General features: G+C 37.9%; 1 long non-coding RNA gene across 1 annotated transcript; it reads left to right on the top strand.

Moving 5' to 3' along the window:
* Window positions 1-10096: 10096 nt before the first annotated feature.
* LOC129656123 (uncharacterized) lies at window positions 10097-62553 on the top strand. Its single transcript, XR_008716206.1, has 4 exons — window positions 10097-10286; window positions 30011-30129; window positions 47876-47999; window positions 62264-62553. It is a non-coding gene; the product is annotated as an uncharacterized LOC129656123 (long non-coding RNA).
* Window positions 62554-121896: the final 59343 nt, after the last annotated feature.

Below are 121896 nucleotides of genomic sequence, written 5' to 3'. Positions count from 1 at the left end.
GGAAAAACCATAGCTTTGACTAGATGGACCTTTGTTGAAAGAGTAATGTCTTTACTTTTTAATATGCTGTCTAGATTGGTCATAGTTTTTCTTCCAAGAAGCAAGCATTTTTTAATTTCATGAGTGCTGTCACCATCTACAGTGATTCTGAAGTCCCTCCAAAATAAGGTCTGTCTCTGTTTCCATTGTTTCCCCATCTATTTCCCATGAAGTGATGGGACCGGATGCCATGATCTTTGTTTTCTGAATGTTGAGCTTTAAGCCAATTTTTTCACTCTCCTCTTTCATTTTCATTAGGAGGCTCTTTAGTTCTTCTTCACTTTCTGCTATAAGGGTGGTGTCATCTGCATATCTGAGGTTATTAATATTTCTCCCGGCAATCTTGATTGCAACTTGTGCTTCATCCAGCCTGGCATTTTGTGTGATGCACTCTGCATATAAGTTAAATAAGCAGGGTGACAACATACAGCCTTGATGTACTCCTTTCCCTATTTGGAACCAGTCTGTTGTTCCATGTCCAGTTCTAACTGTTGCTTCCTGACCTGCATATAGGTTTCTCAAGAGGCAGGTCAGGTGGTCTGGTATTCCCATCTCTTTCAGAATTTTCCACAGTTCGTTGTGCTCCACACAGTCAAAGGCTTTGGCATAGTCAATAAAGCAGAAGTAGATGTTTTTCTGGAACTCTCTTGCTTTTTCAATGATCCAGCTGATGTTGGCAATTTGATCTCTGATTCCTCTGCCTTTTCTGAATTCAGCTTGAACATCTGAAAGTTCATGGTTCACGTACTGTTGACCCCTGGTGTGGAGAATTTTGAGTATTACTTTGCTAGTGTGTGAGATGAATACAATTGTGTGGTAGTTTGAACATTCTTTGGTATTGCCTTTCTTTGGGATTGGAATGAAAACTGACCTTTTCCAATCCTGTGACCACTGCTGAGTTTTCCAAATTTGCTGGCACATTGAGTGCAGCACTTTTGCAGCATTATCTTTTAACATTTGAAAGAGCTCAACTGGAATCCCATCACCTCCACTAGCTTTGTTCATAGTGATGCTTCCTAAGACCCACTTGACTTCACATTCCAGGATGTCTGGATCACACCATCTAGGTGTGAACACACCATCATGGTTATCTGAGTCATTACAATCTTTTTTGTACAGTTCTTCTGTGTTTTCTTGCCACCTCTTCTTAATATCTTCTGCTTCTGTTAGGTCCATACCATTTCTGTCCTTTATTGAGCCCATCTTTTCATGCAATGTTCCCTTGGTATCTCTAATTTTCTTGAAGAGATCTCTAGTCTTTCCCATTCTATCATTTTCCTCTGTTACTTTGTACTGATCACTGAAGAAGGCTTTCTTATCTCTCCTTGCTATTCTTTGGAACTCTGCATTCAAATGGGTATATCTTTCCTTTTCTCCTTTGCCTTTCACTTGTTTATTTTCTCAGCTATTTGTAAGGCCTCCTCAGACAACCATTTTGCCTTTTTGCATTTCTTTTTCTTGGGGATGGTCTTGATCACTGCCCTCTGTACAATGTCATGAGCCTCTGTCCATAGTTCTTCAACACTCTATCAGATCTAATCCCTTGAAACTATTTCTCACTTTCACTGTATAGTCATAAGGTGATTTGATTTAGGTCATACCTGAATGGTCTAGTGGTTTTCCCTACTTTCTTCAATTTCAGTCTGAATTTGGCAATAAGGAGTTCATGATCTGAGCCACAGTCAGTTCCTGGTCTTGTTTTTTCTGACCGTAGAGAGTGTCTCCATCTTTGGCTGCAAAAAATATAATCAATCTGATTTTGGTATTGACCATCTGGTGATGTCTATGTGAAGAGTCTTCTCTTGTGTTTTTGGAAGAGGGTGTTTGCTATGACCATTACGTTGTCTTGGCAAAACTCTGTGAGCCTTTGACCTGTTTCATTTTGTAATTCAAGGCCAAATTTGCCTGTTACTCCAGTTATTTCTTGACTTTCTACTTTTGCATTCCAGTCTCCTATAATGAAAAGAATAACTTTTGGGGGTGTTAGTTCTAGAATGTTTTGTAGGCCTTCATAGAACCATTCAACTGCAGCTTCTCCAGCATTACTGGTCAGGGCATAGACTTGGATTAATGTGATACTGAATGGTTTCCCTTGGAAATGAACAGAGATCATTTTGTCATTTTTGAGACTGCATCCAAGTACTGCATTTCAGACTCTTTTGTTGACTATGATGGCTACTCCATTTCTTCTATGGGATTCCTGCCCACAGTAGTAGATATAATGGTCATCTGAGTTAAATTCACCCATTGCAGTCCATTTTAGTTCACTGATTCCTAAAATGTCGATGTCCACTTTTGCCATCTCCTGTTTCAGTCAGTTCAGTTCAGTTGCTCAGTTGTGTCTGTCTCTTTGAGACCCCATAGACTGCAGCATGCCAGGCCTCCCTGTCCATCACCAACTCCCGGAGTTTACCCAAACTCATGCCCACCGAGTTGGTGATGCCATCCAACCATCTCATCCTCTGTCTTCCCCTTCTTCTTCCGCCTTCAATCTTTCCCAGCATCAGGGTCTTTTCAAATGAGTCAGGTGGCCAAAGTATTGGAGTTTTAGTTTCAACATCGGTCCTGCCAATGATCACTCAGGGCTGATCTCCTTAAGGTGGACTGGTTGAATCTCCTTGCACTCCAAGGGACTCTCAAGAGTCTTCTCCAGCACCACAGTTCAAAAGCATCAATTCTTCAGTGCTCAGCTTTCTTTGTAGTCCAACTCTCACATCCATACATGACTATTGGAAAAACCATAGCTTTGACTAGATGGACCTTTGTTGAAAAAGTAATGTCTCTGCTTTTTAATATGCTGTCTAGGTCAGTCATAATTTTCCTTCCAAGGAGTAAGTGTCTTTTAATTTAATGGCTGCACCCACCATCTGCAGTAATTTTGGAGCCCCCCAAAATAAAGTCAGCCACTGTTTCCACTGTTTTCCCATCTATTTTCCATGAAGTGATGGGACCAGATGCCATGATCTTAGTTTTTTGAAATGTTGAGCTTTAAGCCAGCTTTTTCACTCTCCTCTTTGACTTTCATCAAGAGGCTCTTAGTTCCTCTTCACTTTCTGCCATGAGGGTGGTGTCATCTGCATATCTGAGGTTATTGATATTTCTCCCAGCAATCTTGATTCCAGCTTGTGCTTCATCCAGCCCAGCATTTCTCATGATGTACTCTGCATATAAGTTAAATAAGCAGGGTGACAATATACAGACTCGACATACTGTTTTTCCTATTTGGAACCAGTCTGTTGTTCCATGTCCAGTTCTAAGAACCTATAATAAAGATGAATCTGTAAAAGAATGTATATATATATATATATATATATATATATATATATGAATCACTTTGTCTTCCACCTAAAGCTAACACAACATTATAAATTAACTATACTTCAATTAAAAAAGTGATATGGGAATGGAAACAAAATATAAGCTATATGTAGGTTTTAGTACAATCTGTGGCATCAGGCATCCACTAGAGTCTTGAAACGTATTCCCTACAGATAAGCAGGAACTATTGTAATTGAATCCAAGGACAAGGGGTCATCAGAATGTCTGATCTATTGGGTTGGATGACCTATTGGAATTACTGCAGGTTAGTTTAAAGCACAGATGACAACCTGGGCTGGCACCCCCCCCACCCTCCCTCCCCCCCAATCCCTGCTTTTCTTTTGGCTTGGTGAGTAAAGCTACTTAACAACCTAAAGGTTTCAGCCAAAGCCTATTTTATTATAGGGTTGTGTAAATGTGCTTTGCAAAATGAAAGAGAGATGGTTTGTGGTGAGAAAATCTAGAACAGTTGTAGCAGAAGGGTGAGGTAACCAGAGTAGCATATGAGGAAAAGCTGACAACAGGCATAACGGGAATGGAGAGAAAACCACTTATAGAATGTAAGCAACTTCCTCCTTCCTCCAGGAAATCATGGAAATATGGGGAAGGGAGGAGTGCTCTTTTGTTTGGTTATTAAAGGAAAAGATGATCACAGAAAGCTAGAGGACTTGGGGTCATTTGATTACAGTAGCTAATGATTATGTAATACTAATTGATCGCAGTTTTCAGAAGCCTTCTAATGTAAATTTAGCCCCAAGTCAACAAAGACACTTCTTTTAAATATCTTCTGGGACATTTGTCTTCTGTGTTTCCCAGTTGAGTCAGATAACAGCTTTCTCAAGCACCACACATATACCTTGATCCCAGATTCTCTCCTCTCACCGTCTTGGTCTTGGTGCTCTGGACCTGTGTCCATTTCTCAATATTTCTCTTAAGATATCATATTTAGACTGGAACTTAGTATTCCTAAAATGGATTTATTCAGGGAGAGAGCACATGTGACCCCTCTTTTTCTGAGCTCTATATTTCTAGCTGTGCAAACTGAAATGGAATCAATTCTTTTTTCAACTTCTCATTTTACTACTGACTCATATTCATCTTAGGTTTAACCTAACTCCTAGTTTTTTGACACAAAGTTATTTTCTACTTATATTTCTTTATCCCACGGTTGTAGAGTCCGTATTTTTTAAAACTAAATTTTATTATGCACATGTGGTCCATCTTAATTGTTTCTTGTAATGATTTATATTCTAGAAAGATTTAGTAAGGTTGCAAAATGTATATGCTGTACTTATTTTTAATATTTTCAGTTTTATTGAGGTATAAGTGATAAACACAATGGTAAGATATTTAAACTATACACTGTGGTGATTTGATATATATATGTTGTTAATTCCTATCATTAAATTAATTAACACATTTGTTACCTCTCATATTTGTCTTTTTTTTTTTTAGTGAGAACTTTTAAGTTCTACTCTTCTAGCAAATTTCAATTCTATTATACAGTGTTAGCAGCTGTAATTACCTAGTTACCATGATATACATTAGATCTTCAGACCTTTTTCATCTTATAGCTGAAAGTTATTACCTTTTTACTAGCCTTTCTCGACTTCTCCCACCCACCCAGCCTCTGGCAACGACTTTTCTACTCTCTCTTTCTGAGGTTAACTTTTACTTCTTAGCATTCCACATATAAGTAATGCCATGCAGTATTTATCTTTCTCTCTCTGATTTATTTCACTTAGTAAAATGCCCTCAAATTCTGTCCAAATTGTTTCAAATGGCAGGATTTTTTCCTTCTCATGGCTTAATAATATTCCATTGTGGAAAAAATAAGTTCAAAGTGGATTAAAGACCTAAATGCTGAAACAGATACTATAAAACTCCCAGAGGAAAACATAAGCCAACCAATCTTTGACATAAATTGCAGCAGCATCTTTTTGGATCTGTCTCCTAGAGTAATGAATATAAAAACAAAAATAGTCAAATGAGATCTAATTAAACTTAAAAGCTTTTGCATGGAAAAGAAAACCATAAAACAAAAATACAACCTATAGAATGGGAGAAAATATTTGCAAATGATGCAACTGACAAGGAATTAACCCCCAAAATATACAAACAGCTTATACAGCTCATTATATAAAAAAAACAGTCCTTCAATCAGCTGTACATTTATACAACCATAGAACATCTGGTTCTCACATCTCTCTTATTCATCCAGAGATTCTAAAGAAGAGAGCAGACTCCATAATTAACAGAACTTCATGTCACATATTCTAAAATTTGAAATCTCAAGTAACAAAGAGATGCAATGCTTTATTCCAATGGGAAAACACTGTAAGGGTCTTCAGTAGTTTACAAATGCCGTGACCTCTTTCAAATTGATGTTATTAGCATCTTTTTTAAAATGTTTTTTTTTGATGTTTGCCACGTTAGGAGTTGAAGATTCTTTTTCTTCTTTTCTCTAAGTAACTAGAGGTTTCACTTTTCCTACCTGAGTGTCGTGAGTTCTTTTCTTTCTTACCTAAGTGTCATGAGGTCCTTTCTTCCCCTCTGTTCTCAAGACAATTCTTAGAAGAAGACTTAGATTGTGTTTTCATTAAAGTTAGTCTATAATTTAATGTGTTAAGAGCTAAGACATGGTATTTGCTGAGCTTGTGCCTCAAAGTTGCCTTTTTCATTTCAAATTTCATGTAAGCCTTCAGTTAATGACAGTCTTATTTTTAAAAATTTTTAAAAATTTAAGGCTCCTCCCTCCCCACCATAATTCTAGACCAAGAGAGCATTCTGACTTACTTAGCATAAATTTAATATAAGCATAATTTACACATTATTAGATTATATAAATAGCATACAAACTTGGTCTTATTCTAGAAGGTTACTATAAATGCTAAATAAACATAGCTTTAGTCTATCAAACTATCAAAGTCTCAGTTGTATATATATATCACTATCTCCTTGTATTAGTATTTTCATTTATGGTCAAATTAATTCTGGTTAGCTTAAATTGGAAGGAATTTATTACAGAGTATTTGTTGGCTCAGAGGATTTCTGAGTGTGCACAGGATCAAGGTTGTATTCACAGATGGGTGACACAGATAGAAGAAATGCCCAAACACATCACTGCTCTGAAAGAAGTCCAGAAATTGTACTGCTGCCCCCTGTTCTCCTATACTCCTATTCACCAAACCTCCTCAAGGGCTGCTATTGAAATTCTAGGCCTTCCTTGATCTTGTTTATTAGATCTGTGCAGCCCCTGCTCACAATCTTGTCTCCACTATCAAAGTCTCATAAGTGAATCTGTTAGGGGAATGTAGTCAAATGTATAAGCTAGCTACAAGGAACTTGGGAAAAGTAGACAATGTTCCGACCTCTAGTGAGCAAGGAGATATACTGTAAGGCTTCCAGAGTGGCCCTGAGGGAGTCAATCTGTGGCGTCTGCTGCAGTCACCCTTGGGCAACCTCACACGCATATTCTTCTGCCCAGATTTAAACTTCCTCGTAACAGTGGGAGCCAGCAGCATTGTTCATACTAAAGGAACGTAATATAAAATAGCTATTCTTTTCAGAATTAGGTTTAAAATTTCATCATTACCCATCTAAGTGATGTTCATAACTCCTTTAGTACAGTCGCTATTCTGTATTAATATACAAATAAGAGTCATAAGGTTTATTATCACTACCTCATCTTATATAAAATAGTAGGGGAAATTGAAAGGAAAAAAATAGCTAATGGATAAGGGGAGTGAAATTCCTTATTCTTAATTCCACCTTTCCCTTGTCCATTATCTAATTTCTTTGTCCTCAGACAGCCCTTCTAGGGCTGAGAGGGCCTCCCTGTATCGGATCGCTATTGTTCTTCCGAAATCTATCACTGGGTAAGGTGGAACTAGCAGGCGGTTTAGAAAAGCCCATTGGTTCCAAACTTTACTCCTCCCGTCCCCATTACACAGTAGCATCCCTATTTTCTCTTGATAATCAGCATTCGTTTTCCTAACCAACATGGTAATTTTCCACCTATTGGTCTAACTAAGGACATCAGGAGAAAAGACTGGTCAAATTGAAGTCTTGATGTAGAATTCAGTGGAATCAATACGTGGCTGTTACATGAAGAGCTGAAATTGTCAGCAAGTAGAATCAAATATTGTCATATTCTCTGAACTTATCTGAGTAAATTTCTAGCAAATGATCACAAGGGAATTCATATCTCTGAATACCTCATGGAAACTTTGTGTGTGTGTGTGTATGTATTGTTGTTAAGTCACTAAGTCGTGTTCTACTCTCAGTAGACTCTATTTTATATATATAATCTATAATCTCTGCTAATTGTGTTCCAATTGCTGCTAGCTAGGAAGTTTATAGTGATGTTGTTTTGTTTTTCCTCTCTATCTCCAAGTGATCTCTATGATTCTTTTCTCAAGTTTGTGAATCTATATACAGATTTCACTTCTAACAAGGTATCTGTTCTGTGCATGCATGCTCAAGTCATGTCCGACTCTTTGTAACCCTATGGGTAGCCTGCCAGGCTCCTCTGTCCACGAGATTTACCAGGCAAGAATACTGGAGCACGTTGCCATTTCCTCCTCCAGGGGATCTTTTTGACCCAGGGAAAGAACCCATGTTTCCTGAGTCTTCTGCATTGGTAGACAGATTCTTTACCACTGAGAAGCCTCTAGTAAGGTATCAGTTCAGTTCAGTTCAGTTGCTCAGTCATGTCTGACTCTTTGTGACCCCATGAATCGCAGCACGCCAGGCCTCCCTGTCCATCACCAACTCCCGGAATTCACTCAGACTCACGTCCATCGAGTCAGTGATACCATCCAGCCATCTCATCCTCTGTGGTCCCCTTCTCCTTCTGCTCCCAATCCCTCCCAGCATCAGAGTCTTTTCCAATGAGTCAACTCTTTGCATGAGATGGCCAAAGTACTGGAGTTTCAGCTTTAGTATCATTCCTTCCATAGAAATACCAGGGCTGATCTCCTTCAGAATGGACTGGTTGGATCTCATTGCAGTCTGAGGGACTCTCAAGAGTCTTTTCCAACACCACAGTTCAAAAGCATCAATTCATCAGCGCTCAGCTTTCTTCACAGTCCAACTCTCACATCCACACATGACCACAGGAAAAACCATAGCCTTGACTAGATGAACCTTTGTTGGCAAAGTAATGTCTCTGCTTTTCAAGCACGCCAGTATACTGCTTGGTAAATAATAGTTGATCCATACATAGTGAACATTGGTTTTTAATCCTAACTTCAAACTAGATTCACCTGGAGAGAAGCAAAGAACCCCCGCCTCCCCACCTCCACCACAAAAAATAAAAAACCAAAAAAAACCCTAAGAAAACAAAAACCTCTAAAACAAGGAGTAATAAAACTCATATTTGGACTCTGCTCAAGACCCATTACATCAGAAACTCTTTGAATGGGGCTTAGGCATTAGAATTTTTTTAAAGACAGCCTATGTCCTTTTAATGTGCAACTGGACTTGAGACACACTTTAAAATAATAGTCCAGGAAAGAGGCCCCAAAGTTTCTCATTCTCTGCTTTTACTTAGAGCAGCTCAGTTAGTTAACACTAAACCTTACAAGCACATGTACACATTTTATTATGTATACTTAATATTCCCTGTTGACCAGAGATAATTTTTAAAATAGAGATAAAAAGAAACAAACAATGATCACTCATGACCCCCTCACACAGAGGCCATACTGCAGACATACTGATTTGTCTCCTTGTTGATAAACACCTACACCAATAATTAGGATCATGATGCATACTTAATTTTCATCCTGCTTTTTGCCCTTAGCATTTTATTTTGAGTTGTTCTTCAGGTTATTAAATGCTTTTTGAAAAGAGGAGTTTTAGAGACCACATAATAGTCTACTGTGGGGCTGAACCAAAATGTGTTTGATAATTATGGAAAGTTTAAAGTAAAGAGAATAATGAATGAACCACCATGAACTCATTATGGGACTCAAACTTCCCTCTCCTGATTTAATAGCTCGTTATGATTTATGTCCTTCTCATAGGTACAAGGGAGTAGTTACAAGGCTGTCAGCCCTAAATGATCATTTTAGTTTGTTCTTAGAACCACTTCCTGTCAGTGGCCACCAAGGATGTTCATATATAGTCTAGCCCTCAGATAAAGTCTGGTTCTTTGATGCAGGCTCTTTGATACAGCTTCAAAGCATCTTGGGCTGCCCACCCCCTGCCCCCAAATGTTGGACTCAGCATATATTAATGTATTCATGTATGAAGGTCTAAATCTGTGTTATATAATATTACCCATTAGTTAATTATATGGGAAATTTAGATTGTTTGTCATTGGTAGCTTTCTTTTTAAATTATTATGACTTCATAGTTTTTAACTATGAATCTTTACCTGCAAGCTTTACAAGCTCATGTATTTTTAAAAATAGCTGCATTGATAGATGAATGAGAATACAATGAAATGCACATATTTTAAGTTGTATCACATGATAAAACTTGAAATATTTATATAGCTATGGTCTGAATGTTTATGTCCCCCAAGAGTCATATGTTGAAATCTTAATCCTGCAGGGTGTGTTAGAAGGTGGAACCTTTAAGAGGTGATTAGGTCATGAGGGTAGAGACCTCACAAATGGGATTAGTGGCTTTATAAAAGAAGTTTCAGAAAGATTCCTTGCTCCTTGTACCATGTGAGGACACAGGAAAAGTCATCAGCTATGTACCAGGAAGAGGGTCTTATCAGATACTATGTCTGTCAGTACCTTGATCTTGGGCTCCCCAGCCTCCAGAACCATAAGAAATAACTTTCTGTTGTTTATAAATCACCCAGTCTATGGTATTCTGCTAACGCAGCCTGAACAGACTCAGACTAAGACGTGGATGGAAGACAATTTGGAGAAGCACAGAGGAAGTGAGCTGGGAAGAGCATGATGCATGAGGTCAGGGTGTGTGTGCATGCTATGTCACTTCTGTCATGTCTGACTCTGCAACCCTATGGACTGTAGCCTCCTCTGTCCATAGGATTCTCCAGTCAAGAGTACTAGAGTGGGTTGCCATATCCTCCTCCAGGGGATCATCCCAGTCCAGGGTTGAACTAGTATCTCTTACATCTCTCAAATTGGCAGGCAGTTTCTTTAGCACTAATGCCACCACTTGGGTTCAAATCTCAGCTCTTCTGCTTGTGATACTTATGATCTTGGACAACTGGCTAACCTACTTGGGCTTTGGTTTCCTCAGCCATAAAATAGGTATTGCTAATATTTGTATTCTTTCTTCCTCCAGTTTTCTTTACTTGATTTACCTCTAATCATATTTGAAAGCACATCTCAAACACTGCCTCTTTCAAGAAGCTTCCTCTGACCTCTGCAGACTTTGTTAAGTGCCCTTCATCAGTATGCCTTTGATCCTCTGTGCTTTGTGTTAATTCCACATCTTATATCTCTATCCTTTAAATGGTAAGCTCTTTGAATGCAATTATTGTGTCTTATTCATCTGAATCCCCAGTGTCTGGAACTATTCCTAGATCAGCAGATGCTTGGTAATTTTTCTCTCAAAAAACAAAACAAGGAAAAGTGAATTAATAAGCAAACTGAATTCAACTTCTGGAAAGTAGGGTTGATCTCAGTTCAGTTCAGTTGCTCAGTCGTGTCCGACTCTTTGCGACCCCATGAATCGCAGCACGCCAGGCCTCCCTGTCCATCACCAACTCCCGGAGTCCACCCAAACCCATGTCCATTGAGTCAGTGATGCCATCCAACCATCTCATCCTCTGTAGTCCCCTTCTCCTCCTGCCCCCAATCCCTCTCAGCATCAGAGTGTTTTCCAATGAGTTAACTCTTCGCATGGGGTGGCCAAAGTACTGGAGTTTCAGCTTCAGCATCAGCCCTTCCAAATAACACCCAGGCTGATCTCCTTTAGGATGGATTTAAACCTGGCCAATTAGCAAAATCACCTGGATATATTTTTTGCCCAGCTTTATTGAAATTTAATTGACATATTGTATAAGTTTAAGGTGTATGATTTGGTTTAATACAGTTATATATTGCAAATGACTACTACTATAGGTTAGCGAAACCTCCATCGTGTCACAAAATTACCATTTCTTCCTTGTGGTGAGAACATTTGAAGTCTACTCTCTGAACAACTTGGAAGTATACAATGCATTCTTGCTAAATGTGATTACAGTGATGGGCATTAGATACACCAGAATTTATTCATCTTCCAACTGGAAGTTTGTACTCATCAACATTTCTCTCACCCTGTCAGCCCATGGTGAACACCATTCTGTTCTTTGTTTCTACAAGTTCAATGTTTTCAGATTCCACATATAATCAGATTCCACATGTAATTCCACAAAGATACCATATAGTATTTATCGTCCTCTGTCTGACAGTTCACTTAGCATAATACCCTCATGTTCCCTCCATATTGTCACAAATAGCAGGATTTCCTTCTTTCTCATGGGTGAATAATATTCCATTGCATGATATCCATTCATCTTTGACAGACATTTAGGTTATTTTCATATCTTGGCTATTGCAACTAATGCTGCAGTAAAAGTGGGATTTCAGATATTCTTTGTTATTCTGTTTTCATTTCCTTTGGATATGTAAGCCTGTGCTCATGCCTAGTCACTCAGTTGTGTCTGACTCTTTGTGACTCCATGGACAGTAACCCACCAGGTTCCTCTGTCCGTGGAATTTTCCAGGCAAGAATACTAGAGCAGGTTGCCATGTCTTTCTAGAGGGGATCTTTCTGACCCAGGGATCAAATTGTGTCTCCTGCATTTCAGGCAGATTCTTCACCACTGAGCCACCTTGGAAGTCCATATTTAAGCCTAGAGATATTTTAAAAGAGAAAAACTATTTGACTAATACTTAAGGATTTTGATTTAGTAGGTGTATTAGTCTGCTGAAAATAAAGTGAAAGTTGCTCAGTTGTGTCCAACTCTTTGTGACCCCACAGCCTGTAGTCCATGGAATTCTCCAGGCCAGAGTACTGGAGTGGGTAGCCTTTCCCTTCTCCACAGGATCTTAGTCTGCTATGGCTACTCTAACCACAAAGTACCACAGACTGGGTGGCTTAAGCAACAGAAATGAATTTTCTCATGATCTGGGGGGGCTAAGAGTCTGAGATCAAAGTATCTGCAGGGTTGATTCTTTCTGAGGTCTTTCTCATTGACTTGTAGATAGCCATCTTCTTCCACTGTTTTCACATCAGCTTTGCTCTCTACCTCTCTGTGTCCTAATCTCCACTTACAAGAACACCAGTCATACTGGTTTAGGGCTCACCTTAATGTCCTATATATCATTACTCACTTCTTTGAAGCCCATATCTCCCAAAACAGTGCATATTGAGGTAGTGATGGTTAGGAATGCAACACATGAATTTCAGGGGGCATAGTGCAGCCTAAAATAGCATTTCTGGGATAGTGCCTAGGAAGCTCCATAAATAATTCTGAAGATTAGTCCAGTTTGGATAGTGTGGACTTAAATCTCTTTTAACATTTCTGATTCTATTAAGGGTAACATGTTTTAAATATTTATGTATTTGGCTGCATCAGGCCTTAGTTGCAGCATGAGGGATCTTCCACTGTGGTACATGGATGCTCTAGTGTGGCACACAAGCTCCAGCGTGTGCAAGCTCAGTAGTTGGAGTGCTTGGACTTAGTTATTCCATGGCATATGGAATCTTAATTCCCCGACCAGGTATCGAACCCACATGCCCTGCATTACAACACGGATTCTTAACCACAGGACAACCAGGGAAGTCCCCAAAAGAGTATGTTTTAAATTAATAATCAAGTGTGCTTTACAAACATGCAAGTAAATACTTGAGAGTTTACCTCTTTGAAAGTTCCCCAGAAAAAGCAAAAGGATAAATAACTAATAAAAACTAAAAGTAGGAACAAGAATTAGTGGACCTAAAGCAGGATTCAGTAAAAAAAAGTGTAATCCCCTGATAAGAAGATCAGAGATTGGCTCTAGGACCTCACCCCAAAATGTAGGTGGGGTATGTTTCTTCTCTTTAATGTGAGGAAGAGAAGTTATAAAGTAGATGCCTCTTGCTCTTTAGGGTTTTCCTCAGTTCTGTGTTTAGTGTGTTTTGTACCATGTAAATTACAGTATCTTAACTCTTGTTCATTTTGTGAAAGTATAAACTATCTTTTAAAAAAATAACGTTTTACTTCTCTTGAAGCTATGAAAACCAACATCGGTGTTCTATTTCTTCATTATTTTGATATTCAGGTTAGGGCAAAATATACACATGAAAATTTTACCTATTTATTTAGTCTATAATAGTTATTACTATTTAATCTATATGTATTATTATTTTTGACAAATCTTTGCTGGAAGGCCAAACCTATTTATGCTTTTTGAGATTATCGAATGCCAACCAAATGATATGTATCTGAAAAGCTTATTTTCTCAACTGTTATTTATTTGTTTTGTCACATTAGAATGATATATGGGCTTGTGTTGTTCCCAGAATCACACATCAAGCCCAGCTATTCATAAGGAAAGAGGACTCTGCATCCTTTACTAGAATAGCTGAACCATTATCCTCCCACATCAGCTTTGTTAGGGAGGCTTTTTTTTTTTTAATTGATGAAATCTAATAAGTGTTTGCTTTCTCCATTGCTTATTCAAAGTCATTGAATATTGTAATTTCTTTCTATTAATCAGTGTTATACCTACATGCATGCTGAATGAACAATGGAAAGGATTAAATGAGGCATGATGTTTACTCTGATGCTTTTGGTGGGAATGTTCATCTTAGGAAGAAATGAACTGAAACCTAAAGCATTCTCCCAAGGAACACCTATTATGCATTCCACTAAATTTGCTTTTTAGTTTTATTTTCCCTTAAGAGAGAGGGTTTCCTCCACCCCTTTGGTCAATCTAGTATGGCACAAGGGTAATGACAAATCTAATAGATTCTGTAAACCACTACTTTTAATGCACAGTGTAATTGAGTCAGAATATAGTGTCTATACTGATGACGTCCCTGATGCTTTAACAGCTGAAATTATGATTAGAAAGATCCAGATAATGCTGAATTCTATTATATTAAGCCACAGTATTATATAGTTTTCCTTCTTGCAGCCTGTCCTTTCTTTTCTTTTGAGTTATGCAGTGCTGTCTTAAATGGTTTAGTACTTCTTTATAACAGAATTCAAAAAACTGCTGAGAGAATTTAACATTTTTGGTAAAACAGATGCAAGCTCAATTTCTCAACTGTCAACAGACAATTTCTTTCCATAGCTTTTATAAAAAAGTGCCTTTTTAAGTAGCACCCTATAGCAACCTTCCTAGACCAGCTGAAATGCGGTGGTGTGAGAGTGGTCCAATGCCCTGTACAAGGAAAGATCATTACCCTAATTGCTATGTGGTGTTTAGAAGATGTATTTTCACTTTTAACATTGTCAAGGGTACAAGGTGAGAAAACACTTTATGGATGGTAGTGAGGAGTGGGAGTTACTCTTAAAAATAATGAATGCCTCCATAACTCAGACCTAGTGAGGTGTGAGTGAAATATGTTGTTTTCTTCCTTTGTGAATAAAGATCATCAATTACTGCTATGGACTAGGACACCTTTATTTGTGACCTAAAGCCATGCAAAATGTAATACTCTAAAACTGTTGGTTTCACCATCTGTCTACTGGGGTATTTGTAATCTGTTTGAAAGGACATTCACTATAACTGTACATGTAATAAATAAAAATAATTTTGTGTTGATGCCATTACTAATAATGTTACAAGTTACCATTTCCTGAGAAGTTCTTTGCTGGTCATTTTGCATATAGTTAAATATAATTCTCATGTGATAGAGTTGAAAAAATTTAGGAAACTTGCTAAATGGACAACAGCTAGCAAGTGGCAGAACCAGGATTTGAACTCTGGTCTTTTCAAAGGCATGATGCTTTATGATACCTCTAGTGAATCTTTTAGAATTATCTATGTTAAGGAAAAACAAACGTGATTACCAATAATTTTAATTTAGAGAGTAATCAATTTACCTAAGTGATTAGAGCAGGACTAAAATGGGTTATCAGAGAAGGCAATGCCACCCCACTCCAGTACTCTTGCTTGGAAAATCCCATGGACGGAGGAGCCTGTTAGGCTGCAATCTGTGGGGTCACTAAGAGTTGGACACGACTGAGTGACTTCACTTTCACTTTTCACTTTCATGCATTGGAGAAGGAAATGGCGGCCCACTCCAGTGTTTTTGCCTGGAGAAACCCAGGGACGGGGGAGCCTAGTGGGCTGCCGTCTATGGGGTCGCACAGAGTCGGACACGACTGAAGCGACTTAGCATAGCATAGCATAGCAAAATGGGTTATATGATTTTGCCTGGATGATGGATCTGAGTGGCATAAGTAGTTATGGTTTCCATTGCTGCTAAGTCGCTTCAGTCGTGTCCGACTCTGTGAGATCCCATAGACGGCAGCCCACCAGGCTCCCCCGTCCCAGGGATTCTCCAGGCAAGAACACTGGAGTGGGTGGCCACTTCCTTCTCCAATGCATGAAAGTGAAAAGTGAAAGTGAAGTCGCTCAGTCATGCCTGACTCTCAGCAACCCCATGGACTGCAGCCTACCAGGCTCCTCCGTCCATGGGATTTTCCAGACAAGAGTTCTGGAGTGGGGTGCCATTGCCTTCCATTACAGGTAGCAAAAGTAGAGTTATATTAAATTAAATGATCTGCAAGCTTATCTAGGGGTGACTAGTTGATTATGGGGTCCCTGGGATTGAAATAGGTAGCCTACTAAAGTCTCACTTGAATTGGAAAACCTAAAACAAACAAAAAAACATTTTAAATCTGGTAAAAAGAGGCTTGTCTTAGACTCCCATGATGGAGAGTCATAGGAATTTTTCATTTCCCAAAACTAAGTCAATTAACAGAACTACGCACTCTTAAAAAAAAAAAAGGCAGAAAAAGAGGAAGGTATGATGTACTTGAGGAAAGTTTCTGTGATAATGTCATAAGATTTTGCTTAAATCTTACACTCAACTTTGCCAAGGTTGCATTCACATATAGAGTAACTGTGTCCGGTGAGTTGAACACAGACATAAAGCCAAAACGAATCAATAGAAACCTCACTTAACTTACTTGCTTGGTCATTCAGAAGGCATATTGGTTTTAAAAAGTTGAAGTAATTTCAGTAGCTTATTCAGAGAGTGACAAATTTTCAGTTGATGTTCCAAATGTTATCTCTTTATTGGAACAGATTAACATTGTCTGTGACATCTCCTACATAGCTCTTGATTTTTATCTATTTCAATATTTAGAGAAAAAAAGAAGCAGTTTTCTTTTACCTTACAAGGAGAGCAATTCATTTTCCTCATCTTATCTCAGGCTCTTGTTAATTCTTCAGATTCAAGAAATAAAATATAGCCTTCAGGCACCCTGATTTTCTATTTCACAGGACACCATATATTCTATTACCTTGATGCCATCATGCTGAGAGAGGACTAGGAGATCAGGGACTATCAGATATTCTAGTGCCTTGATGTGCAGTGTCAGAGGGAGGCAGATGAAAGAGCAAAAAGATATGGGGGCCTCCAGCTCCATTTACCTTTTAATGGACCTACTACTAAGAGACCTGTTAAGATACCCCTTTCAAAGTAAAAGAAGTTGTGCCCTTTATGTAAGATATTTCTGGTAAAATGGCACAAGTTTGGTGGGCCCATTTATATTGGAGAAATGTCTATCAGATTTGAGCCTCTGAATAATTCACTCTATTACCCCAAATGCCAGATTTGAGAGGGCCCTACAACAAACTGTGGGAAATTCTGAAAGAAATGGGAATACCAGACCACCTGACCTGCCTCTTGAGAAATCTGTATGCAGGTCAGGAAGCAACAGTTAGAACTGGACATGGAGCAACAGACTGGTTCCAAATAGGAAAAGGAGTACATCAAGACTGTATATTGTCACCCTGCTTATTTAACTTATATGCAGAGTACATCATGAGAAATGCTGGACTGGAAGAAACACAAGCTGGAATTAAGATTGCTGGGAGAAATATCAATAACCTCACATATGCAGATGACACCACCCTTATGGCAGAAAGTGAAGAGGAACTAAAAAGCCTCTTGATGAAGGTGAAAGAGGAGAATGAAAAAGTTGGCTTAAAACTCAACATTCAGAAAACGAGGATCATGGCATCCGGTACCATCACTTCATGGGAAATAGATGGGGAAACAGTGGAAACAGTGTCAGACTTTATTTTTTTGGGCTCCAAAATCACTGCAGATGGTGACTACAGCCATGAAATTAAAAGATGCTTACTCCTTGGAAGGAAAGTTATGTCCAACCTAGATAGCATATTCAAAAGCAGAGACATTACTTTGCCAACAAAGGTCCATTTAGTCAAGGCTATGGTTTTTCCTGTGGTCATGTATGGATGTGAGAGTCGGACTGTGAAGAAGGCTGAGCACCGAAGAATTGAGTCTTTTGAACTGTGTTGTTGGAGAAGACTCTTGAGAGTCCCTTGGACTGCAAGGAGGTCCAACCAGTCCATTCTAAGGGAGATCAGTCCTGGGTGTTCATTGGAAGGACTGATGCTAAAGCTGAAACTCCAATACTTTGGCCACTTCATGCGAAGAGTTGACTCATTGGAAAAGACTCTGATGCTGGGAGGGATTGGGGGCAGGAGGAGAAGGGGACAACAGAGGATGAGATGGCTGGATGGCATCACTGACTCGATGGACGTGAGTCTGAGTGAACTCCAGGAGTTGGTGATGGACAGGGAGGCCTGGCGTGCTGCGAGTCATGGGGTCGCAAAGAGTCGGACACGACTGAGCGACTGAACTGAACTGAACTGACACTAAGGGAAGCCTCCCAGCAGAACGAAGCTATAGTATAATTTATTTTACTGTTTAGTTCTTATGACTTAGTGGATACAATGGAATTCAAAAAGTGTGTGTAGCCCATTAGGGTGCTTAACAGTGTTAATCACTGTTAGGAGAATTACAACAGAGATTCCTGGAGATTTGGAACAAAACTATGCCTTCTTTGACAAATAACTATTCTTTCTCTCTCTCTTTTAAAAAATATTTATTTATTTATTTGGTGTGCAGGATCTTTTAGTTGCAGCATGTGCAATTTGAATTGCAGCATATGGCATCTAGCTCCCTGACCAGGGTTTGAGCTCTGGCCCCTTGCATTGGGCGTGCAGAGTCTTAGACATTGGACTGCCAGGGAAATCCCTTTATTCTTATTAGTAGCTTCTAGTAGAGTTTAAGGGCTTCCCTGGTGGCTCAGACAGCAAAGAATCTGCCTGCAATGCAGGAGACCTGGGTTCGATCCCTGGGTTGGGCAGATCGCCTGGAGGAAGGCATGGCAACCCACTCTGGTATTCCTGCCTGGAGAATCCCCATGGACAGAGGAGCCTGGTGGGCTACAGTCCAAGTGGTTGCAAAGGATCAGACATGACTGAACATCTAAGCACAGTAGAGTTTAAACAATTGGCTATTGGCCATATGTGAGCTGTACCTTATCATGAATCTGGATAACTTGGTGAGCCAAACTACCAAGAAGAAAAATTCAGCATGCCAACAGTACTTTATTCAAGTGATTATTAAAATCTCTCACTTTATGATAGATCATTCTCAGATGGAAGACAGAAATGCTTTGCTACTTTCCATTAGAGTTAATATACAGGTTGGAGAGAACCCGCCTGGGAGTCAGTTTAGAGGAGAGTGACATCAGTAGGTCACATGCAGAGAATTAATTCTTATGGAAACAAAGAAGAGACAGCGAGCTTTCAAAAGTCAGACACACACATATTATGAGGGTACAGTTTCATGCTCTCCATGGGCAGTGCAAACTTAGGGCTGTGGGGGTGACAGTGGAGCCTTACTGCAGCCTTCAGTTGGTATATAGTTGGATAATTCTTCCTGGCTATATAGTCTGCAGGCCAGATATCTCTAGCCTTCCTTCATAATTTAAGAGTGGCCTCATAACCCTTAATACATTCTTCTTCTGTATATATTGGATGGAATGGGTTCTGTTTCTTACAGCTAAAAATGATTCCTGATACATGGATATTTGCAGTAACCAAAGAGAGGAATGTAGGCAATGATCTGGTCAGTCACATAGAAGAAGTGATATATATATGCTGCTGCTAAATCGCTTCAGTCGTGTCCGACTCTGTGCGACCCCAGAGACAGCAGCCCAACAGGCTCCCCTGTCCCTGGGATTCTCCAGGCAAGAACACTGGAGTGGGTTGCCATTTCCTTCTCCAATGCAGGAAAGTGAAAAGTGAAAGTGAAGTCGCTCAGTCATGTCTGACTCTTAGCGACCCCATGGACTGCAGCCTACCAGGCTCCTCTGCCCATGGGATTTTCTAGGCAAGAGTACTGGAGTGGGTTGCCATTGTCTTCTCCGAGATATATATATATATATATATATATATATATTTTAAACAACCCACTCAGTTTTAAAAAGATAGAGCAATCTCACCCAAGTCTGAACTCATGCAGTTAAAGTTATTTCTTCCTCAGCCATAAGATATACAAATCTGTGCAGTTTAAGAAAATATCATACATGAACTCTTAATTTACAAAACAGATATATTAAAAGATCTCCCTTTTTTAGTTTACCAAAAGATTTATTATATCAAAGAATTAACTGTGTATTTTACCTAAACTGGCCAGTTCCCCATTTACTTACTACATTGTCATTTATTAAAGAATTCTGTTTTTAAAGAGTTCTTCAAGACCATGTCTACTACATAAATAGAGATTTGCTTTTATTTAAGCACAAAAATTTGAATGGTTGGTTGGGGAGTTGTGAGATCACCAGTCCCCATGGACTAACAAACGATTCTAACCATCACTTTCAAAATTGAAATGCTTTTTAAAATAGTAACATTACAAAGAATGTATACCATTGAGGAATATGTTTATTATGTAGGGCTTTTAAATTAAGACAATAAAACACATATCTAACTAACAAGTTCACCAGTACAAAACAGCATGCCTCTCAATTCCTGAACGTTTTGGCATTAATGTGGCTAGCTATTGATTTTGTAGAGTCACCATAATCCGTTTTTCTAGTTATTTTTTCAGCTGTAAATTTTAAAAATCTCTTTTGGGAGGACTTATGATACTATACAGGTAGGTTTTATAGTGATGATGGTTCAGTAATCGTGCCTGCATCAGATATGTGTGCATGTCATACTGTGTGGCTCCACACTTGTAAATACCCCTAAATCCCTTTTAGGTTCACAAGTTCACAGTGGATGTTGAACACCTATTAGATATTTAAGAGCATCGTAAAAAGACTAGTTCTGGAGGGTTGTGCTTATGCTCGGAGTAGATCTCCTTCCCAGCAAGTCAAAAGCCCACTAAAAGGATTTGATCTCAGCCTCTGTTAGATGTTTGCTTTCCTATTAGAGAGCTCATCTTATAGCTGTAACATGGGTAGTTGTCTCTTTAATTACTAGGAACTTGACTGTATAAGAACTTCAGGAGCAGAACTTGGTGAATAATATTTAACCTGATGATAAATATTCATCAGAGTTTTCACAATTGAAAAGATTTAGTTTTTTCAAGATAGCTGAAAAAATGTTAGAACCGTATCTTTTAAAGCTTTTCAAGACATACTAGATTTCAGATTATATAATAAGCTCTGCTATTTAAGTTCTGTCTTTCAAGTAAAGCACTGGATCTTATAAAGCCCAGGAATATTCTTTTTTCATAAATGGGATCTCATGAAATTTTGGCTCAAATATTTGTGTGTGTATGCTTAGTCACTCAGTATGTCTGCCAGGCTCCTCTGTTCATGGAATTTTTCAGGCAAGAATATTGGAGAAGGTTGCCAGTTCCTACTCCATGGGATATTCTGGAACCAGGGATTCAACCATGCCTCTTATGTCTCTTGCACTTGCAGGCAGATTCTTTACCACTGAGCCACCTGGGAAGCTCAAATATTTGTAGGCTATACTTTACAGAGTTTTACTGTATCAGAGCAGCAATAGTAAATGGCTTGCTTGATATATTCAGTTATTAGTATTCTCAATATCACTTAAACCTTCAAATCCTAACCCTCAGTTGATAGTTTCCTAAATGGCTTTAATTAACTAGCTTTCTCAGCTAACCAAAGGTTAGTGGAAAATTTTAAGGAAGAGCTCAAGTACAAATATTGGGTTTCATTGGTGTGGAAAAATTGGAATTGGGATTATCAAATGTGTTTAGTCTGATTTTGATGATAGGAAAAGCTGAAGATTAGTAGTTTTGTCTTCATGCCATTTGATCTGGCCAAAAAGCAATGTACTTGAGACTGAAAGGTTTCATATTTTGTAGATATGGATGTGGTTATGGTAACTACTCAATTATCCTAGTACATATATGTCATTTTACCTCTCAGATGATCAGAAACAAGATGTGTTTCATTTATATACTCCATGATATTTCCATGAATAAAATGCTGTAGGTGTTTTCTAATGGTACAAACCATCTATGTATCTGTTTTAGATTCTTCATAAGCCTCTGGGATCAACTTCACATGAACTTATGCTTGCAAAGGAAGGATGTCAAAATTTTCAGGGTTGAAACCATTCACATCAGGTGACCAAAATACTGGAGCTTCAACTTCAGCATCATTCCTTACAATGAGTAGTCCAGGTTGATTTCCCTTAGGGTTGACTGGTTTGATCTCTTTGCTATCCAAGGGACTCTCAGGAGTCTTCTCCAGCACCACAGTTCAAAGGCATAGATTCTCTGGCACTCTGCCTTCTTCTCTGCCTCCCTTTAAGATACAGATCAGGAAATATATCTTTTAGCATATATCCTCTGGTGTGCCTGACTTAATTAAGTGCCCCTCCTTTGCATATCTATGGAACCCTGTGTACAGCCTTACCATTGCATTACCTTAATATCATATGCTCACGTATTTGTCTTGCCTTGTACCCTTTCCCAACTTCTATTTCTAAACCAAGTCTAACTCATGGTAGCTGCTCAATAAGTGTTTACCAAAGTGAATTAAACATTTCTTCCCTTCCTCTGCTTTGTTCATCTACCTTTCTTTTTCCTCATTCTTTGTGCTCCTGGTTGCTGATTGGTCTATTTGTGTTGACTCTGCCTTCTTACTGTATAAAGCTCCAACTTTATGTGTATCTCCTCCCTTCACATCTCTCTCTCAGTGTGATGACTTCATTACAACTAGGCACTCTTATAGTCAGATGAAGAATATTGGAACAGTTTTGATTTTGGAATGTTTTCGTAAATGAAAAATGTAGATCAAGACCGCCTTAAAGGCTAACTCCTTTAACCTGCTTAAAGAAGCTTGTCCTGTTTTTTAATTGCTAATGACCTGTCCTTTTAGGGTCCTCACAGGCAGCCTGAGGCAATCTATATAAAGATGAGATCATATATTGGAAGGATCTATGGGAAGTCTTTTCAAATTAGAAAGTTCTTGTTCTAGACCTAGGAGTCATGTTGTATTCGCTTTAACAAATGTGAAAATAAAGACCTAACAATTGCCATAAAAAGTTTAGGTTTAAGATATATAGTTAGCCTGTGTTTCTTGTGAAATCAGAACCTGGTTTGAATGAAAGAGGACTTTCAATTTTGAAACGGTTATTATACATGACATGTTCATTGTCAACCACATATCCCTCTCAATCTGTGCCTTAAAGCCTAATATTTTGTAAAATTTTAGAATTTTGTAAAATTTGTATAACAAACTCAGATTTTTAAAATTTACCTTTGTGAGTTTTTTCTTCTCCAACCACCCCCATCTGCACAAATTTTCCTAAATGATAAGCACTCACAGACATTTGACCTACATCATGGACAATTAGGTTTTCCTGCTGGCTCCGCAGTAAAGAATCCGCCTGCAATGTAGGAGCCGCAGGAGACATGGGTTCGATTGCAGGGTCAGGAAGATCCCCTGGAGGAGGCAATGGCAACCCACTCCAGTATTCTTGCCTGGAGAGTCTCATGGATAAAGGAGCTACAGTCCATGGGGTCTCAGAGTTAGACATGACTGAAGGGACTTCGTAGTAGCATGGACAATATCTCTCAATAGTGAGCTGATGAATATTTTACAAATGCAGTGTGTTGTAAATTTAAGCAATCTTTAACTGAATGGGTATTTCAACTCCTCAAGTTATTAGTCAAGCAGTGCACATTCAAAACGTCACACTCTAGGAGTACATTAATAATTCAAGTTTGTACCTTGTATCCAAATCAGTATTTTACATTGGAGAATGACTTCTTTGTGAACACATCACTGGATTTTCAAGTCACTGTGAAATATTTTGATTTCTGGAATCAAGACATTGATCCCAGCTGATTTCTCTTTTGAACGTATTTTGTCTTTGTCGGTAGCTTTATTGCATAGCAGAAGTAGATTGGAGAAGGAAATGTCAACCCACTCCAGTGTTCTTGCCTGGAGAATCCCAGGGACAGAGGAGCCTGGTGGGCTGCCGTCTATGGGGTCGCACAGAGTAGGACATGACTGAAGCGACTTAGCAGCAGTAGCAGCAGAAGTAGATTGCCCTGGTATGAAAAATTCTCTCTGTAATTTTGACTTGTAAGCAAGTCTTTTTTTAAAAATAAGATTTCTCTGAACTGTTATACTTTTCTTAAGCCCTAAGAATTCTGAAATTTAAATGTTAAATTAACATCCATTTTAACATGAGGGAGACCAGGTATGCACATGCTCTTCCTTCCCTTCTGTAGTTCTGGAAGACATGCTCCTGAATTTGCGTAGTAAGGCCAACCCCTCCAATTTCAGCCAATCTACTCACACACTTGGTTCCCCCAGGAATCCTTTTCTTTCCTGAACTGTCTCTCTCCTGAATCATTTCAATCAGTAAGTGAACACAATCATTCATATCCATCTTAAAAAACAAAAATCTACCAAACAACCAAAATAGAGACCTTCACTCCACAGGATCTTTAGTTTTGCAACCACCCATCTATCTGTGACTTTGGAGCAAAATGTTTCCAACAGTTATGGCTGTCTCTATGGACTTTCTATTCTCTTGTCAACCCTCTTGCCCACATATGATAATTTATTTGTATTGTGGGTTGTGATTAATAATCTTCTTGTATGCACGCTCTTTGGTCTCTAACTTTGTAGTCTCTCGCCCACTCTGTTTCTGGGAGGACTTGGCCTTGCCTTTGCCTATAGCATATGAGAGAAGTGATGGAGTGCCAGTTTTCAGTCAATGTTTCAGGAAGCCTTGTGTCCTTCTGCTTTCCTTTTCTTGGAAGACTGCCACCATTCTGAAAGCATGCCAGGACAGTCCTTTGGGAGGTTAAGAAACCCTGCAAAACAGAGATGAGTCATTGTCCTTGTTATACTTGAGGATATTCTAGAGCAACTGACCTCTAGGATACCTACTGGTTAATTGCAGTCACATGACCTAACCCTGTTGAGATCAGCTGAGACTGGTCCAGAGGAGCAGTAGACTTTAAGAAATAATAGTTGTTATTTTAAGCCACTGAGTTCTGTAATGGTTTATCAGACAGCAATAGCTAAGCTTCCATATTCCACTGATCTGGCTTTAATTGTCACCACATTCTGAAAGTGACCTTGTGCTTATCAAAGTCAGCAGGGCCCTCTAATTCACCACATCCTAGAGTCAATTATCTGACAAAATTTTCCATTTTTGAAATTCTTCTCTAAGCCTTCATGATATCCTGTTTACTTGGCTTCCTGCTACATCACTGAGGTTCTTCCTCAGTCTCCCTTGCTTCTTTCCTCTTCTGCCAGATCTTTACATATTGGAAACCACTGGGCTCTGAGTGTATCCTCATTGCCTTTATAAAAATATTTTTTCCTTTAACAATATAATTCAGTTCCATGTATTTAAATACTATCTATGTGATGATAACTCTCATTATAAATCCCCCTTTCTATATCTTTTCTCTGAATTCTAGACTCATATTTCTAGAAGCTTGTGTAGCATCTTTCAGTTCAGTTCAGTCTCTCAGTCATGTCTGACTCTTTGTGACCCCATGAATTACAGCACACCAGGCCTCCCTGTCCATCACCATCTCCTGGAGTTCACTCAAACTCATGTCCGTCGAGTCGGTGATGCCATCCAGCCATCTCATCCTCTGTTGTCCCCTCTTCCTCCTGTCCCCAATCCCTCCCAGCATCAGAGTCTTTTCCAATGAGTCAACTCTTTGCATGAGGTGGCCAAAGTACTGGAGTTTCAGCTTTAGCATCATTCCTTCCAAAGAAATCCCAGGGCTGATTTCCTTTAGAATGTACTGGTTGGATCTCCTTGCAGTCCAAGGGACTCTCAAGAGTCTTCTCCAGCACCACAGTTCAAAAGCATCAATTCTTCAGTGCTCAGCCTTCTTCACAGTCCAACTCTCACATCCATACATGACCACAGGAAAAACCATAGCCTTGACTAGACGAACCTTTGTTGGCAAAGTAATGTCTCTGCTTTTCAATATGCTATCTAGGTTGGTCCTAACTTTTCTTCCAAGGAGTAAGCATCTTTACAGATACATAATAGAATTACAATTTTAACATAGCAAAGATAGCTCTTTATTTTTTAATCTTCCAATTCTTCTTTAGTTTCTTTAAGGGTCTTATCTTTATCATCCCACTCAAGCCAAAAACCCAATTCACAAGTATATTGCTAGCTCTACTTCCAAAATTCACCATGAATGTGATCATATACATTCTGACAATTCTTACAGGTATAGTCTGACCAATCCTCATGTCTTATTTGCTCAAATTCAGTTGCCTCTTAATTGATTTCCCTGCTTTCATTCTTAATCTATAGTCAGGTCTCTTCACAGTAGCTTGAACAGTTTTTTAAGTCTAATCTAATGACATCATTACTTTGCTTAGACTCCTGTAGTGAATTTCCATGCCAGTGGGGAAAAAAAAATTCCAAACTTCTTACCTTATTTTCTAAAACCCTCTCTGATCTGTCTAGAGCTATCTTCTCATATTTGACCACTTTCATTTTTTTTTTTTTTTTTTTGCTATTCTCTTTTTCTTGTTCAGTTTCTCAGTCATGTCTGACTCTTTGCAACCTCATGGACTGCAGCACACCAGGCTTCCCTGTCCTTCACCATCTCCCAGAGCTTGACCAAACTCATGTCCATTGAGTTGGTGTTTCCATTCAACCATCTCATCCTCGGCCATCCCCATCTCCTCCTGCTTTCAATCTTTCCCAGCATCAGGGTGCTTTCCAATGAATCGGCTCTTCACATCAGATAGCCAAAGTACTGGAGCTTCAGCTTCAGCATCAGTTCCTCCAATGAATATTCATTTACTCCAAGTTCCCCTCTGTCTTTGAGCCTCTGTACTTGCTGTTCCTACTTCCTGGAATTTTCTTTACTATGTATTTCATAGTTGGTACTTTTTTCAACATTCCAGTCAGATTAAAATGTCATATTTTCAATTTTAACTTTAATTATAATATTTAATAATTACATTGATTTATTATTCACTTTGCCTTGGACAGTGATGTTAATTTCTGATAGTCTTTGTAGCAGTTCTTAGGAACTCATTTTTTTACACTTATCATAATAAAAAACAATGTTCTATTTTTTATGAAAAAAATTTATTTTAATAATAGGTTTTGAGGGTCATCCTTGCTCAAATAGCTTGCTTCTATAGTCCCCAATTCATTCTCTAACATACCACCTTTATTAATTTTCTTTATAGCACTTATTTATCTTCTAGTTTTTATGTAAAAGCAGCTTATTTATTCATTTCTTACGTGGTTAATGTCAGACTTTCTCCATCAGAGTTCAGCATTCCTGAAAGTAGACTCTTGCTTGCCTTGTGAACTGCTGTCTACTCCATGCCCAAGACAGTACCTGGTGCTGAGTGGGTGTTCAGTAAGGATGTGCTGAAAGAATGAATGCAACTGAAGTGGAATACTACTGATGAATGCATCAAAATATTGGATCTTGTTCTTAGATCAAAAATATTGACAAGTACCCATGATATATTTCCAAATCCTTAGAGCCTTTAAATGTGTAAAAATAAGGTACTACAATGGATTGAACTTGTGAAATCTCTTTATTAATGGCATTGATCTGGTCATTGACTTAGCTTCTGTATTAGCCAGCAGAAAGGCACTGATGTGAAAATACATGTATCCATTGCCCTGGAAGCTGGCCTTTCACTAAATTAACTTTCCAAATGCCATGCTCTAAGTTAGACTGATTTGCAACATATGAAGTTAAATTGTGTCATGAATGCGCTACACTTTTCAGGTTTGCATGTCTGTGATGTACCAAGGAGGTGCTACATACAATGAAAGATTTTATTTAGGAATGAAAATTTATGTTTTCAAATGAGAAATGTTCCTGTCATAGAAATATTAAAAAAGTATCCTTTAAGATTCAATTTAAGCATTACCGTTTCTGGCAAGCATTCCTTATCTTTTAGGAAATGCCAGTCACATCTTCTTCTTGGGTATCTAACGGCTGAGAGCATTGACTGCATTGAAATTTTAATTGCTGATTGAAGAGACTGCTTTTTCCCACTAAACCTTGAGGTCCTTCAAACAGATCTCATACCTTCTTCTTGAATGCAGATCATGATTTTGGCATCTTTAGTCAGTTTGTAAAATAAAGTAAGTTCCTGCAAATGTTTATTGATTTGAATGAAATAACTATCATTTATGATATTTAACATGTATATTGGGTTGAATTGCTACTTAATCATTTTATGTGAATATCTAAGCTTGCCTTCAGAATGTGAAACTTTGGAGGGTAGAAACAATGTATTATTGTTGTTCAGTTGCTCAGTTGTGTCTGATACTTTACCACCCCATAAACTGCAGCATGCCAGGCTTTCCTGTCCATGACCAGCTCCGGGAGTTTGCTCAAACTCATGTCCATTGAGTCGATGATGCCATCCAACCATGTCATCCTCTGTCATCCTCTTCTCCTCCTGTCTTCTATCTTTCCCATCATCAGGGTTTCTCTTTATTTCTCTTAGAAAATAGGACACTACTCTGCATATGGTAGTGATGCTCTCTCCTCCACTAGATTTGGGATCTACCCAGACTAACTACCTCCTCTGGGATTAGGGGAGTTGGTAGCCAACTTTTTACTTATGGTTCTGCATTAAGTCTCTATCTTGACTGCTGTCTTGGTCAGTTCAGTTCAATTGCTCAGTCGTGTCAAACTCTTTGCGACCCCATGAACTGCAGCACGCCAGGCCTCCCTGTCTATCACCAACTCCTGGAGTTCACTCAAACTCATGTCCATTGAGTTGGTGATGCCATCCAGCCATCTCATCCTCTGTCGTCCCCTTCTCCTCCTGCCCCCAATCCCTCCCAGCATCAGGGTCTTTTCCAATGAGCCAGCTCTTCGCATGAGGTGGCCAAAGTATTGGAGTTTCAGCTTTAGCATCAGTCCTTCCAATGAACACCCAGGACTGATCTCCTTTAGAATGGACTGGTTGGACCTCCTTGCAGTCCAAGGGACTCTCAAGAGTCTTCTCCAACACCACAGTTCAAAAGCATCAATTCTTTGGTGCTCATCTTTCTTTACAGTCCAACTCTCACATCCATACATGACTACTGGAAAAACCATAGCCTTGACTAAACGGACCTTTGTTGGCAAAGTAATGTCTCTGCTTTTCAATATGCTATCTAGGTTGGTCATAACTCTCCTTCCAAGGAGTAAGTGTCTTTTAATTTCATGGCTGCAATCACCATCTGCAGTGATTTAGGAGCCCAAAGAGATAAAGTCTGACACTGTTTCCACTGTTTCCCCATCTATTTCCCATGAAGTGATGGGACCAGATGCCATGATCTTAGTTTTCTGAATGTTGAGCTTCAAGCCAACTTTTTCACTCTCCTCTTTCACTTTCATCAAGAGGCTTTTGAGTTCCTCTTCACTTTCTGCCATAAAGGTGATGTCATCTGCATATCTGAGGTTATTGATATTTCTCCTGGCAATCTTGATTCCAGCTTGTGCTTCTTCCAGCCCAGTGTTTCTCATGATGTACTCTGCATAGGAGTTAAATAAGCAGGGTGAGAATATACAGCCTTGACCTCAGCTGACTGGAAAATATGAAAACTTCACAAGCTTTTAAGAGGAAGCATAGTTAGTATAGTTTCATGACTTTGGGCATTTTACTTAATCTCATTTTTTAATTGGTACCTAACTCATAGAGTTCTTACAAGGATCACATAAATTAGCATATACAAAGTACATGACATGTCCTAAATGTCTGGTTCATATTAGATTATAAAATTATTAGGTATTATTAATAATAGAAATAATGTTTTTATTCTTACTGCATTATTATTATTACTCTTTTCTGAGACCTACATCAGAGATCAATCTTTACCTCCTATTTTCCACTTTGCTTAGGCCACCAGATCTGGGGCCTAAAATGTCAGACTGAGCCAACAGATTCTAGGAGAATGTTCAAACTGGGTAGAGTTTTCATCAATCTATGTTAGACTAATGGAAATATTTCTTTACTCCTCCCACTGAGGGTTCTACATTCAATCATGAGCAAGCACCTTTAAAAATGACACCTTTGTGTGTTCTTTCCTCTATTTTGATTTTATGTATCAGACATACAATTTGGTTTGGGAGGGCACTAGCTGTGAGTTAGAAGGTTAAAGTAGCACCTAGTCAATAAATAAAAACACTCGCTGAGGGAAATACATTTTATTTGTGTTGATGTTTTCCCTCACAGAAGGAAATCCAGTGGAATGAGCTGGCTCTTCAGGAATAAATCAGTAGAAAGAAGGTACAACTTATGAGAAAAGCAAGTAATGGATTGGGAGCTGTGGTAAGCAGGTTTCTGAACCTGAGGTAAGAAATCTTCTTAGGTACCTTGGGTGTAAATCTCCAAAATATATAAGAGCTAAACTAACTGATTTGAAAACCCAAGAAGTAAGTTTTTAATCACACAAGACTAAACTAGGAAAAGGCAATGGGGATTTCAAAATTTTGAAAATTTTAAATAAATTCTACCAAGATCTTAGGGAGCACAAAATAAAGTGTTTTTCAGGTATTCTTTCTTACAGTTAAAATTAATAGTTCTGTGATTATTTTAGTCCTTACTGAGGAAGCAGACAGTGTAACTTTCTTTTCTTTTTTTTACTTTCCTTTCTTTTCAATTTTACTGTTTTCTCAGAGAATTTCTATACATCAGTTCAGTTCAATCACTCAGTCATGTCCGACTCTTTGTGACCCCATGGACTGCAGCACGCCAGGCTTTCTGTCCATTACCAACTCCTGGAGCTTGGTCAAACTCATGTCCATTGAGCTGGTGATGCCATTTAACCATCTCACCCTCTGTCATCCCCATCTCCTTCCACCTTCAATCATTCCCAGCATCAGGGTCTTTTCCAATGAGTCAGTTCTTTGCATCAGGTGGCCAAAGTATTGGAGTTTCAGCTTCAACATCAGTCTTTCCAATGAATATTCAGGACTGATTTCCTTTAGGATGGGCTGGCTGGATCACCTTGTAGTCCAAGGGACTCTCAAGAGTCTTCTCCAACACCACAGTTCAAAAGCATCAATTGTTCAGTGCTGAGTTCTTTATAGCCCAACTCTCATATCCATACATGACTACTGGCAAAATAATAGTTTTGACTAGATGGACCTTTGTTGGCAAAGTAATGTCTCTGATTTTAATATGCTTTCTAGTTTGGTTATAGCTTTTCTTCCAAGGAGCAAGCATCTTTTAATTTCTGTACATAAGCCTTTACAATCCATTGATTATTCAATTCTTACTGGAGTGAATCAGTATATTCAACATATTGTGGCAGTTTGATATCTGATTCCTCTGCCTTTTCTAAATCCAGCTTGGACATCTGGAAGTTCACAGCTCATATACTGTTGAAGTCTGGCTTGGAGAATTTTGAGCATTACTTTGCTAGTGTGTGAAATGAGTGCAATTGTGTATTAGTCTGAGCATTCTTTGGCATTGCCTTTCTTTGAGATTGCAATGAAAACTGACCTTTTCCAGTCCTGTGGCCACTGCTGAATTTTCCAAATTTGCTAGCATATTAAGTGCAGCACTTTTACAGCATCATCTTTTAGGATTTGAAACAGCTCAACTGGAGTTCCATCACCTCCACTAGCTTTGTTCATAGTGGTGCTTTCTAAGGCCCACTTGACTTCACATTCCAGGATGTCTTGCTCTAGATGAGTAATCACACCATCATGATTATCTGGGTCATGAGGATTTTTTATTTATAATTCTTATGTGTTTTTTGCCACCTATTCTTACGTTATCGTGTTAGTTTCATATTATTAATTAGTCCATGCTTTCTGAAGTTTAAAGTTTATAGTTTTATATATAAGGCTTTTATATTTATATAACATTAACATTTATTTGAGAGTGTGGGAGAGAGTTTGGGTGTCAGAGGACCTATCTAAACACACTGTTTAGGCTGAGCTTATTGTACTCTTAAGTATATGCATACAGTCCTGTGAGACTAATATCAGCGGTAATTTTACTCCAGGGAAGTAAAATAAGGCTTAGAGAAGTGAATGATTTGGCTGAAGCCAACCAGTTAATAAGTTGCAGAGTTAAAATTAGAACCCAACTCTTTTGATACTTAATCCAGTACTTTTGTTACTACATCATGTAGTCTGTGAGGTAAGACTGGTCCCAGAGTTGGTGATAACTCCTGATGCACAGCAGGAAGGTGCTGTAGGGAGGAACTAGTGCATACAGCTCTCTTTCAATGTTTAATTGGCTCTTTCTTCAGTGTTTAGTTTTTTTTTTAATTTTTATTTTTTAAATTATGAAAGTATAGCACATTTACAGGAGAGTTGGAAAATACAGAACAAGGTTACAAATAGTTCCACTATATATTACATTTTTTAAGTAGATAATTAAGATTTTTAATTGGAATTTCAATATCAAACTCTCAAAACTAATAGAATGGATATTCAGAGAAGTAGAAGAATATAGAAGACCTGAAAACACTGTGAACCAATTCAACATAATTAAGATCTATAAACTTTCACACAGGAGTAGGATACAAATTCTATTCAAGTTCCCATAGATTGTAAACTAGGAGACACTGGAACATATCTAGGGACATAAAAAAAGGTACAAAAATTTCAAGGTCTAAAAGTATTGAAATCATACAGAGTCTGTTCCTTTATCACTGTGGAATTATATTAGAAATCAATATCAAAAGATATTTGAAAATAACCCACATATTTTCAAGTGCAATGTGATATTTACTAAGACATCTTTGATTTAGCCACCTAAAGCCACAATAAAGTTGGACTGAAAAAAACACAGAGAGAGATTGCAGAGAAGAAAATATTTAAATGAGAAACTAGTATCAAAATGAGATATTAATATTAAATATACTATAAATAAAGTCCTATGTATTTGGAAATTAAATGTCCATTTTTAAATGATAGGTGTTTCTAAGAAGCATAACAAGGAAAATTAGAAAATATTTATAATAGAATAAAAATGAAAAGAGAATTACCAGAATTTGTTTCAGGTACCTGAGGCTGAAGAACGCAACTAAATACAATATGCAATCTTGAATAAGGTATGAAAGCAAATAGTGGACACTAGTATAAAATTTTGTGAAATTTGAACTAAATCTGTACTTTAGTTAATATTATATCACTTGGTAATTTCCTGTTTTTTTTTTTTTTTTTTTTTTTTTTTTTTACAACATAGTGTTGTTTTATATCCTCAGAATTGGATTAGAAATTTTAAGGCTCATTCAAACTTTTAAAAAATCACTAAGATAATATATTTTCTAGACTTTTTAGCAGTAATGCTCGATGCCAAAATACATGGAACTATATGAAAGTTTTGAGTGAATATAAATTAGAAATCTAGCATTCTATTCATACTAAGTCAAACAAGTAGAATCAAAAATGTCATAATTTTTTTAGCTAGTCAAAATGCATAAGTTTTCTGAAATATACATATTGTATTATACATATTACTTGTGTGTACACGCACACAGAGAAGTTTTTCTACTATGTTTGATAAAGGCTTGAGAAAAAACAACAGTGACAACAACAAAAAGAGACTGAGGAATTGGAAAACAAACTAAATGAAATGAGAAAACTGAATACAAAACAGAAAAAGTGAAACATACTAGGTAAAAGCAAAAGATCATCATATAGTCTGGTTGTTTTTAAACATGGCTACTCATTCAAAACACATCTGGGGTTTTAGAGAAGAATAGCAATACCTGTGCATTTCTATTTTTCACAAAGTTGCAAGATAATTCCATTATGCATCTGGATTTTGAAAAGTGATTATTATAAGTTTTTCTATTAAATGGTAGTTTTAGTGATATAGAATTCTGTTAGAGATGTCTGTTGACCAGAATTCTCGAACAGATTTTTCTGTTGACCAATCATGATACAACGGTTCAGTTCAGTTCAGTTCAGTTGCTCAGTCGTGTCTGACTCTTTGCGACCCCATGAATTGCAGCAGGCCAGGCCTCCCTGTCCATCACCATCTCCTGGAGTTCACTCAAACTCACGTCCATTGAGTCGGTGATGCCATCCAACCATGTCATCCTCTGTCATCCCCTTTTTTTCCTGCCCCCAATCCCTCCCAGCATCAGAGTCTTTTCCAATGAGTTAACTCTTCGCATGAGGTGGCCAAAGTACTGGAGTTTCAGCTTTAGAATCATTCTTTCCAAAGAACACCCAGGGCTGATCTCCTTTAGAATGGACTGGTTGGACCTCCTTGCAGTCCAAGGGACTCTCAAGAGTCTTCTCCAACGCCGCAGTTCAAAAGCATCAATTCTTTGGCGCTCAGCTTTCTTCACAGTCCAACTCTCATGTCCGTACATGACCACTGGAAAAACCATAGCCTTGACTAAACGGACCTTTGTTGGCAAAGTAATGTCTCTGCTTTTCAGTATGCTATCTAGGTTGGTCATAACTTTCCTTCCAAGGAGCAAGTGTCTTTTAATTTCATGGCTGCAATCACCATCTGCAGTGATTTTGGAGCCCAAAGAGATAAAGTCTGACACTGTTTCCACTGTTTCCACTCTTTCCCCATCTATTTCCCATGAAGTGATGGGACCAGATGCTATGATCCTAGTTTTCTGAATGTTGAGCTTCAAGCCAACTTTTTCACTCTCCACTTTCACTTTCATCAAGAGGCTTTTGAGTTCCTCTTCACTTTCTGCCATAAGGGTGATGTCAACTGCATATGTGAGGTTATTAAAATTTATCCCGGCAATGTTGATTCTACCTTGTGCTTCTTCCAGCCCAGCGTTTCTCATGGTGTACTCTGCATATAAATTAAATAAGCAGGGTGACAGTATACAACCTTGATGTGATTAAAAGAATAATAGTTATATAATCACAATAGTAAAGATGTTTATCAACTTTCACAACCAATAGCCAGACAAAAAATAAAAGATAATAACAATTGCAAGCCCTAATGGAAACATGATTAATCTAACAATATAAAATAATTACATACAATTTAGGGGAGTTAAGTAGAGTGATGTGCTAAGTGGAAGTGTATACAAGCTCATGTTATCTGCTCAGCCAGTGTTTAGTTTCTTGATCCAACAAAATACATTTCATAATTCACTGGAAACTCATTTGAGTGGAGACCTTGTGGAATCTCTTTTTGTCCGTTTCCAGCCAGGCTTGCTGTTGCTCTGTCAGGCCAGGGCACCCCTTCTGTTTCTTCTTTTTTCAGAATATGTGAAGTCTTTCTAGACCATAGAGTAGAGATCCTGGATTGCTTTAGTTATTTCAGAAGGTTACAGTGTGATTGAAGGATTCTTAAGATGTAACTTTAAATTTATATTCTGGGAAGAAAATTAAAAGAGAAAAATAGCAGTGTCTTCTAAGGTTCTTGTTTACCATATGAGGGGGGTTTCCATCTATTTACTTACCAACATGCCTTATTCACTCTGTTTTTTAGCTTTGCTGCTCATATGCCTCTCTCTAACATGTAGAAGGGAGCTTTAAATTCCTGTATGTAGTCATACTTCAAGGGGAAAAATGCTCTTTTTATCTGGGATAAACTACAAGCTTATTTCCCTAGGCTTATCTTATTAATATTTGATGGCATTTACCTTCAAAGTGACTTTGCACAGTTGCCCAGGAGTGTTTGCACAAAGGAGGCTTTCTAATGCAAATCTGACTGTATTGAAAGTTTAAAAAAATTTGACCCAAATGAGACTGCCTTCAAAGTCATATATTAGCCATCAAAGCACTTATTCATTTTTTCATGCATTGATTTGTTTTTTAATTAAGTGTACGTGATAACTGATTAAACAAATATTTTCTAAATACCCTATGGTGGTTATTAGCACTGCTAAGAGCTTATAATTCAGTAGGGGATGGTGAGATGTTGTAAAAAACCCACAAAATTTAAGAAGATTGTGCTGTTGATAGAAATGCATTATAAAAAGGAAGGAAGAGTGTACCCACCAGCCAGTCTCTGGGGTGGGGGTGGGGGGAGGTTGCCACACACTGCTTCTTAAATGAATCAAAATTACAGTTAAGTATTAACATACAGGACTGTCTTCCAGACTTGTATTCTGCAGGGAAGGAGGCACCTCATGCACTTCAGCAGAGAGATGAATTAAGCTATGGTGAATGGTAGCAGCAGCAAAAGGAAGGTGGATTTTGTCATTCTTTAATGAGCTTTGGACTATTTAAAAAAAAAAGAAAGAAAGAAATTCCAAATTTGAAATACAGCATTTGAAATGCTGTACTGGTCACGATTTTTGTCTAGTGAAAAGTAAGGATTTTTTTAAAGGGTTATAGTATTTGTATAGGAGAAAAAAATATTCAAGATCTATGAAAGGATTTATGTTTTCCCAAGGGAATAAAACATTAAGATTCTTTTTGTCAGTTGAGATGATCATTTTTAGAGTATGGGACCCTAAAGTCCCAAACTTTTAGAGTATGAAGTTCTATTAGTGATTGAAAGACTGATTGCCTTGCCACTGTGGCCCAGCAATGACAATATAAAAGTAAGGAGTTGATGAATGAAATTGGTGAGAATGACATGCTCTTGGAGGACTGAGGAAACAGCAGAGAAGGCAAATGCAGGAGTTGTTGATTAATTGTACTGGAAAAATGAATAAGCTATGAAAAAGTGAAGATGAGGAAGATGGTTTTCTAAGAGGAAGTAATTCCTATACTGAAAAATATTTATTGAGCCGTTATTGTGAGAAAAATGTACAAAATTATGGAGAGGATATAAAGGATCATAAGCTTACAATTTAATAAGGTATAAATCCTATACACGAAAAGGAGAGATAATAATTAAAGATCATTTTAATGATAACTAAAAAAGTTCATAAGGGGATTTCTGTATAAAGATGTGTAAGATTGTCATTTTAAAGACCTAAATATTCAAACTGCCATTGTCAGCTTCTTTCTAACAATCCTTTTAAAGGTGATTATTTTTCTTGCAAAGGAAGTTTGGTTATATAATAAACCACATTCTTAATTTTTTTTGGCATAGTCATTTTTGCTTCATGACATTAAGAGTCCTGAAAACTAATTTAGTTTAACTTGGAGATTTGGTAAGTATATCATATTATCTAGTCGTCACATTCTTAAAGTCAATCATTAGATGTAGTTATGACATTCCTTGATTTCTCTCTTTTTTTTAAATTCACCCACATCTTACAAATCCCATAGTTTTTATTTCCCATAGAATCCTGTACTGCTCCACTTCACTTCATTTCAAACTTTTAGCCTAAGCTACCATCATCATTCATCTCCCCTGGACTATTATTAATATAATAGCTTCCTACTAATAACTTTCATTCTAATCTTGAGCCCTAAATCCAGCCATCCATATGAGTCACTGATCTTTCTGAAAGGGATATTATGTAGTGTCATTCCTCATCTGAAACTCCTCAAGGGCTTCTCAAACTAACCATTGCTCACAGAGCTCTCTGACCTCATCACCTACCACTCCCCTTCCTTCTCCCCACACTCCAGCCACATTAGGTATCCATCTACTTTTCTTGAATTTCAAACACACTTCCTCTCAGAAAATTTGCACATCAGTTCCCTCTGCTCAGAATGCTGATCTCCCAGGTTTTCATGTCTGGTAACTATCATTCAGATCTCAGCTACAACTCATCTCCTCACAGGGGATTTTCCCTGTATGTGTTGTTACTCAATCATGTATGACTCTTTGCAACCACATGGACTGTAGCCCACCAGGCTCCTCTGTCCATGGGATTCTCCAGGTAAGAATAGTGGAGTGGGTTGCCTTTCCCTTCTTCAGGGGATCTGCCTGATCCAGCGATCGAACCTGGGTCTCCTGCATTGTAGGCAGATTCTTTACCATCTGAGCCACCAGAGAAACTGGATTTCCCTGATCTGCTCATGTTCTAATATAGTATATTTTGCATTTTACTCATATTTCATTATCTCTTTCTGAAATTATCTCATTCATTTGCTTACTTTATTATCTTTGTCTCCAATTAGAACATCAGATTTCTTTCTCTTTCTTCATGGCTTTATCTCTAGAACTTAGAACAATATTTCTGTCTTGGTGAACACCATCATCAATGAATGCTGAGTTACAGTTCAGGTATTTTCTCCCTACCCATCTTCTACACAGGGAGGAAAATTTACAGTTGTGTCTTGATTTCTAAGGGTTAATAAGGAGAGTTAGTTTCACCAGAATTACAGTTTAACACACTCCTAAACTTGCCATGGAGTAAAACGTCTGTTACAGTCTTGTGGAAATCTGAGTTTATGTTTCTGAAATTCAGTGTCCATAAGATGGAACTCATCCATTGGTGGTAAATTTAAAATAGCCTTCCAAAGCAATAAGAAAACAGGAAATGCAAGAGACAGTTCCTAATAAGTTGTAAATGTTTCTAATACAATGTGCTCAGACACTCAGTCCTGTCCAGACTCTTTGTGATACCATAGACTATAGACTGCCAGGCCCCTCTGTCCATGTAATTCTCCCTGCAAGATTACTGGCATGAGTTGCCATGCCCTCCTCACTAGCGCCAGCTGGTAAGTGAGTTAAAATGGCAGAGTAGAAGGATGTACACTCAGTGCACTCATCTTCTCCTGCAAGAACTCCAAAATTGCAACTCACTGCTGAACACCATCGACAGGAGAATGTTAAATCCCACCAAATAAAGATTCCCCATGGCCAAGAGCAAAGGCAAATCCCCAACAATATGGTAGGAGAGGGGAAATTTCATGTAGTATCAAACCAATATCTTCCAGAGATGCTCAGAGGGCTCAAACAAAACCTTGTGCATACCAGGACTCAGAGACCACAGAAACTGAGCCAGACCTGTCTTTGAGTGTTTGAATGTCTCCAGCAGCAGAGGCAAGGGTCAGCAGTGACCTGCCGTGTGTCAGGGGCTCTGACTGCAGCAGACGTGGGAAGCACAGCATGTGACACAAGTCCTCTTAGAGGAGGTCACCATTAGCCCCAACACAGAGCCACAGAGCTGACAACCCACAAACTGGAGGAAAATATACCAAAGAGGTTCTTGCACTGTTATGAAAGGTCTAGGACCCACAACAAATTTCCCAACCCGGGGATCCAGCAAAGGGACTGAGAACCCCCAGGGAATTTCAGTTTGGAGGCGAGTGGGATTTGACTACAGAACTTCCACAAGACTGGAGAAATAGACTCCTGGTGGGCACAAACAAAACCTTGTGCACACCAGGACCCAGGAGAAAGGAGTAGCGACCCCACAAGAGACTGAGCCAGACTTGCTTGTGAGTGTCCAGAAGTCTCTGGTGGAGGCATGAGTGGACAGTGGCCTGCTGTGGGCACTGAACACAACAGCGCTGGCATAAGCCCTTTTGAAGGAGGTCACCGTTACTGCCATTACCTCTACCATAGTTTGGCCTCAGGCCAAACAACAGGGAAGGAAGACAGCCTTGCCAATGGGAAAAAAATTGGATTAAAGATTTAGTGAGCATGGCCCCACCCATCAGAACAAGACCCAGATTCCTCCACAGCCAGTCCCTCCCATGAGGAAGCCTCCATAAACCTCTTATCCTTATCTTTCCAGGGCAGACAGAATGAAAACCACAATCACAGAAAACTAATCAAACTGATCACATGGATCATAGCCTTGTCTACTCAATGAAACTATGAGCCATGCCATGTAGGGCCCACCAGGAAGAACGGGTCATGGTGGAGAATTCTGACAAAACGTGATCCACTAGAGAAAGGAATAGCAAACCACTTAATTATTCTTGCCTGAAAGATGAACTCCCCAGGTCAGTAGGTGACCATGATGCTACTGGAGAAGAGTGGAGAAATAACTCCAGAAAGAAAAAGAGACAAAGCCAAAGCAAATACAGTGTCCGGTTGTGGATGTGAATTGTGATAGAAGTAAAGTCCAATGCTGTAAAGAACAATATTGCATAGGAACCTGGAATGTTAGGTCCATGAGTCAAGGTAAATTGGAAGTGGTCAAACAGGATATGGCAAGAGTAAACACTGGCATTTTAGGAAGCAGTGAACTAAAATCATGGCATCTGGTCCCATCACTTCATGGGAAATAGATGGGGAAACCATAGAAACGGTGACATGCTTTATCTTGGGGGTCCCCAAAATCACTGCAGATGGTGACTGCAGCCATGAAATTAAAAGACACTTGCTCCTTGGAAGAAAAGTTATGACCAACCTAGAGAGCATATTAAAAAGCAGAGCCATTACTTTGCCAACAAAGGTCCATCCAGTCAAAGCTATTTTTTTTTCAGTAGTCATGTATGGATGTGAGAGTTGGACTATAAAGAAAGCTGAGCGCCAAAGAATTGATGCTTTTGAACTGTGGTGTTGGAGAAGACTCTTGAGAGTCCCTTGGACTGCAAGGAGATCCAGCCAGTCCATCCTAAAGGGGGTAAGTCCTGAATATTCATTGCAAGGACTGATGCTGAAGCTGAAACTCCAATACTTTGGCCATCTGATGCGAAAACTGACTAATTTGAAAAGACCCTAATGCTGGGAAAGATTGAAGGTGGGAAGAAAAGGGGCTGACAGAGGATGAGATGGTTGGATGGCATTACCAACTCAATGGACATGAGTTTGAGTAAGTTCTGGGAGTTGGTGATGGACAGGGAGGCCTGGCATGCAGCAGTCCATGGTATCACAAAGAGATGGACACGACTGAGTGACAGAACAGAACTGAACTAAAATAGACTCGAATGGGCAAATTTAACTCAGATGACCATTATAGCTACTACTGTGGGCAAATATCCCTTAGAAGAAATGGAATAGCTCTCTTAGTCAACAAAAGAGTCCAAAAACTAACACCAAAAAAGAGGCCCTTTCCATCATAGGGAATTGTGTTAGTCGCTCAGTTGTGCCGGACTCTTTGCGACCCCATGGACTGCAGCCCACCAGGCTCCTCTGTCCATGGGATTTTCCAGGCAAGGATACTGGAGTGGGTTGCCATTTCCTTTTCCAGGGGATCTTCCTGGCCCAGAGATAGAACCTCAGTCTTTTGCACTGCAGGCAGATTCATTACCAACTAAGCTACAAAGGAAGCCCTCATCACAGGGAACTGAAATGCAAAAGTAGGAAGTCGAGAGATACCTGGAGTAATAGGCAAGCTTGGCCTTGGAGTACAGAATGAAGCAGGGCAAAAGCTAACAGAGTTTTGCCAAGAGAATGCACTGGTCATAGCAAACAACCTCTTCCAACAACACAAGAGAAGATTCTACACATGGACATCACCAGATGGCCAATATGAAATCTGATTGATTATATTCTTTGTAGCTGAAGATGGAGAAGCTATATCCAGTCAGCAAAAACAAGATAAGGAGCTGACTATGGCTCAGATCATGAAGCTTATTGCCAAATTCGACTTAAACTGAAGAAAGTAGGGAAAACCAGTAGACCATTCAGGTATGACCTAAATAAAATCCCTTACAATTATACAGTAGAAGTGACAAATAGAATCAAGAGATTAGATATGATAGACAGAGTCCCTAGAGAACTATGGATGGAAGTTCAGAACAGTGATCATGAGAAGAGGTGCATGACAAGAGACAGTGATCAAGACCATCCCCAAGAAAAAGAAATGCAAAAAGTAAAATGGTTGTCTTAGGAGGCCTTACAAATACCTGAGAGAAGAAGGGAAGAGAAAGGCAAAGGAGAAAAGGAAAGATATACCCAACTGAATGCAGAGTTCCAAAAAATAGCAAGGAGAGATAAGAAAGCCTTCCTCAGTAATCAAATCAAAGATATAGAGGAAAACAATAAAATGGAAAAGACTAGAGATCTCTTCAAGAAAATTACCAAGGGAACATTGCATGCAAAGATGGGCACAATAAAGGACAGAAACGGTATGGACTTAACAGAAGCAGAAGATATTAAGAAGAGGTGGCAAGAATACACAGAAGAACTATATATAAAAAAGATTGTAATGACCCAGATAACCATCATGGTATGATCACTCACCTAGAGCCAGACAACCTGGAATGCAAAGTCAAGTGGGCCTTAGGAACCATCTAGTGGAGGTGATGAAATTCCAGTTGAGATATGCTAAAAGATGATGCTGTTAAAGTGTTGCACTCAAAATGCCAGCAAAATTAGAAAACTCTGCAGTGGGCACAGGATTGGAAAAGGTCAGTTTTCATTTAAATCCCAAAGAAGGGCAATGTCAAAGAATGTTCAAACAACTTCACAATTGCACTCATCTCACATGCTAGCAAAAATAATGCTCAAAATTCTCCAAGCCAGACTTAAACAGTAGGTGAACTGAGAACTTCCAAATGTCCAAGCTGGATTTAGAAAAGGCAGAGGAACCAGAGATCAAATTGCCAACATCTGTTGGATCATCAAAAAAGCAAGAGAGTTCCAGAAAAACATCTACTTCTGCTCTATTGACTACACCAAAGCCTTTGACTGTGTGGATCACAACTAACTATGGAAAATTCTTCAAGAGATGGGAATACCATACCTCCTTACTACCTCCTGAGAAATCTGTATACAGGTCAAGAAGCAAAAGTTAGAACTGGACATGGAACGATGGGCTGATTCCAAATTGGGAAAGGAGTACGTCAAGGCTGGATATTGTCACCCTGCTTATTTAACTTATACACAGAGTACATCATGTGAAATGCTGGGCTGGATGAAGCACAAGCTGGAATCAAGATTGCTGGGAGAAATATCAATAACCTCAGGTATGCAGATGACACTACCCTAATGGAAGAAAGCAAAGAGGAACTAAAGAGCTTCTTGATGAAAGTGAAAGAGGAGAGTGAAAAAATTGGCTTAAAACTCAACATTCAGAAAACTAAGATCATGGTATCTGGTTCCATCACTTCATGGCCAATAATTGGGGAAATTATGGAAACAGTGATAGAATTTATTTTCGTGGGCTCCAAAATGACTGCAGATGGTGACTGTAGCCATGAAATTGAAAGACATTTGCTCCTTGAAAAAAAAGTTATGACAACCCTAGACAGCTTATTAAAAAGCAAAGACATTACTTTGCCGCCAGGTCAGTCTAGTCAGTTCTATGTTTTTTTCAGTGGTCATATATGGATATGAAAGTTTGACCATAAAGAAAGCTGAGCACCAAAGAATTCATCTTTTGAACTGTGGTGTTGGAGAAAACTCTTGAGAGTCCCTTGGACTGCAAAATCAAGCCCATCAATCCTAAAGGGAATCAGTTCTGAATATTGATTGGAAGGACTGATGTTGAAGCTGAAGCTCCAATACTTGGGCCACATGATTCGAAGAAAGGACTCCTTAGAAGAGCCCCTGATGCTGGGAAAGATTGAAGGCAGGAGGAGAAAGGGATGACAGAGGATGAGATGGTTGGCTGATATCACCGAGCAAGTTCTGGGAGTTGGTGATGTACAGGGAAGCCTGGGGTGGTACAGTCCATAGGGTCACAAAGAGTTGGCCATGCTTGAGTGATTGAACTGACTGACTGATCAGCTGGTAAGCTCTCTAATACAATATGAAACTCTAAAATAATGAAAATGAATTAGTAAACATCTAACCCCTAAGAGTCTTCTATGTTATGCAGGATATGCAACACATACGAACTTAATTATATATATATTTTTTTCTAAAGTAACTTTATTAGATTTAATATGAAAGCCAACTGTGAATTGAAAGTGCAGTATAAGAACATTTTTGCTTATTCTGAAAGCAATTTTGAATTTTATTTACATCTATAATGAAATACATTGTATTTAAATCTAAAATGATCACTTGTTTGATTACCCTCATTTCTGCTGGGTACTCTGGGGGTCTGTTAAAGCCCTGTTGACCATTGTGGTATCTATCATGAGCTTCTTTGGGCAGGTAGTAGAAACTTGGATCAACTTCACTGAAAAGGAAATTTGTTAGTCACAAAACTAGAAATTTCAGGAGAGTTGCATGAATATTTCTATCTCTGTTCACCTCTTAGTTATATTTGTCTCTGCTTTCCATTAATCTCAGCATCCTTATCGTCTACTGATGATGGGCTCCTTCTAGTCAGTTAATAAAGGCTGAAGCTCCTCAGGGAGATATTCTCCTAGTATCATGACCCTAACAGAAAGAAAAGTTCTAGCTTATTCCCATAACTTATTCATTCAATTGCCTGACATTCATTTAGCTAATGTTTATTGAGCCTCATTTCTGTCAGGCTAAATTCTCAAAGACTCCTAATTTTTAGAGCCCTTGTTTGGACAATGTACCTCTTCCTAGCCAGAGGAATAGGGTATGTTGATAGGCCATATTATGCCAAATGCCTCTATCTTGCCTGAGAAAATAAAGTATTGCTATTTATATGATTCATAAAAAACAAAAGCATGTTGTTCCCAGTTTTAGAAAGATAGGCAATGTGCTGGGCAGACACAAACTCATAGCTACTATTGTTGTTATTTAGTTGCTCAGTCGTGTCCAACTCTTTGAGATTCCATGGACTGCATGCCAGGCTTCCCTGTCCTTCACTATCTCCCAGAGTTTGCTCACACTCATGTCCATTGAATCAATGCTGCCATTCAACCATCTGACCCTCTGCTGTCCCCTTCTCCTATCTTCAATCTTTCCCAACATCAAGGTCTTTTCAAATGAGTTGACTCTTCACATCAAGTGGCCAGAGTATTGGAACTTCAGCCTCACCATCAGTTCTTCCAATGAGTATTCAGGGTTGATTTTCTTTAGGATTGACTGGTTTGATATCCTTGCAGTTCAAGGGACTCTCAAGAGTATTCTCCAGCACCACAGCTCAAAAGCATCAATTTTTCAGTGCTCAGCCTTCTTTATGGTTCAACTCTCACATCCATACATGACTACTGGAGAAACCATAGCTTTGACTAGATGTACTTTTTTGGCAAAGTGATGCCTCTGCTTTTTAATTATGCTGTCTAGGTTTGTCATAGCTTTTCTTCCAAGAAGCAAGCATGTTTTAATATGAGATGTGGCTAAAACTGAGAGATTTTTTTAACTTTAGAGGGTACAAATTTTTGTATAATTAAAAAAAAAGAAATTCTCAAGCTAAAGAAAATATTAATTTTGTCCATTTTAATGCCATTATAGTTCTGAAGACCTGCCTCTTGAGAAATCTGTGTGTAGGTCAGGAAGCAACAGTTAGAACTGGACATGGAACAACAGACTGGTTCCAAATAGGGAAAGGAGTACATCGAGGCTGTACCTTGTCATCCTGCTTATTTAACTTATATGCAGAGAACATCATGAGAAATGCTGGGCTTGATGAAGCACAAGCTGGAATCAAGATTGCTGGGAGAAATATCCATAACCTCAGATACGCAGATGACACCACCCTTATGGCAGGAAGCGAAGAAAAACTAAAGAGCTTCCTGATGAAAGTGAAAGAGGAAAGTGAAAAAGTTGGTTTAAAAGTCAACATTCATAAAATTAAGGTCATGACACCTGGTCCCATGACTTCATGGCAAATAGATGGGAAAACAGTGGAAACAGTGACATACTTTATTTTTTTTGGCCTCAAAATCACTGCAGATGGTGACTGCAGCCATGAAATTAAAAGATCCTTGCTCCTTGGAAGGAAAGTTATGACCAACCTAGACAGCATATTAAAAAGCAGAGACATTACTTTGTCAACAAAGGTCCATCTAGTCAAAGCTATGGTTTTTCCAGTAGTCGCATATGCAGATAAGAGTTGGATTATAAAGAAAGCTGAGCACCGAAGAATTGATGCTTTTGAAGTGTGGTGTTGGAGAAGACTCTTGAGAGTCCTTTGTACTGCAAGGAGATCCAACCAGTCTATCCTAAAGGAAATCAGTCCTGAATATTCATTGGAAGGACTGATGCTGAAGCTGAAACTCCAATACTTTGGCCACCTGATGCAAAGAACTGACTCATTGGAAAAGATCCTGATGCTGGAAAAGATTGAAGGTGGGAGGAGAAGAGGATGAGAGAGGATGAGATGGTTAGAAGGCATCACTGTCTCAATGGACATGAGTTTGAGTAAACTCCAGGAGGTGGTGATGGACAGGAAGGCCTGGCATGCCTGGCATGTGACCATGGGGTCACAAAGAGTTGGACATGACTGAGCGACTGAACTGAACTGAACTGAACTGATAATTCTAAATTGAGATGAATATTCCTGTTTCCAACAATTCTTCAAGAAAATTTCTCTTCTAACCATTCATGACCCTAATGCAGAATTTTATATATTAATGGATAAGTTCTTCCTTATTCCTACAGTCTTCTCTTGATTACCTCATTAGTTTAGATTCTATCTGAAAAGTAGGTTTCTCCTTTCTTTCTTGTTTTCTACAACAAATAAGTATTGACTACCAGCTATAAACCAAGCACTTGGATAAATTATAGGAATGCACATTTTGTTCAGTAAGGTACATGGTTGCTTGTTACTAACTAGACTTTCTCCTTTCCCAGCACCCACACCTCCCTCCTTCTCCACTGGATTTGTGTATGACAAGATTTTATGTGGCACAAATTTCAAACTCATTTGCTAATACCCAGTGATTCACTTCACTGAACTTATTATCATCTTTTAAAATTTCTATCACACTTATTTGAAAAGATCTACCTTTAGATAAGCTTGTGGATAGTTTTTATCACCTCGTGTTTTTACACTTCACACCTCTCTGATATTTTATGATTTCATCCTCTATTCACTTCTCTGACATTGCTGGCCACTACTATTCATGTTTATAATGTATTAGTTTTGAACATTTCTTAATGAATGAACATCTCTTTGGTTTCTGTTGGTCCTTTGGAAGAGATCAATTGGCATTCTTATAGGCCAATAGTTTTTTTTGTTGTTGTTTTTCTTGTTAAAGATGTTCAAAAGGATAACCTTGGTGACACTGAAGTGGTATATATAGCTGGAAATTTTGACTGTGACAAAATCAACAATATTGTGGTGGTGAGTGCAATTCTCATTTACTTACTTCAGTAATACTTTGTTTTTAACTTTTCACCCTAGTTTTCCTTTTGGGCACTGAAGAAAATGAGTTTCTTTATATTTTAGTGGCATCTTCATAACATAACAAGGCTTCCCTTGTGGCTCAGCTGGTGAAGAATCCACCTGCAATGCAGGAGACCTAGGTTTGATCCCTGGGCTGGGAAGATACCCTGGAGAAGGGAAAGAATACCCACTCTGGCCAGGAGAATTCCATGGACTGTATAGTCCATGGGGTTGCAAAGAGTTGGACATGACTGAGCAACTTTCACTTCACTTCACTTTATAACATAACCTCACTGTTCTCTTTATCTTTCTAAGAACAGGCTATTTTCTTCTATGAGACTTTGAATAGGAGCATGATATTTCTCATAAGCAAGATGGTTCATTTCAAAGCTGGATAGTCATTTAATCTCTTTAATCTTGTCTTCACAAATACCAACTAACATGTGAGGATTTCCCTAATTTACTTAATAAATGAAGAATAAATAGCAGAAGCAGATTATTTCAGAATCTAATTACATGACTGGTTATTCTGACCAGTAAAATGGATCACAGCATGTTCAGAACAGGCTGATGTTTTCCTGTTGCTTGTCATTATGAAACTTGACAGCAGCAAAACAAGGGCTCATTTTTACTCTGCCAAAGATTTTTTTCACCAGATGAATACAGACCCACCCACTGCCCTTGATCTTGGATATTATAACATATAATGGTCCATTTATTGAAAGATAAACAATGATCGCTTTTCCTGTCTTGGCTTTATATTGACCTAGTTACATTTTTAAATTACTTTCAACATGTATTGTCAATATCAGGAGTTTTGGTGTCAGTTTTAAGTCATGCAACACTGGACAACCCACTTAACCTCTATGACTCAATAGTGGAGCCAAACTGAAGAATATCTAAGGTTCATTGATGCTGAAAGTTCTATAAATTAACAATACCTAGGCTATATAATTGAAGAAGGAAAATCCCATGGACAGGGGAGCCTGGCGGGCTACAGTTCATGGAGTCAGACGTGACTGAGCAAAGAGTCAGCAAAGAGTCAGACGTGACTGAACGACTGAACACACAGGCTATATAAAACATATTATCTTGTGCTGCTCTCAACTCACTATTCTATTGTAATTATCTTTATCACCTTATCTTACTAGTACATTTACAAAAGGCCTATACTATTTCTCTGTTCTTTTATGTTCTTCCACCAGAGATTTGCACATAGGACACAGCAAGTGTTTTTGAATGAAGATGACTTGTTAATAATATTGAAGATGGATACGGTTTACTGATTCAGTCCTATTTGTGAAGACTTAGGGATGGGGGAGGATGAAGGTAAGATTTTTATCATTCTTACTATTTATCCTTTATGTAGCAGATTCTGCTTGTTTTCTGCTATACACAGATACAAACTCTACCCAATAAGGCTGAGCATTGTTAACACCCAAGACTCTATCCTGGGGCTTATTTCTGGCTGTTAGAAAACACTTGGACTCCAATGAGAGAATACAGTTCCAGAAACCACCTTCAACCAGTGACAGAAGTGGTGGAACATTCCTACATCATAAGGTAGTGTGGTGCTAGAGGACAGTGTCTATTCAAATTTCTAAACTCTATTTTCACTGTCATTTTGCCAGCAAGTCTACCACATTCCAGAGTGTTTGATTTAACTCTCATTGGCTTTGAAGCAGAATGGGGTCCAATAGTTTATTTATTCTCACTTTAGTCAATATTAGCATAAATAGATTTTTTTGTCTGCATTTCCTCAGCTAGAATCATTAAGGCAAATGTGGGGCTTCAATAGTGAGATGGGACAAAGAGAAGAAAATAGCAGTTTGAAAACTAAGAAGGCTTCAGGGAAAAAGCAAATAGTTTGGGGGCTTGAATAAGAATCTTCAAGCGGTTTCTGTGTAGTTTGATGGACATCAGGAACATGACAGGTATGATAAATAAATCCTAGGATGAAGTACACATTAGATTTTCAATAAATGAAATAATGAATAAGTGTATAAAGTAGAAAGGAAGTTGTAAATACCAGAAGTATGTTTCTTTGTTTATTTTGAAAAAAGACATGCATCTTTTTTTTTTTTTGAGGAGAGAATATTGTATTAATTTTATGAAAAGGAGAGTTTTCTTATTTTGGGCAATTACTGACCTGAAATTGATTCATTAATTAAATATCAAATTGAGTTGTATATGCTTGTTATTTTCCTTTAGAAGTCTTAGAAGTTTAATAATTTGGAATAGGAAAATAAATAAGGCCAATATTGTCTTTTAATACAGTTTATGTAAAAGCTCCTTCACACTTAACTTTTTCCTAATGGTGGCTATTTGCTCTATTTTTACATAATTAATTCATGATGTATGATTTTATGTGAATTTAACATTTAGCAATAAAAATAATCTTTTACTTCATGTTATCCCTCTTGATTTATGAATTCATGGGTATACTAAATAAACATGCATTTAGGCATTCTTGAAATATATGGAAGTTTCCAGATTGTAAATGAAAGCACAATTTTCTGTTCCACACCTTAGCACACATTACAGTTTCCTAAAAAGAAACTTAAAGGTCGGATTAAAAGTGCTATCTCCTTGTTATATCCAGATGTTTATACTTAACTAATGTGTTGATATGTTCTGTTCACATGATATCTGTTTATACCATCTCTTAGGTTCTCTTTGATGATGAAGTGCATGAGCAAGTACCATTAAAAATGCAATTAGAAGACAGATGCTATCATAAAGTGCTAATAACCAAATTGAATGGAATCTTGTTATTATAGGATGTATGCAGTTAAATATTGACTTATATTATATTGGGTTCACCATTTATTTAGGAGTTGAAAACTCCAGATGGAACACATTTCATCTTGATATTGTAAATGGTGATTAATCCATAGAGACAATGAGGAAGATAAAAAACTTAGGAGTGCAAATAATGGAAATACAAAGGAAGACTACTAATGTGGGCATATGAGCTGCTTATGCGATACCTGAGTCAGGAAGATCCCCCAGAGAAGGGAATGGCAACCCAATCCAGTATTCTTGCCTGGAAAATTCCATGGATAGAGAAACCTGCCAGGCTACAGTCCATGGCCAGTCCATGGAGCTGTAGAGTCGGACACAACTGTCGACTAACACTTTCACTTTCACTTTATATGAATTAGATAAATCTGTGAGTCAAATAACCTGAGACAAATAGGAATTTGGAATAAAAAGAATTATGAACTAAGTGTTCATTGGTAACATTTGTCACATTGTTTCTGTTTGTGGCAACCAATTAAAAGCTGCCACTTTCCATAGATAAAGTCACCTAACAAAGCAATAGTCCTTAACAAAAGTTCTGAACAAACAGCAGTCTTACCCTAATACCTACAAAAATCAGTTAAACAATGTGTTTGAGGTACTACAAGCTTCTTGAAAGTCTGATTGTGTAGATGATTTCATTGTTTTCTGTTTATATGAATTACTTTTTAAAAGATATCTATGAACACTTCCATCAGGCATTTATCAAAGTGAATGAACTCTGTTGACATAAAAAGCACTCAGGAAGCCTTGGTAGTATCTTCTGTAGTCTAAGACTACCTCGATAGAAGCAAGACTCAGACTTACTTCTTACAGGGAGAGCTACTCCCACCCTAAAGTGTTGATATTGGTTCTTGGTCTCATCTTTCTCAGAATGGACTCATGTGATATGAGTCCTACATCAAGTGACTATTACCTTCTCCAGGCCTCTTGATCTTAAGGTATTATACATGGAACACTGATTCTTGTCTTTTTACTAAACCTAATGTGTAGCTTCTCTATGGCATGTGATTTCCCCTGGTGCCTGTCTGTAACTCATCTTGGCTCAGTTTCTATGATCCCTCATCTCCTTGTGGGGCTTCCTCTCCTCTTTATTCATTTAGCAAGTAATTAAAGAGTGGCTACTACATGTAAGGCACTGTACTAGATTCTGTGGCGTGTGTGTGTGTGTGTGTGTGTGTTCAGCTGCTCAGTCATGTCTGACTCTTTGCGATCCCAGGGACTGTAGCTTGCCAGGCTTCTCTGTACACAGGATTCTTCAGGCAAGAATACTGGAAGGGGTTTCCATGCCCTCCTATAGAGATTCTATGGAAATGGCAATAAAAGTCTCCCAAAATGCTTGTTCACAGAGTTTGCCCTCTAGTATAGTGGAGAAGGGCAGATATTAGATGAATAAATGTGTTACATACCAGTTTGATAACTGCATGGAAAAAAAAATGAAACAAAGACAAACTTGTTGTTGTTCAGTCACCCAGTCATGTCCAATTCTTTGTGACCCCATGGACTTCAGCACACCAGGCCTCCCTGTCCCCTACCATGTCTAGAAGTTTGCTCAAGTTCATATCCATTGCATCAGTGATGCCATCCAGCCGTCTCATCCTCTGATGCCCTCTTCTTCTGCCCTCAAACTTTCCCGGCATCAGGGACTTTTCCAAAGAGTTGGCTGTTCCCATCAGGTGACCAAAGCATTAGAGTTTCAGCTTACCTACACTAAACTTACCTAGAGTAGTTAGGGAAGTCCTCTCTGATGTGGTTGCATTTGAACAAAGCCTGAAAAAGGTGAGAATGAGACGCATTTCAAAATCTGGGGGAGGAAGTTTGCAGGTGAAACAACAATAAGAGACAATGCCTTGAAGTAGATGTATGATTGGGGAGCTCAAGGAACCTGGAGCAGTGAGTGAGAAAAATAGTAAATGAAGACAAAACAGTGGAGTACAAATTATATAGGCTCTTGTTGTTCAATGAGTTCTGAATGAGATGGGAAGTTACAGAAAGTTTTTGAGTAAAATCACAGAAGCCCCCTTATGTTCCCTTGCAATCATTGCTCTAAGAGTAATCTCCTCTACTTTTAACACCATAGATTAGTTTGACTTGAACTTTATACAAATGAAATTGTGTGGTAGAGTCTCTTGATTATCTAACTTACTTTATTCAACTCATAGTTGATAGATTTATCCTTATTGTTAGATATAGTTGTAATTTACTCTTCATTGTACCAACTTTCACTGTAAAAATATGACACTAAGCATTTTAGTAATAACTGACATTTAAATTGGTTTGGCTGTCATGGACAGTGTTGTTTTGAACTTTTTTTTTTACACTTCTTTGTTTTGTTTTTAATATTTGTTTGTTTGACTGCACTCTTAGTTGCGACACACAGGGTCTGCATTATAGCATGAGGGATCTGTTTAGCTGTTACATGGGAACTCATAGTTGTGGCATGTGAGTTCTAGTTGCCTGACCAGGGATCGAATCTGGGCTCCCTGCATTGGTGGTGTAGAGTTTTAGCTGCTGGACCATCAGGGAAGTCTGATTTTTATGTTTTTTGAATGAACACAAGCATACTTTTTTTTTTTTTTTGGTCATCTGCAAACACATGGAAATGCTGGGTCAGACATTATGCATATATTCAACTTTAATAAGTGCTACCAAAGTAGTTTCCAAGATGGTTATAAAAATGTATACTTCCATCAGCAGTGTTCAAGAGTGCTAGCTGTCTTGATTCTCATGCTTTTATGTAGTCTACCACCCGCCTCGTGTGAGTATGTTGGACCCAGTGACTTGCTTTTAATGTATAGAATATGACAAAAATGACAGAATGCTACATCTGAGATTAGGTTGTAATGACTGTGAGTTTGAATGCTTTGCTGGCATTCTTGCCACTTTGCTTGCTTCCTCCAATGAAGCCAGCTATGTTGTGCCCTGCACTATGGAGAGGCTTCCTGAGTAAGAATTAAGAGACTCAAGGCTTCAGTCCAACAGCCAACTAGGAAATGAATGCTGCCAACAACCACCGGGGTGAGCTTGGAAGCAGATTTCACCTTCAGTTGACTTTTATTTAAAATGACTACAATTGTGTGAGAGACTAAGAGTTAGAAGACCCAACACAGTACACAGCTTCTTGATCCACAATAATAATAAATGTATGTGGCATAAATGTATAATATAAAATGTATGTTGTTTTCTGTCATTAAGTTTTTGGGTAATTTGTTATATGGCAAGAGATAATTAATAGGATTTCCCAAGTGGCACAGTGGTAAAGAATCCACCTGCCAATGCAGGAGACTCAGAAGATGCGGGTTCGATCCCTGGGTGGGAAGAGCCTGTGGAGGAGGGAATGGCAACCCACTCCAGTACTCTTGCCTGGAGAATCCCACAGACTGAGGAACCTGACAGGCTACAGCACATGGGATCACAAAGAGCAGGACATGACTAAGCATGCAAAGCAAACAGAGAAGTAATACACTGGCCATTTGGATATGCTCCTTTATAATGTCTCTGTACACAAAGCTGGCCCAATTTTCTGATGGGTTATATGCATAGTTGCTTATTATTTGTTTATTCATAGGGATTTTTGAAATATTCTGCATATGAGTTCCTAACACATATATTGCATATACCTTTTCCCATTCTATGATTTATCTTTTCACTCTTTTAGTAGAGTATTTTGATGGACAATTATTATTAATTTTAATATAGTTAACTTGATCAAATTTTTACCTTTTGCAATTAATGTTATTTTTGCCTTGTTTAAGAAATTTCTACATACTTCAAGGTTATGAAGATATTGGTCTGTGTTTCCTGTTAAATTTTTGTTTATCTTTAACATTTAGAACTGTAGTCCACCTGATACTGATTTTTGTTTAAGGTGTGAGCTAGTATCAAGATTTATTTTTTTCTCTTAAGGATATTGAATTGATCCAGAAATATATATTGAAAAGATTATTCTTTCTGCATTGTACTTCAGTGTTACATTTGTCATCAAGCAGGTGACTGTATGTGTTGAATTCTTCTGTATTAACTTGGTGCGATGAGAACCACTTTTCCCAAATCTTCTTCCCTGAATGGCTTCCACTAGAGCTGGCTAATAAAGGAACATACGCAAGATTTAGAAGGAGAAAATGAGGAAGTTATCATTGTTCTTGGAAGTCTTCTTAGATATGGCCATGGAAAGACACAAGGGTGCTGGCGGGTTGTGTTAATGGCTTTCGTCTTTTCTATTTCCATGTTTAGCTTTTCTTCCTGACTGCTACCCTTGCTTGGCAACAGCAGCCTTAGGCCACCACCAGGTGTTAGGCAGTGCACCCACAGAAGTGGCAAGATATGGAGGCACCAGTTTTCTATAGACCTTCCACTATTTTATTCCCCATGGTCTCCATCCTTGGGTTTCTTGCTTAGATTTTTATCTCAGAAAACTGACTTTTCCTCCTATGCCATTGAAGATTGGTTAATGACTTCTCCAATTCTCCAACTCCCCTTGGGATCAGAAGTCATAGATGTTAGAAGCATGTAATGAGAGATCTTTTCCTGAGTACTGCTGCTGCTGTAAGTCGCTTCAGTCGTGTCTGACTCTGTGCGATCCCGTAGATGGCAGCCCACCAGGCTCCCCCATCCCTGGGATTCTCCAGGCAAGAACACTGGAGTGGGTTGCCATTTCCTTCTCCACTGCATGAAAGTGAAAAGTGAAAGTGAAATCACTCAGTCGTGTCCGACTCTTAGCGACCCCATGGACTGCAGCCTACCAGGCTCCTCCATCCATGGGATTCTCCATGCAAGAGTACTAGAGTGGGGTGCCATTGCCTTCTCTGTTTCCTGAGTACAAGCTGATACAATCTGTATGTATGGGACTGGTCATAGGATCTTCTGTTTGTACTGTTGATTAATTTTTCTACTCTTGCGTCAGTAATACACTGTCTTAATTATTATAGTTTTAAAATAAATCCTGATACTTGGCAATATAAGTCCCTAGCTTTCTTGTTGAAGATTTCCCTGGGTATTCTTGGCCTTATAATTTTTATACAAATTTAACAATCAGCCTGTCAATTTGCACATGCACGCGCGCACACACACACACACACACACCACACAAACTGTTAGGATTTATAACTGAGATTCCACTAAATCTTTAGATAAATTGGGAAAGAATTGGCATTTTCAAATAACGTATCTTCTGACCCATGTATAATTTAGAAAGAAATGGAATCAATCTTCCATAATCTCTTCTAGAGAATAGAAAAAAAGGAGCACTCACCAAATTGTTCTGTAGACCAGTATAACATTGATATCAAAATGAGTTAAAAGTTGGAGATTTCAATATTGGAAAAAATACCCACCAGTGTGCTATCTGGGTACAGGCATCCTTCCAGTTCTCTGACAGCCGAAACAGGGCTTCTTTCCATGCTCCAATAAGGAGATGACATTTGGCTTAGAAATGGAAAGTCCTGACAGTGATCCAGCTTGTTATAGTTCCTTAGAATCACAAATTTATATACATATCTCTGAGCAAAGTCTAGGCATTGCCATTCCCCCCTGAGGTGAATCTCTGAACAGAAGAAATGGACAGCCCAGACTCCAGAGCAATAACTTCTAGATCTATAAGAGATGACCAGATCATATTTAGGCTGTTCTTTTGGAAAAAGGAAGAGTTAAGAGAAGGGGAAGCCAAAGTTTCCATCTTAATTTTAAAAATTCACTGATGCTAAATGGTCCCATCAGAAACTCTTAGGACCTGCCCCAAAGATTCCAAGCTGAAATCTCCACCTTGTGCTCCATGAACCAACCACAGACTCTCAGATGGAGAGTTAACTCTTTAGTTTTCTTCTATAGCAGGAAGATGGGACACAAATATTATTCTTCATCTCCTGGGATGGTTTAAATATCAAACCCTCTGTCCTCTCAAATAAATAATTGTTTATTTAAGTGTTAATATTTGGGCTTAGGGCTTAATATGCCATTAAAGAATAATGTAAAAAAAAACACACAAAGATTTAAGAGAGGGAGGACCTCCCTTTTAAAAACACTGGAAACGGTTTTAGAGGGAAGGATTAATATAAGATTAAGAGTACGAGAGAAAAGAGAAAGAAAGTGAAAGAGTTATCAGGGGTGCCAAAGAATCAACAGGCTTACCCTGAAGAAGTTTCCCAGACTGCAGGAGGACCTGCATGAGTGCCCTGGCTACAATACTCTGGGTACTTAGAAAGCTGTACCAAATAGACTGTTTTATGGCCTGAGCCTTCTGCTCTGTCCCTGTCAGGTAATTCTAGCAGATCCCTTGTGCTCTGTGCCTGCTGTTCATCATCCTCTCCCAATCCCACCTGTCCAGAACTTTGTAAACTTCAGAGAAGTATGTGTTCTGTTTACTTCCTAACTGGGTTGTTATGGAGAAGCACCCTTGGATTTGTTCTTGGGGAGTGATTGCAAATTGGATACCCCCGACCTTGGAAAGTAGATGGTGACAGCCTTATCCTGCCATTTCTTGTCTACCTAGTAAGGAGTTTTAGTCACTATATGTGTGATGAGTTTTTCATTGGAGAATTCCTATTCATTCTGAGGGTTCAATTCAATTGTGATCTCTTCTGAGAAGCCTTCCTCTGTGCTCTCAGGAGAATCTTTAACTTCTCCCTTAGGGTTCTGATAATCCTTTTCATTTGCCTCCATTATAGACTTTGCCATATTATTTTGTAATTATTTGTAAGTATTTGTTTGAATATCTATATCATCTGTAAAGACATCATAATATTCATATTTAGCATCCCCACAAATAGTGCTTGACATAGAATCTTAAAAGCTATTGTGGAATGAATCCACCCATGGGAAACAGGACTGGCTACATCATTTGTGGATTCCAGTGCAAAATGTAGACATAGGATTCCTTGATCAATAATTGTTAAGAATTTCAAAATAATAAAAGTAGAGCATTAAATTGGGTGTGAGGTCTTCCTGAATGTAGAAACCTGCCCTGTGTCACTTCTTAGGGTGTGCATGCATGAAGCTGGCCTGATGGAAATCAGTCTTGGATTCAGTAAGATCTGAATTATAGTTTTAGAATAAAGGATGCTTGTAGTGTCTTCTGAGTTATAGAAATTACCAATGAGACTGCTATTTATTATAATTAATATATTTATTGGGTCCTTCATTCAAAAACTATTGAACACATACTGTGTACCAGATCAGATCAGATCAGTTGCTCAGTCATGTCCAACTCTTTGCGACCCCATGAATTGCAGCATGCCAGGCCTCCCTGTCCATCACCAACTCCCGGAGTTCACTGAGACTCACATTCATCAAGTCAATGATGCCATCTAGCCATCTCATCCTCTGTCGTCCCCTTCTCCTCCTGCCCCCAATCCCTCCCAGCATCAGAGTCTTTTCCAATGAGTCAACTCTTGGCCCAATGTTAGAGATATAGTTATAAACAAGGCCCGAACCATTTTTGAACAAAGATAGTGTTCAGTGGGAAAGACAGAACTTAAGGGAAAGCTAGGGGAAACAGTGGAAACAGTGTCAGACTTTATTTTTCTGGGCTCCAAAATCACTGCAGATGGTGACTGCAGCCATGAAATTAAAAGATCCTTGCTCCTTGGAAGGAAAGTTATGACCAACCTAGATAGCATATTCAAAAGCAGAGACATTACTTTGCCAACAAAGGTCTGACTAGTCAAGGCTATGGTTTTTCCTGTGGTCATGTATGGATGTGAGAGTTGGACTGTGAAGAAGGCTGAGCGCTGAAGAATTGATACTTTTGAACTGTGGTGTTGGAGAAGACTCTTGAGAGTCCCTTGGACTGCAAGGAGATCCAACCAGTCCATTTTAAAGGAGATCCGCCCTGGGATTTCTTTGGAAGGAATGATGCTAAAGCTGAAACTCCAGTACTTCGGCCATCTCATGCGAAGAGTTGACTCATTGGAAAAGACTCTGATGCTGGGAGGGATTGGGGGCAAGAGGAGAAGGTGACGACAGAGAATGAGATGGCTGGATGGCATCACTGACTTGATGGACATGAGTCTGAGTGAACTCCGGGAGTTGGTGATGGACAGGGAGGCCTGGCGTGCTGCGATTCATGGGGTCGCAAAGAGTCGGACACGACTGAGCGACTGATCTGATCTGATCTGATTCAGTAAATTACAACTCTATAGAAATGGTGATATGATTGTAAAGCAAGAGGTACTTACCTTGTCTGAGGAATAAGAAAGACTTACAGAGAAATACATTTAAGCCAAGTTCTTAGCTGCATAACAGAGTGTTAGCAGATCAGAGAGAGAGAAGAAACACATAAGTGGATAGAAGAAGAATAGAGCATGAAGGAATCAGTGAAATAAATGTTGAAAGATGAAAGCCTCACATTAAAGGAAGTAGGAAGCAGAAATAAAATGGGAATGAGAATCCTTGAGAAGAGAATAAGAGGTGAATTGAGGAAGTAATAAAGTGAAATAGTATGCTGGAGTTGAGGTAGAATTTGGAGAAGTTGGGTAGACATAGATACTGAAAACACATACGAGAGACCACAGGAGCAGAGGTTAGTGTTCATGGCTATCAACATCTCCTAGGAGGAAATTGGCAATGTGGAAAGAGAACAAAAGTTTAAAATAAGTGTTGATGGTTAGTATGCCTGTATTAATGTCCTGCGGTTGTTATAACAAATTACTACAATCTGAGAGGTTTGAAAACAACATGAGTGTATTATCTTACAGTTCTGGAGGTCAAAAATCTGAAATGGGTCTCAAGCTAAAGTCAAGGTGTTGGAAAGGCTGGTTTCTCCTGGAGGCTCTAGGGAAGCATCTGTTGCTTTGCCTTTTCCAGCTACTAGAGGCTGCACAACTTCCTTGGCTCATGTCTTCAAGCCAGAAATTTCATGGCTTTGACCTCTGTTTCTGTCATCACATTCCTTCTCTGACTCTCCTACCTCCCTCTTTCACTTGTAAGGACCCTTATGTGATGGCATTAGGCCCACTTGAGTAGTCTGGGATAATCTCATCTATGGGCTTCCTCAGTGGCTCAGCAGGTAAAGAATCTGCCTGCAGTGCAGGAGACACAGGAGACACAGTTTTGATCCCTGAGTCAGGAAGATTCCCCTGGAGAAGGAAATGGCAACTCCAGTTTTCTTGCCTGGAAAATCCTATGGACAGAAGAACCTGGCAGTCTGTGGTCCAAAGGGTCACAAAGAGTCAGGCACAACCGAATGACTAAGCACTACAGATACTTAAGTTAATCAGATCTTCAAAGTCCTTTTTGTCTTAAAGGGTAACATATTCATAGGTTCCAGAAATTAGGACATAGACATTTCTTGGGGGCCATTATTCTGCCTACTGCAATTCCTAAGCAGCGTCTGTGCTTGGTCACTCAGTTGTGTCCAACTCTTTGCGTTCCCATAGACTGTAGCCCACCAGGCTCCTCTGTCCATGGGGGTTTTCCAGGCAAAAATACTGAAGTGGGTTACCAAGTGCCACTTCTGCTCATCCCTGTGGATTTAGTTTCCAGTCAGTCTGCGGGATTATTCAAAGAAGCCAGCGACACCCTCCCATCAGAACCAGGGTGTGCCTCACCCTCTTGAATACCACAAAGCCTGCCTCCCAGTGCCCTGGTTCACTCTGAGTGCAGCCCATGTGGTCTTCTATGGCATGCGGTATCCTCCTCCCCTAGGCTGTGAATATTTGTGATAATAATCAATCTCATCCATCAAGTGTTGAGTGTTATGTGCTCAGCCAGCTCCCTCCCCAATGGGGCAAAATGAATATTTGATTAAAACAAATATCTATCTCCCTTGAATTTCTGTGGAGTTAAAAAAACTTTTTAAAATTATGTTAACCTCTTAGTCAAGAACTTGGCAAAGTTCTACATCATCAATAACCAGTAGCCATTATTATTATTGTGACTGACGTATCAGTATTATTATATTTTAAAATTCCCATTCTCTGTGCTCAACATGAGTTGAAATTACACACTTTTCTAGTGACCCATATAACTGTGTTCTGAGGAAAGGAGGAGATTAAGTTAAGACACATTTGGAGCACAGTGCAACATGGAGTTTTAGTGGTATGAAGAAGACTAGTTTGTAATTTTCTACATATGCTGACCCATCATTTTTGCCAGAAGTTGTCCAGCAAAAGTATATTTTAGGGTAGTGAGGGTAGAGGGTAGAGATAAGGTTAAGTTGTATTTGTCAGAGAAATAATGATCCTTACTTATTGTATACAGATAGACTTCAGATGATGGCCAATGAACTATGCACCCTTGATTTGTACAAAGAAATGGTTCCCAAGGTGGATGGTGGGAATGTCAGAAAGAATGCAGCAAAATCCAGAGATCAAATGCAAATGGGAAGAAAGATGAAATGATTTTTGGATTTGGAGTATTTTTGTTGCTCTTCATCATTAGTGAGCATCTGAAACATAGCATCATCATTTACTTAGAAGGGAAAAATAGGCCTGTTTTAAATGTAAGTGCTACTCATCGACTGAAGCAAGAAAATGCATTTTAACAGCAGAGCATTGATTAAACCCAAAAGCATAGGACAAACATCAGGGGAAATAATCTGTTCCTGAGATGTTTATAAAAAATGTTTTCTTAAGCCCATGATGCAATTGGCAAATAAATTGTCCATGGTTATAAAGTGCCCAGCAGAGCTTTCCAGAGTAGAAAATGAATAAGGAAAGCTCCAGTTCTGTTTGCAATCCTGCACTAATCAGCGTGCACTCTTTTATGTTGTTCAATTTGCGCAAGAGCTCTTTGCAGAATATTTCCTCAAGCTCATTATGCTGCAAACTTGTTTCTCTCACAGAATACCAAGAACCCGGCTTGTTCTCTCAGCACCTCAGCACAGAAAGCCTCCGCTTTTCATTTCTTCCCCTCAGACCGCATTTGATGAAAGCCTGCTACATGTTAGCTGAGGCAATCTGCTGTAGCAGCCTTTTTAGATTTACTGACATGGAGAAATGTTTTGAGAAAATGGCAGATGTATAGTGTACATTGAGAAAAATCAATTTTTTATGCAACAAATGTAGTTTACTGTCTTTGCATACCAAGATCAGGAAATCCATCCCTCGGAAAAATTATAGGTCTCTTGAGAACAGAGCTGATAAACACTTAGAAACTTTCCTCGTTGCCCTTACGCTGCAGTGTTTGGACAGTTTTTGACCCCAATGACCTGAGAAAATATGTGCTCTGCTAGATTCAAAAAATGATGTTAGGCAAACATCTAGAATGAGCTGATAAATAAAACACATTTAAAAAATAATGTTGACACATTTCAAAAACTCTCTCCTAAACACTGCACCCATATATGCAACTGCCAGCCAGTTACCAATAGGTCATGTCCTCATGGTGAACTCACCTGCTTCCTGAGTGGTAGTCTAAGAATTCCAGGAACGCTAAGAATATCTAAAACTGAGCTAACTCCTCCTTCTTTCCTTCTCTGGTTTCCCAGTGAAAGGCCCTACCATTCAGGCAGTTGTTGAAACCTAACTCCTTGCCTTCTCAATTTTACCACTCCTTACTTCTTCCCTGCCTCTCCCCACCACCTTCTTTCACATACGTCCAAGTAAATTACCAGCTATCTTTTTATTATATCTGCAGTCATTTTCACATATCTATCTTCAGTTATCCCTCATTGTTTCTGCCCCAGGTCATGTGTGCATTCACTCCTTTCTGGAATGACATCACTCTTCAAGCAGGAATCTTTACCTTCTGTCTTGCGCCACTGCAAACCAGTTTTCAAACTAAAGCAAAGTGATCATTCTTGAGTTTGATTCTGATTATACCCTTCTTTGATTTAAAGGTATTTTATGTGTTTCTATTGCTCTTCCAACAAAGTTGAAACTCCTCCAGAGGTCTTTATTTCTCCTTTTGGGCTCTTTCTTCTTGGGCTTCCCAGGTGTTGCTGGTAGTAAAGAGTCTGCCTGCCAATGCAGGAGAGGTAAGAGGTCCCGGTTCAATCCCTGGGTTGGGAAGATCCCCTGGAGAAGGAAATGGCAACCCACTCCAGTATTCTTGCCTGGGAAACCCTAAGGCCAGAGGGGCCTGGCGGGCTATAGTTCATGAGGTCGTAAAGAGTTGGATGCATCTGAGCACACACATATTCTTGCACACAAACTGTCAATCCCATAAAACACATCTTTCATTTTCTGAAATAAACACAGTCTTCACTCAACTGCTTTCTCTGCCTTTAACAATCTTCCCCACTAGGTGGCCTGACTAATTCTTACGTATCTTTTAGTAATTTTTTTTCTGCCACCTGCTAAACTAGTAGAGATGCCTCACAAAGCTCCCTGTAATTCCATTTTTAGAGCACTAGTATGATTTATTATGATTGTATAGTTCTCTGTCCCATCATTAGACTTCAGCTCTGAAAGGGGGACCAAGTCTCTCTGGTTCACTGTTCTATCTTTAGCTCACCTGTATACCAATCCAGGCTAAGTGGCTCAGAGCAAGCTTTCAAGACATATTTGTTGGCATGCTAAGTTGCTTTAGTCTTCTCTGACTCTTTGCAACCCTACAGACTATAGCCCGCCAGGCTAAGATATATATCTATATCTATATCTATCTATCTATCTATCTCTGTATATATATTCTATATATGCCAGGCATGAAATGAGGTGTCCACATACATTATTTTCTTTAATGTTTATGATAACTCTTGCCATAGATATTATATTCATTGTACAGATCAGAAATGTGGGGACCGGAGAAGGACTGAGCTTGCCTAAGGTCACCGAATGAGGTCAGGGGTAAGGCTGGAATAAAGATGCAATATCCAGTTTTCTGCCTAAAATTGCACACTTCTTTTGTGAATGCAGAATACTGGTTGGAGATGGCAGAGAGGCTGGTAAAGAAAAGGAGCAGTGTGATACAAGGGGCCAGTGAAAAAGTGAGGAGAGCATAATGGAGAATAAGAGCGAGAAGAGATTTTCCTAATTTCCTGAATGCACAGAGAGGAGGTTCCTCTCCGAATCCTGTGTTAGACATCTCTCCCCCCACCTCACCCCCCACCTCCCTTCTACCTGCTGCATCCCAGGAAGGTCAGAATTTTAGGAAGGAAGGCAAATAAGGAGACCAAGATCCTAAGCTCTGTCTACCAGGTCTGATTCATGTCAAAGTTCTAAAAGATTTTCTGTTTTTTATTTCTTTGATACCACAATTCCATCTCTTTGTTGGGCTAGCTGAGTAAAATGTGTTTGGTTTAATTTTTCATTGTCTTTGCTCCCAAAAATTCATTTAGGAAAGTGGGAGAGTTTATTTACTGCCATGCTATGTAGGCCTGCAAGAAGCTTTACCTACACAATTCTCCTTTTGTTTTGAAATATTGATTATTACCAATGTAGTACTTTGTGCTTGGCAAATATGGCCTGGAATTTACTGCTTCAATTCTATACTACATGTAATGCTTTAGGGAGACTTTGAATAGCAAATTTTCTTACTTTTCATTTTGTAATATTGCATTCTATTTTATTATGTCTCTAAATTTCTGCAAATTTAATAGACAGAGAATGATTAAGAAGGAGAACATTCTCAAAATTAAGGCTGTCTTTTAGTGATTTGACTCATTGAAAATGGAGAACAAAGCAATCTGAATGAAGAATTTTAGAATAAATCATCATTAACCAGGCATGACATGTTGCACATCAACTAAGTTCTGATGCACAATTAGTCACCTAATTAGGTTTAAAATTCATTTAAATACATGGCTTCAATCCCTGGCCCACCCACTTATTTTTATTACTCCCATTTAAGCACTGAATACAATTTAAGTCTCTTATTGCAGAGCTCTGTGGCCTAAACAAATGCACACTAGGTGAAAAGACAAGCAACCTATTTGAATGATCCGTTTACTAGGGTCTGCTGAGACTCGTATTTTACAGTGAGTTGCATGTGCTTTGGACAGTGTTCAGTGGGAAAACTGTCTTTCTGTAGAAGTTCTCAGACTAATTCCTGAAATGAAGTATGAACCCTACTTGCTTTACATGGTAATTTGGTGAGTCAGGAATAAGTGGATGATATCATTAAGAAAGGGCTTCCCAGGGGCACTACTGGTAAAGAACCCACCAACCAATGCAGGAGACATGAGATGCAGGTTCAGTCCCTGGGTTGGGAAGATCCCTTGGAGGAGGGCATGGCAACCCCACTCCAGTATTCTTGCCTGGAGAATCCCATGGACACTGGAGCCTGGTGGGCTACAGTCCATAGGGTCTTAAAGAACTGGATATGGTGAAGTGACTTAGCACAGCACAGTGTTGATTCTCCTGGGCACCTGCTGAGATGGCTGTATTTATGTCTCGTCTCGAAGCGACTAAACACATACACATTATTAAGAAAACCACTTTCTGTGGCAGTGTGTTTACTCTTTCTGGATGCCATATAGTAAGTCCCCTATTTTACTGATACTAAGACACACACTTTTTCACGTTTTTATTATCCTTAAAATTGGGTTGTATCTTACAATCAGTGATGATATCCCATTTATTTTCTGGAGTTTTTTACTTGGTAGTATATAAAATAATAGTGTGTCTTATAATCAGTGGCATCTTAGATGGAATAAAATATAATGTGTTACTCTTCAGGCAACTTTAAGTGGAGCTTCTCTAACTCATATATCTGAATAATCTTACTTAATAGACACAATGTTTATTCTTTTATTCCTTCATTTCAGTAGTATAATTAACAGTGTTCTTGAGACTAAGAAAATAAAGTAAGACACTGATCAGTTCAGTTCAGTTCAGTTCAGTTGCTCAGTCGTGTCCAACTCTTTGTGACCCCATGAATTACAGAACGCCAGGCCTCCCTGTCCATCACCAACTCCCGAAGTTCACTCAAACTCATGTCCATCGAGTTGGTGATGCCATCCAGCCATCTCATCCTCTGTCGTCCCCTTCTCCTCCTGCCCCAAATCCCTCCCAGCATCAGAGTCTTTTCCAATGAGTCACCTCTTCTCATGAGGTGGCCAAAATACTGGAGTTTCAGCTTTAGCATCATTCCTTCCAAAGAAATCCCAGGGCTGATCTCCTTTAGCATGGACTGGTTGGATCTCCTTGCAGTCCAAGGGACTCTCAAGAGTCTTCTCCAACACCACAGTTCAAAAGCATCAATTCTTCGGCGCTCAGCCTTCTTCACAGTCCAACTCTCACATCCATACATGACCACTGGAAAAACCATAGCCTTGACTAGACGGACCTTTGTTGGCAAAGTAATGTCTCTGCTTTTGAATATGCTATCTAGGTTGGTCATAGCTTTCCTTCCAAGGAGTAAGTGTCTTTTAATTTCATGGCTGCAATCACCATCTGCAGTGATTTAGGAGCCCAAAAAGATAAAGTCTGACACTGTTTCCACTGTTTCCCCATCTATTTCCTGTGAAGTGGTGGGACCAGATGCCATGATCTTAGTTTTCTGAATATTGAGCTTTAAGCCAACTTTTTCACTCTCCTCTTTCACTTTCATCAAGAGGCTCTTTAGTTCCTCTGCACTTTCTGCCATAAGGGTGGTGTCATCTGCATATCGGAGGTTATTGATATTTCTCCCTGCAATCTTGATTCCAGCTTGTGCTTCTTCCAGGCCAGCGTTTCTCATGATGAAAATTGATATATCAAATATATTTTGGTATAAAACATTGTGGTGAATGCTACACTTGAGAGTAAATACAAGATACAGAGTGAAATTGTAGGAACTCAGCATATTTTATTCAACTAACCTCTTTTGTACATTTTTAATTTTATGAAATGTTTTTATCATCTGTTCCCTCCTTTGTGGTGATAGTTCATAAAGAGTTTTTTTTTTTAAGAGAGAAAGTAAAGTTTTATTGATATGACAGTGAATCTCAGATTGATACAACAGTGAATCCTCAGCCTAAGAATGACTAGGGATGTTTAGTAACAATGCAAATTCCTTGGTCCTCTCCAAGACATTCTGATTCAGTCAGTGTTGGCCCAGGAATCTGTGTTTCTAATAATCTGCTCCTTACCTCCAGGTGATTCTGATGTTTAAGATGGTCTTTAATCTATACTTTGGAAGACATTTGGACTGGACAGAAAATACTAACATGGAGCCGGTTATATTAAGAAGGATTAATTAAGAAGGATTAATAAAACTTTTATTGTTTAGTCACTAAGTGAAGTCCAACTCTTTGTCCAACCTCATGGACTGTAGCCTGCCAGGCTCCTCTGACAATGGGATTTCCCAAGCAAGAATACTGGAGTGGGTTGCCCTTTCCTCTTCCAGGGGATCTTCCTGACCCAAGAATTAAACCCATATTTCCTGCACTGGCAGGTAATTCTTTACCATTAAGCCACCAGGGAAGCCCAATATAATATTTTACTTGCTTATTATTTATTTAAGTATCCAAACCCTGATCCATTGAAATAGAATTATTTAAATGACAGCAAGAATTGTGCAATAATGAATGCCCATCCTAAACAGAGAATTTATCCTACTTAGTTAAAACAGTTTTGTTGGCAACCAGGAAAATAATTAATTCATAAGAAGTCTCTGAGACACTGATGTATAGAACAGTCTTATGGACTCTGTGGGAGAGGGAGAGGGTGGGAAGATTTGGGAGAATGGCATTGAAACATGTAAAATATCATGTATGAAATGAGTTGCCAGTCCAGGTTCGATGCACGATACTGGATGCTTGGGGCTGGTGCACTGGGACGACCCAGAGGGATGGAATGGGGAGGGAGGAGGGAAGAGGGTTCAGGATGGGGAACACATGTATACCTGTGGTGGATTCATTTTGATATTTGGCAAATCTAATACAGTTATGTAAAGTTTAAAAATAAAATAAAATTTAAAAAAAAAAAAAAAAAAAAAAAAAAGAACACATTCTAAAAAAAAAAAAAAAAAAAAAAAAAAAAAAAAAAAAGAAGTCTCTGAGAATACTTTATACTTAAATCCATGTTTAGTCATCTTCTTTCTGCTTTTCTGAAATGAGAAATATTGAAGGGAAATACAAGTAGATAGATCTAATCTTTGAGAATAAGAAGGGGAAGAAACAAAGTATTATAGGTATAACTGGACTTCTTTGCTTTTCTCCTTTGCCATGTGCCGACCCAATGCTATGCTATGGCAGTTACAGAAATTGCCGATGTGAAATGAACTAGACTGCAATGGGAAGCATCTTGGGTAATGAAAGAGGAATCCACTAAACACTTCAGGCCCTTCAGATGAGCAAGTACCTATTAGTTTCAATGGCTGGCCTAGCTAATGATTCTCACTTACTTTAATTGGAAATATTTTGCTTTCATCTACTGTCAGGAGTCAACAATTATCCTCATGAAGAAATAGAAGAGCCAAAGTATACTTTTGACCTTTGTAAGTTTATTATTTTTTGCTCTGATAGTCATGAAAATTTTTTATACTAACTTGAAGGTTATGGAAGGGATGTGGTGGGCTTGATTCAATTAATGCATTTGTCGAATATTTTACTTGAGTATTTAAAATGACCATCACTAATCATTAGCTTTTATGTCCTGGTTTAGGCACCATAAAAACAAACCAAAAACAAAAAAAACCACCAAAAGCATACCATTGACAACAGCCAACTGTAGCTAACAAGTGCTGCTTCTATTCATGGACTGGTTAAATGAACAAGATTGAAGGATGCCTCTTTGATAAGCCTGCAACATTTAACACCTACTTGATTGAATACACAGTTTTTTTCTATTAAGGACACTCACCTCTTTAGTAATACATAAGAACAAAAAAAGATTATTCTGTTATTTACAAAGACCCTACAAATCCATGTCCCAAGGACAAACTGGGCTCTGTGTTGCTCTGTTCATTCAGGGAGTATATGGGTAAATGTTCTTCAGTCTTCCCAAATGTATCAACATGAGAGAACTGTTGTGAAGTATTTAGGGAAATGAGAGTTTTCTCATTATCATCCATAGTGAAGGCTTGCATCCACTGACTACTTTCTTTCCATATCTAAGGTAATGCTTCCAATAATCTGGATTATTTAGACTTTTCTAACTAGAGGTGTATTTTACAAATGATAACTTTGAGTTCTTTTGTCATTTTGCTTATTGCTCATTATCAAGCTATTTATGTTTAAACAGTTGTTTGATGGTGACTGCAGCCATGAAATTAAAAGACACTTACTCCTTGGAAGGAAAGTTATGACGAACCTAGATAGCATATTCAAAAGCAGAGACATTACTTTGCCAACAAAGGTTCATCTAGTCAAGGCTATGGTTTTTCCTGTGGTCATGTATGGATGTGAGAGTTGGACTGTGAAGAAGGCTGAGCGCTGAAGAATTGATGCTTTTGAAGTGTGGTGTTGGAGAAGACTCTTGAGAGTCCCTTGGACTGCAAGGAGATCCAACCAGTCCATTCTGAAGGAGATCAGCCCTGGGATTTCTTTGGAAGGAATGATGCTAAAGCTGAAACTCCAGTACTTTGGCCACCTCATGCGAAGAGTTGACTCATTGGAAAAGACTCTGATGCTGGGAGGGATTTGGGGCAGGAGGAGAAGGGGACGACAGAGGATGAGATGGCTGGATGGCATCACTGACTCGATGGACGTGAGTCTGAGTGAACTCCGGGAGTTGGTGATGGACAGGGAGGCCTGGCGAGCTGCGATTCATGGAGTCACAAAGAGTTGGACACGACTGAGCGACTGATCTGATCTGCTCTGATCTTGCTCTTTTTCCACCTAGGATCTTCCCAGCTTGGTTAATTTCACTCAGTGTGGTGATTTGACTGGATTTTAATCTCCTGAGAAATCCTGTACTATTTCTATCAGGATCAGATAAGAAGTCTGTGACGGTCCATTATTACTGAGGCAATTTGTGAGAAAGTTTTCAGGGTACCTGTGACAGGCACTTTGGGAAAACTAGGGCTATTACCGAAAATGAATAAAGGGATTTGGGGATTTCCTTAAATTCAAAGGCACTTACATTTTCTCTACATTTCTGGGCTCTCTTTCTAAACCTCTAAACTTCACACTGCTTCTTATTTAGATGTAGCACAATGATATACTAGATGTACTACTTAGATCTAATGCAAATACATAGAGGTACTCTACAAAATTAAGGGCTCCTAGCTAAGGCTTTCTATGAGAGAGGACACTGTTTCATTGACTGATAACTTGTTTTTGTGAAGTGTTCATTAATTTGTTGACAGCAGGCACATTAACTGAACTGATGAACAAATTTCACTGATAGAAAATAATCATTTTCTTTGAATTAAACTCTCAGAGTTTGCAACTCCTATTTTTTGCTAAGAAATTTACATCACTTAAATTCTACTACACTGATAAATATAATCAATCAACAGAGAGCATGCTCTGAGGAATTAATTGTTGTCAGTTGATATATTTAATGGGACATCACACTTCATTAATTTAGCTAACTCATTAAACCTAATCAGACATGTAAGAGAAAAAGTTAATGACCAAAGTTAAAAAATAAAGTCTGGACTCTAGAGAGCCTTCATTTGCAGTACAGAACTTTGAGTTACACAGAAATGGATTGTTTATTCAAGAAGATACCTTTTGTGTGCTGTGATTCTGTGCCAAAGAAACATAGAGGGTTTTCCTTCATTTGGGATTTGTAAAGCATGTACTATTAGCATAAAAAAGAAGCCACTATCCTTTATATCAAGGGTTCATGTTATATATACCTCTTATAATTCTTATATTGTGGAGCTGTTTATGATTTAGGAAAGGCAATTTGAAATGGTGAAATCCATGGAAGGTTGTAAATTTCTGTAGATGCAGAGATGTTAAATTTATATGTACTTCCAAATCACAAGGGCTACCCAATTCATTTTGCTTTTCCACATTCATTTCAGTTAACACCATTTTGGTTTTGTTGTCCATTTTCCTTGATCTTTTTGACATCTTTTAAGAAAAACTGACCATAGTACCTCTTATAAGGAGAGGGAATTGTTACCCTGTCATAAAAGAGTCAAATGTTTCAAACCATAGGCCTGCATTGAGGCTGTGCTTTCCATAGGATGGAAGTGGGGGTGGGACAGGCACTAACTAGCAGATGTTATTGATTGTTCATTTCCATTGCCTTCCTTCTGCTGCCAGGCATGCAAGTCTGTTTGTGGGAGAAAAACCACAGTGCATTGCTGCTATTCTATCAACTCTGCATTGATGCTGTCCCACAGGTTTGAATCCCATTATTCCCTAATGGATCTTTCCATGCATGGTAATTTGGGAGGCAGCAATTTTGCCTTTACCAAGTTCTTATGGCTCTGCTGGTGTTTGTAGTATATCACTACCTAAATTAGAAAGCCTTGCTAAGCCGTTCTAGGAAATTGTATTTCCTGTTTGTTTATTTTAACCATGCCTGGAAGAAAAGCTATTTTAAATAAAATGCCATCTAAGACTATCACAGGTTATGTTTAATTTTTTCATGGATTCACATCAGAGCTACATGACAGAACTGGAAGGGGTCTTAGGAATAATTTCTAGTTTGACAACCTCATCTTCTGGATGGGAAACCCTAGGATCAGGGAGGTACAGTGATTTGTGGAAGATCTCATGACTAAATAGCCTAAGCAGTAGTGTAAGAGATCTGATTTTCTTAGTGAGGAGCTTCTCTTATTATTTCATACCAACTCTCTGATGATAAAGCTTTCATTTACTGAGCACAACAAATATTTGCAATACCATATTAGAGAAGGCCATCTCTAGACAATTCTCTCAAGGTACAGTGGAATAGTGCATTTGCTGTTTCATATTATTTCACTGTCAAAAATACTTAATGTATTTAGATCACATTTGATTATTGAGGTAGTAAAAAAGACCTATTTTCTCTAGCAGGATTGGTATTATTTTTATCATAAATTTATTGGCTACCTATTATGAACAAAGTACTATAATAAGTGCTGGGGAAATAAAAATGATGAACCAGACACTGACCCAACCATTCAAGGGTTTATAGCTTGCGTTAATCTTTGAGACCCAGTGTGCTTCAGGGCTGGTAGAATGGTCTCTCAGTGTCAATTAGTTAGACTCCAAACTCTCAAGTGTAGGAAAAATGGCAATATTTTTAAATGGCATTCTATAAACTGCATGTGCATTTACAAATCCTCAATTTTCTGTTGATATGTAGCAGTCTTTTCTCTCCAGGGAAACAGCATGTACTTTCCTACAGCTCTCTTGAAGTATTTGACATTTTCAATGAATCTTTCTGCAGTTTTCACATTGGATTTTCTTATCTTCTCATGCATTTCCCCTTCTATTGGTTTTGATAGTTTCCATATTTCACTCTCCAAGTTCTTTGACATATCAATTTCATTTCTCTTCCTCACTAATATAGGCTCTTGTTTAGTTGAAGATTTTATCTTTCCATTGTGCAAAGTTCTTTCCTTAGCCTTTGAAAGCACACTTTCTGATCGCTGTGCCTTTGAGAATCCAAGTGATATTTTTAAGAGTTTTGCAGATTTCAACTGTATTTTAAGTTATTTTTTGTGTTTATAGTGTAGATGTAGCACTTAGATGTTTTATAGTCAATGAATGCTTATAATGTCACTGATGTCTAGTAAACATCTCAATAGTATTTCTTACCCTAAAATAAAATGTATTTAGTTACTCACCTTCTGTTAATTTTGTGGTCAGAAAGGGATTCTATGGTGATTCAGCAGTAATAAAATGATACACTATAAAAAGATGTGGTATAAATCGAAAGTGTTTCCCTGTCTACCTTCTCACCCAGCCAAGAGTTAAGTGCTACTTTGTGATGCATCATGTTGCTGCTCTCAGTGTATCTCAGAGGATGAAACCAAATATTTATATTGCTACTCTTCACTTTCTTATTCGATTATCTCTCTGTCTGCCTAGAAATCTGTCTATCTTGCTATCTGTCTGTCTCTTTATCTATAACATTATAATCCTAATGCAGAGGAGATGGGCATCTAAGTATTTATCTTAAAAATAATTCTGAAAAGGAAAACTGCAAAGAATGATATGGCAAAATGCTATATTCCCTTCACCTACCTCACAATTGTACTCATGAATATTTTGTTTATTCATTACATTTTCTTCCCCTCATGTTAAATAAATAAATCATGTCTCTTTAAACCATTACCTCCAATTCTCTTTCCCTCCTGCTCTACTGAGAAATAACCACAGTCATGAGTTTGGTACGTATATTCCTTATCTTTTATTTTCTTCTAAAAATTATGAAATACTTCTTACAATTAAAATAAGGTATTTACTTATAGAGAAGAATAATAAACATTTGTGTATTCCCCATCTCACATAAGTAAGACAACAATACCCATACTCTTGATGCTATTTATGTATATGCCTCTTTAATCCTATTCTCTATGCCCACTTCTCAATCAAGGTAATTAATACTCAGAATGCTGTGTTCATTATTTCCTTGTTTTACCACATATGCATGTACATTGAAGCAATGTATTGTTTAGTTTTGCTTTACTTGGCTTTTCAAAAGTTATATCATTCAGTATGTTGTCTTCTATGTATCAAAATATACCCACATTGTGTCATGGAGCTCTCTGTCATCCTTTATCAGTAATGTATAGTATTGCACTCTGCAAATACACACAATTTATTACATTAGCAATGCTCCAGCAGATAATATTGCTTCCAATATTTTACTTTGAGGGGCAATTATTCTATTAAGTTTCTTGTATATGTCTCTGAGAACATAGGTGTAAGTGATATTTTAGAGTATATACCTAGAAGTGAAGTTGTGGTGCTGCAAGAAACAAATATATTCAACCAGTTTGGAAATTTGATGCAACATATCTTCACACCTAGTTTTTATGTTTTGGAAGGGCCCTACCTATTCACAGCATTTTTGCTCATTGTATATAAAGAGCAAAATAAATTGTTGACATCACTATTATTCAATACAATACTGGATTCATCAAAATGTTAAACTTTTGCTCTGCAAAGACACTGTTGTGAAGATGAAAAGACAAGTCACTGACTAAGAAAAAATGTTTGTACATCATGTATTTTAAATATGACTAGTATGTAGAAAATGTAAAAAAAAAAAGTATTGAAACTCAGTGGTAAAGTACAAAATAAATCCAGTTGGTAAAATGGGCAGAAGGCAGGAACAGATATTTCAGTGAAGAGAAGTTACAGATGATGAGTAGGCATGCGAAAAGATTTCAACATTGTTAGTCATTGGATATATACAAATTAACATTATGAAATATCACTCCATATCAGAATGGTTAAAAAAAGTAATGACAACATCAAGTGCTAGAAAAATAAAGAGAAACTGGATCACTCATACATTGTTTGTGGGAACATAGAATGGTACAGCCACTCTGAATAGCAGTTTTATTGTTTCTAAAGAAATTAAAGAGGTAAATACCATATAAACAAGAAATTGTACCATTGGGCATTTATCCTAGAATTATGCAAACTTTTATTCATACAAAAATCTGACAGGATTCCTCACAAGAACTTTATTCAGAAGAGCCCCCAGCTAAAAACAGTTAGATATTCGTTAGCAGGTAAATGGTTGAATGAACCATAGTACATTCAAAATACATGGAATATTCAGAAATAAAAAGGAAAAGACTATTGATGCATGCAATAACTTGGATGAAACTTGAAGGAGTTATGCTCAATGAATAAAGCCAACTTTCAAAAATTATACACTTTATAATTCCCTTTATATAACATCTCCTAAAGAAAAAAAATAGATATGGAGAAGGAATCATTGGTTGCCAAATGGTAAAAGCAAGAGAGTGGGTTGTATGTGGCAATAAAAAGACAACATGAAGATACTTGTGGTGATGGAATTGCTCTGTATCTTGACTTTTTCAGTGTTCATATTCTGGTTCTATTTAATACTAGAATTTTATACAATGCTGCCATTTGGAGAAACTGGGTAAAGAAAGGGTACATGTAATCTATTTATTTTCTTACAATTGTACAATAATCTATTACTGTTTCAAAATTTTCTTTTTAAGTTTAAGAAGTGAATTTGTTGAGTTTCCTGAATAAAAGAATTCAGAATTTATTAGATTATCTGTACCTCAATTTAAAGAGAATTGACATTTTTATGACAGTGTCTTTTTCATATGGTATGTCTATCCTTTTATTTAGATTTTATTAGTATTTTTATCAATATATTTACTTTTTTTCTATTGAAAAAGTAGAGCACTTTTCATTAGATTTATTTTTTGGCACCTCATTCTCATTTGCTATTGTAAAATGCTATTGTGTAAAAACACAATAAAAATTATGTTCTATTTAACTGAATATTATACCATTGTAAAAAGTAAGTTGTATTTCTATATCCAGTCAATTTACTAAGCTCAATTCTAAAAACTCATATGTAGATTATTTTCTTTTTCTATGTACACATTTAAACTATGAACAAACAACAACAGTTGTGCTTATTCTATCTTTTCCTTATGTATTTTTCTTTTTTCTTACCTTATTGCACTGGCTAGACCCTCCACAAAAATGTTGAGTGGAAGTGGTAAGAATGAGCATTCTTATCTTACAGTGTAATTATTTTCATTCTCTTCTATTTTTTATTTTCAATTCTTCTTTATTATTTTAGACCTTCAATTTTTTCATCATTTTCTTATTCTTTGTCCAACTTTGCCTGTTCTAAGTTTGTATAATTCCCATTGTAATGTTGACTTTAGTACTCCTTTTTAACCTGTGAGTTATTTAGTAGTATGTTCAAAATCTGTACACAACTTTAAAGATTCCTTTTGCTTGTTATTTCTAACTTAACTATTATTTTTGAAGTATGATCTACATAGTCCAGTTCTTTTTAATTTCATGACTGTACATGGTCACTTTTTGTAAATGACCCATACTGTGCTGTGCTAAGCCACTCAGTCGTGTCTGACTCTTTGCAACCTGACTGAGTGACTGAGCACATGGGTCATTTACAAAAACTGACCATATACAGTCATAAAACAAAAAAGAACTAGACTATGTAGATCATATTTTAAAAATAATAGTTGTTAGAAATAAAAATCAAAAAGGAATTTTAAAAGTTGTATAAATGACCCATAGATAATTGAATAGAATTTATAATACCTAGTTGTTGGGGATCGGAGAAGGCAATGGCAACCCACTCCAGTACTTTTGCCTGGAAAATCCCATGGATGGAGGAGCCTGGAAGGCTCCAGTCTATGGGGTCGTTGAGGGTCGGACACGACTGAGCGACTTCACTTTCACTTTTCACTTTCATGCATTGGAGAAGGAAATGGCAACCCACTCCAGTGTTCTTGCCTGAAGAATCCCAGGGACGGGGAATCTTGGTGGACTGCCATCTATGGGTTCACACAGAGTCGGACACGACTGAAGTGACTTAGCAGCAGTTGTTGGGGATGAAGAAGTTACTTAAGATTTGCTACTCATTTGTCAATTTAAGACTTATACTGTGTCTTACCTTTATCCCTCTCCTGTTTGGGAGCTCTCTCTCTCTTTTTTAAAGCTATTTATTTATTTTAATTAATGTATTTATTTTAATTGGAGGCTAATTACTTTACAATACTGTGGTGGTTTTTGCCATACATTCACATGAATCAGCCATGGGTGTACATGTGTCCCCCATCCTGAACCCCTCTCCCACCTCCCTCCCCATCCCATTCCTCAGGGTCATCCCAGTGCACTGGCCCTGAGTGCCCTGTCTCATGCATTGAACCTGGACCGGTGATCTATTTCACATATGGTAATATACATGTTGCTATGCTATTCTCTCAAATCATCCACCCTCACCTTCTTCCACAGAGTCCAAAAGTCTGTTCTTTACATCTGTGTCTTTTTTGCTATCTCGCATATAGTGTCATTGATTAAAAAGCAGAGACATTACTTTGCCAACAAAGGTTCGTCTAGTCAAGGCTGTGGTTTTTCCAGTAGTCAAGTATGGATGTGAGAGTTGGACTGTGAAGAAAGCTGAACGCCGAAGAATTGATGCTTTTGAACTGTGGTGTTGGAGAAGACTCTTGAGAGTCCCTTGGACTGCAAGGAGATCCAACCAGTCCATTCTAAAGGAGATCAGCCCTGGGTGTTCTTTGGAAGGAATGATGCTAAAGCTGAAACGCCAGTACTTTGGCCACCTCATGCAAAGAGTTGACTCATTGGAAAAGACTCTGATGCTGGGAGGGATTGGGGGCAGGAGGAGAAGGGGACGACAGAGGATGAGATGGCTGGATGGCATCACCGACTCGACGGACATGAGTTTGAGTGAACTCCAGGAGATGGTGATGGACAGGGAGGCCTGGCATGCTACAGTTCATGGAGTTGCAAAGAGTCGGACATGACTGAGTGAATGAACTGAACTGAACTACCATCTTTCTAAATTCCATATATATGCATATATACTGTATTGGTGTTTTTCTTTCTGACTTACTTCACTCTGTATAATAGGCTCCAGTTTCATCCACCTCATTAGAACTGATTCAAATGCATTCTTTTTAATGGCTGAGTAATATTCCATTGTGTATATGTACCACAGCTTTCTTATCCATTTATCTGATGATGGACATCTAGGTTGCTTCAATGTCCTAGCTATTGTAAACAGTGCTGCAATGAACATTGGGGTACACGTGTCTCTTTCAATTCTGGTTTCCTCGATGTGTATGCCCAGCAGTGGGATTCCTGGGTCATATAGCAGTTCTATTTCCAGTTTTTTAAGGAATCTCCACACTGTTCTCCATAGTGGCTGTACTAGTTTGCGTTCCCACCAACAGTGTAAGAGAGTTCCCTTATCTCCACAACTTCTCCAGCATTTATTGTTTGTAGACTTTTTGATAGCAGCCATTCTGACTAGCATGAGATGGTACCTCATTGTGGTTTTGATTTACATTTCTCTGATAATGAGTGACTTTGGGCATCTTTTCATGTGTTTGTTAGCCATCTGTGTGTCTTTTAGTTCTTTGGCCCATTTTTTGATTGGATCATTTATTTTTCTGGAATTGGGCTGCATGAGCTGCTTGTATATTTTTGAGATTAGCTGTTTGTCAGTTGCTGCATTTGCTATTATTTTCTCCCATTCTGAAGGCTGTCTTTTTACCTTGCTTATAGTTTCCTTTGTTGTACAGAAGCTTTTAATTTTAATTAGGTCCCATTTGTTTATTTTTGCTTTTATTTCCATTACTCTGGGAGGTGGTTCATAGAGGATCCTGCTGTGATTTATGTCGGAGAGTGTTTTGCCTATGTTTTCCTCTAGGAGTTTTATAGTTTCTGGTCTTACATTTAGATCTTTAATCCATTTTGAGTTTATTTTTGTGTATGGTGTTAGAAAGTGTTCTAGTTTCATTCTTTTACAAGTGGTTGACCAGTTTTCCCAGTACCACTTGTTAAAGAGATTGTCTTTTCTCCATTGTATATTCTTGCCTCCTTTGTCAAAGATAAGGTGTCCATAGGTGCATGGATTTATCTCTGGGCTTTCTATTTTGTTCCATTGATCTATATTTCTGTCTTTGTGCCAGTACCATACTGTCTTAATGACTGTAATTTTGTAGTAGAGCCTGAAGTTAGGCAGCTTGATTCCTCCAGTTCCATTCTTCTTTCTCAAGATCATTTTGGCTATTGAAGGTTTTTTGTATTTCCATACAAATTGTGAAATTATTTGTTCTAGTTCTCTGAAAAATACCATGGGTAGCTTGATAGGGATAACATTGAATCTATTGATTGCTTTGGGTAGTATACTCATTTTCATTATATAGATTCTTCTGATCCATGAACATCATATATTTCTCCATCTATTTGTATCATCTTTGATTTCTTTCATCAGTGTTTTATAGTTTTCTATATATATGTCTTTTGCTTCTTTAGGTGACTTATTCCTAAGTATTTTATTTTTTTCTTCACAAGGTGAATGGAATTGTTTTCTTAATTTCTCTTCCTGTTTTCTCATTATTAGTGTATAGGAATGCAAGGGATTTCTGTGTGTTAATTTTGTATCCTGCAATTTTACTACCTTCATTGATTAGCTCTAGTAATTTTCTGGTGGTGTCTTTAGGGTTTTCTACGTAGAGGACCATGTCATCTGCAAACAGTGAGAGTTTTACTTCTTCTTTTCCTCTTATATCCTGAATCCTGTTTCTTCTCCTTTTTCAGTTGATTCTTTTATCTTGATGATACACATTCTTCAAGGGTTTTCAGAGAGAGTGTGAATTTGAAAATACGTTTATTCTGTGTGCAAATCAGACCTGCCCATAGAATTACAGGTTATAAACAGTTGTTTTTATAATTCCAAAAAAGTGAAAGTGAAAGTGTTAGTCACTCAGTTATGTCTGAACTCTTTGAAACCCCATGGACTGTAGCCTGCCAGGCTCCTCTGTGCGTGGAATTCTCCAGGTAAGAATACTGGATTGGGTTTCCATTTCCTTCTCCAGGGGTCTTCTTGACCTAGGGATCAGATCTAGGTGTCCTGCATTGTAGGCAGATACTTTACCATTTGAGCCACCAAGGATAGCTCCAAAAGATGATTCCAAAAGTCCTGTTCTAATGTCATCTAGCATCAAGTGTTACAGTTAAGAAGCTTGAATAAATATTAGTTCCTGTTTCTTGGTGCATTATAATATTTTTCCTTTCTGAGAACTTTAAGAATTTGTTCTATTTCTATGATTCTGAAATTTCAAAATCATGTACCAGTCTTTTTTTCCCATTTTATTTGTTGTGTAGACTCATTCATGGCTGTTTTATTTTGGAAACACATGTTCCTTAGTTCTGTTGAATTGTTTTACATTATTTATTTGATATTTCCTATTTCTCTATTCTGAAATCTGCAGCACTAATTATTTGGATTGAGGACCTCTTGGCCTGATCCTTTTCCTTTCTTCTCTTCTTTTTTATCTATTTTTTCACCTCATGTTCTCTTTTCCTCTGCATTCAGTAAAATTTTCTTAAACTTCCAAATTTGTGATTATATTTTTAAATTACAGCCCAAATAGGGCTAAATATTTTCATATTTATTACACATATGTATATTTGTATGTTACATATTTATTTTAATTGCAGTATAGTTGGACAATACTATGTCAGTTTCAGGTGTACAACATAGTGATTTAATGTTTACATACGTTACAAAATACTCAGTCTAGTAACCATCTGTCCCCATACAAAGTTATTGCAGTATTATTGAACATATTCGTTATCCTGTGTATTACATCCCCATGACTTATTTATTTTATAACTGGAAATTTGTGCCACTTAATTCTCTTCACCTATTTCACCCAACCCCTCACTCCCTCTTCTCTCTGGCAACCTTTCTGGTTTCTTTTCCTAAGTAGTTTTTTCCAGAATACTACTGTACTAAATAGTATTCTGTATTTTTTTCCTTATTCAATAGTTAAAATTTTCCTTCCCATTATCAATTATAGACTAAAAAATGTTTTCTGCTGCTGCATATATTGTTTCTATTCACTTTAATTTCCTTTAGAATATGTATTTATTTTGGTCCCTTTTCTTTTGTCTCTTTTCTTGAAAGAGGTTTTCTTCAATTTCTTGGCAATCTTTTGTCATCCATTCATACTTTTATGAGTCAAAGCAATATCAATTTGTAAAAATGCAATTACTGTGAGGCTCATTATAGCAAAGCTCAATTTAAAAAAAAGAATGAGGCACAACAAACAGCTCTGTGTACATAGTGTGACAGACTAGATTTCACTGTAAATTATAGGATGAGGACATTGCTATTTTATTTCAGGATCCTTAACAGTAGGTCTATAGGTCTCCCTCTGGAGAAGGAAATGGCAACACACTCCAGTATTCTTGCCTGGAGAATCCCATGGACAGAGAAGCCTGGTGGGCTGCAGTGCATGGGGTCACCAGAGTTGGACACAACTGAAGTGACTAAACAACAATAGGTCTCCCTCCACATCCACCCCATTGGTCTCTCCAGACACCCCAGGGGATTTTTTAATCAGTCACTAGGAATATGGAAACAGATGGGTGTAAGCCTGGGTGATATCATTCTGGGTGCTGAGCATCTCATTATTTAGTTTGCAGAGTTTTGTATTTATCACTTGGTCTTTAGTACAATTCGTTTCATCCTTCAACTTTGTTTGGTTTCTTTTGTATCCAGATTCTCACTGGGTACTTTCTCCATAGAGTATACCATCTGTCTTCTGCATGAGACAGAGTGGGGTGACACTAGAATTATTAATTGACATTTCATAATATCAGTAACTGGGAGAAATATCAATAACCTCAGATATGCAGATGACACCACCCTTATGGCAGAAAGTGAAGAACTAATGAGCCTCTTGATGAAAGTGAAAGAGGGTGAAAATGTTGGCTTAAAACTCAACATTCAGAAAACTAAATGATATCCGATCGCATCACTTCATGGCAAACAGATGGGGAAACAATGGAAACAGTGACTGACTTTATTTTGAGGGGCTCGAAAATCACTGCAGATGGTGACTGCAGCCATAAAATTAAAAGACACATTCTTCTTGGAAGAAAAGCTTTGACCAACCTAGACAGCATATTAAAAAGCAGAGACTTCACCGACAAAGGTCCCTCTAGTCAAAGCTATGGTTTTCCAGTAGTCATGTATGGATGTGAGAGTTGAACTATAAAGAAAGCTGAGTGCTGAAGAATTGATGCTTTTGAACCGTGGTGTTGGGGAAGACTCTTGAGTCCTTTGGACTGCAAGGAAGTCAAACCAGTCAATCCTAAAATATTCATTGGAAGGACTGATGCTAAAGCTGAAACTCCAATACTTTGGCCACCTGATGTGAAGAACTGACTCATTAGAAAATACCCTGATGCTGGGAAAGATTGGCAGGAGAAGGGGACAACAGAGGATGAGATGGTCGGATGGCATCACCAACTCGATGGACATGAGTTTGAACAAGTTCCAGGAGTTGGTGATGGACAGGGAAGTCTGGTGTGCTGCAGTCTGTGGGGTCACAAAGAGTCAGCCATGACCAAGTGACTGAACTGAACTGAACTGAATTGATTTCATAATGAGAGGAGAGCATGGGGACTGTTGTTATTTATAAAGACTTTTAATCAACTCTCTTATTCTCAGTCTTAAGTCAAAACTTACATTTAGGGACACTAGGCACTTCCTTTTCCTGGGATTCTAAGATTCTGTAAAGTGAATTGACTTGCTGCTTGCTGATATTTGTTTATTTTTAATTTAAAGCAATGAAGATAATGGTCACTTTGCCCCTTTTGGTTCCTGTATTTCTTTAAATTCCATTTTTTTTGTTATGTTTTCAATCAACTTTTTATTAATATTTTATTAGTATAGTTTTTTTCTGTCTTGAGTTTCAACTCTTTATAATATTTTGTTTAATTATTTCTTGAGAAGAGCAAAATTTATAGTCAGGTGTGTGGAAGTGTGTGTGTGTTACAGATACAGATGATAAATGATATTAATAAATAAAGAAATTATATAACATGTAAGAAAGTGCTCTTACATGCTATGGAAATAATAACATACAAAGCAGGGTTAGGAGTATTAGTAATATAAGAGGAATGTGTTGCAATTTATACAGAGTGGTCAAGATTAGGTCTCATTGAGAAGGTGACATTAGAAGGAGGTGAGAGGTTTCATCAAGGAGATATCTTAGGAGATATCTGAGAAGATATCTGATATTTTACACCAAGGCAATTGTCAGATTAAAGGCCCTCCAGGATTAGGATTGAGTATTTGAGAAAGAGAAAATTTGTGTGCCTAGAGCAAAGATAGTGAGGGAGAGAGTAGTAAGTGATAATGTTAGAGACATAGGGGGGAGAACAAATGATATAGGGCTTTGTGGTCATCGTAGGGACATTTCCTTTCATTCTGATTGTCTTTGGGAGCCAGAACAGTTGACTTATGATGTGTGTGTGTGGGAGGGTTGGGGAGAATGGGCTGAACAACGGTAGAAGCATTGGATCTCATGGAACTGTTGTTATCCAGACAAGAAATGATGATGGCTTGGACCTAAGTGGAAATTACAAAAGGGGTAAAAAGTGACTGGGTATAGTTCAGATTCTGATATACTTTGAAGGTAGAGCTAATAGGGTAGACTGTGGACTATCAGAGAAAGGAATCAAGGATAACTCCAAAGTTTTGGCATAAGTAACAGGAAAAATGCAGTTATCAATAGATGACTCGGGAAAGACTGTCAAGAGAAGTAGTTTTGATATTAGAAAGGAATTTGGTTTTAGACATGTTGAATATAGGATGCAATAGACATCCATTAGGATCTGGAGCTTAAAAGAGGGGTTTGGGCAGGAGATAAAAGTCTGTGAGTCTTAAGTATTGACATGAGATTTAAAGCTAAGATACTGAGTGAGATCCCCAAAGGAATGAATGTAGATAAGAAAAAGAAGTAGGAAGGATGGATTCATATGGGTGACTCCTTGAAGAAACACAATACAAAATTATGAGTACAAAATTAGTTAAAATAATAAACAATTATTTAGGCTAAAAATAAATTTCACACTAAAAAAGTTGAGAAATATAAAAATATTACAAAGTCCATGAAAGTAACAGTGTTTTTTTTTTTTTTTAATTAGTTTACCAACTGACAAACCATTCAACCTTTTCCCAACTTTTTTTGGCTGCTTATCCTTAATGCCATTTCCTACAGTTATAATTTAAATATGTTTCCACTGAAAATAGAGAGGCTTTATCAAACTTTTTTTTTAATTGCTGGAATCAAAGTTTGCTTTTGATTGCCCAAAACATATGGCTTTATTGTAATACTGATACAGGCTATACCCTATAAACACAAGAATTCTAATATATTTGATTGCATATTATTCCCATAAAAATGTACATTTATAATTGATATGCTGAAGTGCTATGTATATTCCTGTTGAGTGAGAACTTCCATTTTTATTAGGCATTAATTTTTCATGTTTGAAGATTAGAAGAATTTCCCATTGACTAGTTTTTATATTCACATGTTCTAAACTTCGTTTCTCTTTCACCAACTACATAGCCTCAGGTGCCTTGAAACACATTCATATTGCAGGGCATTCTGGCACATGAGTGACTGTGAAATACTCTTAGAAGCCCACTTCTCTGTGAGGTAGCTAGTGTTAGCTTAACTATAAATGAAAATGACTACAAAAACCACTTAAAAGTATCTTACTAGACCCTACTTATTTTTGGCCACAACCCTAAAATGACTGCTACTACTTAAGCAGCACCTGACGAACATGTGACAGAAAAGAAGTATAAATGGAAAAAAAAATAGTCTTAACCAACTGCAGTTAAAATATGTAAAAATTTTCTTAGGGCCCTCATAGCATTGTGAAATGTGCTCATACAAAAGAGGGCCACTGAAGCTAAGATTAAACTTCAGTAGGTTCATTGTAAATCCTCCTTTGGGAGAATATTAAGGACTGAGTCCTAAAGTACTCCAATATGAAAAGTTTGAGGGACAAAGAGGGACCACAAAGAAAGCTGAGAAAGAGAGGAGTGATCAGTGCAATTGGAAGAAACTCAAGAGAAATACAGTCTTTGGAAACTTTGAAGAACATGTATCAAAGAGGAGAAATTGATTACCTGTATGAAATAAGATGAGGAATGAGGATTGCCCATTGGATTCAGCAATGTGGAGGTTATTTGTGATATTAACCAGAGAAGCTTCAGTGAATTGATGGAAGAAAAATATGATGTGATGGGTTTAAAGAGAATTAGGGTGAGAGAAACCATAGGCAAATAATGTAGGCAACCATTTCAATAAGTTTTTCTGTAAAGGGGATTGAGATATGGACATATAGGTGGCAGGGGTAGTAGAGTCAAGAAGACTATTTTTGGGGTATACCGAGAGGAATGATTCAGTAGAAGATAAAACTCTTATAGCACAGGAGAGAGACAAGGAAATCTAGTGCAGAAATGAAAGTTTTGACTTCAGATAGTTGCATCACTCATTCATTAATGGTAACAGAAAAGGGCTGAGTATGTGAGTGCACATGTGAGCAGATGGTGGAGTCTGTGGAAATTTTCTTCTGAGGGCTCTCATTTTCTCAGTGTGGAAGAAAGCACGGTCACTAGCTTCCTACTGGGAGTGAGGATACAATAGAAAGTGTTTGAGATAAGAGAAGGGGTGTGGATTATTATCTAGTGGACTGGGAAAGTGAATGGCTTAGGGAAGCTCAGGATTTCTGGACAACGTTAAGGGTTCATCTGGAACTGTGGTTTTTTATTCAAAGTGTCTGTGTAGTCAGGGGCTCTTTTATAGACATATTTATCTGTACAGGTACAGGGGAGTGAAGCAGGCTAAATTTGTCTGTGGGATCAGGTGCAAAAATGAGCTGAGAGTAAAATAAGTACTTGTGGGAATTTGAGATGACTGATAGGATGGCCTTTACCTTGTGGGTGATTTTTGAATGAATATTTGAAAGAGGAGAGTGACGGAATCCAGGGAAGGCATATTATGTATCTTTGAAATGAATTACATAAATAATTTAAGTAATGTGCTAGGCAATGAAAGCTTAGAGTTTTGATGAAACTAAAACATTTATAAATGCCATAACTGAAATTGTCTGACCCAAGAGCCCCAGTGAGTTTGCCTATTGTTACTCATTTGATGGGCAATATTAGTTCCTCCTTTCCTTTCAACTATGAATTAACACTCCATTCTGAAGCAAAAGCAGTAAATTCAGCAACCTCTATACCTCCACTTTTGGTGTGCATTCTGCTTCTTGGACTTATCTCTCCTTACTATTTTTTACCTTCAGTGTTGAGAAGATAACAGAATCAAGCCCAAAGTAATAACATAATGAACTGTTTCCTTTTTCCCCCAGTAACATCTAGCCCTGGTAAATATGGAGTTCTTAGCTTCCTTCATAATAGTAGCCAGGTAATGATGATGAATCCTTAGGCTCTGTGGTCCTCATTACCAGTTGAGTTTCTTCTCTGGGATGGGAACTCTTTTTCTGCAATGGAAGTAAATCCTTTGAGCTGAATCTGCAGACTGAATACAGTCTTCATCTTAGTTCAAGATGCTATTAAAAAAACTATAGCGTGATGACTTAAACAAAAAACATTTATTTCTCTCATATCTGGAGGATAAGCAGTCCAAGATGAAGGCATGGCAGACTTGGTATCTGGTGAGGGCTGGCTTCCTGGTTCATAGTCCATTTTCTCAGTTTCCTCATATGGCAAAAGGGGCAAGAGAGCTGTCTGAGGTCTCTTTTTAAGGCCACTAATTGTACTCATGAGAACTTTATTCTCATGACCTAATTATCTCCTAAAGGCCCTACCTCCTAATTCTATCACACTGAGGATTAGGATTTCAACATATGAATTTTAGGGGGACACAAATATTCAGCCCATAACTGTCTTGGTTTCCAATCGTGCCAAGAGTAAAGTGTCATGGATTTAGGGAAAGGAGATAATTTGAACTTTAATGAGTTATCCCAAGCCCTTCCCTAAAGTCTTGAGATAACTTAGTGAAGTAACATTTATTCTTATATTACAGAGATGGAAAAGAATGCATATTAAGGTGAAATTTTATTAAGAAATCCTATAATCTTCATCCAATATGATTTTTAAATTCAGAAAGTAACACTTCTAGAGAAAGGATTGTTTTCTTGACAGCATACAAATACTTCCCCTTCTAAACCTCAAGTATCACTTACCACTCCTTTGACAAGTAATATATGTCCCACAGTCAATACCACCTCATTCAGAAGAGGAAACAAGCTCTATCAGTGTCGTTTGCTTCAGGACAGACTCTTGCACAAAGCCTTCCAGTATTTGATCAATTGATTCCTCGGACCTGAAGGACAGGAAATCCATGGGCTCACATGCTATTCTGGTAGTTGTTGGGACTGAGAAAAAGCCAGATTCTGAGAGACAGTGTTCTGTCCCTAGTGTATATTTTTGAGATGTACATTCTCTGTGCAGTGCATGTGAGTGAGAGTGTGTGATGTGTGTTTATGTGTGTGTGTGTGTAAGCAGCAAGAAGAAGATTGTTTTGACCATAAGAATAGCAAACTAGTGATAGAGTATTATGTTGTTTCTCAAACTGAAATATAGCTTAATAGATTTATTAAAAATAAAATAGCATAATATATCCTAAATCAGAGTGTATTAAAGTAGGAAAAGTAAGTATTGTTACAGGAAAGTTTTGTTTCAGCATGTATACATTGGTTTGTACCATTATTTATTTTTCTTATTGTAGGTTGCATATAAAATATTTGAGGCATTGGTCCAAAGTAACAAGTCCCTTAAGCAAATTTATGTCAAAGAGTTATTATAAGGTTCATGCATCAATGTGCACAACATTGAAAATAACCTCTAGCATAAAAATTATTTGGTAATACACAGTGCTTTATTTTCTAATTTTTTATAATAGGATCATGCTATTTTGAATGAAAATTTGAAAAATTAAGATTTTAAAAGGATTAAGTACCTTAAAAATACAAACATGAACTATATTTTATTCTGAACAATATATTTTAAAGGGTTTTGAGATCTTTGCATTCAAGGGATACAGAATGTCATATTTTCTTAGAGTTCTGCATGGCACTGATCCCTCATCTAGCCCAAGCTTGGTGGTGACAAAGGTTTGGAGACTGCATATCAAAGTTAGATTCAAGGAATTTGAACTTGGCCAAGAATATTGCTCTAAGAGCTCAAAGAGGAAAAGTCAGAGGGTTTGGAGGACAAAAGCCAGTAAAGCTAAACTATTCCTCAAGTTTGAAGGTCAAGGAGGACAATGAAAATGTAAGAACAGAGCGGGAAGCAGAGAGCAAATGTTGGATCAAGGCGACAGGATACGAGCCAGTGTAAGGCCTGGACTTCAGAATGTAAACCTGCGCCCAGTAAAGCATGGCTCAGGTGGAGGGAGTCATGGTGACTCAGGGAAGAAGGGTAGCAGCAGCAGAAAGCAGCAGTGGAATAAGACAGAGTGATACTCTGCAGCCCCATCTTCGCCTTCTGGAGGAGCACACGGCAGCAGGCAACAGCTGAGTTTAAGGAGCCTGACAGGCTGACTGAATCCAGACTTTGTGACTTATTTGCTGTGTGAGTGGGGACATGTTAATTAATCTGTGTGGCTTAATTTCTACAACGTAAAGTGAGGATAATACAGGACTGCTATGAGGATTGAATAAGTTAATATTTGCAAAGTGCTTAGAACAGTGGCTGTCTCATGCTTTAGCAATAAGTGAGCGAAGCACAAGCTGGAATCAAGATTGCTGGGAGAAATATCAATAACCTCAGATATGCAGATGACACCACTCTTATGGAAGAAAGTGAAGAAGGACTAAAGAGCCTCTTGATGAAAGTGGAAGAGGAGAGTGAAAAGCTGACTTAAAACTCAACATTCAGAAAACTAAGATCATGGCATCTGGTCCCATCACTTCATGGGAAATAGTGGAAACAGTGTCAGACTTTATTTTTGGGGGCTCTAAAATCACTGCAGATGGTGACTGAAGCCATGAAATTAAAAGATGCTTGCTCCTTGGAAGAAAAGCTATGACCAACCTAGACAGCTTATTAAAAAGCAGAGACATTACTTTGCCAACAAAGGTCCGTTTAATCAAGGCTATGGTTTTTCCAGTAGTCATGTATGGATGTGAGAGTTGGACTATAAAGAAAGCTGAATGCCAAAGAACCAAAGCTTTTGAACTGTGATATTGGAGAAGACTCTTGAGAGTCCCTTGAACTACAAGGAAATCCAACCAGTCCATCTTAAAGGAGATCAGTCCTGAGTGTTCATTGGAAGGACTGATATTGAAGCTGAAACTTTGGCCACCTGATACGAAGAGCTGACTCATTTGAAAAGACCCTGATGTTGGGAAAGATTGAAGGCAGGAGGAGAAGGGGACAACAGAGGATGAGATGGTTGGATGGCATCACCAACTCAATGGAGATGAGTTTGAATAAACTCTGGGAGTTTGGTGATGGACAGGGAGGCCTGGGGTGCTGCAGTCCATGGGATCGTAAAGAGTTGGACACGACTGAGCAACTGAACTGAACTGAACTGAAGGGCTTGATAAATAAATAACTAAATTGTCTCCATGGCTTTTCACTTACAGCAGGATAATTTTTGACACATTAATTTATGACTTTCTCTGTGTATTTCTCACCTTTCTCCCTGCCTTTATTCAAGCAGGAAGTTAAGCTCAGTGTTTGGGCTCATTATATTTATTCAACATATACTTCTCTAGGTATTTATGTACACTTTATTTTAAAAACTTTAAAGGCAGCAAGAGGAGGGAGAAATGTTCCTTCTGAGGGGAAGAGTGCAGGAATCCCTTGTCCTGCGCTGTGACTCCGCTCTGCAGAGGGGTCACTTGCCCCTCTGGGAAAGGCTGGCTGGGGCCACTGGGGAGGCTGGGATGCCCAGTTTGGATGCTCCAACTCTCTTCAAAGATGCCCTAATTCAAGGGCGACGCTGCAGCAGTCAAGCTGCTGGCCCCAAAGAGACCATGCCGATCTCCGAGTTAGACAGTAGGGAGTGATGTGTTTTGACCAAAAGTCCTCCCCAGTACCTTGATTCTTTTGTGAGATGCTCAACTTTGCTCAATCCAGGGGAGGAGACTAGGTGAGGAGCAGGAGGACAGAAAACTTAAAGAAGGACCAAGGCTGAATTTTCTGCTAGTTTTAGAGAAAGGGGTGGCTGAGTCTTATTTTGGTTTAAGAAAGTTTTAAAAATATCTCTTGCACACCCAAGCTAATAAAGTGAAAATCATTCAGGACATAGCCATATTTTCTGATAGCTTCCCTTCTTCACCTACTAAGTTGCTTTTCATTTGAATCAAAAGTGTTAGAAATGGGGGAAAAAATCCACTGATGATGTCAGTCCCCGCCCCCAGCACTCTACTGTCTCAAATAGGGACGCAGAGCCGTGTTTTCAGCCCAGCTGTCACATCTGAACCCACAAAAGCACTATGGCCTGGCTTTGGGGATTTGGATGAAGAGGAACCTCTCCCACATCTGAGTTTTGTGCCTAGTTATTACTAGAAAAATCTGTGTACCAACCTGTCAGGTTATACTCCTTACTCAGACAGCTGTCACAACAATGAAAATAGGCTTTCCTGAAAAAGGTGACCAATGTGACATAAACAAAAGCCAACTGTCCCAGGATTGAGCAGCCAGAGAACACAAATGAGGGCCCATTAGCACTCACACTCCAATTATGATCACCCCTGGCAGAGCACACTCTGCTGAGGGTTTGGAGGCTCGCTTAGGAGGTGTTTTCCAAGTACTTGCAGTCAACCTGGCTACTCCCCAGGGCTGATTTCTGCTGCTCTGCACTGTGCCACCTACTTGATTGTTCTGCTTGGACTCCTTTTACCACTTCAGGCTGGTTACCCCAAAGATCTGCTGACCTGGTTGTTAGTTGATCTGGATTCTGCAGCTGCTGCCTCTGACATCTGAACAGCTTGGCTCTGTCCTCAGCAGTCTTGATCTGCTGGGAGTCAGACCTCTGCTGATTCGCTTCATATGTTGGTGCCATCTCTGCCTTCTGTTTAGACCAGGGACAAGGAGCATCCTCCGTATTGTTGCCTGGACTCTGATATAGAGGTTAATCAGTTCAGTTCAGTTGCTCAGTCGTGTCCGACTCTGCGACCCCATGAATCGCAGCATGCCAGGCCTCCCTGTCCATCACCAACTCCCAGAGTTTACTCAAACTCATGTTCATCGAGTCCGTGATGCCATCCAGCCATCTCATCCTCTGTCGTCCCCTTCTCCTCCTGCCCCCAATCCCTCCCAGCATCAGAGTCTTTTCCAATGAGTCAGCTCTTCGCATGAGGTGGCCAAAGTACTGGAGTTTCAGCTTTAGCATCATTCCTTCCAAAGAAATCCAAGGGCTGATCTCCTTCAGAATGGACTGGTTGGATATCCTTGCAGTCCAAGGGACTCTCAAGAGTCTTCTCCAACACCACAGTTCAAAAGCATCAATTCTTCCACGCTCAGCTTTCTTTACAGTCCAACTCTCACATCCATACATGACCACTGGAAAAACCATAGCCTTGACTAGACGGACCTTTGTTGGCAAAGTAATGTCTCTGCTTTTGAATATGCTATCTAGGTTGGTCATAATTTTCCTTCCAAGGAGTAAGCGTCTTTTAATTTCATGGCTGCAATCACCATCTGCAGTGATTTTGGAGCCCCAAAAAATAAAGTCTGACATTGCTTCCACTGTTTCCCCATCTACTTCCCATGAAGTGATGGGACCAGATGCCATGATCTTAGTTTTCTGAATATTGAGCTTTCAGTCAGCCTTTTCACTCTCCTCTTTCACTTTCATCAAGAGGCTCTTGAGCTCCTCTTCACTTTCTGCCACAAGGGTGGTGTCATAGAGATTAATGATGTAGCCTGGAAAATCCCATGGACGGAGGGGCCTGGTGGGCTGCAGTCCATGAGGTCGCTAGGAGTCAGACACAACTGAGTGACTTCACTTTCACTTTTCACTTTCATGTATTGGAGAAGGACATGGCAACCCACTCCAGTGTTCTTGCCTGGAGAGTCCCAGGGATGGGGGAGCCTGGTGGGCTGCCATCTATGGGGTGGCACAGAGTCAGACACTACTAAAGCGACTTAGCAGCAGCAGCAGCAGAACAAGTAAGTTGGAATGGTCTCAAGTAATGACCACTTTCTGTACCTAGAATTACCCTTTCCTCAAATGCTTTTCCTGATCCTGGCTCCTTGGGCTGGACTCTTTTTCAAGAGATTTCCATTTTAAGGCTCCTTGGTCAGCTAAGCATATTTAAAAGAACTCCTTTCCAGTCACCACCACCTCATCCCTCTCCCCAGGTCCTCACACAGGCCTACATGGGCCTGAACCCTAATTGTGGATATAGTTGAAATTTTTGTCCCAGGGGCTCTTTGATCTCCAGAAAAATCAGTAGATGCACACAAAAGCTTAGTGGGGGGGTTACCACCCAACCTGACACTGGCTATATCTCAACCTTGGTTTTAGCTGGACCCTCTACATGAGATGATATCCTACATGTAGACTATACATTTAAATGTAGAAATGATGATGATGCTAATAATAATAATCAACATTTCTTGAGCTCTTTTCATCTGCCAGGCATTGTACTGGATATACTCTAAATAAAATATGCCCTATCTTATTTAATCTTTGCAATGATCCTGTGAAGTAGTTGTTATTACATTAATGTGGACTACAGATAAGGACCCAAAGGCACAGAGGATGAATAACTTGCCTGAGGTTCTACATGACTGGATAAGGATTTAGTTTCAGGAAGTCTAATTTCTGAGCCCACCACTGTATCCCTGAAGGATGTGTTGCTTTATGAATGTCCTCTGTGCCAGGGTGTGGTGAGGAGGCTTTCCTCCTGTGTTTAAATACCCCTGACTCTTATTCCCATGGATGAGAAAAGGCTAATTAACCTGGATACATAATATCTCATTAATCCATTTGCACTGTACTAAAGAATAGGGACAGAAAGCTCCTAGGTCACTGCATTAGTACTTTCTTAAAACATATCTTTTGAGGAATGACTACTACCCTTTTTTAAAATATTATTCAGTATGTACACAGATATTCAATAAGCACATTCCCAAAGGTGGCAGTCTTGTTTGCTTGTCTTTTAATTCTTCTAAAGTGAAAGTGAAGTCTCTTAGTTGTGTCTGACTCTTTGCGACCCATGGACTGTAGCCCACCAAGCTCCTCCGTCCATGGGATTCTCCAAGCAAGAATACTGGAGTAGGTTGCCATTTCCTTCTCCAGGCGATCCTTAGAAGAAGGAATTCTTCTAAGGTGCAAGGCAAATATAACATTGATAATCTATTAATCAGATAACTGCATTATTGATATATAGTAAAATGCTAAGCAATATGATGTGCATTGTTATTTATTAGATGGGTTAATGAGGAGTTGGGAAAATTGCTTTCCTTTTATATCTATTCCTTTCTTTTTTCATGTCTCTGCCTTTATTATTGAGGACAATGGTGGCCATGATGTTTTAGAATTAGATCTAAGGAAAACATTCTATCTATCTGAAAATGTACACTGTGACACGTTTGGTCAATCAGCAAAACCACGGGGCATTTTGGCCAGAATACTAGGCACTTTTTGGCTAGTAACAACTGGCCTGCAAAGACCTTGAACTTGAATGGGCATACTGGAAATCATCAAGAGTTAATAGATGTGGGGGATTGTGCTGCTAATTATTGGTAAGATGGAAGGACTCATCTGGAAGTACTTTGTTTTTCCCGTGTGCCTAACAACATTTCTGTTCTTCTTTCTTTCTTTTTTAACTAATGATTTAAGTTTGTGACCTTGTAAACACCTGCTGTGCTTACTTTGGCAAAAGTCTGGAATTCACTACTCTCCCTAGGTGATACTTAGGATGATAGTTTGAATTCAAGTACAGAAAGGCAATTCTTAGCTATCTTTAATTATTAACTAGGTTAACAAGGAGAGAAGAAAATGGGCCACTGCTACTTGTATTCAAAGTGCTGTCAAATATAGAATGTGTCCCTCATTCACTATCTTAATTCATTATATATCATGCTCTTAATTGTTGTTATTTGAAAATAAATCACCTGTTTTTTGTTAAGCTCACTGAAAATTTTACTTTTTTGTTAAAATTTTGTTCTAAATAGTCTTCTGTTTAATTACTTGTGAGAAACTTAGTAATAATTACAATTAACAAAATAAATGCACCTCAGACACATTTTTAAAAAACAGCTGCTGCTGCTACTGCTGCTAAGTCACTTCAGTCATTTCTGACTCTGTGTGATCCCATAGACGGCAGCCCACCAGGCTCCCCCATCCCTGGGATTCTCCAGGCAAGAACACTGGAGTGGGTTGCCATTTCCTTCTCCAATGCATGAACGTGAAAAGTGAAAGTGAAGTCGCTCAGTCGTGTCAGACTCTTCGCGACCCCATGGACTGCAGCCTACCAGGCTCCTCCGTCCATGTGATTTTCCAGGCAAGAGTACTGGAGTGGGGTGCCATTGCCTTCTCCATTTTTAAACAGCACTTGCATAATATTTAACATTTGATTAAGAGCTCTGAAAACAATGAGGCACAAATATTGCCAGAAATGTATTATAAGGGTCAGCTCCTGAGGCTGACAGGCATTTCAAAATGAAGGTACTGAAGCATTTGAAGACTTTTTCCATTTGTATATAGTCAGAACAAGACAATTGCTTCCCAAATGTGATTTATTTGTTGCCCGTGTTTTGTGAACAAGTGTTTGTGTGGGCTTGACTTTCACTGTCATTTTCTCTTTCCAGATATATACCACATTTTGGGGCAAAAAAGCCCTTTTTGGAATTTATTCAGTTATTCAGTCGTGTCCAGCTGTTTGTGACCCCATGAACCACAGCACGCCAGGCCTCCCTGTCCGTCACCAACTCCCAGAGTCCACCCAAACCCATGTCCATTGAGTTGGTGATGCCACCCAACCATCTTATCCTCTGTCGTACCCTTCTCCTCCTGCCCTCAATCTTTCCCAGCATCAGGGTCTTTTCAAATGAGTCAGCTGTTTGCATCAGGTGGCCAAAGTATTGGAGTTTCAGCTTCAGCATCAGTCCTTCCAATGAACACTCAGGACTGATCTCCTTTAGGATGGACTGGTTGGATCTCCTTGCAGTCCAGGGGACTGTCAAGAGTCTTCTCCAACACCACAGTTCAAAAGCATCAATTCTTCAGCACTCAGCTTTCTTTATAGTCCAACTCTCCCATCTATACATGACCACTGGAAAAACCATAGCCTTGACTAGACAGATCTTTGTTGGCAAAGTAATATCTTTGCTTTTTAATATGCTGTCTAGGTTGGTCATAACTTTCCTTCTAAGAAGTAAGTGTCTTTTAATTTCATGGCTGCAATCACCATCTGCAGTGATTTTGCAGGCCCCCCAAATAAAATCAGCCACTGTTTCCACTGTTTCCCCATCTATTTGCTGTGAAGTGTGGGACCGGATGCCATGATGTTAGTTTTCTGAACGTTGAGCTTTAAGCCAAATTTTTCACTTTCTTCTTTCACTTTCATCAAGAAAGTCTTTAAGTCTTCTTCACTTTCTGCCATAAGGGTGGTATCATCTGCATGTCTGAGGTTATTGATATTTCTCCCAGAAATCTTGATTCCAGCTTGTGCTTCTTCCAGCCCAGCGTTTCTCATGATGTACTCTGCATATGAATTAAATAAGCAGGGTGACAATATACAGCCTTGACGTACTCCTTTTCCTATTTGGAACCAGTCTGTTGTTCCATGTCCAGTTAACTGTTGCTTCCTGACCTGCATACAGATTTCTCAAGAGGCAGGTCAGGTGGTCTGGTATTTCCCATCTCTTTCAGAATTTTCCACAGTTTATTGTGATCCACACAGTCAAGGGATTTGGCATAGTCAATAAAGCAGAAATAGATGTTTTTCTGAAACTCTTGCTTTTTCCATGATCCAGCAGATGTTGGCAATTTGATCTCTGGTTCCTCTGCCTTTTCTAATACCAGCTTGAACATCTGGAAGTTCACAGTTCATGTATTGCTGAATCCTGGCTTGGAGAATTTTGAGCATTACTTTATTATGTAAATGTAATTTACTTTGTAAATTTATTTTACTATGTAAAAGTAATATAAATGTAAATATAAAAGGAAATGTAAAAGTAAAATGTACTTTACTATGTAAAATGTAAAGTCATCTACATTGACTTATTTGCCATTGTTTTCTTATATTTTCTCACACATACACACATATACATATGCAAATATAAGGGTAAATCTAAATGAGTAGTTGACTGTATAAAACACAATAGTATGTAAGATGTATATTTACACAATATGTGCTTTAAAACAATACTTACTGTTTCATTCATTCACTACTCTTTTGGATCCTCCCACATATTTACCATTTTTGTTGCTCTTCACTCCTTCCTACATCTCTTCCTCTTCACATTTCATTCTATTTACAGTTGTAAACCTCAGGTTCTTAAATTCTGCTATTGTTTCCTAGAATTTTCCTAGCATTTTCACTCAGTTATTTTAAAGTTCCCTATATCACTATTCATAGGTTCCAGCTCCCTGGCAACATTTTCAAGTTTGACTTGGAATTTGGATTGTGGTGTAATTGGAATCACCCAGTAAACATGCCCTAGGACATGGTCTGAGTTCCAATAACTCATCTGCTATCCTGCCAGTGGTAGAAATTTCACTTGATAAACATTAAACATTTTAACCTTAACAAATTAAAATATCTCTTATTTTTACCGTTGTTTATTGTCCCAACATATTCCTAGTTATCCTAGCTTGTATGCTGGACATTGTGTTTTGAAACTGTTAAAATAAAATATGCCTGAGCATCACGTTACCTTCCTCTAAAGAGGATTTCCATTTGCTTTGTCAGGTATGTAGGAGAAGTGGCAATCAGTGTGTGTATACATGATCGGTCACGTCCAACTCTTTGTGACCCCATGGACTGAAGCCTGCCAGGCTCTTCTGTCCATGGAATTTTTCAGACAATAATTCTGGAGTGGGTTACCATTTCCTACTCCAAGGGATCTTTCTGACCCAGGGATCCAACCTGCGTCTCCTGCGTCTCCTGCATTGGCAGGCAGATTCTTTACCACTGTGCAACCTAGGAAGTCCAGTAGCAATCAGAGTTGATCTGAAGTTCAGGACCAGGTGACTCAAAGCAAGGCTGCGGTCTGTGCCCTGGACAGTATATGACAAAGAGAACTTTCTCCATCCTGACAGTTTGATAGATATCTGATTTCTACACTGGCCCAGACAAATTCAGTGAGGGTAACTAAGGAGTTGAAAAATGTTTCTCATTAAGTAATAATGAAAAACACTGGAGTTATTATTTTTACTAAAGAAAAATATGGGTGTTGATTTTATTATAATTAATTTCTGAAGAACTACTAGTTCTTCCCTGCTACTTTAAGAAAAAAATCTCTAGAGAAAACTAGGTCTCCTTTTGAGTATTCAGAGGTTATGAGATTCCTAATATTGAAAATGAATCTTTTCCTAAATATTCAATCATTAAGTGCAAGGACAATGTGCATAGGGCATTTAATGAGGTATCTGCCCCATGGTACATAATAAATGGCCATTGATACTACTATTACCACTATTCATACTACTACTCCTTCCCCTACTACTAAAATTTTAAGATCCCAAACAACAAGATTCTTTCCAGCTCTATTGGATTGGTGTGGCCTCACGAAAAGATGAAGCAACATGGTGGCAGATTTAGAGGTGCTCCTCTGGCTGTGGTTTGGCTGTATATGCAAGATCAGAGGAGCCCTCCTTTAGAATCAGGGTTTGCAACTCAGTGTGTATCAGGACAAACATATCATCAGTGCCTAAAAGATGATTTGGCCATAGCTGTGACACTATAACATTACTTTCTGGTGGGATTATTTTCTGAAATGACATTCTGAGCTAGGGATTTCAACTATCCTTCCCTCCATTATTTTGGGAATGCTTGGAGAGTGCAGAATGGAGGGTTTTCTTTTTTTTTTTTTTAAATTTTATTTTATTTTTAGACTTTACATAACTGTATTAGTTTTGCCAAATATCAAAATGAATCCGCCACAGGTATACATGTGTTCCCCATCCTGAACCCTCCTCCCTCCTCCCTCCCCATTCCATCCCTCTGGGTCGTCCCAGTGCACCAGCCCCAAGCATCCAGTATCGTGCATCGAACCTGGACTGGCAACTCATTTCATACATGATATTTTACATGTTTCAATGCCCTTCTCCCAAATCTTCCCACCCTCTCCCTCTCCCACAGAGTCCATAAGACTGTTCTATACATCAGTGTCTCTTTTGCTGTCTCGTACACAGGGTTATTGTTACCATCTTTCTAAATTCCATATACATGCGTTAGTATACTGTATTGGTGTTTTTCTTTCTGGCTTACTTCACTCTGTATAATAGGCTCCAGTTTCATCCACCTCGGAGGGTTTTCTGAATGTGACTTTTTAAAAAGTGATATTGAATTTCAAGATCATTTTAAAATAGAACATGGAGGAGGTTCTGAAAGAGTGAAGTTGAAACTAAAAAGAGAACTTATGGTAGAAATGTTTTAAAGGCATAATCATGATTTAATTTTTGTCTGGGTTAAGCTATTGGAGAAGGAAATGGCAACCCCCTCCAGTGTTCTTGCTTGGAGAATCCCAGGGATGGAGGAGGCTGGTGGGCTGCCATCTATGGGGTCGCACAGAGTCGAACACAACTGAAGTGACTTAGCATTAGCATTAAGCTGGCTTTATATGGTTGGGTTGGCTGACAGTTAAATAACAAAATATTAGGGGAGGAGTTTAAATATAAAAATCCTTGTCTCAAATATTTGATGAATTATTTAGTCGGTGCCTACTGTAGCAAAATATAAAAGGTACTGAACTGTATTTTAGGGACTACTGCTACTAGTCTACTGTTTAACCTTGCTGTGTCAGCATCAGGCCATCTACAAGTTAGACAAACAGAAGAAACACTATAATGTGAACTTTGATATTGTTGACTGTTGAAGAAATGAAGTGATTAGCTGATATAGGATGGAAATTTGAACAAAGTCATTCTATTTTCCATAAGGAAACCAATAAATAAAAATGATGCCAGCCAATAGGAGACGTTTGCCCCATATTACTGATTTGTTCTGTAAATATTTCTAACTATTAAGTGTGTGACACACACTTTTTTACTGAAAGTAAAAAGCAAAGCATTTTTATTGACTGAGATAGGAGAACTTCACCATTATGTTAAAGAAGCTTTGATTATGGTAGTGATTCAAATGGTTAGAGATTTCCGAAGAGCTGTTTCTTCTGGCTGTCTTTGGAGTAGGACAGAGCAAATGAGCTCTTCCTTCTTGATGAAATCTCAGCGCTATTGGCCAACTTTTTAGATTTATGTTTCATCAAATAGAACTTGGAGAAGGAAATAGAAACTCACCTCAGTATTCTTGCCTAGGAAATTCCATGGACAGAAGACTAGTGGGCTACAGTCCATGGGGTCACAAAAGAATCAAATATAACTTAGTGACTAAACAACCACAAAATAGAGTTAACTTCCTCAGAAAAAGAGACACATGTAGTACTTTCTATGGTTGGCTGGGATTTCCTCAGATGGCAGACTAGGCCAAAGCTGTCTTGGGAGATCTGACAAAATCATATGAAGGCAATTTAGCTGCAGGGGATAGTTTAGAACAACCTTAGCTTTTTGAGTCTTACAAGATCTGAATCATCTTTTGTTTAGATGAATAGGAGCTTTACTTTCTGAGCTTCAACAACAAAACTCAGTATATTTGAAGTGCAATTACCAATATTGAGGATTATAGTCACCTAAGTTGGCAGTCTATTACTCTTTTCTTTGGCTCACTCCTTTAATCAAGGGCATTTTAGGGGCCAAATTTGACAGCTGCAGTGCTGGAGACAGATAGGGAACAAGGTTCTGGGATAAGTTACATTTTCTCTAGCTTTTGTGTCAAAGCAATTGGCAATCTATTAGAAAGTTTCACTGTCTGCAACAAAGCCAGGAAGCTATAATCCACTATTTCTCTGGCAGAAGTAACAATAGGATAAAGTGGTTTTGATAAAATCTCATTATATCCACATCTATGGGATCAAAGAAGGAGAAAAAGAGCTTATTTTTATAGGGAAGAAATGTTGGTGTTTCATGGTCTTACTCCTCTGGGTGTTGGAAGTCCTGGGGTAACTCAGCTACATGGTGGTTTTGCACTTCTATGCCTACTGTCTTTCTAATGTTGTTCTTCAGATATATCAGAACCTCTTGGAGAACAGCAACATCAGCATCATCACCACCAGTAACAACCACCATGCAGTAATTACAGCAGCAGCCTTTTCTGGACCTCAGCTGGTGGGTTATTCTGCTTCAGTGCATTTACTATATTGAGTTATTTTGATTTGTAACTAATTTTAGTAACTTCCAATAAGACCATAAACCATCTTGATTTCTCCTTAACCCTCTTTTCAATTCTTTTGCTCTCTGTAACTCCCTTTCCTTTCTCTCCTCTAGGTACCAAAAGCAACTTCACACAATGACTGTTTCTTTGTTGTACCCCGTGGGTCTATGGGACATAACTCTTATTTAGTGTCTCTCTTCAGTTGTTCGTCAGGACTTCAAAGGCCTATCCATTTGCTTAGATACTGTTGCACAAAAGTGGAGTACATGAAGAGGCCATTCTCCTTCTGAACTGATAGTTAGGATACTTCTCTGAAAGGAAAGAGCACAAGTTTTCCATCAGTTGGCTGATGGAAGGAAAGCAAAGAGGCAATCTTTGGAGAAAGTTACTCTTCCCGGCTCCTGTTGCTATGGTTGTACCATAGTCACTACCTCATGTCTCAACGAAGTATTATATATATTCTTTGAATGTGTCTTCTATACTTTTAAGACGCATTCTGGCCAGATACGTGGTGAAAGGACTTTGTGGTTAATTAAAGATCTGTGGTAGAGTACTGCTTACAATTAATTTTGCATCCTGTGTCAGTAGGTATCAAATAATTAAGCTATATAGTAGAGGCTAGCTCATTTCTTTTAATAATTTACAGTAGGTGCAGAGTTCTTGCCTGGAGAATAAGGGACGGGGGAGCCTGGTATGCTGCCGTCTATGGTGTCACACAGAGTCGGACACGACTGAAGTGACTTAGCAGCAGCAGCAGACATTGTAGATACATATTTTTTTAAGATTTGTTTTTTGACATGAACAATTTTTAAAGTGTTTTACTGAATTTCTTACAATATTGGTTCTATTTTTTTTTTTGTCTGCATGTCATCTGTGGTTTTAGCTCCCCAACCAGGGATTGAACCTGCACCCTCTGCATTGGAAGGAAAAATCTTAACCACTGGACCACCATGGGAGACCCCAGACATTATAGACAAAGGATATCAGAATTTAAGTTTTCATTAGCTAGCTGAGGAAATGTTCCCTGTGATAACTGCTCTATCTTATAATTCCTCAACAACATTACCATTAGCATGGGCTCATGAAGTCTTCTATTTGTTAAAGTATTCAAAGCATATTATCTTGAAAAGCTTTTAAAAACTAACCTTTTTGAGTTTGAAGATGTAGTGAATAAAACTCAAAACTGAAATCGTTTCTCTATACTATCCCCTCCTTTGGAGTGCTTTTTTCTTGAGTTAGAAGGTTAATTGCTAATTCTTTATCATCCAAAGTGTCAGCCTCCTTATTATAATGCTAGATCATATACTGGAATGTCCCTTATCAAACATGACTGGCTAATTATTAAAATACTCTGTATTTTTCTCCAGCTGTTTTCTTTCTGCATAAACAAATTGCTAAGTTCAATTGGCTTCCATTTGCACTCCGTTGCTTCTTGACAACAAACACACTGCAAAAATGAGTTGCCTCTGGGTGTTTCTATTCTCCAAGGGCAGAAGGAACAAATGCGTGCATGATTTCTCTAATTTAAAAACAAAAAAACACACGCCTTAAAAATCTAACGCACTTTAAAAATATTGTACAACATTATTTCTTATACTTCATAAAGATGCAGTATCTGTTTCCACAATTCCCGAATTTTTTCATTTGATATTTGAGGATGTTATTTTATCAAGTGGGAGAAAGAGCATCATCTTCAGGCAATAAGAAGATATATCACCAAATATCCAGAACACAGAAATGCCATCATATTTAGACAATGAAGAATTAATTTCCATTCTGACTAACCAGGATTACATGGTTTAAAGTTCAGAAGAGTAATGATTTATTTTCCAATAGGTTCAGCTTGGCCCGGTTTGATTGCATTTCATTCTGTGAAAACAAAATCACAACAGTGTAACAATTGCTCTCTGACTGTAGTGTCTGAGGAGCACATATTTGGCATGCGTCAGAACTGTGATTTAGTCACAGTTTTGCCGATTTCTTCAGCTCCCATGACCAGACTTGTTTGTAGAGTTTGGATTTTTGTTGTTTCTCTCATGCCTCAGGAAAAGGATAGCACATTATAGAGCCTAATTTACTTTATATCTAAGAATGGGATTTTGAATTAAAAAAAAATTGGAAGTATGTCTTGGCTTGGATTCTTATGTCTTTCTTTAGTTGATAAAGTAGTTAAAAGATTACTCTTTAAATCCATACAAATTTGGAATTAGAGACCCAGATCCACCAATTACTAGCTCCATAATGCTGGGCAAGTTACTAAGCTCTGATAAGAGTGTTTACCTCACTAGGTCCTTGTTAGATATTGTGAGGTAATGCACATAAAGTGATTGATCTAGAACTGGACACAAAATAAGGCCACAAGAATTCTTTATTATCATTATTGTTATTGTTATTAATAGAAACCATGATTACATATGCAAGGCATAGTATATGAAATACATCCAAAATTTTTCTTATTCGTTGTTAAGTTTTTCAGTGTCCATGGAATGATTGTCAGGAGTGTAAATCACAGGTGTCTCCATTTATTGATGGATGAGATGGCAGTACCAATCTGAAAGCAGGACAGTCTTTTAACTTAGGAAAGACAGAGGTTCACCTTGACAATACTAATGAAAATTCTTTAAAATTTTATGCATTTGTTTTATTTCATCTTCATTACAACCCTATGAGTTAGGAATGACCTTGCTTGTTTTTAAATAAACTGAGATTCAGAGAAGTTGAATAATCTGATGATCACATAATAGGCAAAGCAAAAACCTGAGTTTGGTTGATCCAGTGAAAGTTGCTCTTTTGTTTTGCCATGCATGGTTGCCTCTCTCTGAACATACAGTTTCTGAAACCATATTCTGACATAATAGTTTTTCTAATTAATAATATAATAATTCCTTATGTTGATAAGTTAAAGTATACAAAAGCATAAAGATGATTAAAAAATATAATCTGTAATCCTATCACCATGAGTTAGTCACCTTAATATTTTGGTGTTTTTATCTGTCAGATACATAGTTACCTGATAGCTCCCTTTGAGGCATGACCTTGTTAATATATAGAGGAATCCTTTGTTTTTATTCTCAGGTGATATTTTATAGACCTCTTTCAGAAAACTCTTGGGTCCTGGCCCTTGGTTTTCCGCCACCAGTACAAGAATGGCCACCTTTCCTTTGTTTTCAGCTTGTAAAATATCATGTTGGCATGTAAGAGAATGATTTGGCATGTGAATATCTATTTTTACAAGATAAACTTCAAATAGCCAAAGTGATGCCAATGAGAAGTGAAAGATTCTCTGCTAGCTAAGAAATGGTCACATTCAGAAAGAAGAGAGAAAGAGCACATATAGGAGAAAGAACTATACCAGAAATTATTTCACTAAAATCTAGGTATAGTTAAGCTTCATTTATTTTGCCTACAATTATTTTCTGATTCACATGATTAGGTAATGAAATGAGTATGAAAAGAGGGAAAATGTTATATTGAGTGTAGATGATAGAAAGGTGTAGGAATGATGGATGGTGCTCCCTCAGTGAGTGGTGCCACTTGGATGAGAGGTAATTGCAGACAATCTGTTGAGTTTGACCACCAGTGATGACCTGTCCAAGTCAAAGTTCTTGAAGCTGATTCCATTTCATGGGCTTTGATCCTCTACTGAAGGGTAAGGATCTGGGGTGTGTGCATGCATGTATGTGCATGTGTGTGTGAGTGTATAGGCCAACGTGTATTTGTAATGCCATTCAAGATACAGATGTCCATAGAGGTATTATTATTTTTCTTTTTGTTTATTTTTGGCTTATTAAGTACCTCATGAGGGTCAGAGGTAGGAGTACACCAGGTAATCTTGCTTTTAAAAAGGCAATTTTCCCTCACTTTTGTTTATATCAAATATGTTATTTACTTTTTTATCTTTAAAGAAAGTAGAAAATTATTGTTTTTAAAATTCATATGTTTTCTTCTAAAGATAGTCTTAAGGGATTTTATACCCAGGACTCCACAACACACATTGCTGATTTTGAGATTTGGATTTTGGTTTGAAGCCAATTTTTCATCTCTTTAGCTTAGCTTTTAGACTTTCTAAATCCATAAATGCTGAATGCCAGAATTTTAATGTAAACTGACCTTGGGCCCAGTTTGCAATTGATCCCTATTTACCCAGTGACAACTGATACAGGACCCAAGGAGATTGGAGAGCAGAATGATGGGGTTAGATGATAAATTTAAGTCTGTGAAGAAAATGAAAAATAGAAATGGATGATGGTTAAATTTTTCTAAAAATTTATTTTCTTTCATCAGAACCTGAATAAATAGCCCTGTAGTAGAGCCAAGTTTGGAAAACAGTAATGTTACTTAGACAGATCATACACTTTCTACGTTTGATTAGTCCTACTATGTTTTATAGAGGACGCTGTACTTTAGCCATCCTAGAGCACTTGCAACTCTTGAATGTATGATGTTTTCTTGCTTTCAAGCCTCTGTCCTCTTTCTTGAAATTTTATTCTTCAAAATGCAATTTAGCAATTGTTCTGGGAAATCATCCCTCTCCTCTTCCTCTATATTCTCAGTGTCTAGCATCAGGTCAAGTGCTAGATGTCCAGTACATTTTAAGACAATATGTAAATAATATAGGGATCAAAACTACTGGTAAGAAAATTACTTCTTTCCATTGGAGAAAGGCATTGCAGAGAGGTACAGTTTCAGAGGTGGGGAAAAGGAAGGAAGACATGAAGAATGTAAAATTTTTATGCATGAATTGTTTTAGATGACTTAAAAATTACTTTTGATAAAAAATTGGAAAAAGGTGAATATCCAATTACATGTTTACAATTGTCTCTGAGTCAACAATAATCAATTATTTGCATCAAAATAATAAATAGAAATAGTTCTTGCTTTTTTTGTGCTGTGTGCTAAGTTGCCTCAGTAGTGTCTGACTCTTTGCAAACCTATGGACTCTGTAGCCTGCCAGGCTCCTCTGTCCAGGGGGATTCTTCAGGCAAGAATACTAGAGTGGGTTGCCATGCCCTCCTCCAGGATATCTTCCTAAACCAGGGATTGACCTATGTCTCTTACATCTGCCTGCATTGGCAGGTGGGTTCTTTACTGTTGGTGCCACCTGGGCAGCCCTAGCAAAGTTTTATGTTCATTTTTGGAACAGAAGCTATTTTTGATTTAATTTCCTACAAATTTTAATAATACTCTTACTACAGTCTGAGGACCTAGGAAAGAAGTGGAGTGGTTAGAAAAAATGTTAGAAGCTTAAGTGTGTTAAAAATATAAAAATCTGAAAAATGGCTAGAAATGATTAAATAAGGCAATTTTCTAAAATTAAAAAAAAATGGCATTGATTGGAAGTTGGTTTTGTCTAGAAATGTGAGTCAGAAAATATGTAGCAGATATTCTTCGGAATTTATTGCAAACCTGTTTTTATAAAAGACTGAAAGCTATGAATGAAATATTGGAGAAATATTTTCATGCCTGAGACTGTAGATAGAATAAATCAAGGGAAATATAGGCTTTTACTCAAAAAGAAAGTTTATCACATTTTAAAATTCCACAGTTCAATTCTTGTAATACTATTGTATTGAGTCCTGAAATAAGTCTGTTAGTTCATGAGAAGTCAGGCATTGCTAAGTAATCAGAGAGTTCAGAGGAATCAGAATTTCAGAACTGGAATAACCCTTAAGTATAATCTAGTCTGGCCTCTTTATTCTATAATTGAAGACTTTGAAGCTTAGAGAATGAGATGGATTGTCCAGGGTGACCTAGGGAATTACTAATAGAATAGAAACCAGGAGTCTAGACTTCAGGAGCTCAGCCTGGAGCCCACTCCTGGTGACACTGTATCATGCTAGGTTATGTGTCAATAATTTCTTTCCTAGCAATTATGTATGTGGCAACCCACTCCAGTGTTCTTGCCTGGAGAATCCCAGGGACAGGGGAGCCTGGTGGGCTGCCGTCTGTGGGGTCGCACAGAGTTGGACACCATTGAAGTGACTTAGCAGCAGCAGCAGCAGCATGTATCCCTGGCTGGATAGATTTCCATTCTTGAGAATGATGAACTGTAATTACATTTGTTGTTGTTCAGTCACTCAGTTGTGTCCAACTGTTTGCAACCCCATGGACTGTAGCATGCCAGGCTTCCCTGTCCTTTACCATCTCCTGGAGTTTGCATAAACTCAAATCCATTGAGTTGATGATGACATCCAACCATCTTATCCTCTGTTGCCCCCTTTTCCTCCTGCTCTTAATCTTTTCCAACATCAGGGTCTTTTACATTTAACAAGTACTTATTCAATCCATTGCTATGCTTGGCATTCAGAAAATTTGAAAAATAATAGGAGATCCAGTCCTTGCTCTGATGGCATAGGAAATTAGAAGCACCTAACAAAAGTGTAAACATTTCAAGGCCTAAGTTATCTTACATTCAATGTGTTCTCAGCAGTTGACATCAGTCAGTTCAGTCACTCAGTTGTGTCTGACTCTTTGCAACCCCATGAATCACAGCACGCCAGGCCTCCCTGTCCATCACCAACTCCTGGAGTTCACCCAAACTCATGTCCATTGAGTCAGTGATGCCATCCAGCCATCTCATCCTCTGTCATCCTCTTCTCCTCCTTCCCTCAATCCCTCCCAGCATCAGGGTCTTTTCCAATGAGTCAACTCTTTGCATGAGGTGGCCAAAGTATTGGAGTTTCAGCTTCGGCATCAGTCCTTCCAATGAACACCCAGGACTGATCTCCTTTAGGATGGACTGGTTGGATCTCCTTGCAGTCTAAGGGACTCTCAAAAGTCTTCTCCAACACCACAGTTCAAAAGCATCAATTCTTCAGCACTCAGTTTTCTTCACAGTCCAACTCTCACATCCATACATGACCATTGGAAAAACCATAGCCTTGACTAGACGTACCTTTGTTGGCAAAGTAATATCTCTGCTTTTGAATATGCTCTCTAGGTTGGTCATAACATTACTTCCAAGGAGTAAACATCTTTTAATTTCATGGCTGCAATCACCATCTGCAGTGATTTTGGAGCCCCCAAAAATAAAGTCTGACACTGTTTCCACTGTTTCCCCATCTATTTTCCATGAAGTGGTGGGACCAGATGCCATGGTCTTAGTTTTCTGAATGTTGAGCTTTAAGCCAACTTTTTCACTCTCCTCTTTCATTTTCATCAAGAGGCTTTTTAGTTCCTCTTCACTCTCTGCCGTAAGGGTGGTGTCATCTGCATATCTGAGGTTATTGATATTTCTCCTGGCAATCTTGATTCCAACTTGTGCTTCTTCCAGCCCAGCGTTTCTCATGATGTACTCTGCATATAAATTAAATAAGCAGGGTGACAATATATAGCCTTGATGTCAATAGCCTTTTCCTATTTGCAACCAGTCTGTTGTTCCATGTCCAGTTCTAACTATTGCTTCCTGACCTGCATATAGGTTTCTCAAAAGGCAAGTCAGATGGTCTGGTATTGCCATCTGTTTCAGGATTTTCCACAGTTTATTTTGATCCACACAGTCAAAGGCTTTGGCATAGTCAATAAAGCAGAAATAGATGTTTTTCTGGAACTCTGGCTTTTTCCATGATCCAGCAGATGTTGGCAATTTGACCTCTGGTTCCTCTGCCTTTTCTAAAACCAGCTTGAACGTCTGGAAGTTCACAGTTCACGTACTGCTAAAGCCTGGCTTGGAGAATTTTGAGCATTCCTTTACTAGCATGTGAGATGAGTGCAATTGTGTTGTAGTTTGAGCATTCTTTGGCATTGCCTTTCTTTCGGATTGGAATGAAAACTGACCTTTTCCAGTTGACATAGGACCTGGTATATTGGATGGTCAAGAACTGCTGAGTGAATCAAACTGGAGAGATGAAACATCCCTAGTTCATCCCATCATGGCCATTAGATGGTTTAACAGCAAATTATGAGCAAGTGTGCAAAGAGGAGGCTTTACAGTGTGACATCCTGTTTTCTAAGTAATGGAAACATTTTTCAGTTTGTACTCCATTTAGCCTTTGCCTTTTTTTTTTTTTTTAAATTTTATTTTATTTTTAGACTTTACATAACTGTATTAGTTTTGCCAAATATCAAAATGAATCCGCCTTTGCCTTTTTACAGTTTTGTTTTTGTTTGATTTTTGTAAAGAAGGAAGATAGTGACATTAAAAAAAACCCCTCAATCTTGCCATCTCCACAGCATTGCAAAATACTGAGGTAGCAGGTAAAAGATAAGCCATCTCCAGTAGAAAAGACTCAGAAGTATAAAACTGCTTCCCTGGTGGCTCTCCTGCAAAGCAGGAAATCCCTGAGTAGGAAAGATCATGAGTAGGAAAGATTCCCTGGAGAAGGGAATGGCAAGGCACTCCAGTATTCTTCCCTGGAGAATTCCATGGACAGAGGAGCCTAGCAGGCTATAGTTCATGGAGTCCCAAAGATGAGACACAACTGAGTGACTTACATATACATGAAGTATAAACTACCCCTCAGAATGTATTCCAGCTTGAGGGAGCTGCTTTCACAATCCCATACCAGTTAGTCATTGGCTGAGAGCTGTTGGGGGATGGAGGAAAGGAAACCTCCCTGTCATTTCCAGCCACCTGTGTCTGCAAGCCAATTGATTCCAACAGCTTCAGAGCAGTCCTCCAAATCTTCAAGTCTTCACAAGAAGGCAGTTAGAAGCAAAAGCACACAAAAGTCAAGGGAGGGGCACACAGAGGTGGTAAAGAAAGGGAATCTAGGTAGAGCATTGACAGTATTTATTATAACAGTAGTCAGCAAACTTTTTCTGTAAAGAGTCAATAAATATTTTAGGTGCTCAGGCCATGTCATCTTTGCTGCAACTACTCAACTCTGCCCTTACAGTGTAAAAGCAGCCATAGAAAATATGTGAATAAGCATGCCTGTTGCAATAAAACAAAGACACTTTACAAAGAACTCTGAAATTTTAATTTCAGTAGCTAGCTTCTAATGACCGTTTACTCCTAAGAGTATTTGAACCTGCTTGGAAATGCTTACCTTGTTGATGTCCATCAATACTAGACTAGCATTATCATGATTTTTACCCAATCCTAGCCAAGCCTATAAATTGAAAGACTTTATTAAACCAGAATCTAATCCTCTTTAAATATTACTATTTTGTCCTCCTTTACTATGGTTAAAAAAATACTCTCTTTTGTCTTATCAAATGTTGCTTTGGTAATATTTTCAGGAAGGTAGCACTTGACAATATTCTCAGTTGTTCTATGTTTTCTATACTTTAAATTGTCTATAGCTGAATTGTCTATGGTTGAAGTCAGACCCAAGATTTACCAAATTCAAAGCACTTTACTAGATACAATTTTTGCTACAGAAACTCTGGGAACTGAAATCTTCCTGGCTTTGAAACAGATGTTTAACAACTTTGAAATTGTATGACTTCTATTAAGTATAAATTACCTAAAAAGTTTTTAAGCAAATAGTGCTTTTTATAATTTGTGGTGTTCTTTAATAATTAAGAAATTATTTTACTTGATTCAACTGGTCTTTGACAAAGCCTGGTACGTAGAAGGAGCTGGCATAAATAAACGTGCTGCCTTCAGCTGACTCCTGGGAGGCTAACTTTGAGGAGTTAAATCTTCATATGTGACAGCCTCCATCAGGGATATTCTGAGGAAATTTAAAATGCAATAAATTAATATTTTATTAGGAAAAAGTCTATAGCTCTGGTTAGAAACAAAAAGCCCTTAAAAATCTAATTAAGTTTTAGATTTTAGAAAAATAACTAAGAATTTTCTATTGAAGGCAACCTATGGAGTAATGTTACAGCTGGGACAGAGAAAGAATGGAAGCATAATTTGTATCAATTCTGGCCACAAATCACATTCACATTTTATTTTAAAGAAAGCCTGAAAATAACCTGAAATAAACTTATTTCATAAAGTAAGAGTATGAAAACTTATTGTTCCTCTTGCTGTATTTTTTATTGTGCTTTGGGACTTGGTTTACTCAGCTATAAATTTTTTAATAGCATATTTCTTGCTTTTGCCTGGGAAACCAACAAGAATATGATACTTTAGGGGTTATTTGATGGAAAAGAAAGTCTTTAAAACTTGCTGAAGCAAGCTCTGGCTCCTGTACTCTTTATCTAAATAAAGTTTCTTTTTTCTTTGATTGTCTTCTAAAAGGCAAGAAAGGCCGTTTCTGTTTATGGGCAAAGATTTGATAAAAGAGAAAGCTTTAAAATCTTTCTACTCTACTAACCCTAAGTGCTAGTCATACTTGGGATTTACCTAATACCACTTCTCAAGAAGCTTCTAATGTATTTTGTTGAGGGTCAGAATGCTGATTATGAAGCATTTGCTTTTTTAACTATCATGCTCTAAGAGAGAAGGAATACACTTTTAGAGTCCTGGATAAAGCAATACACAGCCTGGGCTTTCATTTCAATGTACCCAATCAACCCAATCAAGGTAAGCATGACAGGTTGGTAAAAGCAAACAAAATACTGTAGCCAAAACATAACATTAGTAGGTTGATATGTCTTTTTTTTTTTCTCATCCAAATGAGCCGTGTTCCTGGAAGTCAGAGGCTATAATAAAATAAACTTATGAAACAAAAGGCAATTTTATTAGCATGTCTACATTTTTAGAATGTTTTAAAGAACCTGTGTTTTCTACTATGTAATGACGCAAAATGTTACTTTCTTAGCAATGGGTAATTATTTATGTTCTCCGGTTAATGTGAAACTACTATGCAGAGATAAATACGAGACAGGGAAGACTTCTGATGCTTTTGGGAAATCAGAGTTTAGATTAACATGAAAGATTCAACATGTAAAAAATAAATTTATTGTATGTTTTCCACATTTTCACATCTGGATGGATTATGGAAAATAATGTTCAGTGAGCCAAGTTTTTATTGCCATGTTTCAGAGTGAAACTCAGAAAATTTGCATTCATATTTTATTGGCTATTTCATAATGTTCTGTATCTTTAGAATAAATATCCTTTGGCACTCCATTTCTATCTTTATGATAAACCTATTGGGTTTTTCTCCCCGTTTTCTCCCTCTTGGAAAATATACTGTGACTTTCCAGAATTATTTTCTCAGCTTCTGAGCAAGCAATTTTTCAGGCTTCTTTTACTCTTCATATTCAGAGAAGTTTGTCGATTTTTTTTAAAGTTCTTATCATGACTTAACTCTACAGTCACCTCAGTTCTAGGTAGAATTATACCTCACTGGGGGAAAAAAAACCCACAAACCAGCAGAATGAAAATACTTTTGGTAATAATTGCTGTGCTATGCTAGTGACATTTGGGTTAATATTTTGTGTTGTGAAAAATATCAAAGCATATCTCATCCTCTAGAGAAAAAATAAACATGTAATTTAAAAAGAAAAAAAAGCAAGATTTTTAGAGTGTTGACATCAATAGTATTTATTGAGCAACCACTATGTTTTCAGAACTTAGAGTAATGGGAAAAGTTTAAGGCATGGTACCTACTGCAAAGTACTTTAATGCCTTACATTACACCTTCGGTACACCTTTGCATTGAATTCTCCTCTCACATGGAAATTAATATTGTAAGAGTTACACTTTGATCAGATTTTTACTTGATCATTCACTATTCATTGAATGTTTATCTAAAGATCACCTCTTTTCTGTAAATTTGAATCACTTTTTCTCTTGAATGAATATATTTGAATTTCAGTAGAGTTCCAATCAAGGTTATTTTGGCTACAAAGAACAGTACTTTTTACACCAGCAAAGGAGGGGACTCTATAATGAGATACAGAGGATCTCAAGGATCCCAAGGTGAGGTTCATAGTGTGTATTGTAGTAGAGTTGAAAATCAGAAAGCCAGGAAATGAATTCATTCTTATTTCTCTCTGGAATAATGTTCTTTTTAATTTTTGTGTTTCTTAATGTCTTGTTTCTCTCTCCTTTCTGTTTACTGAAAATGTATCTGGCTCAAGTCTCTGGGGCCTTTCCAGGTGGCTCAGTGGGTAAAGAATCAGCCTGCAACGCAGGAGACTCAGGGGACGCAAGTTCAATCTGTTCTGGGCTGTCAGGGAAGCCCCTCACCTCACATTTAGCTTATGAAATAATGATTCATATTTTCTGCAATTAACAAAAGAAGAAATAAAAGCACATTGCTCAGTCAAAATATGTAACTTGCCTCAGATGAGTAGCTAGTAAGTGGTAGAGGTAGCATTCAAACCCTGATGGTATGAATACAAGTACAAAGTCCTCACTCATAAACACCCTATTCAGCTTTCTGAGGAACATTATTTGAACTAAAAAACTGCTCAGACTCCTGGTTTCTTAGGTTCCTACTTTTTTTATCTAGTAATCGTAATTCACTATTTGGTTTTCTAATAGTGTACATATGTGGTCCTGTTTTCTTCCATTTCTGACCACTTAGACCCATATTTTAAGCAGGTCTACTTTTAGCTTCTTATATTCACATTTTTTCATTTATGAAAATAACTTTATATTGTATACTGCTGCTACTGCTAAGTCACTTCAGTTGTGTCTGACTCTTTGCGACCCCATGGACTGCAGCCTATCAGGCTCCTCCGTCCATGGGATTTTCCAGGCAAGAGTACTGGAGTGGGGTCCCATCGCCTTATATTGTATAGATAATATGAAAATTTGCTACATTTTCCTAATATAATTAACTTACTCTATAGATATTAAAATATAGCTTATTTTCTCTGGCATTATGAAGTATTTCACGCACATTACAAAGGATCATCATATATAATAAGGACCCAAATTCCTACCATCTAGCTTTGCCAAATATTACCATTTTTACCATATTTGTTTTTAATCTCTTTTAAAAATATAATTAAATATAAAAACATCAGATGAAGTCTGTATATCTCTCTCTGACTTAATCTTATCTCTCTCCTCCTAGAGGTTTATACCACTTTGAATGTGATATCTACTCTATCCATGCATTTCTTTTAGTTTACATTTTTGCTACAGATATAAGCATACATAAACAATATATAGCACTCTTTGGGGTGTTTTAAACTTTATAAAAATATAATACTTTATATATTTTTGGCAACGATATTTTTTTTTGCTACAGTTATGCTTCTGAGATTTACCTATGTTGATACATGCAGCTCCAGTTCACTCAATTTTACTGTTGTTTAAAAAAAAAAAGTTTTTTCTCTATTCTCTTGTTGGCTACTTGATGCTACCATGAACACGTTTGTACTTGCATCCTTGCACACAACTGTGAAAATTTCTTTTGGCTATTACTTACCTAGGAATGAAATTGTTTGATTTGTAAACATAGACATCCTCATCATTAAAGGATTTTGACAAACTGCTCCTCAAGTATGGTTTCACAAATATTTTATAAGATTATATGATAAAAATTCATACTCATTAAAGAACACCTGGGAACATTGGAAAATTAGAAAAAACTAAAAATATCTGTATTGCATTTAAAAATATTTTCTTATATACCTTTTGTTTATAAAACTGTGACCATAATAATATGCAACTTCTGGCTTGCTTTTTTTATTACATTATAAATGTGTCCTTGTGGTATTATAAACTTTATTAATGCCATTTCTAACAACTGTATAACATTTCATGAAATGAATATGCCATAGTTTACATCATAATTTCCCATTGTTGGGTAATTTGATTGTTTCTTACTTTTCACCACTTGAAATAACATTTGTATAATTTTAATATAACACAGTATAAATGTTTCATATTATTCTGGGTCTGTCTTCTTATTTTAATATTACAGTATGTACATATTCTATGCCCACCGTTGAATTCTGCAAGCCACAGCACAAGATGGAGTCACACAGGAGATGTTTCATCTTCCTAGGTGGAGAGAATTCCATACTAACACTTAGATAATCTGAGATGTTGGATAATTTGAATCAAGTGGTTAAATATTTTTAAAGGATCCATCTGAAGAGTTTCTGTGGAATCCTACCCGAATGATTATCATCCCTGCATTTTAACAAATTTATTTTGGACTCTGGAGAGCTGCTGACTATTGAAATGGCTGAGAAGAATCAGAAGTGGTTCACTGCTTTTGTTTTTCTTCTAAGACTATATCCTCCACCATTTCCAAAGTTAACATATTGTGGAGAACATGTGTGCATGTAACAGACACAGTTTCTAAACTTTTTCATATCCTTTGTCTTTTGTAGTTTTGAACAAGCTGTCATAATAAGGTCACAGTACAGGCTCAGCCTTATGTTAACAACTTTTTGGAGCTGAAACAGAACTCCCTTGGGAAGGCTTCACAGCAGTGTTTGGCATGTGAACAGAAAAATATCAAAAGAAAGAATGATGTAATTTTCCTGTGATGGGTATTCACTATGTGATCAAAACTCTGGAATATTGATTATAGGGTAGAAGGAGGCTGACCTTGAAAAGATACATAAAACACAAATGTGGATTTCTAATGCAGCTGAAAGATTAATTTCCCCACTGGTTCCATTTATTTCATAATAGGCCCCACCATTATACAAGCCTCAAGAAAGATTTTCTTCCTAGGCAATTCTTTGGATTAAACGACAAATAGATTTCAAGTGAGAGGATTTAGTATAGATTGGCTAGCTCAGTGAAGTTTCTGCCCTCAGCTTTGATAGAATGGTAGAAAGAAAGCTGAAGCAGCTACACTCTGCCAAGAAAACTTTCTGAGTTGCCACTATTGTTGTGCACGTTGAGCTTGTTCAAATGTATGACATCAGAGTTGATGAGGCTGAGGCAATAGAAGGAGATTAATGGATTAATAAAGGAAATACAAAGGTGGCGAATAAAAGAAGGTAAGAGAGGTGTGGGTTTTGGTTAAGTAGAAGTTTTGCCTTAGAGGGACGTAATGTGCTTTAGCTCACTAAACACTAGGCAAAATTGTGAACAAAAATATGACTCTCAGGTTTTGCAGTGTCATCAATCATCTTAAATTTGGGGCACAGTGTACAAGTCCATGACTTGACCTTTATCTGACACTCCAGCTTTATTTTCCATATCTCCCCTCCAATAGTACCCCAGCTACACAGCAGGCTGATTCTTGCTGAGATATCTTTGCATATTCCAATTCTCCAGTCTAGAACATGATTATTTCTGAGGATTTACGAACTGCTTTTTGTTTTGGAAATACTATACGTGAAGTTTTTATCTGTCTAATATCCTTGACTGTTACCCATTTCTGCTCCAGATCTGAAAGTTCTGACTTTAGTAGAAGTGGCATGGCAGATTCTCTCACCAAGCTTATTCTAGTAGAATCTAGATGGGGAGGATCCTGCTGCCTATTGGGTCATTAAGATGGAAAAGATAGCCAACTTGAGATCATAGGCTTTAGTTCCACATGCAAACAATTATAAAGTCAACTTGCTTGTTCAGTCACTATGTTGAATCCTACTCTTTGCAACCCCATGGGCAGCAGCATGCTGGACTTCCCCATTCTTCACTGCTTCCTGGAGTTTGCTCAAGCTCATGTCCATTGAGTCAGTGATACCCATCCAACGATCTCGTCCTTTGTCACCCCTTTCTCCTCCTGCCCTCAATCTTTCCCCGTATCAGGGTCTTTTCCAATGAGTTGGCTCTTCACATCAGGTAACCAAGGTGTTGAAGCTTCAGCATCAGTCCTTCCAATGAGTATTCAGGATTGCTTTTCTTTAGGATTGACTTGTCTGATCTCATTGCTGTCCAAGGGACTTGAGAGTTTTCTCTAGCACTACAATTCAAAAGCATCAATTCTTTAGCACTCAGCCTTCTTCATGCTCCAACTCTCACATTCATACATAACTACTGGAAAAACCATAGCTTTGACTAAATGGACCTTTGTCAACAAAGTGATAATCCCTGCTTTTGAATACACTGTCTAGGTTTGTCGTAGCTTTCCTTTGAAGGAGCAAGCATCTTTTAACATCATGGCTGAAACTAAGATGGACTATTCCCCTAGGGTAACTCTAGAGTGCAATTAGTTAAGTAATACAAGAAATAATAAGATGGAAACTATGTCATCAAAAGTATAAAATATTGAGGAGGTATAAAAAGATAAAACTTTGGAATGTGTTCTAGTTTAAGTATATGTGAACCTCACAGTAACCACAAAGAAAAACTTTATAGTAAATGCACAAAAGAAAAATGAAAGGAATTTGAACATAACGCTAAAGAAAACTACCAAAACACAGGGAAAGGAAAGAGAAGACAAAAAGACATACAGGAACCAGAAAAATATTGAGAAAACAAACAAAATGGTAATAAATACCTCTTAATAATTACTTTAAACATAATGGACTAAATGTACCATTCAAAAGATGTAGAGTGTCTGAATGAAAAAAAAGAAAGATTCATACATATGCTGCCTACAAGAGACTAATTTTAGAGCTAAACACACACATAGACTGAAGGTGAAGGAAGGAAAAATTTATTCTGTGCAAATGAAAATGGAACAAAAACACCAGAGTATCTATACTCATATCAGACAAAATAGACTTAAAAAAAACCTCTGTAATAAAAGACAAAGAAGGGCACTACATAAAAATAAAGGAGTCAATCCAGTGAGGAGATATACATTTGTAAATGTATATGCACCAACCACTGAAGCATAAAGATATATAAAGCAAATATTAATGAACTTAAAGGGAGAAATCAGAAGCTTGTAATAGTATAAGAGTATAAGAGGACTTTTACATGCCATTTACATGATCCAGACAGGAAATCGACAAGGATACACTGTCCAAAAAAGGACACATTAGGAACTTTCCTAGTAGTCCAGTGGTCCGTGATTCCATTGCAGGGAGCTTGAGTTCAATTCCTGATCAGGGAACTAAGCTTTCACATCCCACATGCCCCACAGCATGGCCTCAAAAAAATTTTTTTAAAGTACACATTCGATCAAATAAACTTAATAGATAAATATAGAATATTTCACCCCAAACAGCAGAATCTGCATTCTTTTCAAGCTCATATGGAAATTCTCTAGAATAGATCACATTTTGGGTCACAGAGCAAGTCTCAGTGAATTCAAGAGGAATGAAATCATACCTCTCATTCTCTTCAACCACAATTGTATGAAACTAGAAATCAATCACAAGAAAAAAACATGAGAAAACCCACAAAGAACATGCAAATTAAACAACATGATACTGAATAATAAATAAGTCATCGAAGAAATCAAAGGAGAAATAAGAAAAAATACCTAAAGACAAATGAGAACAGAAATATGACATACCAAAAATCTATGAGATGTATAAAAAGCTTTTCTAGGAGGGAATTTCACAGTAATATAGACCTACCTCAAGAAATAAAATCTGAAGTAAACAATCTAACTTCACACCTAGAGGAACTAGAAGAAGAACAAATGAAGCCCCAAATTAATAGAAGAAAGAAAATAATAAAGACCAGAGAAAAAATAAATAGAGAAAAAAATGGAAAGGATCAATGAAACTACAAATGGGTTCTTAGGGGAAAAAAATTGACAAGCCATTAGCTTGATTAATCAAATAAATAAAAGATTCAAAAAAATAATACCAGAAATGAAAGAGGAGAAATTACAAATGATACCACAGAGATACAATGAGTCTTAAAAGACTACCACAAACAATTTTACCCACACATATGTGGACAATTAATCTTCAAAAGGGAGGAAAGGACAAGACCCTAATGCTGTGAAAGGTTGACAGCAGGAGAAGGGGGCAACAGAGGATGAGATGGTCAGATGGCATCATTGACTCAATGGACGTGAGTTTGAGCAAACTCTGGGAGATAGTGAAGGACAGGGAAGTTTGGCATGCTACTGTCCATGGGTCACAAAGAGTTGAACACCAACTGAATGACTGAACAATAACAACAAAGTCTCTTCAATAAATAGTGTTGGAAAAACTGGATAGCCACATGCAAAAGAATGAAACTAGACAACTACATTACACTATACACAAAAATTAGCTCAAAATGTGTTAAAGACTTAAATGTAATACTTAAAGCTATGAAGTTCCTAGAAGAAAACATAGGCAATAACCATAATGACATTGGTTTTAGGGATGTTATTTTAGATTTGACTCCAAAGGCAAAGTTAATAGAAATAAAAATAAACAAATGGACTACATCAAAGTAAAAACCATCATCAAAATGAAAAGGCAATCTAGTAAATGAGAGAAAATATTTACAAATCATATATCTGATAAGGGATTGATATCTAAAATATATGAAGGACTCATATAACCACGAACAAAAAAATAAACAACCCAGTTGAAAAATGGGCAGAGAATCTGAACAGGCAATTTTCTAAAGAAGACATACATACAGGTGACCCACAGGCACATGAAAAGATGTTCAATATCTAATCATCAGGAAAATGCAAATCAAAACCAGAATAAGATATCACCTCACACCTTTAAATAACTATTATTAAAAAGACAACAAATGACAAGTGTTGGTGATGATATGGAGAAAAGGTAACCCTAGTACACTGTTTGTGGGACTATAAATTTGTGGAGCCACTATGGAAAACAGTATGAAGATTTTTCAAAAAGAAAAAAACAATAGAAATACCACATGACCCAACTATTCTACTTCTGGGTGCTTATCTGAAGAACATAAAAACACTAATTCACTAAGATACTAATATATACATTCTGTATGTTCACTGCAGCATTATTTACAAAAGCCAAAATATGGAAACAACATGTGTCCATCAATGGATGAATGGATAGAGGAAATGTGGTATGTATAAATACAATGAAACACTATTCAGCCATAAAAAAATGAAATCCCGACATTTAGAACCTCATAGATTTACCTTAAGGATATTATCCTAAATGAATTGTGACACATAGAGAAAGAAAAATGCTGTATGATTTCACCCACATGTGGGATCTAAAAAAAGCAAATAAGCAAAGAAAATAAAACAAAAGCCAATTCATGTACTCAGAGAAGGCAATGACACCCCATTCCAATACTCTTGCCTGGAGAATCCCATGGATGGAGGAACCTGGTAGGCTGCAGTCCATGGGGTCGCTATGAGTCGGACACGACTGTGCGACTTCACTTTGACTTTTCACTTTCATGCATTGGAGAAGGAAATGGCAACCCACTCCAGTGTTCTTGCCTGGAGAATCCCAGGGACGGCGGAGCCTGGTGGGCTGCCGTCTATGGGGTTGCACAGAGTCGTACACGACTGTAGTGACGTAGCAGCAGCAGCAGCAGCTCAGAGACCAGATTAGAGGTTATGAGAGGTGACAGTGGTAGTAGCGGGTGGGCAAAATGTGCAAGTGGATCCAAAGGTGCAGTTTCATGGGGGACTTTTTCACAGAAATTTAAAACCTTTCTAAAATTAATATGGAATTGCAAAAGACTGTAAATAACTAAAGCAATCTTGAACAAAAAGAACAAAGTTGCTGCCATCACACTATTGATATCGAAATATACTACACAACTACAGTAATAAAATAAGCACAGTACTGTTGTAAAAGAGATATATAGAACAACAGAACAGAATAGAAATCCCAGAAAAAAATCCATGCATTTTTGGTCAATGAATTTTTTTTTGTGTGTGAAGTGCCTATTCAAGTCATCTGCTTATTTTTTATTTAAATTATTTGTCCTTTTAATGTTTATTTTTTAAATTTTATTTATTTTTTTATATTTTATTTTATTTGTTAATTTTACAATATTGTATTGGTTTTACCATATATCAACATGAATCTGCCACAGGTATACATGTGTTCCCCATCCTGAACCCTCCTCCCTCCTCCCTCCCCATACCATCCCTCTGGGTCATCCCAGTGCACCAGCCCCAAGCATCCAGTATCATGCATTGAACCTGGACTGGCAACTTGTTTCATATATGATATTATACATGTTTCAATGCCATTCTCCCAAATCTCCACACCCTCTCCCTCTCCCACAGAGTCCAAAAGACTGTTCTATACATCAGTGTCTCTTTTGCTGTCTTGTATACAAGGTTATTGTTACCATCTTTCTCAATTCCATATATATGCATTAGTATACTGTATTGGTGTTTTTCTTTCTGGCTTACTTCACTCTATATAATAGGCTCCAGTTTCATCCACCTCATTAGAACTGATTCAAATGTATTCTTTTTAATGGCTGAATAATACTCCATTGTGTATATGTACCACAGCTTTCTCATCCATTCATCTGCTGATGGACATCTAGGTTGCTTCCATGTCCTAGCTATTATAAACAGTGCTGCGATGAACATTGGGGTACACATGTCTCTTTCAATTCTGGTTTCCTTGGTGTGTATGCCCAGCAGTGGGATTGCTGGGTCATAAGGCATTTCTATTTCCAGTTTTTTAAGGAATCTCCACACTGTTCTCCATAGTGGCTGCACTAGTTTGCATTCCCACCAACAGTGTAAGAGGGTTCCGTTTTCTCCACACCCTCTCCAGTATTTATTGCTTGTAGACTTTTGGATCGCAGCCATTCTGACTGGCGTGAAGTGGTACCTCATTGTGGTTTTGATTTGCATTTCTCTGATAATGAGTGATGTTGAGCATCTTTTCATGTGTTTATTAGCCATCTGTATGTCTTCTTTGGACATTTAGTTCTTTGGCCCATTTTTTGCTTGGGTCGTTTATTTTTCTGGAATTGAGCTGCAGGAGTTGCTTGTATATTTTTGAGATTAGTTGTTTGTCGGTTGCTTCATTTGCTATTATTTTCTCCCATTCTGAAGGCTGTCTTTTCACCTTGCTTATAGTTTCCTTTGTTGTGCAGAAGCTTTGCCTCCTGATCTGTCCCCTGGGGTAAGGGGGATGCAAACTCACCCCTGTTCAGTTCAGTTCAGTGGCTCAGTCGTGTCCAACTTTTTGTGACCCCATGAATCGCAGCACGCCAGGCCTCCCTGTCCATCACCAACTCCCTGAGTTCACTCAAACTCACGTCCATTGAGTCGGTGATGCCATCCAGCCATCTCATCCTCTGTCGTCCCCTTTTCCTCCTGCCCCCAATCCTTCCCAGCATCAGAGTCTTTTCTAATGAGTCAACTCTTCACAAGAGGTGGCCACCCTGGGTGAGAACCAATTAAAGGTATAGGACAGAAAGGTGTTTATTGAGCCATTCTCATAACTTTTCTGAAACCTTTTCCAAGTAAAATTTAAAAAAAAGATAGACCACACATCAAAGTATTTACTGAAATAAAAATACACAGTGTTAAAAAAAAAACAATGGAGAAAGAATATCTCTTCAATAAATGGTGTTTGGAAAACTGCTTTTCTACTAGCAGAATAAAGAAATTGCTTTGCAAGAAGAAATCATTATGCTATATACCAGAAACTAACACAACATTATAAATCAACTATACTTCAATAAAAAAAATTAAAAAAATTCATTAATGACTTAAACATAAGACCTGAAACCATAAAATCTGTAGTAGAAGTCATAAGGGAAAATTTCCTTCACACTGGTTTTGGCGATGATTTCTTGGATAAGATCTCAAAAGCAAGAAAACAAAAGCAAAAATTAACAAGTGGGATTGCATCAAATGAAAAAGCTTCTGCACAGCCAAAGAAGCAATAAACAGAGTAAATAGACAACCTATAGGAGAAAGTATTTGCAAACCATACATCTGACAAGAAGTTAGTATCCAAAATAGTAGGTAAATATTAAACATTGAATTTCCCAATAGGTGGAAAATCAATAATCTGATTTTAAAATGGGCAAACGATCTAAATATACATTCTTCAAAAGAAGCTATACAAATGGCCAACAGCTATATGAAAAGAAACAATATCTCTAATCATTAGGGAAATGCAAATCAAAGCCATAATGAGATGCCACTTCACACCTGTTAGAATTGCTATTATCAAAAAGACAAAAAGATAACTGTCAGTGAGAATGTGGAGAAAGGGAACTCTTGTGCATTGTTGGTGAAAATATAAATTGGTACAGCCATTATGGAAAACAGTAGGGAGTTTCCTAAACAAATTAAAAATAGAAGTACCATATGATCCAGCAATCCAACTTCTGGGTATAAATGGAAATGAACTCATTATGTTGAAGAGATATCTTCACTCCTATGTACACTGCAACATTATTCATAAGAGCCAAGATGTGGAAACAGTCTAAGTAATCTGTCAGTGGATGAATAAATAAAGAGAATGTGTTATAAACATACAGCAGAATATTATTCAACCATGAGAAAGAAGGAAATCTTGTCATTTGCAGTAAGATAGATGAACCTTAAGATATTAAGCTAAGGGAAACAAACCAGGCCAGTTATGTAGGATATATAAATTCTAATGATACAACATGGTGATTATAATTACTAATACTGTATTATATACTTGAAACTTGTGAAGAGTTGATCCTAACTGTTCTCACCATATACACACACAAATATAACTGTGAATAGATGGATATATAGATAAATGATTGTAGCAATCATTTCACAGTGTATATGTATATCAAAATATTATTGTACTCTTAAGTATATTTAATATTCATTAAAGAATAACTGCAGTCCTTAATCAGTCAAGTTTTTTATCTCTTCTCAGACCCCGTCACCATTTGTTAGGTCATCAATTCTTGTATTTCACATTCCTTTTTGTACACTCAATACAAAGAAAATATAAAAATTCTTTTATATTGAAAAATAAAATAAAAATAAAAATTCTTTTATATCTTGCAAACATGCTACAGAGTTATTCATCATAGCAGATTTTAAAAAATATATTCCTTAGGATTTTCTATGTACATGATTATGTCATATACAAATAAAATTTTATTTCTTTCTAATTGTTGTGGTTGTTCAGTCACAAAGTCATGTTCAACTCTTTCTGACCACATGGACTGCATCATGCCAGGCTTCCCTGTCCTTCACTATCTCCCAAAGCTTACTCAAACTCATGCCCATTGAGTCAGTGATGCCATCCAATCATCTCATCCTCTGTCACCCCCTTCTTCTCCTGCCCAGTATCAGGGGCTTTTCCAATGAGTCACTCTTTGCATGAAGTGGCCAAAGTATTGAAGCTTCAGCTTCAACATCAGTCCTTCCAATGAGTATTCAGGGTTGATTTCCTTTAGGGTTGACTGATTTCATCTCCTTTCAGTTCAAGGGACTCTCAAAAGTCTTCTCTAGCACCACAGTTCAAAACCATCATTTCTTTGGTTTTCAGCCTTCTTTATGGTCCAACTGTCACATCTGTACATGACCACTGGAAAGAACATGGCTTTGACTATAGGGACCGTTGTCAGCAATTTGTCTTTTTAATAAAAAGAAAGTAAAAGACAAGCAGAGACAGGAGATGGAGAGACGAGTCCAGACAATTACTGAGTTCTCTTTCCATTCCTTGAGGTGCATATTATGGCTTTGGCACCTTTTATTTTTCTGATTCTATGTGTTATATAGCCCTTCTAATTAACCCTCCCACAAACTTTTAATATTTTTTGTTGGAATTTTTCTTTAGTTGTAATGGAATTCTAATACAATTTTCATTCTGTGTGTTCCCATTACATCCTGGACTTATCTCTACCTTATTACTTCATTTTGATAATACACTCTCATTATATATCTGCACCTCCTGAAAGACTCTGGGAGCTCCTCCATATTAGAAAAATGTCTCAGTCATCACTTTACAGGCAGTGTCTTGCACATTTCATCATGTAATTATACTTAGTAAATGTGAACCTGAAACGTACCAAGAAGCAATAACCTTGGAAGGTTTTTTTTTTAGTATATATATGTATATAGAACTGAATAACACTGTGTAATTTTATTGGCTAGAAATTATTAATTTCCCTTCAGGTAG

Source organism: Bubalus kerabau, chromosome 6 (assembly GCF_029407905.1).
Source record: "Bubalus kerabau isolate K-KA32 ecotype Philippines breed swamp buffalo chromosome 6, PCC_UOA_SB_1v2, whole genome shotgun sequence".
NCBI classification, from domain to species: Eukaryota; Metazoa; Chordata; class Mammalia; order Artiodactyla; family Bovidae; genus Bubalus; species Bubalus kerabau.
The sequence above is the reverse complement of the archived record's forward strand: the minus strand, read 5'-3'. Positions and strand labels throughout refer to the sequence as shown.